Source organism: Talpa occidentalis, unplaced genomic scaffold (assembly GCF_014898055.3).
Source record: "Talpa occidentalis isolate TD23 unplaced genomic scaffold, MPIMG_talOcc4v2.1 talOcc4.15, whole genome shotgun sequence".
In the NCBI taxonomy this organism is placed as follows: Eukaryota; Metazoa; Chordata; class Mammalia; order Eulipotyphla; family Talpidae; genus Talpa; species Talpa occidentalis.
In genome coordinates, this window is record NW_023601543.1 from 45,459,294 (window position 1) to 45,588,035 (window position 128,742).

The window sequence follows — 128,742 nt, forward strand, 5'->3', positions numbered from 1 at the left end:
GGAGGGGAGGGATTGGGGTCAGAATGGGGGGGTTTGCAATTGTATGGGGGAATATAAAAATAAAATTTACTATTTAAAAAAAAAAAAAAAGATACAGCAGAGGCCACTGTAAAACCTACAGCAAAATGGGTAGGAAACGTCATGGCATTTGGTGCCCTCATTAGTGCCCCTCCTCTATGTGGCCTAGCCAGGAACAAGTGGGAGGAATTCCCCCAAACTGGAGCTCCTCCCTTGGGATAGAAACAGAAGAATGGATGAAGCCAACATTCTGGTCTGTCTGGGGACTACTTGAAGGGCTGGTTTCTGCCATGTGCTGATGGCACTGGTGTCAGAATCTGGAAGCTGTTGAAAACGGAGGCAAGAAGCATCTTGGAAGGCAGTTCACAGGCAGATTCCAAGGGAAACAAGAGACCGGAAAGGTTTTTTTTTTTTCTTTTTTTTGGGTGGGGGCGTTGGTTCTAGAACCTTCAGCTGAGCTGATTGGGCAAGGTCTTCCTTTGCACAAAGTCAATATGGAAAGACTGGGAGAGGCGGTTGTTTTTCAAGTGCCCAAAGCCCAGAAAAGACTTAAGGGCACACAAGAAGCAGGGAGATATGGGCCAATTCATGGAACAAACTAGAACTCCAGAAAGTGACCCTAAAGACATGCATATCTATGAGATGCCTGACAAAGAATTTCTTTGTTTATTTCTTTAAAGATTTATTTACTTATGCACACAAGAACTGGGGTACAGGCCAGAGGTGTGGTGGGTGAGAGGATTCATCAGAGACAGAGTGGGGAGCAGAACAGGCAGATCTCCTGAAATACACTGCTGAGGGGAGCAGCAGGGAAGACAGGAGAGGTCTGCTGTGCCATGTGGGTTAGCTCCCTGGCCGGGGATCGAACTGGTGCTGCAGTGGCTGTGGAGAGCTTCATAGTGCTGAGACTTAACCCCTTTCACCACCAGTGAGGCCCCTGACAATTTAAAAGAACTGTCATAAAGATGTGTAATAAATTAAAACAGAACACAGATAGACAACAAGATTGGGAAAACTATGCGTGGGCAAAATGAGAATATCAACAAAGATATCAAAATATTCTTTTTTTAAAAGATTTATTTATTTATACAAGCACTGGGGTACAGTGAGAAGCACGGGTGGGTAAGAGAATTCACCAGAGCCAGAGCGGGGAACAGAACAGGCAGACCGACGAAATATACTGCTGAGGGGAACAGCAGGCAGGGCAGGAGAGGTCTGCGCGCCATTTGGGACCCTCGCCGGTGGCCAGGGATCGAACCGGCGCTGCAGAGGCTGTGGGCAGTCACAGCCCAGCGCTCAACTGCTGCACCACCAAGCAGTAAAAGAACCAAGCAGTAAATCAATCTCTAAATTAAGTGAGACTCAGGATAGATATGCTAATTGAAGTGTGCCTGTAAATGTTTGGGGAGCTCAGAAGAATATTGTACTATGCCAGTTCAATATAGTGTTCCTCTTCAATAGCTGGATAGTGTTGAAAAAGAAAATGAGAAGCAATATTTTCAGGGAATTTGATTTCTCCAATATGTCATTCTCGTCAATAAATGAAGGACATATAGCCCAAAAAATAAAAAGCAAGCAAGAATTCTGGAGCTAGAAAATGGGATAACTGAACTGCAATTGCTGAATGGATCAGGCAAAAGAATCAGTACCCTTGAAATCATCAAGTCAGAGGAGCAAAAAGGAAAAAAAAAAAAAAAGAACAGTGAAGACCCTATGGACACTATCAAAAAGACCAATATATTGGTAGAAAAGGGATCCTAGAAGGAGGAGAGATAAATAAAGGAGTAGGGAGCCTATTTGCAGAAAAATCTGAGAAAAGAAATGGACACACTGCTTCAAAGAGCTTAAAACACTCAAACAGAAATAAGCTTAAAGCACCAGGAACCGTGGTGGAGGACTATGGGTATTTTAGTGGTGGGTACGATGTGTTAACTGCTCCTGAAGGGGGAGATCCCACACTTCTAAAGTACAAACAAGTTGTAAACCAGTGTTGCTTAAATTAAAAAAAAAAATACAAACCCCAAGATGCATTGTACTCAACCTCTCTAAAGTCAAAGACAGAGATTCTTGAAAGTAGCAGGAGAAAAAAAAAATTCATGTAAAGAGTTGCTGAAGGGAGTCCTTCAAGTTGAAACAAAGTGGTGGTAACCAGCAACATAAAACCATTCAAAATATTAGGTTGTCTGATAAAGGTAAATGCATCGACAAATATATTAACCCATAGTGTGGTAATTATGGTGCATAGTATTTCAGTGACCAAAACATAAAAATGACTACAAAAAAAACTATGCTAATGGGTATACAATGTATAAGATGAATGTTATCAATAACATAAAGGGAAGTGAAGCTGTAAGAAAGTTTTCCTACATGATGGAAGTCAAAGTTTTATCAATTTAAAATAGAATGTTATAACTTTAAGAGGACTTGTTTTGGCAACCACAAAATTTATCTGTAGACTATACACAAAAGGAAATGAGGAGGAAATCAAAGCATATCACTACAAAAAAGAATTAACAAAACAAAGGAAGCCAATGAGAGGAAAGAAGGAACAAAAAGGCCACAAGATGTTCATAAAACAATTAACAAAATGGACATAGTAAGTTCTCTATCAAAAATTACTTAGGGCTTCCCTGGTGGCACAGGGCTTAAAGACAGCACTATCAAGCTGTCAACAGCCTCTGCAGCATGAGTTCAATCCCCAGCCGGCCAGGGAGCTACCCACATGGTGGCAGCAGACCTCTCCTGTCTCACCCGCTGCTCCCCTCAGCAGTGTGTTTCAGTAGATCCACCTGTTCTGCTCCCCACTCTCTCTGGTGAATCCTCGCATCCCCTGTACGTCTGGCTTATATCCCAGTCCTTGTGTGCATAAATAAATAAATCTTTAAAAAAAAACACCTTTATTTAAAAAAAATACCTAAAAGTAAATAGATTCATCTACCCCAATAAAAAAAAATAGGAGCCAATTTCACACTGTCTGTAAGAGACTAACTTTAGATGTGAGGACACACAAAGGCTGAAAATGAAAGTATAGAAACAGATTTCCCATGCAATTGGAACCAAAAGAGAACAGAAATGGCTTTGCTAATATCAGATAAAATGGACTTTAAACCAAATCCAGTAGTAAAAGAGAAAGGATGCTATATAATGTTAAGGGGGGCATTTCACCAAGAAAATATAACACTGAGACACATGTATACATCAGTGGAGGATGTGACAATGCTAGCAGCCAACTGGACTTAATGACATATGCAAGACACTCCGCTCAGCAACAGCAGAATATATATTCTTCTCAGGTAGATGTGGGTCATTCTCCAGGATGGATCCCATGTTAGGTCACAAAACAAGTCTTAAATTGAAGAAAACTGAAATCATAAAAGGTATCTTTTCTGATCATAATGGAATAAAATCAGGAGGCAACAGTACAAGCAAAACTGGACAATTCACAAATATGTGGAAATTTAACAACACATTCTTAACTAACCAATGGGTCAAAGAAATAGTCATGGGAAAAATTAGAAAATACCTTGAGACAGATGAAGGTAAAAACACATCCCAAAACTTATGGGCTACAGTGAAAACAGTGCCAAAGAGTGAGTTTAAAATGCAAATGCACATATTAAAAATGAATAAAGATCTCAAACCAGCAACATAGATTTACACCCCAAGGAACTAGAGAAAGAGCAAACTAAACCCAATGCTAGTAAAAGAAAGGAAATGATGAAGATGAAAGCAGAGATAAAAGAAATACAGAATAGAAAAACAACAGAAAAAAATCAACAAAACTAAGATTTGTTTTTTTAAAAGATCAACAAAATTGACAAATGCTTAACCATGATTAAGACAAAGGAGAAAAGAGTCTAATCATTAAAATCAGAAATGAAAGAGGGGACATTACAAGTGATGCCACAAAAAATTTTTAAAAGAATTTTAAAAGAATACTATGGGGCCTCCCTCGTGGTGCAAGGAGTTAAGTCTCAGCACTATGAAGTTATCAGCAGCCACTGCAGCACCAGTTCAATCCCCAGCCAGGGAGCTACCCACATAGTGCAGCAGACCTCTCCTGTCTCTCCTGCTGCTCCCCTCAGCAGTGTATTTCAGGAGATCTGCCTGTCCTGCTCCCCACTCTGTCTCTGGTGAATCCTGTCACCACCACCACACCTACAGCTTTGGCCTACACCCCAGCTCTGTACACATAAATAAAATGAATCTTTTTTAAAAAAAGGAATACTGGGGGCCTCCCTGGTGGCACAAGGGGTTAAAGCAATGCACTATGAAGCAATCCGCAGCCTCGGCAGCATGAGTTCGATCCCTGGGTGGCCAGGGAGCAACCCACATGGCAAGGTAGACCTCTCCTGTCTCATCCGCTGCTCCCCTCAGCAGTGTATTTCAGTCAGTCTACCTGTTCTTTTCCCACTCTGTCTCTGGTGAATCCTCTCATCCCCCGCATCTCTGGCCTGCACCCCAGCTCTTGTATGCATAAATAAATCTTTAAAAAAATAAGTAAATGCAAAGAATACTATGAACAACTGTATGCCGAGAAATTGAATAACCTAGAAGAAAAGGATAAATTCCTAGAAATGTACAACCTACCAAGACTGAATCAAGAAGAAATAGAATGCTTGACCCACCAATTGAAAATAAGAAGAGTGATCAATAATCAAAAACATCCCGGGCCTCCCCGGTGGCGCAGCGGTTGAGCGCTGGCTTGCGAAGCTGCCCGCAGCCTCTGCGGCGCCGGTTCAATCCCCGGCCACCGGGCAAGGGTCCCACATGGCGCGCAGACCTCTCCTGCCACCCGCTGCTCCCCTCAGCAGTGTACTTCGGTCCTTCTGCCTGCTCTGCTCCCCGCTCTGGCTCTGGTGAATTCTCTCACCTTCTCTCACTTCTGACTGTACCCAGTGCTGGTATAAATAAATAAATAAGTCTTTTTTTAAAAAAAATCCCAACTAAGAAAAAAGCAGGAACAGGTAGAGAATCAGAAAAAGAACAAACTGGAGAACTTTACCAAACATCTAATCCCAGTCCTTCTCAAACTCTTCCCAAACGCTGTACAGGAAGGTGGTACTTCCAAACTCAGTTTTTGAGGCTAACATTTTCTTGGTAACAATCAGACAAAAACATCACAAGAAAACTACAGACCAGTTTCCCTAATGAATATCAATGCAAAAATCCTCAACAAAATACTAGCAAAATAAATTCAACAGCACAGTGAACGACTTACATGCCTCAGCTAAGTGGGATGTATCCATTGGATGCAAGGATAACTTAACATCCAAAAACCAATCCACATGCTACAACATATTAGCAGAGCAAAAGATACAAATCACTTGATCATCTCAATAAATGCAGAAAAAGCACTTGACAAATCTCAACACCGTTTCGTGACAAGAACACCCGCAAACTAAGAATAGGAGGAAATTACCTCAATGTAATAAAGGTCATGTTGGAAAGCCCACATCATGCTCAATAGTGAAAAACTGAAAGTTTTTCCTCTAAGCTAAGAACAAGGCAAGGATGCTCACTCTTGCCACTTCTTTTTTTTTTTTTTTTTTACATAATTCTTACATCATTTTTCATTTTTGCACAATGTGTGCATTTCCATTTTGGTTATATTCCCCATACAAATCCCACCCTCCCTTATTTTGACCCTAATCCTTCCTCTCCCCCCCGCCCGCCCCCCGTTGTGTGTCTCTGGCTTATAGTTGCTTGTTGATTTTGATTTTTTCTTTATTATAATTAGTCTTTTTCCTGGTCCCTTATTTAGGTTTTCTAAATTCCTGCTATGAGTGAGACCATCCGGTATTTTTCTTTTTCTTTCTGGCTTATTTCGCTGAGCATGATCCCTTCCAGCTCCATCCATGTTGCTGCAAATGGTATGAGTTTATCTTTTTTGATTGCTGAGTAATATTCCATTGTGAATATACCACATCTTCTTGATCTAGTCATCTATTTTGGGCATTTGGGTTCTATTCAACATAGTACTGAAAGCCCTAGCAGAGCAAGTAGGCAAGGAAAAAAAAGGCATCCAAATCAGAAAGAAGTTAAATTGTGCCTGTTTGCAGATAGCATGACTATATTTGTAGAAAACCCTAAAGATTCTACACACACAAGTCTTAGACTAATAAGCCAATTCAGCAAAGTTGTAGGACACAAAATGAACACACAGAAATCAGGTGCACAAAGAAAACCCCAGAAATATGACTGCAGAATTGAGGCTCCTGGAGGGGGAAAGTGGAGTGGGAACAAATCGGGGTGGGGGGTACCATTTGGGCCACGGGTGTGGTGTGGTACCGTACATCTGAGGCGGTGTGAGCCATTCCTCTAGATCAGGTGCAATATAGAAACCAATGTTATCAAAATAAAAAATATTTTTTTAATCAGTTACTTTTCTATACACTAGCGATGAACAATCTGAAAAAGAAACTAAGAAAGCAGTTTCATTTGTAATAGGATCAAAATGAATAAAACAAGTAATTATATTACTTAATATTACATAACCAAGAAGTTGAAAGACCTGAAAGACCTGAACACTGAAAACCATCCAATGTTGCTGAGAGAAATTAAAGAAGACACAAAGGTGGACTAGTGGAAAGGCATCCTCTATTCATGGACTGAAAGATTTGATATTAAAGTGTCTGTCCTACTGCGATGGCTTATCCTATATGTCAAACTGACTCAGCCACAGAGTACCTAGATATTTGGCCAGGCATTTATTCCCACGCTTCTGTGAGGGTGTTTGTTCATGAGGCTGACATTTCAATCAGTAAACTAAGTAAAGCAGATCACCTCCCTAGGATGCATGGGTCCCAGCCAAGCAGACAAAGGCGTGAGTAGAACCAAAAGGCTGAATCTGCCTCCAGGAGGAGAGAATTGCACATACATGAAGGCCCTGACTGCTTTTCCTGCCTTCAGGCCAAACTGAAATATAAGCTCTCCTGGTTCTTAGGCCTTCTAACGTGGGCTAGACCTAAACTTGGGCTCTCCTGGGAGCCAATTCCTTATACGAATCTCTTTTATATTTATATGTATTCACTACTACCATGTTGATTCAATAGGTGCACACATATTATTTTATTGGTTTTCTCTGGAGAACCGTGACTAATACACTACCCAGTATGAGATACAGATTCAATGCAATTCCAGTGGCATTTTTTGCAAAAAATAGAAAAACTCATCCTAAAAATCATGGAATCTCAAGAGACCCTAAAAAGCCAAAATATTTTTTTTAAGATTTATTTATTTACACAAGAATGGGGTTACAGGCCAGAGACACAGGAGGGTGAGACAATTCACCAGAGACAGAGCGGGGAGCAGAACATGCAGACAGATGAAAGCACTGCTGAGGGGAGCAGCGGGCGAGTCAGGAGAGGTCTGCTGCGCCATGTGGGTTTCTCCCTGGCTGGCTGGGAATAGAACCCGTGCTGCAGAGGCTGCAGACAGCTTCACGGTGCTACGCTCAACCCGCTGCGCCACCAGGGAGGCCCCCAAAATAATTTTTTTAAAGATTTATTTATGCACACAAGAACTGGAGTACAGGCCAGGGGTGTGAGGGGTGAGAGGATTCACCAGAGACAGAGCGGGGAACAGAGCAGGCAGACTGACTGAAATACACTGCTGAGGGGAGCAGCGGGTGAGACACGAGAGGTCTGCTGCTCCATGTGGGCAGCTCCCCAGCCAGGGATTGAATTCGCGCTGCAGTGGCTGTGAACAGCCTCATAGGCTGCGCCTCAACCCCTTGCACCACCAGGGAGGCCCCAAAATAATTTTTGAAAAGAACAAAATTGAAGGACTCACAAAGTGTTAGTAAATCCAGTGTTGCAATAGCATACTGACAGCCAAATAGACTCAAGGAACAGAATAGAGAGCTCCAAAATAATCCCTCACATGTGGCCAAATATTCACAGACAAGGGTGGTGAGATCACTCGATGGGGAAAAGGATGGTATTTTCCCAACAAATGATGTTGGGAAAACTGGATAGCCACCTGCCAAAGAATGAAGTTGGGCCTTTAACTTACACTGATACAAAGATAAACAAAAAATGGATTAAAGATCTAAACATAAGACACCAAAATATAAAGCTACTAGAAGAAAACATAAGGGAGGAAGCTTCAAGACATGAGACTTGGCATGATATCTAGGATAAGGCAACCAAAGCAAAAATAGACAAATGGGAATATGTCAAATTGAAAAGCCTTTGTGCATCAATGGACACAACCAGCAGTGAAAACACCACCTACAGAGTGGGAGAATCTATTTGCAAATCATATATCTAATAAGGAGTCAATATCCAGCATATATATATATATATATATTTAAAACTCCTAAAATTTGACAACAAAAGACCAAATAACTTAATCTAAAACTGCAAAGCACTTGAATAGACATTTCTTCAAAGATAATATACAAAGAGCCAACAAGCACATGAAATCCCCAGTTAAAGGCACATGCAAACCACATGAGATAACACCTCTTTAGGATGGCTACCATTAAAAGAAGAGAGCATACAAGTGTTGGTGAGGTAATGAAGAAATTGGAAGCTTTGTGCACTGCCTTTAGCATTGCAGGATGCTGCAATCACTGTGTGAAACAGTATGGAGGGGCCTCAAAAATTAAAATAGAACTACTATATGATCCAGCAAACCCACTCCTGGTATATATCGAAGAGATTTGAAAGCACAGCCTCAAAAGATGTTTGCCCGCCCATGCTTACAGCAGCACTATTCATAGTAGCCAAGAGGTGGAAGCAACCCAAGTGTCCATCAGTGAGTGACAGAGAAAAATGTTTTATATGTCTATAGTGGAATATTATTTGGTCTTTAAAAAGAAGAAAAACTTGTTATATGCAGTACGGATGAACTTTGAGAACATTATGTTAAGTGAAATGAACCAGTCACAAAGGACAAATACTATAAGATTCTGCTCATATGAGGTATCTAAAGAAGTCAAAGTCACAGAAACAGAAAGTGGAATGATGGCTACCAGAGGTTGGGGTAAGAGAGAAGCGAGATTTGCTGCTTAGTGACTGTAGAGTCTCAGATTTGCTCAGTGAAGAAGTAGGGATGTTTTACAACAGAAAGAATATACTTGACAGCACTGAACTACACTCTTTAAGAAGATTAAACTGGTAAATTTCATGTTTTGTGTTATGTGTTTCTTACTACAAAAAATGACCTAAGAAACCACATTCCTGACTGCTCTCTAGAGCCTGACTTGGAAGGCCACACACACTGGAGCCTGGGAAGCCAGTGAGGGGACTAAAATTGCCCAGGGAAGAAATGCCAAGGGCTTGGACCAGGACAGATAGATTGGAATGGAGAAGAGGTGAAGTTTTCAAGAAGGGCCCACAGTTTAGAGAGGGAGGAAAAAGTCGAAGGTGGCCAAGATCTTGAACTTGGATAACAGAGAGAATTGTGACATCATTAGCAAAATCATGGAATTCTAGGAAAGGGAATGACTTGGGAAGAGATGACTTTTGTTTTGAACACATTGACTTGGGGCTGCATGAGAGATTCAATGGGCATTTAGAAGTCTGGAGTATTCCCTCCAGAGAGGGGAGAGCTGGAGGTTTCAATTGGGGAGTTTCCTGCTTGGAAGGGCTGGTTGAAACGAAGGGTCAAATCCAGCCCAGAGAGCAAATCAAACCCACAACCCCTTTGTGTGTGACTTTTGAGCTAAAAAGCTTTTATATTTGAAATATGTAGATAGTACCTACATAACGGCCTTGATTTTGCCTGTTGGCCCCCAAATCAAGAATATTTACGCTCTGCACAGTGGGCTGTGGTGGGGGACGGCAGTGCCTTGCTGGTGGGACAGCTAAGGGGGCCGCACCTGAGGGGAGCAAACACATATGGTCAAAGCATTCACAAGCATGTAAAATAATGGTACTTCATAAAAAAAAGTACTCTCTGACCTTGAAGCAAAAAGTCTGCCGAACCCTGGTTGAAACCATGAGTAGAGGGGCTCACCGAGTGAGCAGTATCGACAGAAGACCTTGTGAGTGAGGAGAGAACACACAGAGGGAGAACCACAGTAAAGCAGCAATGCAGAGCAAGGAGGGAGGTGCTTCCAAAAAGACCCAAGTGCCAAGTGCTGTGTAGAGAATGATGGCCGCAGCCAAAAAGAATGGGGGCACAGTCGGATAGTAAGGGGTTTCCAAATGAGTAGGTGGTGGATGAGCAGGTGAGAAGCATGTGTAGACCATCCTGTGAGGAAGTTTAATGTTGCGGTGGGTTGGCACAGTGTGGGATCTGGAGTAGAGGGTCGCGAAGGTGGCTTCAGGAATGAGATCTGAGTTTGTCATATGCTGAGGGGAAGGTGTGTAGAAGGGGCCCTGGAGAAGCAAATGCTGTGGGGAATCATAGTTGGAGCAAGGCCTGGAGGAGTCACCATGGGGGTGCTAGGGGGAACCAGGATGAGTTTCTCAGCCATGACAAGGCAAGGCAGGGAGAGGCAGGCAGCCTCAGCAGCCATGGGGGTGCTCTCTGTGGCATAGGAAGAAAAGACTTTCCCCTGCAGACCTGAACTTTGGGGCCTAAAATGGTAAGCAGCCAATTATGCCAGCCCAGAGCTCACCCGGAGAAATGGAGGGTGGAAATGCCGAGAGGCAGGGAGAGCACCCCCATGGGAGCCCTGGCACAGAGGGAACTGAGACCCAAAGAAATCCGTCTGGGCCTTCTTGCAGGGTGGAAGCCAAGCTGAAGACAGTGACTGTGATGGAAGGGAAAGAAGTGAAAAGAGGATTTCCACACTGATAATCTCAGGAATGAAACTTGGGTTGGGTGAGGGAGGCATCCTAGGTGTGACTGAATGTGTGGGAGGCTTAATGAGCCAGTAGAGTGGAGATTACTGAAATCGAAAGAAACAGTTATGTGGCCTCATTTTAATCCTCATCACAAACCTGGGAAACAGAAGATGAGCTAACAGAAGAAGATACGGGCAGATTAGGTAGACAGTCCAAAATCAACACAGCTATGAAATGGGAAAGTTGAGATTTGAACCCACATCTGTGACTTCAGCATCCAGTTGACAGTACCAGGGAGGAGACATGGTACCGTTCTGTCCCTGGGCGTCGAGTAAAAAGAAGTGGACTGGACGCAGGGGTGGAGCAGACAACATCTTGCAGGGGAAGGGAGGTGAAAGCAGAAATAAGCACGGAGTTAGTTTGAACAATGAAAAAAGAATAAGGAGGGTTTTGTCGTATAAACTAGGTTCCTAAATTAGGAACTTCATTTTTTTATATCTCTTTTTCTAGGCCACTTTTAACTAAAGTGGTTCTTTGGAGGCGATTAGTTGCAGCACATGACAGTTTGCGGAGCACATTAACTTCATCCTCAGGAACTTCATGACAGTCTGAGGGTGGCTATTATTATGCTCATTTTACTGAGAAGAAATAAAAGCTTGCAGGCTGTGATTCGCCCTGAATTGCACAGGAAGTGACAGGCACAGGGGCACAGTCTAGATACTATATTCTGGTGATGAGCCACCTGAATGAAAGTTGGGTTTATGCCCCCAACATCTCCGTCATTGAAGAAACCTCTAGTTCCAACACCTTCAGCCCGAGGAGACTGCAACCAGAAGGGGAGAGCCGGAGAATGGGGAGCCCTGGCACCTGAACACGTGCACTTGGTGTAAACATCCTGAGCGCCTACAAGATGGCAGGACACAGAGCCAAAAGCCAAGGCGCGCGCCTTCAAAGGGCATATCCGAACAGGAGGAAAAAAAAGTGTTTCACAATTACAAGCCGCCAGGGTCATTTCTATTCCATCCTGGCGCACGCTGTACTGGGGAGCCCCAAAGAGAAGCAATCTCCGGGGCACTTTGTATTCACGGCTAGCTCATACGTGGAAGAGCTTCCTGACGGCTAAGAGACTACTGAGTCAAGGCAGAGCAGAGGGGGACGGTATGCACAGCGGCACAGAGAGGAGCCCCTTGGCCCATCTAGTCAACAAGCTTTGCAGCCTGCCTAGAAAGTGGAGTCGTTGATAAGGAGTCTGCTCTTGAGACCTTGTGTGCCAAAATGAGGGCATCGCCTCTAATGCAGAGGGCAGTGAAGAAAAGCGTGGCAGAGCTCTGATCAGTGAAGTGATGCGATTCAGACTGTCTCCCGAGCAGTCACAGGAAGCTGTCACCGTGCACCAGGTGGCAGAGGCTGGCTTGAACCCTGGGCAGAAGGCTAGAGAGAAGGGAACCTATTTGAGGACACTCTTGGAGTTGCATTTTTGAGCACATGTGCTGTGGGGGTTGCTGGATCAGAACAGATACCCTTGTTTAGTAGATACTGCCCGATTGCTCTCCCAGAGGTTGCAACCATTTATGGAGGTGATATTCTTTAGAGCACCCCAACTGTTTCCCATTCCCTCTGGGTCTTTCTGTAATGCTACTTGGTATAAACTGTTCCTTGCAGGAGATCATAGTCTGACCGTGAAAATCGAAAGCTTCATCTTCAGCATATGCTTTCTCATGGAGTCACGTGCCTTCTGTCTTCTCTCCCACTGTGCCCAAGTTCCTGGCAGCTTGAAAGGTATGTTTCTTGTTATTAGTCCCAGATCAGAAATCTGGGTATATAAGAGATAGTGCCTCTCCTTCTTGTTTCTCTAAATGAACTTACTTTTGATTCTTCACCCCACCTCGGCAGAGGGTTGGGAAATTCTACCTGAGTCATTCTGTCTCCCCGAGATGAAGGTTAGGTCTTGGAAACTTCCACAGATCTGGTCATCAACTGCTGTGGTTTGCATGTTGCCACTAAGCCATTTGTTATCCATTGCTGCTTCTGTGGGAGCTGAGGGGAACTGAGACTGGGAGCACTGGTGCTTCTGGCTGAACTAGGTGCCCACTCCACCTGAAGGAGCTGCCACTTCCTCAGAACAAGGCTAGAAAGCAGAGAGCACAGATCCAGTCCTCTCCTCTCTCTGCCAGCCTGTAAATCTCCGAGGCAACAAAGTGCAGAGCAGGCTTCATTTTGGTGGGCCGTGGAGGAAACAGGAAAATACAAGAAGGAAAATTACAGCCTTCAGCCTAAGACACCAAAAGGGATGAGCTCATCAGCTGCTGAGTGGGTTTATTCAAGTTGATGGAATATCAGAAGAAAGCAGTATTAGAACTAGTGGTTAGCACAATACTTAATTTGAAAAGCCAATGTCCACTCTAACCTTAAAACACACGTGTGTTCACAGGGCAACTCCGAGGTGATGTTGACAATTTTCCTCCTAGGAAAAGTTGACAGGTTTCTTCCCAGGCCTGCGTGGAAGGTAGAATAATCCCTCCCTGCCCCAGCCCTGACCCCACCAAAGATGGCCACATCCTGATCCCCAGACTTGTGAATATGCTGTACATGTCAAAGGGAATTGAGGTTTGCAGGTGGAATGAAGGTTGCTTGATCAGCTGGCTCTGAAAAGGAGAGATTCTTTTGAATTATTTGATCACAAATGCAAGAGGGAGCCGGTGTGAAAAACCCAGAGAGAGGGCAGCCTAGAAGGACTCAGACTGACATTACCAGCTTTGAAGATTGTAGATGGGATCCTGAGGCAGAGAATGTGGGTGGCTTCTAGAAGGTGCAAAAGGCAAGGAAACAGATTCTTCCCTAGAGCCTTCAGGATGGCAGTCCTGCCAACACCTTGATTTTAGTCCAATGAGACCCATTCCAGACTTCTCCCTGCCACAACTGTGATAATAAACGTGTGTGTTGTTTTCAGCCACCCAGTTTGACAGGGGAAAACTTTTCAATTTCCTGTCATTCTTTCTAGTGTAACTCTTTCCATTCCAGGGCACAGAGGTAGCATGGGCATGCATGGCTGGTATCAGGTTTGCTACTGGCTTAGGGTGGCGGAGGCTGGGATTATAACAGATAAGCCACCTCTGGCCCTGGACACATGGACACAGGACACATGGACACATGGACACATGGATACAGGGCATCTATGTCCTCCGCTTGAGCACCAATCCTTCTAAAAGCCAAGTCTTGACTAGAGATAAGTGTTACCAGAACCCAGCTTTCATGCACGGCTATTCCTGCCTGCAAGGGAGTCTGGGAAAGTGAGTATACCTAGTATTTCCAACCTCCATTGTGAGACAAAGACTCTTCTGGTGGGGGTGGGGGAAGGTATGGCTGTGGGGCAGACAACCAACAGAGTCAGCCAGGACCACTGTCTGCACAGGCTTCAGCCTGCTTCTCCACAGAAGCATCCTTGACTGGCCACCCTGCTCTCCCCAGGCCCGCCACGGCAATCCCACACTACTCTGAGTGGTGGTTTGCTGCTTCCCCACCTTCCCACGCTCCTGATGAAATGACCACCTGAATTTATGGCACAGTTGAGACACAAAATGGAGTGTGACTTAGGGCTGAAACATCACTTGAAAGTTTAATGGCAGCCTTAGAAAGTTTTGATTCCCCTAACTTTCGTGCTTACTGAAGGACCCGACATTCCTTAGAGGCAGACAGGGAAGGTTAACGTTACCTTCATGAGTTTTCCTACATGCTTAAACGCAAAAGAGTTTTCAAAAGTGCCTTGCAAAGCTTTGGTGAAGTGCTCGCTTTCTACATATCTGGTAGCAGCAGATGGGGTAGATGAAGTGAGGGCTGAATGGTCACACTTGCTCCAGAATAAACACATCCCATCAGTGGAGGTACAAGGAAGCCGAGGGGGCAAGACACAGAATAGGAGTAGAGAAAGACACTAACATCTTTATTTTGGTCCTTTCTTTGATCAGAAAAAAGCATAAACGTCACCCAAGCAGAGAAGACCAGCTCTCTGACCACAGGCACTTGAGCAGGATAAAAAGGATTTCTCCATGACGGTCTCCACTTAGCGAGCCAGTGCTCGCTAAGTGCGAATAGCCAACTCAAATGGGAGCTAGGTCTGTTGGAGATGGAGGGGTGGAGAGCAGGGCAACTGCTTCTTTGGGGGTCACCTAGCCAGGCAATGAGTAGGATTGGGGTCAAGACAACATTTAGATCCTGGCCCTGCTACCTCTTTGCTGTCTGATCCCTTCTGAGCCTCACTTCCCTCTCTTGCAAAGTAAGCATTATTCACACTAGGCCCAAAGTGGAAACTCTCCACATGTCCATTGAGGTCAATGAATAAAACAGGGTGCATCCATACAAAGGAATTTGCATCAGTCCTATAAAGGAAGGAAATTCGGGCATATGTTACCACATCAACATCGAAGACATCATGCTACATGAAATAGACCAGTCTCAGAAGGATAAATACTGTGTGGGGTCCCTAGAGCAGTCGAATGCATAGACAAGGCAGAAAAGTAGCTTTGGGGAGCTGGGGGAGGGAAAGGGTGCAGTGTTGGGGGGGAGGATGAAGAGCTCATTGCGCAGATGCGGGGTACTGGTGGCTGTACACCTTTGGGGATATATTCAATGTCACTGAGCTATACCTCTAAAAATGGCTGAGAGAGTAAAATTTTGAGTTATGTATTTTTTACCACATTTTTTTTTTAATTTCATACCAGCTGCCAATGTAAAAGAACTTTTAAAAATGGGTGTCTAAAGTAAAGGACTTAAAACAGAGAGTTTGATTCCACACTGACATCCAGTCCTTACTTCTCTCCACAATTGTGGGGGGAGAAGTTGGGGAGTCAGACATAAAATTTAATATGGGGTAGATTCTCCCTGATAGTTGTAATTATTTTTAAAATCGTCTAGAACTCCAAAATTTATGAAAAGCACTTCAAAACCATCATCCTATTTTATCCTTTCAATATGCACAAATGGTTTAGAATTTTTTTTTAAAGATGTCATTTTTTCTTTTAAGATTTATTTATTTATTTATACATGCACTGGATACAGTCAGAAGCGTGGGAGGGTGAGAGAATTCACCAGAGCCAGAGTGGGGAACAGAACAGGCAGACTGACTGAAATACACTGCTGAGGGGAGCAGCGGGCACGACAGGAGAGGTCTGCTGCGTCATGTGGGACCCTTGCCAGCCAGCCGGGGATCGAACCTGCGCTGCAGAGGCTGCGGGCAGCTTCACAGTCCAGCGCTCAACTGCTGCGCCACCAGGGAGGCCCAATGGTTTAGAATTTTGAGGTTAAATGTAATATTCTATATGTGAAGAATACATTGCCTATCATACAAAGATATCTATGATTCCTGGTCAAAAAAAAAAATATGGTGAAAATGGTAAGTCTTATGTAGACTTTACCATAGTAAAAGAAATAAGAAAAATCATGATAATGGCTGCCCGGCTCACCTCCCCAGGGAGCTGGGAGGCTTAGGGAGATAGTAGACAGGAAAGTCCTGGATAAGACTCCTAGAGAAAGGTGGAGTATTCCCTTTTGGAAACCTCAACCTCAGAGACGATTAGTCAAGCCTTTGGGAGACTTCAAACTAGTTAGCCTAAATCTCACATGTGCATTTGATACTTTAGCACTAAGAACATAGGAACCGGGCCTCCCCGGTGGCGCAGCGGTTGATCACTGGCTTGCGAAGCTGCCCGCAGCCTCTGCAGCGCCAGTTTGATCCCCGGCCACCGGGTGAGGGTCCCACATGGCGCACAGACCTCTCCTGCCGCCCGCTGCTCCCCTCAGCAGTGTACTTCGGTCCTTCTGCCTGCTCTGCTCCCCGCTCTGGCTCTGGTGAATTCTCTCACCCTCCCGTGCTTCTGACTGACTGTACTTAGTGCTTGTATAAATAAATAAATAAATAAATCTTTAAAAAAAAATAGGAACCATCCTAAAGGCCAACTTGTCCTTCAGGAAGTCAGCAGAGTTGCTGCAGACCCCACTCTTTGCACCAGCCATGGCACGCTTGCCCCATTTCTAGGCCAGAAGGGAGTAGAGACCACTCACCACTAGGCCCAGACCAATAACCTCCCCACCCTCCCCCAGTTTAGAATAACACCTCCCCTCTCCTCCTGGCAACCCTAAGTAGGTCTCTGCTAGCTCCCTATGTCCCCACAGCCCTATAGTCTGGGGGCTGGGGCTGCTGAGCACTGGTGGTTCCAGGGATGCGCTCTGCTTTGCACCATCCCCACACTTCTGAGCATTCCCCCTTAGGCAGCCGCCCTTAGGCAGCCACTTCCAGTGTTATTATCATACTGAAGAGGTCAGAAGGGTTCATTATTCCTGTCAACATTATGAACCTTGTTTCTACTCTGGAAAATAATATTCATTAACAGCTGTATTTTGAAATTCTCCTGGCCTCAACACTACTGTCTAATGGTTTTCCACATTCACCATACATTACAATTACCTGAAGAGCTCTTCAACCCCACCCCTGCCCAGACACCCTCCCTGAACTAATTAAATGAGAAGCACAGCAGTCATTACTTTCCATCAGGTGTAATTATGCAATTCCTTAATTACAGCTCCGTGTGTTCATGTGTAGTGATTTTCAGTCCTTGACACACAAGAAGAATCAGCAGGAGAGCTAGGTCACCATCCAGCCCTGTCCCCGGCATCCTGAGAAGGACCTGCCAACTGTTGTATCCTTTTAATTTTCAAGAAATTGTTTCTTCTTGTACTCTACTTCCATCTTTACCCCCATTCTTTCTAAAAGGAAGATACATTTTTCTCAAGATACAATTTCTCAAAATGTACTCTATAGTGACAGTGGGGGAATTGTGAAAAATAGGGGAGTCGGTGACTCCCCTGATAACAGTCCCCAAACATTACATCCAGTCATAATCCCCAGAACCTGGGACTGGTATCTTATTTGGAAAAAGAATCTTTATAGATGTAATTAATTTAAATATCTTTTTAAAAAAGATTTATTGCGTTTATTTATACAAGCACTGGGTACACTCAGAAGCGTGGGAGGGTGAGAGAATTGACCAGAGCCAGAGCAGAGAGCAGAACAGGCAGACTGACGAAGTACACTGCTGAGGGGAGCGGCGGGCCGCAGGAGAGGTCTACACGCCATGTGGGACCCTCGCCCCGGCAGCCGGGGATCAAACGGGCGCTGCAGAGGCTGCGGGCAGCTTTGCAAGCCAGCACTCAACCTCTGAGCCACCGAGGAGGCCCTAATTTAAATACCTTGAGATGAAGAAACTCTCCTGGATTATCTGGGTGGGTGGGCCCTAAAAGTCATCACAAGTGTCCTTGTAAAAGAGGGACACACCTCACACTGTTTAGAATGGCTATGATCAAAAAGCCAAGAAATAATAAGTGTTGGCCCATATGTGGAGGAAAAGGAACCCTTGCCCACTGTTGGTGGGAATGTGGATTGGTTCAGGCCCCATAAAAAATGGTGTGGAGAGTCCTCAAAAACTTAAAAATAGAACCACCATATGATCCCGTGATCCCACTTCTGGATATTTACCCAAAGAGCATGAAAACATTAATGCAAAAAGATATAGGCATTGCAGCACTAGTTACAACAGGCAAGATATGGAAACAACACAGTGTCCTACAATGAATGAACTACACAATGGAATATTACCATTTGGAAATCTTGCCATTTGGAACAACATAGACAGACCTGGAGGGGAAGGGATTATGTTAAGCGTAGTAAGTCAAAAGGGGAAAGACAAATACAGTGTGGTTTCACTCATTTGTGGAATACAAAGAAAAACAAGAGCAATCAAACAAATACAACAAAAACAAACCCTTAGACGCTGCCAACAAAGCCATGGTTACCAGACGGGAAGGAAGGGGAAGGTGGTAGATGGTGATTGGGCTCTTGGTGGGCATGGTGTGAAATATACAGTTGCTGAGGTGATAAACTATATACCTGAAACTTATACAGTGCTGTAAACTAATGGTACCTCAATTTGAGAGTAAGAGAGAGGAGAGAGAGGCAAAGATTGGAGTGATGGGGTCACAAGCCAAGGAATGCCAGTCAGTTACAAGAAGCCAGAAAAGACAAAGAAAGGATTCTCCCCTAGAGCCTCTGGAGGGGGTGTGCCCCTGCCAACACCTCGATTTTACATTTCTGTCCTTCAGAATTATGAGAGAATCTCTTTCTATTGTTTTAAACCACCCAGGTTGTGGTGATTTCTTATGGAAGCCTTAGGAAGCTAAAACAGTGACCACATGAATGCAGAACTCTCGTCTTCACAGCACAACTTCCCAAAACCTTCCCCAACAGGCATGGTTTCCCAAACATAGACAAGTGCTAGGTGACATGGTACCAGCAGCTAGGACCAAACGCAGAGCATTGAAGGCCAGATGTCACCAAGACCTTTATACATGAGCTTAGCTATACATACGTGAATTTCGCCCATCTACCTTTTCAGAGCTTACTGTCCCTTCACTTGACAACTCAATAAATACAAGTATACCTGTTCAATGTCAGGAAGTGTTCAAGGCATCGAGGATGCCGTGATTAACAAAAGCCAAAACCATTTCTTTTGTGAAAAAGTATATTCTAACAGAGTAAGCAGTCAATAAACAAATAAGCAAATAAGTAGCAGGGATGATAGAATATAAAATGAGCTGAAGGGATAAAGAGGGATGTGTGTGTGGGGGTGGGGAGGTGACTTTAGAATAGGTATCAAAGAAGACCAGGCATTTCACCAGTTAATTTGCCTAAATTAACCTCAGGGAACCCTAGCAACCATTTCATCCATGTCATGTGATACAGGTATTATCTCCATTTTGCAGATGAGCAAACAGACTCCAAGAAGTGAAATGATTTACCCAAATCATAAGGCTTTGAAGTGGCCCATATGGGATGAAACCCAGACCTGCTGGATTCCAAACAAACCTGCCACTATTACCACCTACACTGCTCCTATACCCAGTGGGCTCCCATTGGGATCCTCCAGCACCTGCCTGGGCCTCTCTGGATTGTTCAGTGATTCCCAGCAGAATCAATAGTTCTGAGGGCAAGAACCCCAGAGTGAGAAGACCAGCTGTCAAATCATACTTCTAGTCAGAGTCTCGCCATGCAGGATTGCTTCAATCTATTTCTAAGTTTGGAAGGTAGGCATAGGGTACTGAAACTTCCTGCTTCCTCTCTGCAATTCTTTCTTTCCTGTTCCATCACCTGGGGCCCTCAGGCAGTGATGAAGGGCCCAACTAGAGGAACTTTTTATGCCTCCATGGATCCGAGCTGCACCACTGTGTCCTGGATGGGGGGTAGGACTCAGCCAAGACAAGCCCAGCGGTGGAAACCTGGGGCATACTTGCAGCAGCATGTGACCCAGCTTGGCTAGGATACAAAATACACAAAGCAGAGTGGAGAATCAGGTGGGGCAGGAGGTGGGGGTCAGATCATAGAAGGCCTTGAAGATAGGGCCAGGAGAACAGCTCCCGTTCTCTAGGCTGGTATTTGCCACAGCTCGTTCTACAGACAAGTCGTGCTTTGGGATAGTTACAGCTGTAGCAGGAGTGGGTGTTACAAAAGAAAGTAAAGGTTCCTTGTCAATGGAGTTCAAAGAGGTTAAACAGATCCCTTTTATGCTGGGCTTCCCAGGCCAGACCTGAGGGCACCTATCACCCTCCCTCCCTCTAACTGGTCTCCCTACACCTACCAGCCCCCTATCTCCATCTTGCAGCTGCCTTCCTCTAGCCCCACCCACCTCCACCCACTGCTTCATATGCAAGCGCTGCTCTAGCTCTACTATAAGCTACTGGAATTAAAAATACTCTGGGTAATTATATGAAAGGCAGCTATTCACTAGCAAATATGCTAAAAATTCATTTGAGTTTTATGGAGGGTTTGTCCTAAGCCATCCTCCAAAAAAACCCTCAAGTTTTTAAAAATATCATTGAATTTTTTTTTAGCACCAGACAGGCTGGCCTTTCAGCTTTACCACACTGTTTCCTTGGTAACCACCCCCAGTTCCCAACTTCTTTCCTTCATTTCGGTCCTGGCTCCCCACTGTGGAATGTGGGAGGAGTTCCTTTGTTTCTAGAAGGGGTCCCTCCTCTGCTCTGGAAACTTGCTTGGAGATTTGCATAAGGAGCAGCCCACCCATCAGCAGGCCCAGCCAGGGGCCAGATTGGGGCCCTCTGTCCTCTGTCCAATTCACACAATGAACTTTTCAAACCCAAGACAGGAGAGTAGCGTGGTTGTGAGTTTTGAGGCCAGGCTGTGTGGTTTGAAAACCAGGCTCTATCACTAATTAGGTGTTTAATCTTGGGCAAGTTACTTAATCTCTTTGAGTCTGTTTCCTCACCTTTACCATAAGAATAAAATTAGAACCCATCTCAATGAGTTGTTACGAGGGTATGTATGCGTAACAGTGCTTCAAGCAGCACTTGGCACATCGGAAGTGCCATGTAAGCATTACTGATTAATATTTTTTTTAAATAATAAATTTTATTTTTATATTCCCCATACAATTGCAACCCCCCCATTCTGACCCCAATCCCTCCCCTCCCGCCCCCCCCCCCCCAAAAGTGTCTCTTTCACAGTTTTTTGTTGATTCTGATTTTCACTTTCTTATAGTTATTCATTTTCCTGGTCCCTTATTTAAGTTTTCTAGATTCCTGCTATGAGTGAGACCATCCAGCATTACTGATTAATATTATCGCTACTGTCTCGTCTGTCCCATCAACGACAGACATTCTGGCTGACTCAGCAAGGAACCTGGTTTTCTGTTGTTATAGGACAGGGAGAGGGGCAGCCTAAATCATGTTGGGTGCCAAATCTGTTACAGGACAGGGAGAGGGGCAGCCCAAACCCCACAAACCTGCCTATTCTAAATGGGTTCTGCCATCTGCCGCATTAACACAAAACATAGGAGACTTTAATGGGAAGGAACTTTAATAAAACTAGGAAACAATACAGGTAAGGCAAAGAGTCTAGTTTCTAGATGAAGCACCCAAAGTTACCCGTCCCCTCGTGGGTAAAAGTCCATCCATATGGGAATGGCCCAGAGCAAGGCCCCAAAGCCTGCCACAAGTCTAAAGCATCTTCCAGTGGGGACCCACAGAAAAGGGTCAGAAACAACCAGGCAAGCCCGGAAGGAAAAGAGCAAAATCAACATCAAGATAAAAGCTGCCATGGTCACCTCCCCACGGGTCTCACCCACATCTGTGTCACCCAGTCCACGACCAAAAGACAAGCGCAGTTTCTTCACGTGTCTCTAGGCTCCATGCGCCTCCTCCAGGTCTCCTGGCTCCATCCTGCTTCCTTCCTCAGTCTCTTCTGCAGCTTCTCCTCTTCCTGCTCAGCTCCACCCTTCCTTGGGTGGGGCAGGGAACCTGGAACCTCCCCCTTTCCTGGGGACCACCCTGTTACACTGTGAGTGAGGAATTTCTGGTATCATGAGAGAAGTCATGATTTCAAATCGGTGTCTCCTCGAGCTCCTTTAAGTCCTGTCCCCCAGAAGGAAGGCTAAGCTTCTGGTGCCCACAGCTCAGAGTAGACAGCCCACCCAGCCAGGCTCTGCATCTGCACCGGCTTCCCACCCCATTCGCCTTGAAGACTTGGGAACTGAACTCAAATTAGCATTCAGACCTCACAGCCAAAAACATCAGCTATTTCAACCAATTCTATAGCTCAGATAGGGCAGGGCCTTAGGCTTTCCAGTTTGGGGTATGCAGTACATCAATGCAAATGAAGCTGTCTCCATGGGTGTGCCCAGTCCTAGGAGGACCACAGCAGCCACAGCAAGGGGGCTCCTAAAAATTCATATATAGCACTGACCACATGTGGGGCATTACTCTGAGAGCTTTTACTATACAATATATTAACTCTTTTTCATATGGGGAGGGAAACCAAAGCACTGAGAGGTGGAATAACCGGTGCCAGGTCACACAGCTAGGAATGGCAGAGCCAGGAATCCCATCCAGACAGTCCACACACTCCCCCTGCACCCCACGGTGCCTCACAAGAGGCCAGCTTGGCTCTGGCAGGAGGAGTACTGAAGCTGTGCCTGTACAGATGGTTTATTGTCTATGAGAGAAACACAGACTCAACATTCACAGGGGGCTTGGTCCTTGACAGCCCCGCTCAGGGTGTGTGGACAAACCCCCAAGATCAATGCCCCACCCTGTTGGGAATTTAGGAAATTTACTTGGCTACTTGAGGAATTTTCCGGAAGGTCAGAGGGGACAGAGTCCAGACTGGAGTCAAGCCCATCATCAGCGGGCCTTGTGCAGAGTTCCAGGAGGGCAGCTTAAAGCACTATGTGGGGTGCCAGGGAGAGTCACATGGGGAGTCTTACAAGGACCCAGGGAGGATCCCTATACAGAAGCTTTGGCTCAAAGGAGCAGCTTGGGGGTCAGCACTGGTCTCCAGGGAACCCTGCAGCAGCCAGGATCCCCAGCCCAGACTGGCTACTCTCAGAGAAAGTGGGGCTTCCCAGCAGGGACCTCACCCAGCGGGCCCAGCCAAGAGCCCCGTCCCCTGAGAGCCTCGGGCACAGCCTATATTCTTTCTTATTTTTTTTTTTTATTTTTTTACATCGTTGTTCATTTTTAAACAATATTTGCTTCCCCTGCCCCCTCAGGTGCACTCCCCAGTTTCCTTCCCCAATGAACCCGTGCTCCATCACCTCAGTCCCCTGTGCTCCGCCCTCCCTCCCTCCAATCCCTCTCCCTCTCCCCTGCAGGATGTCTCTGATTTATAAGTATCTCTTTTTGCTTTGTTGTGTTTTGTACTGGCGCTAGAAGGAACTATGCTCAGTGAAATCAGCCAGAAGGAAAAAGGAAAATATCGGATGGTTTCACTTATAGCAGGAATATAGGGGAACAAATAAGACATCAGTGTAAAAAAATAACAGTACAAAACACAGCCTGTATTCTTTGAGCCGCCCTGGATTGTTTGGAAAAGGAGCTCTTGGGCTACTGGGCCTTCCACCTGGTGTGCAGGCTGCGCTTCCTGTCGTCCATGCTCAGAGGGTCAGGGCAGAGGGGGAGGAGGAAATCAGGGTTGAGAGGTGGGGAGTAGCCAGACAGTGGTTAGAGGGAAGAAGCCCAGGAGCCCAGAAGCAACGCAGTGCTGCGGGGAGGACTGAAGACTGCACTGTGGGAGGGGATGAAGCTATGGCCACAGCCAGGGAGCATTTGTTCTGGACAGCCTTCCTCCCAACCTCCCCTCAGCACCCGCCAATTTCCTGCTTTCTTCTCCCAAGGCCTCCCAGCTGGTCCTGGGAAGAGTGTCTAACAGCAAACCCATCCTGCATGACAGACTTTCAGAAGCATTTATTTTGATATAATTTTGAACATAGAAAAGTTCTAAGGACAGCACGAAAGACTCTGTTATCCCCTTTCCTCCTATCACCAGCTAGTAATATTTGCTTATCCTTTGTGTGTTTTCTCTGCTCTGTGTTTGCTTTCCATGCCAGATGAAAGTTGCAGATGTCATAGACATTTACCCCTGTAAGGTCAGTGCAGGGGGCCTGGTGAGGGCCCAGGCCGTGGGCACAAGGAGGGGCCTTGAAAGCACAGAGGGAATTCCACCTTTGCCTCAGCTCCTGGAACCAGAGGCCTCCACCTGACATAAACAGTACCGGAGAGCGATCAACCAGAAACCACCACAAAATAACAACTTCGGTTCCGCATACCCAGTTTCCCGCCTAGCCATTCCTCACCCTATAAAAGGACATCTCCCTCTACAATGGCGCACCCTCTTCGACCCCGCGGGGGTCGGCAAACCTTGCCCGGGATCGCAATAAAGTTCCTGCCTGTGAGAAACTTAGCCTGGCTCTCCTTTTCTTTACCGCGCCAATCCTTTCATCTTGCTGCCAAAACCCAGGAAGGCTGTGCCCCCTGGCATCGGGGCCACCTTCTTGTCCCTGGGACCTTGCCTCTCCATTGCAGGTGCCTCACATTCACCACCGGCCTTGATTCTTAGGGTAAGTCATCTGTCTGACCCTCCTTTCTAGGAGGCCCTTGCCCCTGGCTATCCGGCTCCTCTCCTAACCCCCTACCTTGATGAGCTGTTCTGTAAACCATGGGCCCACATCAGTTGACCCCCAATACACCTAGACCTGAATTTGGGGACACCTGTCCATACTAGGTGCCCCATCCTAAGCAACAAACGAGTAGTGGAGATGTCCCTCTCCTTGTTTGCCCCTGTTCCAAAGGCCAGGACTGAGTTGTGGACTCCGCAATTCAGGGTCTGCACCCCCAAAGGCTGGATCAGGTTCGTGGGATGCTGCATTCCTGACTCTGTGCCCTGTTAATTGGGAAAAGGAGCCAACTTAGCCATGGGGTAGGCCAATTCTAAGCCTAGCCCAGCCACTCCACTGTGATGCCTTGTCTCAAACCTCGATCCTTTGGGGCTTAGGCCAGATATATGCCCTAAGTGTCTCATCTTCTACTGCAACACTGCCTGGCCTCAATATCAATTAGACAATGGCCCCACTGGCCCGAACATGGCATTTCTGACTTTTCGGTCCTTACAGGCCTAAACAATTTCTGTCACTGCAATGGAAAATGGTCAGAGATCCCTTACGTCCAGGCTTTCTTTCTCTTGCACTCCCGTCCCTCCCTCCCATCCCTCCCTCCTGGAAACCTGTCAAGATTCCTCTCACTCTTCACCCTCTCATGACCCCAGTCACTACATTAAAAAAAGACACCCTCTCCAGACCCCTCTTCCGCATTCTCTGATCCTCTAGGTTCTCTGTCTTCACCTCCTCCCACTCCTTCACCTCCTAGCCACCACACCTGCTCTCATGATCGTCTTCTTCTCCGTCCCCTTAGGGAAGTGGCAGGGATTGAAGGAGTAATTCGTGTCCACGTCCTTTCCCCTCTGTCTGATCTCTCCCTGATTGAAAAGCATCTCGGCTCTTTCACTAATGATCCCACTACCTACACCAAAGAGTTCCGTTATCTTACCCAAGCGTATGACCTTACGTGTCATGATTTACATGCTATCCTCTCTTCCATCCTGACCTTGAATAAAAGGGAACGTGTTTTTCGGTCTGCTCAAGACCATGCAGATCAGGTCCGTTTCACTGACACAACCATGCCCCCAGGCCCTGAAGCAGCTCCCTGCCAGGAGCCTGGCTGGGAATACCAGACTGACACTGACGTGGGTTGCCAGGGCAGGGCTCTCCAAGACCGCTTCATCACCTTCCTCTTGGCTGGTCTCCAAGCAGCAGCCCATAAGGCAGTTAATTTTGACAAGCTGCAAAAGATCACCCAGTTCCCCTCAAAAAATCCGGCCGCTTTCCTTAGCCACTTCACTGACGCCCTCCAGCAATACACCAGGTTCGATTCTGACTGGCCTGGAGGCCACCGTCTGGCTACACATTTCATATTTCAATCAGCCCCTGACATCGGAAGAAAAACTAAAAAAAAGGCTGAGGACGGTCCTCAAACCCCTACCGGGATCTGCTGAATATGGCCTTTAAATTATTTAACAACCCAGAGGAACAGGACAGGATGGATAGAGACCCATAGTCGCCACAAGGCTGAGCTTCAAGCCCAGGCCCTAGCAGCTGCCTTGAGGCCATCATGCCCTGCTCCTCCAATGACTGCAGCACCTGCCGCCAGACCAAGGATGACAATGGGCCCCAGTCGACCGCCACCGGGAGCTTGCTTCAAATGTGGTCAGGAAGGTCACTGGTCCAAACATTGCCCCAACCCTCACCCACTGCTGGGACCATATCCCATCTGTGGCATCCAGGGCCACTGGAGAAGTGACTGTCCTTCTGCACTTAGCCTTAGTGGACCAGTCCCTCCAACCCCTATGTACTTGCCACCGGCGGTCTTGGGTTTGGCAGCTGAGGACTGAAGAGACCCGGACCTGTCGACTCCGATAACCTTCGAGGAGCCCAGGGTAATGGTCAAGGTAGCAGGTAAGTCCATCTCCTTTTTGGTCGACATGGGGGCTACCTTCTCTGTCCTCCCCTCCTACCCGGGTCAGACTTATCCTTCTCAGATCTCGGTTATGGGAGTTGATGGCCAACTCTCTCAACCTCAAGCTACTGGCCTTACCCCTTGCCAAATAGACAACAAGCCCTTAGTTCACTCTTTCTTAGTCCTGCCTTCTTGCCCCACACCACACCTGGGTCGCGACCTCCTAACCAAACTCAGGGCTACTCTCTCATGGTTCCTAGACCCTAGCGCTGCTCTCACCCTCCCACTGCTCCAAACATCTACCAATCCTTCTCAGGACTACCCGCCGTCTCCTTCCATTGTCGACCCCATGGTCTGGGATACCTCTACCCCAGTTGTGGTCACTCACTACCTCCTACAGAGTGGTCATGGGCAACCCAGGTCACCCAGACCAATTTATATATATAGCCTCCTGGCTTACTATAGTCCCTTCCCAGCCACCTTGGTTAAAAGTTGCCGAACAGGGCCTCCCCGGTGGCGGCGCAGCGGTTGAGCGCTGGGTGGCGAAGCTGCCTGCGCTCTCTGCAGCGCCAGTTCAATCCCCGGCTGCTCCCCGGCCCCCCGGAGGAGGGTCCCACATGGCGCAGACCTCTCCTGCCGCCCGCTGCTCCCCTCAGCAGTGTACTTCGGTCCTTCTGCCTGCTCTGCTCCCCGCTCTGGCTCTGGTGAATTCTCTCACCCTCCCGCGCTTCTGACTGTACCCAGTGCTTGTATAAATAAATAAATAAATCTTAAAAAAAAAAAGAACTTTACCAAAAAAAAAAGTTGCAGAACAACCTCCTTCTGTTTTACAACCTCTGCTGCAACTCTTAAATCATAATGCAAGTTATTGCAAAGACAAAGATTTCTCCAAAATCCCCGACCCCACAAAAACTTGAGGAACCTGTCTTTTCATCCACTGATGACAAAGAACAACAACCAAAATATGCCCTGGCACCCTGGAGGCCCCCCTTGCATCCTCCTCTGCCAGTCTCCTGGGAATCCCACTAGAGTGAGTCCCATCTACTTACTCCATCTGGATCTGAGTCTCAGCTGTCTCCTGCTAGTCCTGACTCTCCAGAGCCACTAGTTCTTAAGCCCCAGGTTAAAAAAAAAAAAAACCCAAGTGTAGATTGCAGGGAACAATAGGCTCTCCAGCTCCCCTTAAGAGAGATTGGGGGACCAGTATATTACAATCCAAACGGGACTCTCCGAGGTGGACAGAGCTTATTCACAGACCAGCCCTTCTCCACCATGGACCTGCTCAGCTGGAAAATCCACACACCTTCCTATTCCAATAAGCCCTAGGCTATGATCAGTCTCAGTTCCGCAGCAAGCACGCCTAGATATCCAGTGTCACCTGGCAAGACTTTTGCAGCTTGGGATTCTTACACAGTGTCAGTCCAGCTGGAATTTCCCCTTTTACAAATCCTCTCCAGACGGCCACCCATCCCTCCTCGTCCCCCGATTCAAACCCTACAGGGTGACCTTAGCCAAATTGGAAGCATTAATATCGCCCAACAGATGCAGGCTTTGGGCACCATTCCCTGCCAATTAAATCATTGGGTACAGGAATGAAAAGCTACAATGGGTATCAATCTTAAATTTGTTTTTTTCATCATTATTTAGATGGTGTCAAATTTCCTTATAAAACTAAGGTTTTGAGAAGTTTAGTAAAAAATTTTGTTAATCCTTTACTGAACTTTCTTTCAGGTTTCCATTTTGCTCCTTATTGAAGTAAACTTAACTTTCTAAAGATCTACTTTTTGCTCCTTGTTGTAAGGTGTAGGGTAAGGAAAAATGTCAGGCTTTTCTGCCCTCCCGCCATCAGGACAGATGATGGATCCTTGCGGTCCTGAATGCATGCCTGATGGCGGACACCTGGAGTAGGGTGTGGGCATAGGTAGATGGGATTCACCTGGGCTGAGACTGGGCTTTTAGGGGCGGCGTCACGGGGACGCCAGTAGAAGCCGAAAGAGAAGTCGAAAGAGAAGCAGAGAACACCGGAGGGCCCAGATAGAATGAAGACTTGCCCCCCAGCACCCCTGCCTGCCGTGTACCTGGTAATCCCAATAGAAGACCTGCAAAAAAACCACTGAGGACTCTGACTCCTCCTTTACCCGGTCTGCTGGATCCTAGAAAACCTGCACTGTGTCCATTCCTGCCCCTACAAAGGGAACTAAAATTTAAAGTCATCTCAACAAAAAATTGAAGGATGTGTTTGTGTAAGTTGTCTAGCCCCTTTGAACTGATGTATGGCAGACATTTTCTTACTAACCATGAACTCCCAGTCCAACCTCCACCGTTGGCTGGATATTTTCCATACTTCTCTTTGCTCAGACAGCTGCTCTGAGAACTCGCAGACCGCTATCTGCTACAACCTGTGCATACGTCACCTGACGTGCCTGTCAACCAATACCGGATGTAAGGAATTTTCCGGCCAAGCCTTCAGGAGCTGGTCTGCGATGGGCTAGAGACTTCTGGGATCACTATAGATGCTCCTGGGCAGAATTTCACTTAGTCCTCCAGGCCCCTCTGTAGGGTAAAGAAAATGTCAGGCTTTTCTGCCCTTCCGCCATCAGGATAGATGATGGATCCTTGTCCTGAATGCATGCCTGATGGCGGGCACCTGGAGTAGGGTGTGGGCATAGGTAGATGGGATTCACCTGGGCTGAGACTGGGCTTTTTAAGGGCGGCGTCACGGGGACGCCAGCAGTGGCAGCAGCAGCAGCAGCAGTAGAAGCAGCAGCAGAAGCCGAGAGAGAAGCCAAGAAGCAGCAGAACGAACGCTAGAGAGCCCAGATAGAGTGAAGACTTCCTGGGGGCTGGGAGGCCTGCCAACCTCCCAGCCCCCCAGCCAGCACCCCTGCCTGCCATATGCCTGGTGAACCCCAATAAAAGACCTGCAAAAACCCACTAAGGACTCTGACTCCTCCTTTACCTGGGCTGCATGGGATCAGAAAACCTGCACTGTGGCCTGTCCTGCCTTTACACCCTCATTCTGGAGACGCTGACATTTCTTCTCCCTGGTAAGCCAGGAGGGTCAGGGTGAGAAAAAGGGTGTAGGGTAAGGTAAAGTATAGGGCTTTTCTGCCCTCCTGCCTTTAGGATTGATAATGGATCCCTGTGGTCCTGAATGCATGCCTGATGGCGGGCACCTGGAGTGGGGTGTGGGCATATGTAGGTGGGTACACCTGGGCTGAGAGACTGGGCTCGTAAGGGCAGTGTCGCGAGACACCAGAGTAGCGGAACTACCAGAAGAGAGCACAAGTAGCAGTGGTGGACGAAATGAGCAGAGAGAACGAGAACACCAGGGAGCCCAGAAAGAGTGAAGATACACCGGGGGCTGCCTCCCAGCCCCCTGGCACCCCTGCCTGCCCTGTACCTGGTAAAATCCCAATAAAAGCCTGAAAAACCACTAAGGGCTCCAGGACTCTCCTTTACCTGTCTGCCCGGATCATAGAGATCCTGCTCTGTGCCTTGCTGGTACTACAGGCTCCCTGTGGCTGAAGCTCCCCTTGGGAAATTCAGAACTGGCAGCAGGCAGCCCAGAGTCCTGGCATGTCTAGAGTAGATACACACCCCATCCTAGGGCTGGGACTCTTAATGCCATGCAAGAAAGATTTGGCCTCAGTTGAGGCTACTGCCTGAGCCCCATAGGAAGTTTGGGCCTCACTGGGCCTGCACCCCTTATAGCCTGGGGCTGGTGACGAGGCCAGGGGTTTTTGGAGCAGGCCTCCAAGGGGCATTAGGAGGAGCAACCAGAAAGGTTGTGAGGCAGCAAACACTGAGAGGGAGAAGAAGGAAATGCCCCCCTTCCCTGGTTGGTGGAGGCCCTCCTTCCTGTGAGGGACTGGGCCCAGGGCTCAGACCTTCAAGCCTCCCAGCTCCCCAAACCACAGCCCAGAGGTGTGAAAGAAAGAAAAAAAAACAGGGGGAGGGGTGGCAGAGAAGACAGGTGCACATTTCACACCTTGACCACAGGTGGGGCCCGGAGCAGCTTCATTCTGACTAACTTCCTCCTCCAGCTTCCCCACTGGCTGCTCAGGAGGGCAGAAGCAGGAGGGTGCATCTATCAGCTCAGAGTGGGCCCCTGGCTGGGTGGATCTCTCCAAGGGCAGGGCCCGCGTGGCCTGATCTGTCAGTGCTTGGATCTGGAGAAGACCAAATTAAAGGGCCAGATGAGGGCCTCCCAAGTCATCTGAGCCGCAAAAGGCAGCAGAAGCCCACAGCTGACCCCCTATTCTGAGGCCTGGGTGGGGTTGGTTTGGAAAGTCGCAAAAAGGTGAAGAAAGTGTTCACCGGACACCTCCCTGGTGCCAGACACTCTCTACTGTGTCACTAGCTGTCCACAGAGCAACCCTACCCATGTGTGCTATCTTTATCCCTACTTTTCATATGAAGAAACCACGGCAAAGAGGTGAAATGATTTGCCTGAGATTACAAAGTTGGGCAGCCAGAGAATTAGACCCTCCCAGCAACCTTTCCAGAGGAACAGACTCTAGCATTCTCAGCTGCGCTCCTACTAAGCACTGGGCCCTGCGCCAGAGGCCTCACAGCTTTGGTAACTTTAATTCATCTTATTACACCCCGCTGAGACCAGCTCAAAACAGTTATGTCATTTGTCCCTGGGACACAGCTGGAGCAGGGTGGAGCCAGGGAGTTGGGAAGAGTTCAGCATTCTTCCCCCAAATTACAGCCAAACTGTCCCCCACAGCCCAGGCTGGCCTATCAGGTCACAGCCCAACTCAGTTCCCTGCGCCTTCCTGGAGCTCTTCTTGCCTAACCTCTCATTTCTCCTTTCCAGAGACCTGGGAAAGTGGCCATTGCTGTTTCCAGGTGACCAGTGAGACTGGATGCCAGGAAGGAAACCAGGGTCCCTAGACTTTTATAGTTTACATGGTCTGGTAACATCCCTACGTATATTTGGGGGAGACACACTAGGCAGTTGACTTTTGCCCACACAAGATCCCAAATTATCTACTTTTACCATCATTTCATAAAGAAAAGGTCCTTTTAATACCAAAAAAAAACCCCCAAAAAACAAAAAAAACAAACCACCAGCCAGGATGTGGGACGTAACTGCCAGACACAAGACCCTCCTTTAAATTGAGCAAATATAGCTTTTGGTTGTCCCCCTTCCCCCCATGTCTGGTCAATGGAAACTCTTCACAAATCAGCCTCGGGAAACCATTCTATGGCCTCAGCCAGTCCTTGCCATGTCCCAACATGCTCACTGCTGTGGCTTCTGGAATCTTCCCAGTCCCCTCCCCCCCCCCCCCCCCACACAGGTACTACTCCTGGCCTCATCCAGGACCTCAGTTGCCCCTCCCTGGCCCCTGCAGGTAACACACTGTTTCAGAAAAAGGGCAGTGACATCTTCCCACAGACGGAAGGGCAGAGCCTCACTGTCTCAAGCGTGTGTCTCATAGGTAAGTCTGAACTAAATTCCAGGTCTGAGCTTAGAGGTTCTGGTGTAAATGTCTGACTAAAAAGTGAAGCCCAAGGCTATGAGCTAGCATTAGCACTGTCCGAACTCCCTCATCGCCCCCACCCCACATCTCTCCCTTCTTCTCTTCGTACAGAGGAGAGAGAAAACTGCTTGGGAGAGGCAAGTTAAGGGAAGCTTCCCCCCACGACCCACCCACTCCCTGGTGATAAGAACAGGGCCGTAGAGAACTGAGCTTGCTGATCAGCTGACTTTAAGATTTTCCTGTATTATCTGGGTGAACCCCCGTCACACAGGGGTGTCATCACAGGGGTCCTTAAGAGTGTAGGGGAAGAGTTGAAGGCCAGGTTGGTGGAGGTGGGGAGGGAAGTTTCCTGTAGCCGTACAGGATTTGCTCTACAAACACTTTTTACAGCTTTTCCTTAAAATCAGGACGTCTTGTGTCCTCTTCCCTAACCCAGCTCCCTTTCTTCTCACCCCAGAAGCAACTGCTGTAATGTTTTAAACTTCTAGAACAAACGACTATATCCAAAACAATCCAGTGTTGGCTTTTGTACATAGCTTTTCAAATTAACTCCAGTGGCGCCAAGCTAGACATGATGTTCTGCAACTTGCCTCCTCCGCATGTGGCCTTTGCCTTTTTAGATGCCTCCAGGTTAAAATATAAAGCTGGATTCATTTGTGTTTAAGTGCATGAAATATAGCATAGTTTTTCCATTAAAAACAAAACCAAAGGCAGTGTGAAGAGTGGTACAAGATGTCAGACAGTCATGGGTTCAATCCTAGGCACCCCTACTTACTGTGCCCGGCAAAGTCCTTTCCCCTTTCAGAATTAGCCACAGAGACAGTCCCCTACCTCACAAGAGAGTCTGTGGTCGCACTGACGCAGGTCCAGAGAAAGCTTTTAAGGCAGTAAGTTCATTACTAGAAGTTCCCTCTTCTTGTCTTTGTTACTTAATGGGGAGGACTAGATTTGGGCTGATGAATTTCTTTTTTAAAATATTTGAATTTTTTGAGGTTAATCCCCATTTACAGCTTCAACATGCTTAGCGATAGTCTGCCGTGGCGCCCAGATAAGTTCTAGCAGGGACAGAGGAGCACGATTCCTCTGGTTTGCACGGTGACTATAAATAGTGCAGAAGCAGGTGGTAGAGAGAGAGCCCCCTTTTGCCTCCCAGCTGAGCTGTTTCTTCTTCAGACCTCTCTCCCAAAGGAGTAGAGCCCCACCCAGCACCCCTGCCCTTCTTAGGACCCAACCTCTGTGGTCCCAGATTTGTGGCCAGCTTCTCCAGTGCTCCAACTTCATCCAATCAGAGGGATGGCTGGGCCAAACTCAGCAGCTTTACGTCTAGGGTAGGTGCTGCGGACGCTCACGAGCCCTCATTTCCTCTGTAATACGGGTTGCTAACCACAATCGCCTAGCGGAGGGGTAGGCAGCACCAGCCCAGCCATGCTCCCTGAGGTAAGTGCTGCTGCCCAACCAGGCCCTGACCACAGCTGGGAGTGGAGAGCCCAGGACATGGGGGAACATCAGGGCTGGCCCACAGCTCAGGGACACCAGAGGGTTGGATGAGTAAGTAGAGGCTGCTGGGGTTTGCGGTAGAAGCACTGGATAGGGAATTGGGAACCCACCCTAGCCACTGACTTTCATGTCACTGCAGGCTTTGGTGCCTCATCTGCAAAATGCAGGTGCTAGAGGCTCCCCCAGGTGGGCTTTGGGGCTCCCTTCAGCTGACTTGGAACTTGAGTTGTTCTGTGCTGAATTGGCAGTGGGGAGGACCGCAGCTCAGGGGTGATTTAGGGGTGGGGGAAAGCAGTGATTCCGAGAGGGCCCTACAGGGGGGGTTGGGGGGGTGGGAAGGTGGGGCCCCCAGACAAGGAATCAGGAAGAAGAGCCAGTGGCTGGAGGAGGGGAATGGAGGGAAGCACCTGGGGAGGAGGGTTGTGGGATTGGGCACAGCTGGGATCCCGAGGCCCGTGAGCCTTGAAAGCAGAGTAAGAGAGATGAGAGGGCAGGAAGGGCCCTGCACAGAAGCAGGCTCTGCCTCCTACCCACAGTCCCTGGGTTGATGAGAGGACCCAGAAGGTAAGAGAGAAGCAGTCTTGGAGAAGGGAAGTCAGCACCACCGCAGCGCCCAGGGCGGGGCGGGTGGCCTCCAGAAGGTGCGGCCCTGGAAGAAAGGTGCAGGAGGAATGCAGAGGAACCAAATAAGCGATCAGGAAAAGAATCACTATAATAAAGTAAGAGTCAAAATCAACAGGCAACCAGAGACCAGAGACATCCTGCAGGGGAGGGGGAGGGAGAGGGACCAGGACAGGGGAGGGAAGAGCCCAGGGACTGTGGTGATGGTGCAAGGGTGGATTGGTGGTGGGAATTCTGTGGGGACTACACCTGAGAGGAGAAAGCAAACATACACAAATGATAATGAAAAAATATATATACATCAATTAATTAGAAAATGGGTGGTGGGAATTTCACGGGGAAACCATACATTGTGCACAACTGAAGGATGATGTAATAAATATATTAAAAAAAAGAAAGGGGCGAGACCCGTGACAGGGCACGGCAGGGCCTGGGGCTGGCCTCACAGAGGGGCTGCTCCAAGAAAGGCTCCTCAGGAGTCAAGGCCTTACCCTCTCCCCTCCCTCCCTCCTTCCCCCTACAGATGAGCGAACACCAGGTGCTCCTAGCCTCTGACTTAGACTTCCTTCTGGAAAACAGCAGCTCTCCCTATGACTACAGAGGAGAAAACGACAGTGACTCCTGCTGCGCCTCCCCACCCTGCCAGCAGGACTACAGCCTCAACTTCGACAGGGCCGTCCTGCCGGTCCTCTACAGCCTCCTCTTTGTGCTGGGGCTGCTGGGCAACGGCGCGGTGGCCACCGTGCTGCTGAGCCAGCGGGCGGCCCTGAGCAGCACTGACATCTTCCTGCTACACCTGGCGGTGGCTGATGTGCTGCTGGTGCTGACCCTCCCGCTCTGGGCGGTGGACGCTGCTGTCCAGTGGGTCTTTGGCTCAGGCCTCTGCAAAGTGGCCGGTGCCCTCTTCCACATCAACTTCTATGCAGGGGCCCTCCTGCTGGCCTGCATCAGCATTGACAGGTACCGGAGCATCGTGCATGCCACCCAACTCTACCGCCGGGTGTCCCTGGGCCGCATACCCCTCATCTGTATCATTGTCTGGGGGCTCTGCCTGCTCTTTACCGTCCCTGACTTCATCTACCTGTCGGCCCAGCACGATATGCGCCTCAATGCCACCTTCTGCCAGTACACCATCACGAAGTGGCGCCGCACACTTCTGCAAGGACTGCAGCTGGTGGCTGGCTTCCTGCTGCCCTTGCTGGTCATGGCCTACTGCTACACCCGCATCCTGACTGTGCTGCTGCTCTCCAGAGGCCGACGGCGGCTGCGAGCCATGCGGCTAGTGGTTACGGTGGTGGTGGCCTTCACCCTCTGTTGGAGCCCCTACCACCTGGCTCTGCTGGTGGACACCCTCATGGAACTGGGGGCCTTGGCCCGCAACTGTGGTCGAGAAAGCCAGGTAGACGTGGCCAAGTCAGTCACCGCAGGTCTGGGCTACCTACACTGCTGCCTGAACCCCTTGCTCTATGCCTTTGTGGGCGTCAAGTTCCGAGAGCACATGTGGATGCTGTTTATGCGCCTGGGGTGCCCAGTGCAGAGAGGGCAGCCGTCGTCTTCCCGCCGGGATTCATCCTGGTCTGAGACCACAGAGGCCTCCTACTCAGGTTTGTGAGGCTGGCTTGGGGGATCCCCTCTTGCCACCTGTTTTCCTCCTCATGCCATCTGACTTCCTCCTCATGCCAGTCTCCTCCCCACTCTTGTCAATAAGCCTAGCTCCCCACACTCCTGGGATTGCTCAGCAGCCCCAGCACCCCCAGGTTTCTCAGGGAGCCGCCCTCCTGCCTCCAGGGGCTGCTCCTGTGCTGCCAAGCCCCATCCTGCCGCTCCAGAGGCTGCCTCGGGTTGACTGCCTGGAGTTCCATCACCTTCTGATTCAGCAACTAGACCGTGGCTTCCCAGGTGCAGGGAGCACGAGGCAAACAGCTTAGTGGAAGCTGCCCCATGGGGCCTCGGCTCAGGCCCCCCCAGTTCTGCAGTGACTGTGGCTATGGTCCTTTCAAAGACCTCTATACTTGCTCTCTTATATTCCGGTGTCTAAAACTCTGCTTAAAGTATTTTAATAAACAGGATAATCACCCAGTGGACTGTGGTTGGGGATTATTGGGGTTTTGGTGGTGGGCCTGGTGTGGTAACATACATTTGAAAAGGTACGAACCTTATCCCCAAAACATATAGTGTTGTAAGCCAAGGTTACCTCAATTAAAATTTTTAAAACACAGGGATGGAGCCACCACGCTGACTCCCCTAAGGAAGTGAATGTGCCACCATCCAATTGGCTGGAGATGGGGCTGGGGTGGAGGGCCCTGAGGATTTGGCTGGGGAAGCTCATACCACTCTGGGCACATACCCAATTTCATCCAGATTTGAGAGTAGGCTTTGGTTCGTGGCTTCTAAAGGAACACTTTTAAGATTGTAAAGTGAAGGGCACCTGCAAGAAGTCTCAGTGATGCCAGACCAGTAAAGATATTGGCAGTAGGCTGAATAAAAGATGCCCACACTCTAATCCCCAGAAATTGTGACTTGTGTCCCTTGGGTGACAAGAGGGAATTGAGGTTGCCAGTTGGCTGACCTTAAAACAAGATGCTCTTGGATTATCCAGGCAGGTTCAGGGTCATCACTAGACTCCTTAAAAGTGAAAGGAAGAAATCGGGGCAGGAAGAGCACAAGGGACTATGGAGACAGTTCATGGATGTTATGGTGGGAGATTTATAGGGACTACACATGAGTGGAGAAATTAAATATTGTGCAAAAATAAACAGTAGTGTAAGAAAATAAAAAACTTTAATAAAAAATGAAATATTTTAAAAAATGAAAGGAAGGCAGGAGAGTCGGAGACACTGATGTTGCTGCCTTTGAGGTTGGAGGAAGGAGATCACACAACAAGAAATGCAGGCAAACTCGAAAAAGCTGGAACAGACCAGGAAATGTAATCTTCCACCCCAACCCTGGTTTCCCCAGAGGGGAGTATAGCCCTCCCTGCCAACAACTTGATCTTAGCCCCATGAGGTTCATGCCAGACTTCCGATTCCTGAGCTGTAAGACAATATGTTTGTTCTGGTCACACATCCCTGGGAACTCACTGGCAGCACTGAAGACCCTAACAGAGTCCATTAGCGCCGTCTGTGCCATGCCATCTTTATGCTGCTAGGTCACCTCACCTTCTTCAATTACGGTGCTACCTAGTATCCATTAGTGCCGTGAGTACCCTGCTCTTTGCCCTTCAACTGATTTCCATCTCACATCTCTGGCCCTTTTCACATCATTCGCCTACATACAGCTTTTTAAAGAAAACATTCATGGGCCTTGGGTTAAGGCTGAAATGGAAGAACACTTGTTATGTTCCTTAGCTAAGTAAGGAACCTCCATTTTGATATTGAAGCAAGTGGACAGACTAACCTCCAAACAGCGTAAGATTTGAAAGCAGAGTTCCACCCTGGAAACAGCAAGCTGTGTGGGCGGGAGAATGGAGATCCAAAGAAAGTTAACTGAAGACTTGGGTAGGGAAGGGGCTTATCCTTTTGTTATTTTGTAGATGAACTAGCTTTCTGTGGCCTTCTTGAATTATTAACTCGCTGTTACAAATGAAGTGATGTGGTCTCTTTTTTAAAAAATAACACATCCTCAAAAAAAAGTATTAAATTTGTGCCTTAAGCCACTAAGCTCGTGGCAATGTGTCATGGCAGCAATAGGAAACAAATACAATGCTGATTCCAGTCTCCTCCCAGATGATCTCCTACAAATGGGCAGGCCACTGAAGTACTTGTGGGACAGTCACAAGAGCAAAGAGAAACCCAGATGGAAAGTGCTCTGTGATGGAGCGTGTCTGTGTCCAGACACACCCCACAGAGACTCAGGTGTCCAGGGCCTTGGACAAAAGATCAAGGGTTTGTTCTGTTATTGGTGCAGGTTGTCAATGAACAGACTTGGCTAACCTGTGAATTGCAGAAAACATTTTATTTATTAATTTATTTAATAAACAAGTACACTGGCTCGGATGGCTTTGTTCAATATCAAGAGCAACTAAATTCGTGAATGTTTCTTTTATCTCTAGGTAGGTGTAACAGGTTACATCTCCCAGCAGCCCTGGTTTTGAAATACTGCCTTTGAAACATCTCTCTCCAACATACTCTCATTCTCTCAATGTACCACCCCTGAAAGCTCACTTTTCTTTTGCATTTTGTTCTACATGTCGAAACTATAGGGTCTCAGCGAGACCTAAGTTGATACAAAGGGCACTTGAATACCATCAAGGGCATAAAATGGTTAGCAATTGAAGCCCTGCTTAAGAACAATCATGGTTAACAACGCACAGCTTTAAAACAGTATTTAAATTCTAATACCCATAACTTCACAGAAACAAAGATATTTTTCTAAAACTTCTTACTTTTCTAAAGTGACTCATCTCGCCAAAACACATGCTCAGATAACTTTTAACGACCTTGATTCTGTTTCTTGGCAACAAAATCCTTGCCAAGCTTTTTCATCACATCCCCATGGCTAATCCCTTCTGTCTGCTGCCTTACTATTCTGTAATACTCCTTCACATACATGGCGAAGGGTCTCACATGGGGCACAATGGGGGTCCCATCTTTCCGAGTTAACGGCAGCATGACCAGAGTTCCCCTGCATTTGGCACAGATAAAGCGCTCGGTGTTCAACGATCTGGTGTAGCGGCCAACCCTATCAAGAAAAGAGACACGACATAGCAAAACAATCACAACTGTACCCCTGTTTCTTCTCTGAGCTGGCGGCCTTGCACCCACAGCAAGTCTTTTCTGTAGGTTCACAGAGTGGGGCACCAGACAGTGGCAGTGGTCAGGCCAACTCAAAGTAGGAAGGAAATGAAAAAGAGCACAAAAAAACAGCACATGGTCTCCCTGGTGGCACAAGGGGTTAAGCACCGCACTATGAAGCAATCCGCAGCCTCTGCAGCATGAGTTCGATCCCCAGCCGGCCAGGGAGAAACCCACATGGCACAGCAGCCCTCTCCTGTCTCGCCCGCTGCTCCCCTCAGCAGTGTATTTTAGTCAGTCTGCCTGTTCTGTTCCCCACTCTGTCTCTGATGAGTCCTCTCACCTCCCGCATCTCTGGCCTGCACCCCAGCTCTTGTAGGCATAAATAAATAAATCTTTTTTTAAAAAAAAAAAAAAGCAGCACAGAGGTGTTGCTGTTCACATCACAGAGCTGTGTACTTACTACTAAAATCACTGAAGAACCACTTGGAAAGTCACAGTGAAAACATAAACGGGAAAAGCCTGAGGAGCAAGGTCTCACCTGGTCTTGCACTGCGTGCATTCATAATGAATCCTATAGTTAATCTTGTAGTTATGGCAACGGGTGACCTTCGGCAGCTCTGGGTGCACCAGGTTAGACATTTGGGCATAATACTTCCATGCGTCGCCATGAGAGTCACGGACACCATCGAGCAGCCAGGACGCTGCATGGCATATTTCATGGATCAAAGTATCCCGGAGTCGGTCTTGAAAGATGAATGAAAAGAAATCATGAGCATTTCAAACTGATTCCCTCTGTTCTGCTCCCCAATAACCCCCAGACTCTCAACCCCACTAGATGCAAAGCCCTCTTCTAGAACAGCAAATGCAAGCAAGCATGAGTATCCTCTCCCTAGGATTCTGGAAGAGAAATTTCTCCCAACTGCAACCCAGTTTTGTTAATGGCAGAGAACCCTTGGCAAGAAAGTCTTTTCACAGGAGCTCCAACAGACCCCTTTTTTTTGTGGGATGCTGCTGGAAATACATCCAGCCAAAACCTGGCTTCTGCCCTTCAGGAACGTAAGTGGACAGGGTGGGCGCATTGCTGGCCAAAGAATTAGACCAGGAGAAGCTCCACAAACTGAGGTCTGAGTTGGGCCCCAAAGTTGGCAAACCTTAGTTGGACCATTCTAAGTGTGGCGAGCAAAGGCTGGCGCCAGGAAGGCATGTGGTGCATTTGGAAGGTTAGTGTGAAGAAAGCCTGGCTGAAGCACAGGGTAGTAGCAGAGCAGCGAGAGACAAGACTGGCTGAGCAGAGTGGCGGAGCACTACGACAGTCTCGAAAGCCAGGCCTCAGGTATTAGCCAGGTCAGGGAAAGCAATACGGCAGCATTGAGGAGACTGAATAGAGCAGAGAAGGGTGCGGTGACAAAGGCCCACACCTGGGCAGAAGCAAAGTGGAGAAGGAATGATGACACGAGAGACAGTGTGAAGATCTGGTGATTGCTACAGGGACTTGAAGTTCAGCCCATGGGAGAACAGAGATACTGCTGCGGGCGACAGGGACCTGCTGAGAGAAAGTGAGGCCTGAAAGAGAGATGGACCAGCTGTATTCTCAGGGATAGTGAGACCTCCAATAATAATGTCTTCTAAGCAGCATGCAGTAGGCCTGTTCACTCAGGAAGGGGGTAAAGCTGTGACACAGGCTGCCGGAGCATACCAACACCTGAGAGAATCTTAATAGGTGCTGGGTCCGAAGGAAAGTGTGCAGCAGAGAGGCTGCTGGGCTCCTGCCATCACCTGCGGAGTCGCAAACTTTCAGGGAGATCTCAATCTTGGCGTAGCGCTCCCTCTTCGGGTAACGTATCTCACCGGTGGTGCACAAGCCAGCAGTTCTCAGCATCTTTTTATTCCAGCCAATGTCTATTTTCTCTGGCATCTGGGGATGCAAAGCCGACAAAGTGACTAAGGAAGCAGTTCTCTGCTGACCAGAAACTATCAGCTCAAAAGGCTTTTGCAAATATAAACATTCTAGGGAGAACAAAAGCCAAGCTGAAGTACAGGCAAAGACATTTAATAGCATTGGGGATACAGGGGAGATTTCTGAGAGCATGTGAATGCAGCACTTGTGCTCCCTCCTATGGAAACAAAGTCAGGGGTAGTCGGAAGTGGAGGACAGGCCTGCTGAGGTAGGAGACAAAAGAAACCATGGCCAAAGAGTGGGGAGGCAAAATTTAAAATGCAACAAAAACACTCAGGATCCAGTAATCAGAGTTGACTGATGTAGCACCACTGTTGTCAGGAAGGGCACCAAGGGCTGGGGAACCTTTGGACAATATAAGTACTTTCCCTGCACAAAGTTCTGTCACCAAAGGCAATAAAGTCTGAAAAACCTAATGCCCCATAGCTCTCTCTGCCTCCACAGTCTCCTCAATCCAGCCCACACCCCCATGCTCCTTCCAGGTTAATGTCTTTCAGCAGCCACTTCATGTCACATCATATCCTTGTGCAGTGGTGCCACAGATTGCCATGTAAGCTCCTGCACCTGGCTCTCAGGGTGCTCCAGCATATACTTTTACACTATCAAAAAAAAAAAAAAAAAGCTAACAAGTATTCAAGTAGTGCTTAGTATGTTGGAGAACCTGTTCTCAGCACATTTAGTTAGATGAACTTCCTTAGACCTAACAATAATTCTATGAAGTGGCAGGTACTGCTACTGTCCCCATTTTATAGGTGGGGAAACTGAGGCAAAGAGGAGCTAAGTAATGCTTGCTCAAGATCACATATTTCTTTGATGTTTCCCTTCAACTTGAATCCTCTAGTCCAGGTAGTCAAACCTCTACACATGCCTGCTCCCCACCACTGTTGTTCTCTCCACTTACTTCTTTCAAGAAGCAGAAAATGGTGCCTCCCCAGTGCAAGGGGTTAAGCACAGCACTGTGAAGCTATCCTTAGCCTCTGCAGCACAAGTTCCATCACCAGCTGGACAGGGAGCTACCCACATGGCACAGCAGACCTCTTCTGTCTCACCCGCTGCTCCCCTCAGAAGTGTCAGTCAGTTCTGTTCCCCACTCTGTCTCTGGTGAATCCTCTCACCCCCTGCACCTCTGGCCTGTGCCCAAGTTCTTGTATGCATAAATAAATAAATCTTAAAAAAAAAAAAGAACCAGAAAATGGGCCTCCCTGGTGGTGCAAGGGGTTAAGTCTTAGCACTATGAAGCTATCCGCAACCGCTGCAGCATGAGTTTGATCCCCGGCTAAGGAGCTGACCCACATGGCACAGCAGACCTCTCCTGACTCGCCTGCTGCTCTCCTCAGCAGTGTACTTCAGTCAATCCACCTGTTCTGCTCTTCACTCTGTCTCTGATGAATCCTCTCACCCACCGCATCTCTGGCCTACACCCCAGTTCTTGCATGCATAAATAAATAAAAATAAATCTTAAAAAAAAAAGAAGAACTAGAAGGAAAACTCTCACTTCCTCCTGGCAATCCTACTTCCTTACCACTCAGGCTCTCGGTGATTCATCCCTCTGTGGGTCTCCCATGGTAGTGACAGTTTATACCATATATTATAACCCACAAACACTGTCTTTTTCTTCCACATATGCAAGACTCCACTCCTCCTCTAACTGACTCTTCCCAAGGGTAGGAAATACAGTTAGCACATCTCGATATGTCACAACAGCCAGGACTGCTGGGCATGCGAGAGAGGCTCACTAAGTGTTAATTCCTTACCTTTTCATCAAAGACAGTTCTGTTAAACAGAGCATAGATTTTCTGAACCAGCTCATCCTTATTTTGCTTGAATTTCTTCCCAGAATACTGCTTTGATTTCTCAAGGTCATGCAAGAAACATCCAGGGATATTGCACATAACATCCCTGCAAAGGTTAAATTGACTGAGATCTTATAGCAGAAGAAATAAGTTAGAAGAAATGCATACATACAGATCATATCAACAGAGACTCTGAAACTTGATGGTCCCTCTTTCAAGTCCTTGTGAGGGTGTTCAGCCCATGGTCTCAACCTCAGCAGGAGGGGTACCACCGCTGCATCTGTAGTCTCCGTCTCTCCCCTGAGATCTAGTTCTGAGTTTACACTTTGCCTGATGAAAATTGCCAAATAACATGGCCACGGCTCTGGTTCAACGTGTTTATTTCTCCAACTTCTGTTTGTAATGGGTGACATTTTAAAATTCATTTCTCCCTTCCCCCATATTCAGTTAAGCACAAATACAGACCTCACCATCCTACTTCCCAGCCCACCATCACCACCCCAGTTCAAGTTTCCCCGCCCTCCATGCCATGACACCACAGCATTCATCTAACCGTGTTCCTCAGCTCCAGGTTCATTTTGGTGTAATCTAACCACACCCCCTCCAGATTAATTTTGTTAGGCCTGGCTCCAGCTATTAATATGTCCCTCTCTGGCTTTTTTACTAACTGCTTGGTCTCGCATTCCAGGTCTGGGTCGATCTTTTCCCACCCTCTTATTTCCAGCCCCCATTCCCACTCTGCCAAAGTGAGTAAGGTCACTGTTCCCTGAACCTCAAGTGTGATTTCCCACCGTTTATTCATTACTTGGCACAATTTATTCTATCCGCTCACATCTCCACCTCTACTGAGAACCACCAGCTGTTGGTGCTTTATCATATGCAAAGAATTTCCTTCTGCATTGTCCTATTTAATCCTCCCCCACCCTCCAAAGAAACTATTACTACTCTTATGACCTCTACTTCACAGCAGTTAAGTGGCTTGCCCAAAGTTCTCTGAGACAAGGAATCTTCTGACCCAAATCTCAGGGTCTTTCCCTTAAACCATTATTGCTGCCTCACTCCCAAGGCCTAATTCAAAAGGCCCAAAAAATAGTGCTGAGCACACGAAGGACCCCCTGCTTATGATAACTATTTAAAATGAAACATCTTTATCTTGGCTGGACCCATCCACAAGTCCAAGGAGATGAGTCCACAGCACCGGAAAGATAAAATAGGAGCAAACACAGGGAAGTGGGTCTCTAACTTAACAGCACTCCTGAAACTTGAAATTTTGCCAAAACACCAGACAAGGCAAAGGCAACAGAACTCAGGGTATTCATTCCAAAGCCTGACATGAGGGACGCTAACATTTCTGTCTCCAATTACTTAGTTCTAAAAGCAATTTTGTGTCAGAAAAGGTGGCAGGTGGTTCAGATCTGCACACCTCAGCAGGGACCATGACCCCTCTGAGTGTGTGCTCTTGTCAAACAGGCCTTGTGGCTTAGCATGCCTTCACCTCAACATCTGTGCCAACTTACTGCAGGCTGAGCATCTCCACATCAGAGGAACCAACAAGACCCCAAAAGGGTACACCAGACACCATGACCAGCAAGCAGCCTACACAGAAACAATGCTAAGCACAACAGGAAGCCTACAGGCTGAAACAGGAAGTACCAAGGCAGCAGTGAGAAGCCTAAACAAATTACCTCTTTTGGATGCTGCAAATGACAATGACACTAGGGACAGCTTCTTCCTTCTTCAGTCACATGCTCTAGCAAAGCAACCTGGGAGCTACCCAAAATACACATCCCTATAGGCAAAGCAGCTGAAACATGCCTGTTAGTATCAAAGAAACTCTGCTGAAAGGGGATCCATGGAAGAGGACACGCTAAACGGCTGTCAGCTACCTTATCCGGCGAGAACAGTCTCTCTGCTTAGATCCAAGTTGCGCTGTTGCCCCAAATGCCTGACACATTGTTCTTTTTCTCCCAAGATGCATTTTTTTTATTTTTTGAAGATTTATTTATGCATACAAGAGCTAGGGCACAGGCCAGAGATGCAGGGAGTGAGAGGATCCACCAGAGACAGAGTAGGAAACAGAACAGGCAGACTGACTGAAATATACTGCTGAGGGGAGCAGCGGGCGAGACAGGAGAGATCTGCCTCGCCATGTGGGTTTCTCCCTGGCCAGCCGGGGATAGAACTCATGCTGCAGAGGCTGCAAATTGCTTCATAGTGCGGTGCTTAATCCCTTGCGCCACCAGGGAAGCCCCCAATATGCATTTAGTGCCCCAAAATACAGGTAAAAATTAAATGTACAGTCCTTCTAATATATTCCTTCTCTTGTAAGCAAATATTACTCCTGAATGCAAGCACAAACAAATAAATTATGCTCACTGCATGTGTTTATGGGAAAAGGTGAGTGCTTCCTGGAATCTAAATGAGAAAGTGTGAATATTCTGCTTCAAGTATGAACATGTCTTTGGTCTAAATGCCCTGTTTGCAGTATCAATTATATACAGCTGAATAAAAACAAAAGACCTACAAGCAACCTAATGTTTAAGCTTAAAAAATTCACAAGAATATATACAAGGAGGGCCTCCCTGGTGGCATAAGTGGTTAAGACGCAGCACTATGAAGCTATCAGCAGCCACTGCAGCATGAGTTTGACTCTTGGCCAGGGAGCTACCCACATGGTGCAGCAGACCTCTCCTGTCTCGCCTGCTGCTCCCCTCAGCAGTGTATTTCAGTGGATCTGCCTGTTCTGTTCACAACTCTGGTAAATCCTCTGACCCTCCACACCTCTTGCCTGTACCCCAGTTCTTGTATGCATACATAAATAAATCTTTTTTTTAAGATTTATTTATTTTTATACAAGAACTGGGGTACAGGCCAGATGCACAGGAAGGTGACAGGATTCACCAGAGACAGAGCGGGGAATAGAACAGGCAGACTGACAAAACACACTGCTGAGGGGAGCAGCGGGTGAGACAGGAAAGGTCTTCTTTGCCATGTGGGATTCTCGCCAGCTGGCCAGGATGGAACCCGTGCTGCAGAAGCTGCGGACAGCTTCACAGCGCGGCGCTCAACCGCCTGCACCACCAGGGAGGCCCCATAAATAAATATTTAAAAAAATATTTAGTCCCAGCTGTTGATCTTTGCCTTCACTATCACTAACATAGAGCTTCCATATGATCCAGCAATTCCACTCCTAGGGATTTACCCAAAGGACACAGAAACATCAATTCCAAAGAGCACCTGCACCCCTATGTTTATAGCAGCACTGTTTACAATAGCTAAGCTTTGGAAACAGCCCAAATGCCCAAAAATAGATGACTGGATCAAGAAGATGTGGTACATATACACCATGGAATATTACTCAGCATTCAAAAAAGATAAACACATGCCATTTGCAGCAACATGGATGGCGCTGGAAGGGATCATGCTCAGCGAAATAAGCCAGAAAGAAAAAGAAAAATACCGGATGGTCTCACTCATAGCAGGAATCTAGAAAACTTAAATAAGGGACCAGGAAAATGAGTAACTATAAGAAAGTGAAAATCAAAATCAACAAACAACTATGAACCAGAGACACTCTATGGAGGGTGGGGGGCAGGGAGGGGAGGGATTGGGGTCAAAATAAGGGGGTTGCAATTCTATGGGGAATATAAAAATAAAATTTATACCAAAAAAGATGTATTTATGTATGCATACAAGAGCTGGGGTGTAGGTCAGAGATGCAGAGTGTGGTGGGGGGAGTGAGAGGATTCACCAGAGACAGAATGGGGATCAGAACAGGCAGACTGACTGAAATACACTGCTGAGGGGAGCAACGGGCGAGTCAGGAGATGTCTGCTGCGCCATGTGTGTTGCTCCCTGGCCGGGGATCAAACTCGTGCTGCAGCAGCTGCGGATAGCTACGTAGCTTGTGTCTTAACCCCTTGCGCCACCAGGGAGGCCCCATAAATAATAATAAAAAAAAGAATATAGGGTCTCCCTGGTGGCGCAGGCGGTTGAGCACAGCGCTACGAAGTTGTCTGCAGCCTCTGCAGCACGGGTTCTATCCCGGCCGGCAAGATACTCACATGGCGCAGCAGACCTCTCCTCTCTCACCCGCTGCTCCCCTCAGCAGTGCATTTCACTTAATCTGCCTGTTCTTTTCCCTGCTCTGTCTCTGGTGAATCCTCTTATTGTCCCAAATATCTGGCCTGTACCCCGGTTCTTGTATGCATGAATAAATGAATCAAACAAAAAAAAAAAGAGGGCCTCCCCGGTGGCACAGCGGGTTGATCATTACGCTGTGAAGCTGTCCGCAGTCTTTGCAGTGTGGGTTCAATTCCTGGCCGGGCAGGGAGAAACCCACATGGCACAGCAGACCTCTCCTGTCTTGCCCGCTGCTCCCCTCAGCAGTGTATTTCAGTCAGTCTGCCTGTTCTGATCCCCATTCTGTCTCTAGTGAATTCTCTCACCCTCCTGTGCTTCTGACTGTACCCCAGCTCTTGTATAAATAAATAAATCTTAAAAAAAAAAAAAGAATATATACAAGGATTCAGAATCACTGCATTCATCCAAAGCACTAGAAAACCCGGGAAGACAGTTCTGCCTTCTCACCCTTTCCACTGTGTTTGCTTTGGTTTAAAGCAAACTGGTGACCCCAGGACTGTAGCTAGTCTGAAAAAAGAAAAGTGTCTTGTTTGGCTATACATCATTCTTATCCTGGGTTTAAGAACAAAGGAAACCTCAGAGGCCAGAGCTGATGTGGGGGGAAAGGGCTCCAGAGTGCCCAGGGAACTGCAGGGGCCTCTGAGGAGTGTCACTCCCTGGGATTCCTCCTCCTCCTCTCTCTCCTGCTCTTCCAGTTCAGGGATGGAAAACTTGGCCCTATAAGACTTCTTCATCCCCCGATAGTCCCCCACATGCTTTAACAAGTGACAACGGTGCAATCAATTCCTGTCAATTCAATATGAGCCAAACCTACCCGGTCTTGCTTTTTTCTTCTGTTGCATTGGCTTTCTTCTTTGAAGGCCCACGTGTCTTACGTCCTTCAACAGCTGAAAAGATAGGATTTCATTTGTCCCTGACCATGGGTACCATTAAGCAACTGGCAGGAAGGCGAACACAGGAGGAGCCCCCAAAGCCAAGCCCGGAGCAACATCTATAAACCAAAACTGTCCAAAACCTGCATACTATTCTGTCAGTCAGCAGGAAAACTGTTGCCCATGTGAATTACAGAGCTGCCAGCAGAGTAAGCTGGGTAAGATTCTGTCATATGAACTGACAAACAGAATAAGAAATAGAAATAGAATGACCCCAATGCTGTAGCTAGCCTGAAAAAAGAAAGTGTCTTGTTTGGCTATACACTGCTGAGGTGACATGAGCATGTCAGTGAAGATTAGATTTTGCAGGCAACTGAGGCTCGTAGAGTATACAGAACGGTGTAGCAGAACTGAGACACTTGCTCTGAGCAACATGGCTAATGCCCAAAACAGCACCTTCACCCCTTGCCAGGCAAATCTTCCTACCTTCATCTGGCACCGACTTTGCCGGCTGCTCTAGCTTGAGGCTCAGGTAGCCAAAGTTAGTGCCATTGGTTCGTTTGTTCAAAAAACTTATTAGATATCTTTTACATGCCAAGCACCAAACTAAACCCTGGGAGAGACAAAAAGATGAGGAAGAGTCCGCCTCACTGTCTAGTGGGGGAGGCAGGGACAGATTGAGGAACATTTCAACACAGTTGTATAGAGATAGGGCCTATAATCCTTAGGAAACTAGGAAGGAGGCACAAGCCTAACTTACAGCTTCTTGTAGCTAGTGACAACTGGGCTGAGTCACTAACTCAGAAAAATGGGATATCCTCAGGACAAAAAGTACAGGGAAAAAGCACTTCCAGGTGGATGGAGCAGCATATGCTAAGACATGGGTGCATAGGGGAAGAATGGACACATCTCCCTCCCACCATGTCCAGAAAGATCCTTTTCACTGGAACAGCTGTCTCCCTTGGTCACTAGAATGCTGCTAAAATGGAAGAGGGTTGGTAGGCAGCATAGGAAGACCCAAAAAGACACAGAGATATATCCAGGAAAAGGGCGCGACATACTTGCCAGGCCAGGCATACTTGGTTGGGAAAGGCACACTGAGCTTGTCTTACCAGGAGTTACAGTTATATTTTTGGTTTTTTTCTTCCTTTTCCTTGGTTGTTCCGCCACAGGCACAGGCTCTTCATCTGCCGGCTTTCTATCTGAAGCCTCTAGGTTAGCCTCAGGATCACTTGGTGGTTGGCAGAGATTTTCATCAAGATGTTGCTCACCAGCACCACCACGTGATCTGCTTTGGGAGGTACTAAGCCCATTCATCTCTTCTTCACTTGAGGATATTTGGTCCTGATAGCATGAATCTTCTATTATGATAGGGGCCTCCAAATTGCTACTCTCATCATCAGTAATAACCACTGGAAGATCCTGGATGTTAGGATGCTCTTTAATATCAGATCTGGTTTCCAGAAACTCATCTGAAATTCAAGAAACACAACCACATATGAAAATACTTCTTCCATCCCCTCTCTACACCTTCAGCTTCAGATTATTGAGCACAAATGAAACAAGCCAGGAACTGTGACATTATAAGAGACAGTTACAAATCAGTTACTTTAGATCATTTTCCCTCCGTGACTTATCTTTCTGAGAGTACTGACAGATAAAATAGAAGTCCAAGCCCAGTGACAATTTTCAAATCTCATTCTCTATGCAACACAATGTGGTTCCCAAACACAGGTCTGCAGACTTGCATATTTCCACTGATCCACAGCAAAACCAGAGAATTTAGAATAAAGGGTTTCCCGCCCCCCCAACAAATTTAATTTCTACCATTTAAAGGACTGCCCTTTATTTTGAGACTATGTCCTCACTAATCTTTTGGTGCTCTTTGAGAAATTATGGTGATTAGTAGATGATTGCTGGAATTTACTTCTGCCATTACACATATTAAAAATTGGGGCCACTCTATGTTGGTCACCAAAATTTAACTTTTTAACTGGCCCCTAAGTGTTAGGCTCTCAGAACCACTGATTTGAGAGTGAGGAATTAAGTCCACATATCAGTATTGACAGATCCATGGAACATCAGGAATGTCACTGCCCTCACAGAGGGCCCCAACTCCATCTAGAAACTGAGGGTGGCATCTCAAACACCACATGCTTTCTGGAGTCCACTCAGAGATCAACTTCTAGGATTCTGTAATTCTAGATGTAAAAAATATAAACCATGGCACAAGCAAAATGTGAACGTATATTTATGGTGCAAAAGCTCTTTTATCCTGAAATTGCAGATTTGGGATGATATATTTTGAGAGTTGTATCTGCTATTTGAATTCATTATCAAAGAACTTCAGATATGCAATAAGGAAAGAAAAAGGAGTGGGTGCTCCTATGGTAAAAAGTCATCTTTCCTAGAAAATTTAAATTTAAATGCAGTTGAAATTTTTAAAGGTAGGGAAATGCTGCTTACAATATATATTTTAAAAATGACTACACAATGAGAGAAGTTAGAAAGTTGGAAGTGTGTGTTAAAGCTCCTCAGGTCTTTTTTTTTTTCTTTAAAATTACCTAAATTCACTACAATAACAGAAGGAATGACATGTGGAGAACAGAATAAAAACAGACAGAAATGGTCCTGTTGGAGCATTCTTCATCCTTCCATTCCTGGGATGGATGCCTACAGTTAGGGCCCACGGGTCAGAAAAATAAAAGCAGCTTCACTTGAAAATTCATCCTCTAAAGAATACAGATCTTCAGATTCAAGGTGATGAGCTGCTTTCTGGCTGTCGATCATGCCCTACGCTCAAGCTATCTATCGTTAGGCACCCTTTGCATTACAGTAGCTTGTCATGTCATATTCTACTCTGTAGGACCTCTGTCCTGCTCAGGAACATCCACTCACAGCTAGAAAGGAGGGGAAACAGTAGGAGACTAGGGTTCGAAGGCACTGCTCCTTTCCCCATGCTGATATCCCAGGTTAGCTAGGAAGCTCTAGCCAGTGGCAGCCAAGGGGTAGTCAATAATTTAAGGGTGCCGGTATATTAACTGGATGCCTGTATGGCATGTTCTACACCTGAAAGTGAGCAAAGATCACTCAAATACCATCCCTGAGAAGAAGCTCCTAGTCTTCCTCCATTTCACACCCACTTAGCAGGTTCTGAACTGTTAGTAGAGCTGCACATCTTCCCCGCGCGGCTAAAATGGCCCTCAATTCAAACACACAAGGATCTGCTGTGAGAAACAAACTCTGAAGAAAAACAGGAATCTCCAGAAAAATATAAAGGGAGGACCAAAAGGCAAAGACAAACAGCTACCTGGAGAAAACAAGGATTCCCCTGAGAAGTTACTGCCTATTGTCCACGACCATCACCCACCCAAGTTTCCATCGAGCTGGAAAGTACAAGCCCACCTCACTCCTCTTTCCGCCTCTTTCTCCTTCCTACATGCACACAAGAGGAACAGAGGGGAAGGGGAAGAGCAGAGCAGCCTTCACATTTCTCAGTCTCCATTCTTGACTCTTTCTTCTGCTTTCCCTGTTGTAATATGAGGTATGGAAGAACTCTGTTGAGGGAGATGTCTCAGGTCTAAGGCAGTAAGAACAGTTGCCATGATATTAGGAAATTTACCAGGGGTGCAGGGAACGCAGTGAATCACACTACCAAGTATTCAGAACACATCATCTGCTAATCCTTATGCTAAAAGGATTGTGTGTGATGAGGCTACTCAGAGCTGTTACTTCTCTTAAGTTAGAAGTGTACTTGCCTTCACTGTTTATTTCAGTTATCTTAGCTCTTTTTATGTCTTGGAAGTGTTCATCATCAGACTCTGAGTCAATCACCATGTAGCTGAGTGACAAGATAGGAAAAAATGAGAAATATGAATACAACATTCTTCTTTTCATGGCATTTTCTACCTTTTCAATATCAATAATGAATATAATCGTTTTGACATGTTTTGTTGATTTGTTTCCCACCTAACTCTGTTGCCCTTCTTTAGAAGTATTCATTGCTCCTAATTTTCCAACTTTTCCATCTTGCAGGATGCAACAAACTGAGATCACCACTTTCCCCCTCCCAAATCCACTCTTCTTACAATTTCCCATCTACAGAAGCACCTGGGACTGGACCAAGATCAGTGGCATTCCTGGCAGGTATACACCTAAAAGGGTAAGTCATCCCTCAGTAAACCTGATTTTCAGAGCATTAACAAAATGATAGTTATCTTGTTCTAGGATTTCAGCTGACTGTAGCTGCTCACTTTAAATGACTGCATACAATGGTATCAGGTTTGGAAGCTTCCATGTTGCAAAAAATCAAGAGGATAAACCAGTGCAGGCCAGAAACACAATTTGTCCCTTGACAGCACTATGTGTCTTGGTGGGGGGAGTGGCAATGACCAATTCACATTTCTACAATAATTCAAGGAGTCGATGTGGAGACGGAGTTACCTAAGCAAACATTTCAGATTCACTCCAGTGTTGTTTCAGTGCCTCCTCTAGTCTGGCACCTTGGCAATACTCCCTCATCTTGCTCCAGCTAGAGCACAGTCGTTCATGTGAATAGGAGCAAAGCAGGTCGAGAGATAGGTTAGGGCCGGATCATAGAGACCTTTAAGTATTGGACTAAATGGTTTGTTTCATATGACAAATAATTTGAATAGGGGAGCAAAATATAAAAGCAGTGCCTCAGGAGATTCATCTGGAAGTAGGATGAAGACTGATAAGGGCAAGGAGCCTACTTCAAAAGCTCTTGCTCTAATACAAGAATAAAAATTGCCCAGGGCTTGAGTAGTGGAGACTGGAAGTTAAGAGATGGGTCAGAGAGACATTCTGAGGACAAAACGGATCAACTACACAGTGGGCCGAGGCTAAGGAATCTAATATTTTGAACCTGGCTGTGAGATCAGACACCCATTGTGATCCTGAACAAAGTATTCACAGAGGAAATGTGATGATTATCCTTAAATTTTCTCATCCAGTACATCATTCCTTAAAAAAAAAAAGTCAAATTTCACTGATTTTCCTACTTACCTGTTATTGTTCTTCTGTGTGCTCATTTCGGCCACAGCTAAATCAGAGAAATGAAAGGGGCATCAGAAAGCATCTGAAGCATGATCAAACCTAATTACATATGTCTTTAACTCATATAACCAAAATCCACAGAGCTGGTTAAAATTGATGGTGAACTCCAACATCCCCATGAGAGACAGACAGGAAATAAAAGGAGACCTAGAATGAAGGTGAAGGAAGTAAATTGGAAAAGAAGCTCAGAGAACTTCCTGTGCTCCTAACAAATGGGAAAGCAAGTTTGTTTCACCAATCTAGAGAGCCCTAGAGCCTGCTGACACCAAATGTCCCAAATCATATTTTAGTTACCTCCACAAAGACATGATTAAATTACACTTTCAAATGTAAATTACCACTTTGAGTGGACTCTACTTACAGGACTCAAATTCTTCATCACTGCTCGAATCCAGATTTACAATGCAACTGCAAAAACAAAATGTACTTTTTTAAAGGCAGGCTACTAACCTCACAAGCAACCAAATGTCAAAAATCTCAAATAAAGAGAACCACCACCGATCAGAATTTCTGAAATGCAAAAAGGTTTCAAGGGCTTTAAGTGCATAAGAAATTAAGATCAAAATAACCAGAGGTGAGGAAAAGTTAGCGGCAACCAGAGACTCAGTCTTTAGTGCGGAATCAAAGAGGGAAGTTGTTAGTTGAGAACTATTTTCAGTCAAGTGATTTATTTCTATTGAAAGATATGAAAGTGAACCCTGAGAAAGAGGTCCTAGGGGAAAGGGCTGGAGGATGAAGGGGTTGCAGCTAAAAATTGAAAGGGCAAAAGAGCAAATAGGACATCTTCAGGGGCTTTGCTGCTTGAAGAGGGCCCACTTACTGGAATCGCTAATCAGGTAAATGGCCAAATGTTGAAGTCCATTTCTTGGGAAGAAAACAAAGGGTGATTTCAAAGTTGCAACTGCTCCCAGCAGTGAACCACGATGTGGAGGCCTCTGCTTCTCCATCTCTGCCTGAGGCACCAGGGTTCATTCTTCCCTGCGCTGTGGCAGGCTGCTTGGCCAGTGGTTAAAGCTGCCCAAGGGGACACCAAAGGACTTTCTGGTTCAGGATCCTTCAGCTCACCAGGTAACAACCAGATGGATCGCCTATGACCAGCCATTCATGACAGATATCCAGAATCCAGTTCAGAGAAGTCACACTGCAAATGCACCACTTCAATGCTGGAGCCGGGCTACACTCTAGAACTTGATCATGATCATAGGTAATGTTATCCTTAGTCATACAGTTCAGAGGATACCACAAAAGTGGACATGTAAGAGCAATGAGGCTTTATATGTATTTATAAGATTTTATATAAAAAAATTAGTCTTTACCACTTCTTGAGGACTTTTATTTTAGCTTTGGGATTGACTGATTAGGTATACTTTTTCAGTCTTTCAAGACACCTGGTAGTTCAACCCATTGATTAAATTTCCTACTTATCAATCACTGTACACAAGACTTCATCAGCAATAGGCTTCAAAGTAGGTTTTGGGGCCTCCCTGCTGGCACAAGAGGTTAAGAGGCAAGCTATGAGGCTGTCCACAGCCACTGCAGCACGAGTTCGATCCCAGGCTGGCCAGGGAGCTACCAAGGCCAGCCATGCAGCGGCAGACCTCTCCTGACTCGCCCACGGCTCCCCTCAACAGTGTATTTCAGTCAATCTGCCTGTACTGTTTCCCACTCTGTCTCTGGTGGATCCACTTACCCCGCCACACCTCTGGCCTGTGCCCCACCTATTGCATGCATAAATAAATGAATCTTTAAAAAAAAAAGAAAAAAAAATTTTAAAGTAGGTTTTGTTTGTTGGTTTGATGTGTAATCCAGAAAGAAAACTCTTGCTGAATATAAGGTTTCATAGATACGGGTCAAAATTTTGACTTTGGTGATCTTGAAAACTATTATCAATAAATAGCATTATATACAAACTAAAAAGTGATTCATATTTCATCAATCTTCTAATATACTTTTGTATTACACACATTTTTTAAGAGATCAAAAAGGAGGCAAAAATGAGACTGGAATGAGTCTGGAAACATGACACAAAAAGTTAGATGATGAGAGCCCCACTCTAATCATTCCTAGACAAAATAGTGAATTCCAGGTTAGATAATAACCAACAGGAGAAGTTGTTCAAAGAAAGAACTAAGGAAGAAACAGATGGTCAAAAAGGACGCAGATTGTCAAATACCTTTTCCAAGTAAAATTCACCACCAGGAATACAAGGCCATAGCAAGTGTTTTAAGGTTCATGTCACTGTTATTAGAAATTATATGCACCTAGGAAAAAGCAGTTTGCTTAACCAGAACCCTATCAAAAAAGGACTAAGAAATCACATTAGTAAACTGGTGAAGCCTCTGAAAAACAGTATGGCAGTTCCTCAAAAAATTAAAATAGAACTACCATGTGATTCAACAATACCACTTCTGGGTATTTACCCAAAGAATGTGAAAACACTAATTCAAAAAGGCATATGCAGGGCCTCCTCCTTGATGGCCTAGGGATTAAGTCTCAGCACTATCACCGCTACAACCTGAATTCAATCCCCAGCCAGGGAGGTGATCCACATGGTACAAGAGACCTCTCCTGTCTCACCTGCTGCTCCCCTCAGCAGTGTATTTCAGTCAGTCCTCCTGTTCTGCTCCCCATTTTGTCTCTGGTGAATCCTCTCACCTCTGCACCTTTGGCCTATACCCCAGTTCTTCTACACAAATGCGCGTGCGTGCGTGCGCGCACGCGCGCGCACACACACACACACACACACACACACACACACACACACACGGCATATGCAGCCCAAGTTCATTTTAGCACTAGTCACAATAGCCAAGATATGTAAAAAACCCAAATGCCTGAGGACAGATGAATGGACAGATGTGGTCTAAAGCAGTGGTGGAACACTATTCAACTATAAAAAAGACGAAATCTTGCCATTTGTGGCAACACATGAAACTTGAAGGGATTATGCTAAGTGAAATAAGTAAAAAGGAGAAGGGAAAATAGAATATAATCTCACTAATTTGTGGAACATAAAGGGAAAAAACTGTCAAACAAAACAAAACCAAAACAAGCCTTTAGACTCTGACAACAGAATGGAAGTTACCAGAGGGAGGAAGGAATAGGCAGAAAGGGCTTACTGGCTGGCAGTGGATAATAACTGGACATTTGGTAGTGGCATGATACATATAGTTACTGAGATGAGAAACTGTTCACCTGCAACCTATAGCATTGTAAACTAATGTTATCTTAATAAAAAGGGGGAAAAGTCACATTAGAAGGCTTTGAACAGCAAACAAAAATGCTCTAAAACTTTTTTTAAAGATTTATGCATACAAGAGCTGGGGTACAGGTCAGAGGTGCGGGGGGGGGGGAGGATTCACCAGAGACACAGTGGGAAGAACAGGTAGACTGACTGAAATACACTGCTGAGGGGAGCAGCAGGTGAGTCAGGAGAGGTCTGCTGTGCCATGTGGGCCCGTTCCCTGGCTGGGGATCAAACTCATACTGCAGTGGCTGCAGACAGCTTCATAGTGCTGCAACTTAACCCCTTGCACCACCAGGGAGGCCCCCCTTCAAAAACATTTTAAAGGATCCAAAGATCTCCCCTTTAAAACCGGGGTCATAAACCTTCACAATTGTGCATAGACATTTTTATGATTATAGAAGATCTAGAAGAACCAACACAAAATAATTAATAGTTATTACCTCACAAGCATAGGAAGATGTGTGTGTGTGAGGGTGGACTTTCACTTTTTACTTTCCATGTTTCCATGCCATTTGATTATTTTTACCACAGGTCCCTATTCCTGTTGCAAATCTGAAAACTCAACAAATATGTTATTACTAAATATGATGAGTACATCTGTGTTTCATTCATTCATTGATTTAACCTTAAGCATCTACAATAGCCAGCCCAAGCCCTTGCATTATGTATTCCAGTAGCCTGCAAACTGCCAGAAGCCTGTTCACTGTTAATGACCTTGTCTCATAAGTCACTGGGAAAACAGAAGTGATTGGAAAGGAACTCCCTCCTCTTCCCATCAATAAATCTATTTATCTCTAACTATAACCGACTCTCCTTAATTATGAAGCAGTATTCCTACCACGATCACATCACCTTCTAGCCTTCTCAAGGACTTTGTTCCTGCAGTTTTCCATTCTGTGCTGTATTACTGATCCCTCTCTCCTGGATGATTCATTCTACTATCTCTAGAACCCATGCCCCCAAATTCATATTTCTAGCTTTGAACTCTGTCAATGCGATCTTGGACATTTACTATTTAAAATGTAACATGACCAACAGAATTTTTTATTTCCTCCCTCAGTTCTGTTCCTGTATTAATACTTACCCATGTCCCTCAATGGCACCACCATCTATCCAGGAAGGTTAACCAAAAACATAGAGGAGTCATCCTTGATTTCTGTCTTTCCTTCACATCCTACATCCAGTCCATCAGCAAGACCTGTTGGTTCTGAGCAGGTGTGACCGTGGCAGCCCAGGGCCTGCACAGGCTTCACCACCAGCAGCCTTCCTAGCCCGACCTGGCCCTGCAGACCTCAGGGCTGGCTACTACCCCCAGACTCACCCAGCAGACCAGCAGACCCCTAGAACACACCCGCTGCCCTCAGGCCCAAACCACAGATCCCACGATTCCCAGTTGCCCTCAGGTTCACTGAGACCCGGGCAGGACTCCCAGGTGGACAGCAAGTCCCCTAAGCCCAGGTTGTGACCCCCCCAGATTCCCTGACCCCCGATTGGGACCCTCAAGCTGGACTGCAGGTCCTGAGCCCTGGCTACAAACCCCCAGGTCCGAGAGCCCTCGCTGTGACTCTCTGACTCACGTCAGTGACCCCAGGGACCCAGATGAGATCCCTAGGTTAACCCCAAAGACCCACTTTCCGGGCCTCCCCGGTGGCGCAGCGGTTGAGCGCTGGGTTACGAAGCTGCCCGCAGCCTCTGCAGCGCCGGTTCGATCCCCGGCTGCTCCCAGGCCACCAGAGGAGGGTCCCACATGGCGCGCAGACCTCTCCTGCTACCCGCTGCTCCCCTCAGCAGTGTCCTTCGGTCCTTCTGCCTGCTCTGCTCCCCGCTCTGGCTCTGGTGGATTCTCTCACCTTCCCGCGCTTCTGACTGTACCCAGTACTTGTGTAAACAAATAAATAAATAAATAAATCTTTAAAAAAAAAAAAAAAAAAAAAAAAGACCCACTTTCCCCACCAGCAGGGGAGGCAACAACCACCCCCCCCTCCTTCGGAGAAGCATCAATTTGGGGCCAGGATCAGTCACCTGTTCTGAAGTGTGACCCAACCCCCAACACTCACCCGACACCCCTCCCAGCCACCAAACTCTGGCCCAGGAGGCCCCAGGTCTCCCTTGTCTGCCTGCTGGGCTGCCCAAGCACCCTGGGGCAAAAAAAAAAAAAAAAAAAAAACAAACAAACAAACAAACAAAAAACCTGTTGGCTCTCTCTCTAAAGTATACTTCATTTAATCTAAGATATTGTATGCATTTCTAAGAAAGAAAAAAACACTACCAAATGCCATGCCATCAGACATGTGACATCCCAATTTCAGAAATGTTAAAATGTGAAAAAAAAGTATCAGAATTGACAGACCACAATATATATCCTATATTCATCCAAATCTCTCCAACTCTATTAACACTTGATGCTAAGCCACCATTGATCGCTTCTCACCTAGACTTCTGTAAGTTGAGTTCTTGGGCCACAGTTGTAAAAGAACCATTTATCTCACAGAACATTGTGAAAATTAAATGTCTGCCCTCCTTGAAGATTGTGTACTTCTCCCCCATCACAGCATTTATCACACTATACTGTAATTGTCTGTTCACAAGTTCCTGTCTTCCACCCCAGATGGCAAGCTATGCAGGGATTTGGAAGTATATCTGTTTCACACCATCTACTACAAAATTAGCACTCAATAAACATTTGTTGAATCGATGAGTAAATACCAAAAATGGTTCCTAAGGACCATTTTTATTATTTTCCAGCCCCCTCCACACCACCACAGAACCTTGGTTTTAAAAGAGTTCTGCCTACCAGATCTCACTTTTCCAATTTAAAAATCTAATTGTACATATATGCCCATCAATGTGAAGGACTGAAGTACACAGGCCAAAGTTAAAAAAAAAAACCTGACAATAGTGTCCACAATAATGAATATACAATGACCAGTGGAACACCAGGCCCCAACTCATAGCTGGGGTGGGTAAAGAGACTGCTGGTCATTGTCCAGGCTCCAGGAGGATCTCCAACTGTTATAGGACAGGAAGCTGCCCCTCTCCCTGTCCTATAACACAACCAGATGTCCAGGATCTGGTCTTTGCATCTGGAGCTTCAGGAATGCAAGTTTCTCAATTCTTCAACTGCTAGAGGAGTAACTCCTGTTAACCAAATTTGTTAAGAGGCTGGCTAACAAACCAGAGTGCCTATTTACCTCTAAGGAGAATAAATACCTTGGGCACTCCCGATTTGGGGCCAAGAACCTGGAGAAAGTTCTGGAGAAAGCTACAATTTTGCCTTGTACATGTTTTATCACACACACATTTAATTTTTTAAGTTAGTTTAAGGGATTATGCTAAGTGAAATCAGTCAGAAGAAATAAGATATATATCACACAGTTTCACTTATACGTGGAATATAGAAAAACCAAAGGGTCACACGTTTTTTAACTGAAAAATTTAAAAAATGCACAACAAGCAACTTTGTGCATTTAATTACTTTCATAAATTGAATGTTCCTAGGATTGATCCCCGAAAGTTAAATTACTAATCAAAACTATGACCAATTTTATGGCACTTGGTACTTCTACTCACTATTAAGATTAAATATTCTGATTTTGCTAATTTCACAGGTAAATATTTTTAAATTTGCATTTCTTTTCAATACTTGTAAAGATGTGTATTTTCCAATGTTTGTTTTCTGCATTCTTTTGCTATTCCCCTATTTTTTTAATGTATATTGATTTTTTATATTTTTTTACATCATTGTTCATTTTTTTTTAAAAGATTTATTTATTTATTTATTTGTTTATTTATTTATACAAGCACTGGGTACAGTCAGAAGCGTGGTAGGGTGAAAGAATTCACCAGAGCCAGAGCGGGGAGCAGAGCAGGCAGAAGGACCGAAGTACACTGCTGAGGGGAGCAGAGGGCGGCAGGAGAGGTCTGCGTGCCATGCGGGACCCTCCTCCGGTGGCAGGGGAGCAGCCGGGGATCGAACCAGTAGCCGCTGCGGGCAGCTTTGCAACCCAGCGCTCAATTACTGAGCCACCGGGGAGGCCCCCATTGTTCATTTTTAAACAATGTTTGCTTACCCCCCCCACCCTCAGGTGTAGTCCCCATAGTTTCCTTCACCAATGCACCTGTGCACTATCACCTCAGTCCCCTGTGCTCCTCCCTCCCTCCCTCCAATCCCTCTCCCTCCTCCTCCCCTGCAGTATGTCTCTGATTTATAATTGTCCGTTTTTGCTTTGTTGTGTTTTGCAATGATATTTTTTTACACTGATGTCTTTTTTGGTTCCCCTATATTCCTGCTATGCTATTCCCCTATTTTAATGACCATCATGAAGCAGTATTTACCAAGAAATTTTGTGACTGATAAAAAAACACTGAAAAGAGGTGCAAGGAAGTGGAACACTTTGTCCTTGTTCTTCCAACAATCCCACTCTCCAGAGATAAACAATGCAGTTCATTGTTCTAGAAAGTTCTTAAGCATAAGCACATATCAGCCCAAGTAAACTGCAGACACCTTTTTTTCCCCAAATAGTATGATTTATATGAACTGTCCTGCAGTTTGAAGTTTTTTGCTTTATTTTTCTCAGTAGTCTTTCCACTGCCATCATATACAGCTGTTACCACATTTTTTGGATGAACCATAATTTATTCAACTATACCTTTAAGACATTTACGCTCCACTCAAATTTATTCTATTACAAACAATTCTTCAATGAACACCCTTGCAGATATTTCTCTGTGACTAGTAATTGAGTCATACATTCTCCCACAAAACTGGACAAAGACAAAGCATCCTGCATGTATATATATATGATTAAAGGAACATGAATTACAGGGAGAAGGGACATACATAGAAGGGGGAAAGAAAGGAGTCAAGAGAAAAGGGTAGATTTAATAAAGAGCAAATAGGATAGGACCTCATTTATGTACTTACGTACATGTATACAGAAATTATATAAATTTGTTTGAAAAGTGATATTGCCAGATTGCCCTCCAAAAATGTTACACCAATTTATAATTTCCACCATGACTGTATGAAATTGCCTGTCTCCCTAAAAATTTGACGACTCTGAGTATTATCATTTTTTAAAATCTTTGCCAATCTCATATATGGAAAATAGTATCACTTAAAATTTTTCAATTAAAATTAATTAAGTTAATAAGTTTCAATGTTTATGGGTTATTTGTATTTTTTTTCCCTGAGTACTACCTTCTAATATTTTTTGCCCATTTTCTATTTACTTATCAATCTTTTTTGATTTTTTATTTGTAATCACTTTGTAGATTAAGGAAAACAGGTCTTTATTAATGTAATTTTTCACTTATTATTTGTCATGTATATGCCTTTGCTTGACAGCAAACTTAGAAAGACCTCTACTCCAAAATTATTTGAAACAAAACCCATCTGTTTTCTAACATCTTTAAAAGTATCATTTTTTAAACATTTAAATATTTTATCCATACATAATTTATTTTGGTATAAGGAGTGGATAAAAATTCTATTCTTATTTTTCGCAAGTCAGTTATCTTTTTTAAAGATTTATTTATGCATACAAGAACTGGGGTACAGGTCAGAGGTGTGGGGGGTGAGAGGATTCATCAGAGATAGAGTAGGGAACAGAACAGGCAGACTGACTGAAATAACACTGCTGAGGGGAGCAGTGGGCGAGTCAGGAGAGGTCTGCTGTGCCATATGGTTAGCTCCCTGGCCAGGGATTGAACTCATTCTGCAGTAGCTGTGGATAGCTTCATAGGTTGTGTCTTAACCCCTTGCGTGGCCAGGGAGGCCTATAGTCAGTTATCTTACTTATGTTATCTTCCGTATTAATTTGAAATGTCACTGTTTTACCATGAACTAAATTTTCATATGTATTTGGATCTATTCCAGACTTTCTGTTCTATGGTTTATACCTTCTCCCACATCATACACCTACACTCTTATATGTGAAAAAGGCAAAGAGGGCAGCATCCAGGACAGAGAAAAGGTGGAGGAAATAAGGTCTCTAAAAACACTTCCTGCTGGGCCACCCTAGTGGCACAAGGGGTTAAGTCTCAGCACTATGAAGCAATCCCCAGCCACTGCACCAAGAGTTCAATCCTCAGCCAGGGAGCTGACCCACATGGTGCAGGAGACCTCTCCTGTCTCGCCCTCTGCTCACCTCAGCAGTGTATTTCAGTAGGACTGCCTGTTCTGCTCCCCGCTCTGTTCTCTGGTGAATCCTCTCACCCCCTGAACGTCTGGCCTATATCCCAGCTCTGGTTTGCATAAATAAATTAAAAAAAAAAAAAAAACAAAAAACACCTTTTAAAAAAAGGTGTTTTAAAAAAACAAAAAACACCTCCTGCTATCAAGAAAAATACATCACCTGTGTACCTTTAGAGGGCAGCACTATCAACAATGGGGTGGAAATTACAAAAGGACAGGTTTGAAGTTGATAGAAATTACACATATTCAACAGTGTGTCTGTTGCTTCATGGAGTTTTGTGTTCCTGGTCATAACAGAGATAGTATAGAGGACTCATGCATTTGGTTTGGAGGCTGGACTCCTGTATCTAAGATTCCTTTTTATAATTCTCATTTTATGACTAACCATGTTATATACTGAGAAGTATCTAAAAGTAAGCATCTATTTTTGGAAAAAGTTATTTAGCCAAGAGTAGGACTAAACTAAGAGAAAACAGAATTTTTCAAATCTCACCAATTCTCATCCTGGACCTTCAATTGGCCAACGTCCTTTTTGTACATGTCTGCATCTATAGTAAGGACAAAGGTGCACATTTTTAAGAAAACCAGAAGTTATAATCTATTAGACATTTCTACATTCTGTATTTATCTTTGAGCAGCTTCTTCAACCTAATTTAAAGCCAAAACGTTGTTCTGTGGAGTATTTAAATTCGTTTGTTGCAGACTTTTCCTGGCTAGAGAAAACTGGAAACAAGGAATACCACACCCCCTCCCACCTAGTCCCAAGGTTCTCCCCAGATCAACCAGAAAGCCCAAAGCACAATGTGGCCCCTGACCTGAAGTTATGACAGCCTCCACACATTTCGATGTGCAAGGAGGACAATCATTAATTAGGCCCCAGATAAACATCCCCCCCTCCACTGTAAGGCATTTCCCCCACACATTTTTGTCCCTAAACGGATTCCCACATCTGCACTGGCCCTCTACTCTCCCCACTCTTTCACTTCACCTCCTCCCACCTCCTCCCCTGCATAATCTTCTGCTTATCAGGTGTGGACTTTTCAGTCTCCCCCTCTCTACGTGCTCCCAGCCAATCTTATACAAGTAAGGCCACCACAACTCCCACACACCTGCACCCCTAACTGGTCCTACACAAAGCAGGCTGCAGAGCCACCAACAGCTTCCCCTCTATTCTTTCTCCTCTTCCCCTCTGCCTTTTGATCTAGGCAATCTTGTACCAGTGAGCAAGTCTAGGCCCCTCCCCCCCAACTCCAGGTCTTATACCAGTAGGCCTAGGCGCTTCTCCCTACTTCAGCCCCCACAGAATTACACCAACACACACTTCCCTCCTTACTCCACCTCCCACCTCCGGGAGGCGCTACACTTTCAGACCTAGGCCCATTGCCCCCTACTCTACCTCCCACCTCCAGGAGGTGCTACACTTTCAGACCTAGGCCCATTGTCCCCTATTTCACCTCCTACCTCCAGGAGGCGCTACACCTTCAGACCTAGGTCCATTGCCGCCTACTGCACCTCCCACCTCCAGGAGGCGCTACACTTTCAGACTTAGGCCCCTGCCCATACTCCACCTCCCGAGAGCCTTACTTTCAGACCTATGCCCCTCCCCCTTTATTCCCGCCCTCAGTCAGTCTTGCACCAATCAGACCTCAGGCACTACACTCAAGCCCCACCCTTCCCCACTTGGCGCCTCTCCGTCCTAGGAGTGTTACACTTTCAGCTCTAAGGCACTCCCCGCCCCCCAGTCAGTCAGACCTTGACTCTTCTCATCCCCACCCCCATACTTACCTCTCACTCCCAACCTCAGGCATTGATCTGATCCCCACAACACACACACACCCCTATCAGACTTCTACCTACTCTCCCACCCCTTTCCCTGACTTCACCCAGCCTGCTACCTCTCAGGCATAAACCACCCTCCCCAGTCCAACCTGATTTGCCGGCCATTTTCTGCTGGGCATAACACCCACCCCCACCCCACCACCACAAACCACCTCAGGCTTCCATTTCATTCCCTCATCCCCTTCCCCCCACCCCACTCCGCACACCATCTTTGCTTTACTACAAAAAATACACATATCCATATTCCAAAAGCCTTGTTTTGTTTTGTTTTGTATTTTTTTGTGGAAACTGGCAAAATATTTTACCAGAATCTCAATCCCAAGGTTCGTGGCAATCAGTGTCCAAGGCATGTGGTGATCCTAATTTTAATCAAATCTGCTCAACTAGAGTGAGTTTCAAGATCGTCCCCGCTTCCGTACCCACCGCCTCCAGCCCCGCAGCCAGTCACCTACCTGCTCCGGCAGCCTCCGGCGTGGGGGACTACCGCTCACGGACGACCGCAAATGCGTGAGGTCCCGAGCAACTATGAGGGATGACGCCAGGCGTGGCGCTTTTATAGAGCCCGCGCTAGGGAGGCGGGGGGCGGGGGGGGGTAGAGTGGTAGGAACTGACGTGTTCCCCAGCACCCACCTATCACAGTGTGGTCACCAGGCAAATTTGAACTTCGCGGCTTTGAACTCTGACTTGGCGCCCAGCCTCAGTGCTTCCGGAAAGACGTTCACCACTTCCACTGGGGGTCGCTTCTCTGTCCCAAGCGCACCACTTCATGAAGAGCTCCATTTCTATAGTTAAGGATGCTGAAACTCATTTTGGGTGACGGGAAAACTGACCTGGATCCTCCTGAACAAAATTTTATCCTTGTGAGGATTTGTATAAGCCAGCCCGGTTCCTTGCTTCAACAGTCCAAACCCCTAACTCTTAAGTCTGTTCGGCGGCCCTCCAAACGAATACGAGCTAGGCGGAGAGGAGAGGGACAGAGGAGTGGCGCCATGGAAGGCCACCTAAACCCCTAGATAAGAGCAAGGCAGCAATCCAACAGCGCCTGGCAACACAACTATGACGTTTGCTTCCAGAATCCTCCGAACCTTGGCGATAGAGAGGTTGGTTACTCAAAGCTTTTTGGCACTTGTTCCAGGCTCAAGAAAAACAAACAGAGGAAACAAATGCTTTCTAGATTGTGCCCATTTCTTCCAGCCTTGTTTTTCACAATTTAAGCATTTGGCCAAGAGAGTAAAAATTAAAAGTTCCTGCATGTAAAGATATTGATAGTTTATTTTATCCTAGGCACTGTTCCAAGCACCATGGAATAATTCTTGAGGCACTTTTAAAAAGGCTATGTTAGCACTGAGCTAAAAAGTGGCAGTGCTGGGATTCAATTTCCTGCAGAACTAGCTCTAAAACCTAAACACTTAAAACACTGTCTACATATATAAAGGGGCTTCATAGGGAATTATGTAAATGAAGCTACCATCATAACCCCATCTCTATGACAAACTTGCAAATTTACCTCTGTAAGACTGATAAAAAATGGGATTATGGAACTGCCTCAGAAGTTTAGGCAAAGAACTTGTTAGCTGTAGTTAAGAGGGATGTACTTGAAAAAGTGGACTTGGACTGAATCAAATTCTAAAGTTACACAAATTTATTCAAGGTGCACAAGCAACTCTTTTATACCAAAGGCAGGTGCTGAAGTAGACTAGAAATAACTGAAGCAGATCCCTCATGAGAGGATGGAGGTAGTAGTCTAGTAGACGCCTTCCTTATCTCCCTCATCACCTTTTAATAAACACTAATGCACATTAGCACTATGAGGGTCACAACATATATAAGTTGGGAAAGTAAACTTGCAAAATTTTATTGAAAAAAAAATTTCTCATTTACATGCTGAGAAAACTGGCAACCAAACAGCCTGTTCTGGTTCCTAATACACTGATATTCTCCTCCCTCAGACCTGTGGCTGAATTCAGCCACCATAGGGGTTAGTAAGGAAAGCAGTTTACCCACCAAGAGCCATGAATAGTTCACAAAAACAATGAGACTACAAGGGGAAATGAAGCCAGAGTGGTCACAGGAAAAGAATGAGTATAAATAGGTGTGCCAGGAGTCACCATCTTGGTCTTTGTCTTAATGGAGTATATGCAACCCCAGCCCTCCACTAATGCTGAGAAAACAGAATAATTCTTAATATCACAGCTGCACTAGGGAAATCTGGTCCTTTTGTTGTCCGAAGCTGTTCAAATATAGGTGTCATCATTGGATGACCCGATTATTATTTTGTCCAATACTCAATATAACAGAACACAACATACATCCATCGTATTATGGGCAAATCATTCATTTATTGTTTAAAGATCGCAAGACAACATCTGGATTTCTGTAGCACAATTTAAATGTTTTACTTTTTTGATAAGCAGAGCATAATAGAAAAAACAATTAGTTTCCAGTAATCTATATCTCTATTCAGAATTAACTTCCACAGACATGTTACCTGGAAACAAAAGCCTATTACAATAAGCAAAGCTTCAACCAGAGCAGCTAACTTTTTCGTGCCAGGAAAAAGTTCATCCCTATAGGAGGAATGATGTGCTATGTAAAAGAGGCTGTAAGATCATAGCCTTGAGGGCATCAGAAGTATATTCTCCTATTCCACATTAAGTAGTTTGGTGAATTTCAAACATCAGTTTATCTGCAACCATGCTGGCAACCTTTACCTGATATTTCAATTGAGTAAAAAATAAATTAAGAAATCCCTACACTGATGTTTCTTGATTTACATTGTTAAAAAGGAACACAGTTCATTAATATGTAATTCTGGCTAAGAATTACAATTGAGACTCCTTGCTCAGATTTTGGTTAACAATAAGAATCTTTCAGAAATTCAAGTTCTTATTAATCAATAATTTGTCAGCTAGGATACATTCAGGCATCAGCTGCAACTACATAATAGGTGCACCGTCTCAGCACTTTGGAAAGACATATTCTAGAACACTACTAGCAGACAAAAAATTATCTGTTATTGGATAGCATAAGTGCAGTACAGCAAGACAAAACATATATTCATATGTTGGCTTGTTTAAGCCTCAAGCCCTCGATCCTTTGCTGAAATTCAATAATTATATTCCTATGCTTTTTAATACCAAGAACTGAAGCTCCAAGAGGGCTAGAGTCTAATTTGTACTCCAAACCAAATAGCAGTGCAGTTCACTACTACTGAGGCTGAATCCATATAGACTTCAAGACCAAGTTCAGAAGACAGTTATCATATAATACCCTAGAAGGTCTGAAAAATAATTACTCACACACACACAAACACACACACACATATATCTGATCCTTCACAGCTTTTGTTTTACCTAAACATGTTTTTTGATGAAACCTATTTAACATTGTGGAGATAACTGTGACTTACTGATCAAATATTTGAATACTTATACTTACCTGGGATTTCATTTCTGCTGAAAGAAATAGGAAGATCAAAACTCACTTAAAAAAAAACAAACTTTAGAAAGGAAGGTAAAAATCTTATCACACTCATTTTTGGAAGCAGCATAAAAGGGGCAGTCGAAGGTAAAACACTGGTGAAATAGGGAAAAACTAGGCAAAACAAATCTATAATTATGATCAACAATACTACAACTGTGCCCCTCATAATTAATAATCACTCCTAAGAATTTCCATTTGGCACTAGATGATGTGTTTAAGAGAAACACTCTGGGATGTTTTCATTCAGACTAGGTTTTGTTAAGCTGAGTCACAAGGAGAAACTTCAGTGGGGAAAGAGGGAGAAAAGGAAATGGGAAATGGACCAGAAAAAATTTTTGAGTCATCATCTAAACCAACAAAGCACTGATAGCTCCAAACATTAGGTCAGACACTAAAATGACTGATATAGGCTCAAGTGGTTTATAAAACCTATAAAAAGACTACACCAGCAAAGTCCCCATTAATCTGTAGAGTTCAAAAACTAAAACAAGGAGCAACATTTTAGCTTAAAACCTTATCTCAAGATAATCATAATACACTTCACATGAATAAAAAACCTGAAACCAAATATTTTTAAAAAGCTCCAATACCCAAAATATAAAGAAAACAAAATTAATCCAGAAGACTTAATCAATCCATGGAACCACAAAATGGCTAGACAATCTTTATCTCCCCTCCACACTAACCATCCCATAGAAAACCAAGGGAATCAAACCTTCCAGACCTATTCACCACTTGGTTGCTGCAAAATTCTATGAAGATTCCTTGTGGAACAGCAATTTCCCATCTCATGTGTCTCTCCCTATCATGCAGGACGCAAGTCTGGCTGTGCTATTCTATGATCATTTTTTGTGACCCATCTGCAACATGATACTGTACAGATAAGCAAAAAGTATGTTATCTAGTTCCTTTTCCCCCAGAATGTTGAGGCTCAGGTATGGGGGTAATTTTCCTGTGCATATTCCATTTATTTAGGCCGACTCAGTGACTTCAACAGGCTTAATCATGTGATCAGGTTTGTTGCCAGCTGCATAATGCTCCCACATCTGTAGATATAGCCGCTCTAGTTCCATTGTGTATTGTTTGGTGTTGAACAGAGGGCTAGATATTCTCTGCTTCCAGACTTTGCCACGAATTTTCTTCAGACTAATAAAAAAAAAAAAAACAAGTTTACAAATCAGAACAGAAACTCAGAACTAGGCCCCATAAATATCTAGTCACCTTTGTGATAAAATACATGACCAAGCTTCACACTACTTCATTTTCTGATTGGCCCCTGTTATCTCAATGCTGAGAAAGTAAAAGAATCAATGCTAACATTATGCTAGCACTCATAATCAAGATTACCTCCACATTCTATAAAAAATTCTTTACTAAGTAAGCATATTCTAGAGATGTTATGCCTTCTCCAATCCATCTAATTTCTATCTGTAAGATAAAAACAAGAATTGGCAATGATACTGGCTGGAATGTAAACTGCTTACCCTTTTGTTAAGTAATATAGGTATTAAGAACCTAAATGTTCATAGCGCTATCATTAACACTTTTAAACCTATAATATTCAAAAGAAACAAATGCAGACACACATAGTCATGTAAAGATGTTCACTGAAGCGTTCATTTACAATAACTAAAACAAAGAACATTAAGATGAAATATTCCATTTATGAAAATTTTAATAAAATAGGAAAATACTCAAGGGGAAAAGAAATGCAATGTCTACTTTGATAGTCTCCACTTGTATTTAACTGAGTTGTTTATTCAACCTTTTTTTTTTTTAAGTGCTCCTGATATTGCCAAGACTGGTCCTGTTGAGAAACAGAGTAAAAAGCAATCAATGCTTCAGGGAACAGAGGGGGAATGATCTCTCTCTACTCTCCTTCTTAATATATCATTTGTCATGAGATAGACCATTCCAATATGGCAAAAAATTTTAGAACCAGAAGCTGAAGTACTCTTGTGTATTTTTAAAAGCAATTATAAAAAGTTGACTTAATGTTTGTCATGACAGAGCAAGTAAAATGGCTGTGCATATCTGCTGGCCTCAACCCAGCCATGACAATATTACCATCACCAAGGCTCCCCCATATCTCTATTAAAATTATTTACAATATTAACTGTATAATAAAAATATTTCTATTTGTTTTTCTGTATGTCAATAGGAGAATGGTTAAATTGTGGTACATCCCCAAACAATAAAACACTACTCAGCAATAGGGATGAATTATTGATACACAGCAATACGGATGAAACGCAAAACATGCTGAGTGAAAGATGCTGACTATACAGTATACAAATACTGTATGGTTTTATTTGTATATAGTTCCACTAACTTTGGTTTTTTCCCCATTTTTAAATTTATTTATTTGTCTTTTAGTTTACAGGTCTAAAAGACAAAACTAATATATGGTGGGAAAAATATTTAGAACCATGGTTATCTCTGAATGAGAAAAGGCATTAAGGAACTTTCTCCAGCAATGATAATATTCTGTATCTTCTAGGGGTTTGGGTTATAAAGGCATTTCTCAACATTCACTTAATATTTGTGTACTACACTGTTTATCAATTCTGCCTCAAAGGGGCAGAATTAAACTCTAATGTAATCCATTCTGAAAAATTTAAGAAGAGTGCTGTCATCTATAATTTACTTCACAATGTGCCCACCCACCAAAAAATAGATTGTTACATGGATAGAGGAGTAAATAGATGGACAGATATGTGATAAAGGAAGTATAGTAGTATGTTGGTGGTAGAATCTAGGTGGTAGATATAGAAGGTCTATTGAAAATTAAAAATTTTCATAACAAAATGTTGAGAGAAGCATTGCATAAAATCAACTAAGTTCCAAAAGTTAAATAAAACACATTATTTATCATTATATCTGGGATGAGGATGATGGTCATGAATCTTAGTATTAAGATTATGAATACTTAAAGAATCTTAATGATATTCAAGAGAAAAAATTTTTACATAAAAAATGAATGGTTTGGGCCTCCCCAGTGGCGCAGTGGTTGAGCGCTGGGCTGTGAAGCTGCCCGCAGCCTCTGCAGCGCCGGTTCTATCCCCGGCCACTGGCGAGGGTCCCACATGGTGCGCAGACTTCTCCTGCTGTGCCCGCTGCTCCCCTCAGCAGTGTATTTCATCAGTCTGCCTGTTCTGTTCCCCGCTCTAGCGAATTCTCTCACCCTCCCGTGCTTCTGACTGTACCCAGTGCTTGTATAAATAAATAAATAAATCTTAAAAAAACAAAGTAAAAAAGAATGGTTCAACACCTGTTGAATGTTTAGTATGTACCAAGAACTGTTTTAAGTGCTTTACATAGAACGCCTTTTTAAAAAAAAAATCTTCAGATCTGAGCAAGGTAGATACTACCGTTCATTTCCATTTTGCAGATGGAAAAAGGTACATCAGAGACTAACATGCCCAAAGTCGCAAAGCTTGTAGGGAGTGTCTGGATTCAAACCCAGGCAGCCTTATTCAAAGAGGATGCTACTACTTTTAAATTTTAATATGCTATTTCTCAGAAAACCAGGGAAAAACCCCACAATAACCCAGGAAAAATCTCACTTAAGAGATAAGTACTATTTCATTGTATGGATAAAGTGTCACCCCTCCAATTCCTACCCATCTGGGCACACTTAAGCTAGGCTTTATTTTTCCAATGCTACTGTGAATAAAAAGCATTATCAGAGTCACAGCCCCCTTTTTAAGGCGATTAAAACTTTTAAAAAAGGTTGTACCAATTTATTCACCAATGTATTAACAGGCCTCAGTGCTCCCTCATCATTGGGATATTTTAAGTCCTTTATTTTAAAGGCAAATAATGAGTCTGCCTCAGTATTGTTTTAATTTACATTTCTACAACAGACAATGAATTTTTTTCTTGCTAACCATTTGGGATTTTAATAGTTCAGTGAGTTGTCTGGTCATTTCCATGTCTACATTCCAATTAAGGGATTGAAAATGTAAATATTCTTCAGTCCTTATATAGCCAGGCTGATAATATTTTGACATTAGAAACAAAGATATTTTCCTTCCTGCTTGTTTTTTAATTTTCTTGACTTTCTTTTTATTCAGTCATTTACTTTTTATCTAGTAAAACCTACTGAAAATTTAGAAAGTTCTTCCATCCAGAGATAATTCAACTAATTTGCCCACCTTATATTAGCCTTATTTTATGATTCCTTAGTTCCTTCACTTTAGAAATAATTTTTTCATGGAAAAGTTTACTTACTATTCTAGGTCAGTTCCCAGTTTCACAGCTATGTCTTCATATTCTTGTCTATTTTTAGCAATAAGCTCAAGACAACCTAAACAAGTAAGCTGGGAAGCTGCAACTCGAGAAGCAAGAGTCTCTCCTGTAATAAGAAAGATTACAATTGTAATAATTACCCATCTGAGAATGTAAATAGCACATAGTTATTAATGTCCTTTATGCTAAGAATCCTCCACACAATACAGAAGAGAAAAATGGAGCCAAGTGCTCAGACTTGAATCTAAATAATGCTGCTCCCAGTATACACAATTTTACATCTGCAAGTGTCTCCCCCAAGAAAGATTTTTAAAAGAACAAGGAATAACCCAATAATTTACCAGCAACTCACCTGGCATAGTCACCATGGGTGTCCCTGCCCAAAGGACATCCATCCCAGTGGTATGTCCATTACAGAGAGGAGTGTCCAGGCAGACATCAGCCAGCTGGCCTCTCCTCACATGTTCCTCTTTAGGAGCAACAGGTGAGAAAATGATGCGGCTCTGGGGAAGGCCCATGTTTTGTGCATACTGTTGAATGTTAGGTTCTCCTACTGCTGGAAAACGCAATAGCCAGAGCACACTATTGGGAACACGCTTCAGAATCTGAAATAAGGAAAATAAGAATATTGATCAAAAAGCAGATCTCTTACTAATTTCACTACACTGTTTTTTCATAGCCTACTGTGAACTTAAGTCTTTCTTTCACTTAGATAAATCTGATCAACTAAATAATAGGTTCCTCTCTTAGATGTCCCCAAAGAGAGTTCCAAGAAAATGGAGACTGATGTAAGAAAGGACAAAACAAGTAGCTAATGGCAAACTGAGGCAGTTATGTTCTTTGGGAATTGATACTAGCAGTGGTTTTGGTTAATGAGATAGAAATTTTCCAGTTCATATTTTAAATCCCTCACCATGACACACAAAAAAAGTTAGCTGATACTCACCTAACTTTATTTCCCTAATCTAGATAAGGTGTTAAAGATTCTTTTTGTAAAGGACCAGAGAGCAATTATTTTTGGCTTTGCAGCCATATGGACTCTTATAGGTGTTCATTTCTGCCCTTCTCACTAGAATGTAGCCAAAGAAAACAAGTAGGGTAACTATGTATGTGTCAATTAGAGGTTACTCATCAGAAGTATGACTGCAGAATTGAGATTGGATGGGGAAAATGAGATTAACAGAGGGGAAGACTAGATGGGAGTGGGAACAAAGGGTGGAAGGGTCCCAATGGTCTATCTTTGTAAAGATTTATTTTTATTTTATTTACGCATACAAGAACTAGAGTTTAGGCCAGAGGCGGGGGAGGGATTCATCAGAGACACAGTAGGGAACAGAACAGGCAGATGTACTGAAACACACTGCTGAGGGGAGCAGCGGGCGAGACAGGAGAGGTCTGCTGTGCCATGGGGGCTAGCTCCCTGGCCAGGGACGGAACTCATGTTGCAGTGTCTGGCAATAGCTTGATAGTGCTGAGACGTTAACCACTGCGCCACTAGGGAGGCACCCCCCATGGTCTATTTTAAAGGACTATGGGTGCTTTGGTGGTGGGTACAGTGTGTTGACACACATCTGAAGTATGAATCTATTTCCCTAAATCATATAAATGTATTGTAAACCAATCTTACCTCAATTAAAAACCTACAATTCTATTTATAAAAACAGGTAGTGGGGCTGGATTTGGCCCACAAGCCAGGTTGCCAACTCCTGATTTAAATCTTTACGTGCCCAGTATGCCACACAAGTTCACCATTATTTCATCTTAAAACCCACTGAGGAATTTCAGAACTCAGAATATTTCAGATTTTAAATGTATATATATATATTCCATAACACCCTCAGTGGCAACCCACAGTAAACATATTACTATCTCTGCCAGAAGATATAAGAATATTCATACTAAATAAAATAAAAAAACATAAATAGCCTAACTTCAATTCAGTGGTTTTGCTTCCAAATAAATCTGCCACGAACTTAATGAAAAATCTTTTGGTTTTCAGATTTTTCAAACACAGGGAAGTGAAAGGGTAGTTGACCTGTACTCATCTGCTGCTTCTCTTCTACCCTCCCCTCTTTAAATGTAAACACCAAGATAACACACATAGATATTAGTAAGAAAAAAAAAGGCATTATCTCCATTTTTAACTCTATGGATTAAGTGTCAGTTATCAACAGCGAACATGAGCAACTTCACAGGTCCTGCTTATACCAACTAGTCTGATGAACTGAGGTTATGGCATAATATTCACTCCTTTCTAGTTATAACTCTACAATATTGCAATAATGTTAAACATGTACATGAGAGATTTTACTATAGTTTAGATTGTGGGTTGGCAAACTACAGCCTATGAACCAAAGTCTGGCATGTTTCCTGTCTTTGTAAATAAAATTTTAAACTACCACAAATACACTCATTCATTTACATAATATCTGTGGTTTTTTTCCTGCTAGAATGGCAAAGTGGAGTAGATATATCAGAGTACAGAGTGTAAAACCAAAAATCTTTACATTTAACAAAAAGTTTGCTGATCTCTGGTTTGTGAATAAAAAGGTTTGTAAGAAGACATTTGAACATTGGAAGGAAAAATAAAATGGCTGGTAAAAAAAAAAAAAAAACTCTTGAAGAGTAGAAATAAGTGTAACAGCTCCTGCTTGGGGAGAGAGGGAGGCAAACACAAAGATGGCCTGCAACAGACATTAACAGTGAAACTACACGTACTCACATTAGCCCACATCTGCAAAGTAGAAGGGTCAATTTTATATAACTGATTAAAGTTACAGTATACAATGGCATCTTCTGGTAATCCATACTGAGAACGTGTAGTTACAATAATGGTACGGGGAACCTCCTCTCCAGTTGCAGCCTTATTGTTGATCTAGACCAAGAAGAAGAATATGATGATTATATTTAAGGTGAACATAGTACAATTCTTTTTTAATCAATAAAGACCCTTAAAATCCTTAAGATACAAAGTGGTGGATAGAGTTCCACAGATGGTAGCAAAATAAAGACACTAGATTTGTCTCCTCCATATATTTAAAACCAAACTGCAGCAGAACAAAGTTAATAACCTCTGAAAGATAGACTACAGCATACAACACAACAGTCAGTGGAAAGGGTAGGAAAAACTTGAATCAAACTGTGTTTGCAGCTACACCAGGAAAGTACAAGTCACAAAAACTCTACAACCGTTAACTCAGAGGCATATGTCTACATCAAGGACTTTGGACACAAGGCAGTGTGCTAGACAAAGAGGGTGTAGAATTGGAGTCCAGGGCAGAGGGTGCACAATTGAGAACTAGAGGATCAGGGGTGCGGGCTGATGATGACTAGCTTGAACCTAAGGTTTCCAATATAGAGTAGCTGTAGCCTAAACTGGCAGGAAGAGACAGGTCAGATCACTTGTGTCTCCTCCTCACAGAAGAGGCTACTTACAGCCTGAGGCGGTGATATTTTAAACATTGGCCACCCTCCCACCCATGGCCAAAAGTGAGACAACTGAACATTTTCATTAACCAGACCTAAAGTACTCAGACACTAAAAGGAGCCATCATACCCACGGTAAGGCTCTGTGCTGAAAAAGCAAAGAGAACATTGTGAGGTGTGCAAGCTGGTCTCAACTACAATCTATGCCCAGCACTGTATCCAGTGATCCAACATAGTCTAGAGGTTGAGACTAGCCCAAAACTATTTAGGCTGAGGAATTGGAATAAAGGAGGGGAGCAATATGGATCTGGAACCACACAACTCTGGTCCTTGCAACACAGTAGCTTGAGTAACCTGGATATTCACTGGAGGTGACCCTTTGGTAACCTACTGCCCTATTTCCTTTCCACCTACTACCCCTTGATGGTACCAATTCTCCAACTACTGGAGCAGGAGCAAGAGTAGCAGCCTGATAGTTTATTCCCCACTATAACTTATAAAAATAACAATGTAGAGAATGTAGAGACAGAAGAACATAATATAAAAGATGCAGCTGGTGGGAAAAAAAAACAACCAACCCTGAGAAGACTCAATCCAGCATAACTGCAGAATATGCCTGTAGAAGTTTAAGCTAACCTTTACTGAACTTAAAAAAAAATGGGGACCTCACTGGTGGCCTAGGGGTTAAGTCTCAGTACTATCACCTCTATGGTCTAAGTTCAAGTTCCCAGCCAGGGAGCTAACCCACATGGCAAAGCAGACCTCTACTGTCTCACCCGGTGCTCCCCTCAGCAGTACATCTCAGTAGATCTGCCTGTTCAGCTCACCACTCTGTCTCTGGTGAGTTCTCTCACCCCCGCACCTCTGGTCTACATCCCAGTTCTTCTACACAAAAATAAACTAAAATTTAAATAAATGCAACAGAACAGAAAACAATGAAGATCAAGAAAATATGAGACTGGTAGAATTAATGGATCTAAAAAATACTAAAACCAAAATAAATGCAATAGAGGCCCTCAACAGTAGCAAAATGCAAGCAATGAAATTAGCTTAAAAGTACAATGTCGGAATACACAAACAGAACACAAACAGAAAAAAAAAGAATTTTTTAAAAATGAAGAGTACTTTAGGATAACCCAAAAGAAATAACATTGATATCATGGGAATACCAGAAGAGGAGAAAGACAAAGACATTAAAAAATATTTAAAGAAAATTGAAAACCTATGAAAAGAACAGAATACTAAAACCATCAAGAAAAAAGGGGTAATATTCAAGGGAACACCAATAAGACCATCCATGCACTTTTCAGTAGAAACCCTATAGGCAAGAAAATGGCAGGAAATATTTAAAGCATTCAAAGAAAATTTTCCCAGTCTAGAATCCTCTCAATCCTGCAAGATAACATTCAAGACAGAATGAATGAATCCCAAAACATAAAAAGTACAAAGAATTTATTAACACCAAATTCAATTTTGAAAGGTAATAATATATAGAAACAGATATCACATTAAGATTAAGGGTCTAATGAACAAGAAATAACACACAACTATATATGCACCAAATGATGGATGAATATATAAGACAACAGAACTAAAGAGAGATACTGACAACACAATATCCCACTTACAACTATGGACTGGTCAATAAGACAGAATAAATAAGTAAACAGCCTTAAAATGCTGAAGTAACCTCAAAAGACTTACCAGATATCTACAGAACACCCCACCCCACAAACCACTGTACATATATTTTTTTTAAGTGCACATGGAACATTTTCATGAACTGACCGCATGTTGGAACACAAGTCAATTATCAATAAAGCTATGAAAGATGAAATCACACCAAGTACTCTTTCTAACCATAATGCCATAAAATTAGCAATCAACTATTAAAAAAAAGACAGGAAAAATGCACAGCGAATAAAACAACATGCTACTTAAAAGCTATGGGATAAAAGAGGAGATTAAAATACAAATAAATAAATAAATAATCTTTTTAAAAAATGGTGCTTAGGGGTAGGGAGGAAGAGTATAAGGGAATATGGTGATGTACTATTAGTGCTTTGGTGGTGGGAGAACTACAGTGACCACACCTGAAGGGAGAATCATATATTGTACAAAAATTAACAATATAACAAAAAGGTACTACATTTTAAAAATTAAAAAAATAAATATTAACCGGGAGAAAAACTGAAATGGAGTTTTATTCTTAAAAAATATATAAATAAAAACAAAAAGTTCTAGCATTTTTTAAAAATGGTGCTGGGAAAAAAATCAAGGCCACATGTTAAAAAAAAAGATTAAGCTTGGGCCTACCCTGGTGGTGCAGTGGCGGTTGAGCGCTGGGCTGCAAAGCTGCCCACAGCCTCTGCAGCACAGAGTTCTATCCCATGCCGCAAGCAAGGGTCCCACATGGCACAACAAAACTCTCCTGCCACTCCCGCTGCTCCCCTCAGCAGTGTATTTTGTCAGTCTGCCTGTTCTGTTCCCTGCTTGGCTCTGGTGAATTCTCTCACCCTCCCGCGCTTCTGACTGTACCCAGTGCTTATATATGAATAAATAAATAAATAAATAAATAAATAAACAAATAAATAAATAGATAAATAAATAAATAAATCTAAAAAAAAAAAAGATTAAGGTGGACCACTCTCTGACTCCATGCACAAAAATAAATTCCAAATGGATGAAAGCCCTAGATATGACCTGCACCAATAAAATATACAGAAGGAAATATTGGAAATATGTTCCATGACATAAATGATAAAGATGTCTTTATAGATTCAATCCCGATGGCAAGGGAAATAAAAGCAAAAATTAAAAATTGGGGTTACCGAAAATTAAAAAAGACTTTATAAAGCAAGAGAAAATACAGATTGAAAAGACATCCTAAAGCACCTCCCTAGTGGTGCAGGGGTTAAAGACACAGCGCTCTCCAAGGGATTAAGACACGACCTAATGAAATTATCCACAGCCACTGCAGCACAAGTTCGATCCCTGGCCAGGGAGCTACCCACATGGTGCAGCAGACCTCTCTTGACTCACCCACTGCTCTCCTCAGCAGTGTATTTCAGTAGATCCACCTGTTCTGCTCCCCAGTGTCTCTGGTGAATCCTCTCACCTCCTGTACCTCTGACCTACACCCAGTTCTTGTATGCATAAATAAATAAATCTTTTTTAAAAAGACATCCTATATCCTAAGGAATGGGAGAAAATATTTACACATTCCATAACTGACAAGGGATTAATATCCAAGATATATTTCTAAAAATACAGAATTCAACAATAGAAAAACCACCCAATTAATAAATCAGCAGCAGATATGAAGAGACAATTCATCAATGATAATCAAGAGGCAAATACATATAGGGGGAAATATCCATCATTGTTTTTAATAAAGATGCAGGACAAAGGACCCCAACAAGCACTGGAGAGGATGTGGAAAAAGGGGGAACCCTAGTACTGGTACAGTCACTATGGCAAACAGTCTGGATTTACCTTAAAAAAACTAAAAATGAAAATAGCATTTAACCCAGCAATTCACTCTTGGGCATCTATGCAAAGAATGTGAAACCATCAACTCAAAAAAGTAAATGCTCTACAATGTTTATTGTAGCACCACTTATAATAGTTAGGACCCAGGAAACAATCTAAGTGCCCCCTGACAGATGATTGGATCAAGAAGATGTAGCAGGGCCTCCCTGGTGGCGCAGCCCTTGAGCGCTGGGTTGCGAAGATGCCCACAGCCTCTGCAGCGTCAGTTGGATCCCCAGCTGCTCCCCGGCCACCAGAGGAGGGTCCCAAATGGCGCACAGACCTCTCCTGCCGCCCGCTGCTCCCCTCAGCAGTGTACTTCGGTCCTTCTGCCTGCTCTGCTCCCCACTCTGGTAAATTCTCTCACCCCACCCCCGGTGCTTCTGACTGTACCCAGTGCTTGTATAAATAAATAAATTAAATAATCTTAAAAAAAAAGATGTAGCATATCCACACAATGGAATACTGTTCAGCCATAAGGAAAAGAAGAAATGCTGTCATTTACAGCAAAATTGAAGAAATTCATTTGTATTGATAGCAAAGCAATAAGGGCAAATACTGGACATTTACATGGCAGACAATTGGACAATGCATAATACTTAAAAACTAGCAGACATTAGTAAGTGATATGAAATTTCTGAGCTTAAGTAGAAGAGAGGGAGAAAATGTCAAGGGGATATAAAAAATGGTGGCAGAAGAAAGAAATTTTAAAAATAGATTATTTAAAGGAACAAGAGTTGGGCCTCCCTGGTGGCAAAGGGGTTAAGCACTGCACTCTGAAGCTATCCGCAGCCATTGCAGCATGAGTTCAATCCCCAGCCGGCCAGGGAGCTACCCATATGGCACAGCAGACCTCTCCTGTCTCGCCTGCTGCTCCCCTCAGCACTGTCATTCAGTCAGTCTGCCTGTTCTGTTCCCCACTCTGGTGAATCTCACCACCACCACCCTGCACCTCTGGCCTGTACCCCAGTTATTGTATGCATATATAAATCCTTTTAAAAGAGAGAGAGAAAGAAAGAAAAAGAGTTGGGGCTTCCCTAGTGGCACAGAGGTTAAAGTCTCAGTGCTGTCAAGCTATCACCAGCCACTGCAACAAGAGTTTAATCCCTGGCCAGGGAACTAATCCACATGGCACAGCAGACCTCGCATGTCTTGCCTGCTGCTCCCCTCAGCAGTTTATTTCAGTAGATCTGCCTGTTCTGCTCCCCATTCTGTCTCTGGTGAATCATCTCACCTCCCATACCTCTGGCCTACACCCCAGTTCTTGTATGCATAAATAAACAAAAATAAATCTTTAAAAAAAAAAGAACAAGAGTTGATTTCACCCTTTGGAAGGGTGTCACCCTTAACCTGATTCAGATGATTTATGACTGAGTGACCAGTATTGCTTATAATGGGTTCTCCCCAAGTGTGTTTGAATTTGCACTATCTGAAACACTAATTTCTTTGGGTCAGAGTATAAAAAGTAAAAAAAAAAAACAATACCTTCTATCAGCAGGCAACAGGGTCTTTCGGAGATTAAGAAAATAACAAAGGTTGAAGCAACAGAAGTCTTAAGAGAGAAACTGAAGTACCAAAAAAAAAAAAAAAAACCCAAGGAAACAGGTGTACTGAACTCAGTCTTAAAATAATTTGACTTTCAGGGCCTCCCCGGTGGCGCAGCAGTTGAGCGCTGGGTTGCGAAGCTGCCCGCAGCCTCTGCAGCGCCGGTTCGATCCCCGGCTGCTCCCCGGCCACCGGCGCAGGATCCCACATGGCGCGCAGACCTCTCCTGCCGCCCGCTGCTCCCCTCAGCAGTGTACTTCAGTCCTTCTGCCTGCTCTGCTCCCCGCTTTGGCTCTGGTGAATTCTCTCACCCTCCCGCGCTTCTGACTGTACCCAGTGCTTGTATAAACAAAACAAACAAACAAATAAATAAATAAAACATGCCTCTATTAAAAAAAAAAAATTGACTTTCACACTCTGATGGAATATGTACATTATCACTAGAGACATGTTAAAATAATGTTTTCCTGTTAGGAAAAACAGAACTACTACTAGTAATTTTGCAATATATAAATTCAGAAATCCATTTTCATTGTCCAAAAGCAGCTTAAACACATGGTTTCTAGAAAGAAATCATTTGTTGTCATTATCATTGTATAATTACAATTATAGTTTAATGATTTATTTTCTGACTAAATGTGCCATTCCTTATCACTAGATAACTTTCATTGGTTGGTACTTGTTACTTTTCTTAAGTTAAAAATAGGATCTTATAAAAATTAATACATTTAACTTTGCTAACAAATAGTCCCATAAAGTAGAAAAAGGACATCAACTTGCTGATTTCAGAATTATTCATTTTAAATATGCTATTTCTTTCTAAGCATCTCCCTGAGGATGGGTATAATTTCACTAAAATATCTTTTTTTTTTTTGTGGCACAAAGATAAAAATGTCTTAAACTACTTTGCACATCAAATTTCAGATGAGGCAGCATTTTCTTGAGATAATTTTCCAAATTTCTTTCTCGTTAAATGGTACAGGATATCTCTGACACAGGAAGATATTTTCGCATAACTGGGAAAACTTGTTGCTGTAATTAAATGTTACTTCATTTTGTTTTAACAGGAGCTCAAAAGTTATTGTATTAAAACTTCTTTGAAATGCTTCTGAGAACAAAAAAATGAAATTTAAAATTAGAATGATTTCCTTAACTTCTCCTGCTTTTGTTTTTTATTTGGTCTAAAACATAATTAAATGGGGGTCCCCGGTGATGCAGCGGTTGAGCGCTGGGTAGCGAAGCTGCCCGCAGCCTCTGCAGCGCCAGTTTGATCCCCGGCTGCTCCCCGGTCACCGGAGGAGGGTCCCACATGGCGCGCAGACCTCTCCTGCCACCCGCTACTCCCCACAGTGTACTTCAGTCCTTCTGCCTGCTCTGCTCCCCACTCTGGCTCTGGTGAATTCTCTCACCCTCCCACACTTCTGACTGTTACCCAGTGCTTGTATAAATAAATAAATCTTTTAAAAAAATTAAATGTTTGTAAATATTTTAATTTAATAGAACACTTTTGGTAAAATAATAGTAGTAACTGGGTAATATTATTTTCTACCTGTGACACAAGTATGGGAATGAAATTTTTAGAATAGTACAAGTCATTCTAATTATAAAGTTCATTCATTCACTTGTACCATATTTTTTGTGTTGTAGTCATTTATCCTTAGTGTATTTTTCCAACTAAAGGGATTTTTAAATGAAAAAATAAATAATATAGAAAGTCAAATAATTTTAAGACTGAGTTCAGTACACCTGTTTCCTTGTTTTTATTTTTTTATTTTCTCATGTTTAATGTGAAAACGATCTTGTGAAGTTTATATACCTTCACATTAGGCATTAGTTAATATCAATTTTAATGGCTATGTTACATCATAAAAATATGAGAATTGGTAGTACATTGGATGCTTTTGAAAACTGCTGTAATACAGAAATAATGTGAATTGAAATAAATATTACTGAGGAGGTAGGGATTGCTCTTAAATGACTGGATGGCAAACTTCACATGCTAGCAAGATAAAAAGAAAAATTGCTAAATCTTTTTTCCCCTGAATAAAAATAATGAGTTTTAAATGATAAATTCACAGTATCCAAGATACATTAAATTAAAATATTTACAAACATTTAATTTTTTAATTTTTTTATTTAATTTTTTTATTAAATGTTTGTAAATATTTTAATTTAATGTATCTTGGATACTGTGAATTTATCATTTAAAACTCATTATTTTTATTCAGGGGAAGAAAAGATTTAGCAATTTTTCTTTTTATCTTGCTAGCATGTGAAGTTTGCCATCCAGTCATTTAAGAGCAATCCCTACCTCCTCAGTAATATTTATTTCAATTCACATTATTTCTGTATTACAGCAGTTTTCAAAAGCATCCAATGTACTACCAATTCTCATATTTTTATGATGTAACATAGCCATTAAAATTGATATTAACTAATAATGCCTAATGTGAAGGTATATAAACTTCACAAGATCGTTTTCACATTAAACATGAGAAAATAAAAAAATAAAAACAAGGAAACAGGTGTACTGAACTCAGTCTTAAAATTATTTGACTTTCTATATTATTTATTTTTTCATTTAAAAATCCCTTTTGTTGGAAAAATACACTAAGGATAAATGACTACAACACAAAAAATATGGTACAAGTGAATGAATGAACTTTATAATTAGAATGACTTGTACTATTCTAAAAATTTCATTCCCATACTTGTGTCACAGGTAGAAAATAATATTACCAGTTACTACTATTATTTTACCAAAAGTGTTCTATTAAGTCCTATTTAAAATGTCATCTTTATTATCCTTGAAAAGTTCTGTCCACAGTTGTCTTTAAAAAAAAAAAAAGATGCAAAAAACCAGTATTATAAGTCATGTCAAAGTACTATTAGAAAATATTCATGATATCTTAAAAGTAGTAAAAAAACTACAGCATTATTTTAAAGGGGGATAGGAGGGGACTGCTCTGTGAAACTCACTCTAGCCAGAGTTCTCTTGAAATACCCTATTAATCCAACCTCAAGATTTTGCTCACTCTTGATGATGGAAATGTCTTTTCTAAGTGATATTCACTTTCAAAGTTAAACTTAAATTACCCCTCCAAATGGTCTCTACTAAAATGCTCTCTCCCTCACATTAATCATCACTAGTTTTGAGCTTCTGTGTATAGTGTATACATTCTAGTCTTTTCTTACAATCCCCACACATCTGAGTATTGTCTACATTGTTATATAATTATTGCAGGTATGCAGGGACATTTCATATATACAGGCATTATGTTCTACACTCAAAATTCTCTGTCCCCATGCATTTCAAGAACTATACTGGCTTCCCCTAAGTCAAGCACATCTGCCCTACCATTTTAAATGTCAGGTGCAAATTTCTCCCTACTACCTGAAACACAGACTGTTCCTATGTGGTATGATTTGGTAGGTTATTTTGGGGGACTACAAATGCTTAATGCTTTTAGCACATCAATTAATAATAATAGCATTCCCAGACCTCAAAAATAATCCACCAACTCATACCACATAGGAACATTCTACTTTCAGAGGGCAGGTAAGATCTGTAACTAGAGAGGGGAAACAGACAACTGTCTAAAACACATTGAGAGCAATTTAATTTCTTTACCTGAATAGGAGGAGACAGCCTGGGAGAGCAGAGTTCATTTTGACCTCCCTTGGTATAAACTATCATACCATTAACACTTAACTTCTAAGGGGTCAGAAATCCCTGTCTTATAATTTTTTTTTAAATTTATTTATACATACAAGAGCTGGGGTACAGGCCAGAGGTACAGGGGGTGAGAGGATTCACCAGAGACAGAGTGGGGTACAGAACAGACAGACTGACTGAAATACACTGCTGAGGGGAGCAGTGGGCAAGACAGGAGAGGTCTGCTGCACCATGTGGGTTACTCCCTGGCCAGCCGGGGATCAAACTCGTGCTGCAGAGGCTGCAGATTACTTCATCGTGCAGTGCTTAACCCCTTGCGCCACCAGGGAGGGCCCTCTTACAATTTCTTGACAGAGTTCTATATTCACTTATTCCAAGTATATAATATATCCAAGTGAATATATACATTACTGTAGCTAAGAAATCCCAGAGTAATTTAGTTCAGTGAAGACTACAAACCCATTATAATGTATTGTGGCTTGACATAAAGATGTATCCTAAATACAAAACAGAAAAAGACAGGAACCAATGAAGCAAGGAAAGGAGGGAGGAGGAGGAGGGATAAGGACTGGAATTCCTAGAGGTGTTTGAAACTGAGATTCTTAAAGATGAGTAAAACTTAACTAGGAAAAGGATTTGAATTACACAGGAAGAAACTGTATGACACATATAATGTACCACTGACAAGAGTAAAGCAACAAACAGGGAATAATATTATAAACAAAGTAGAATCTCATAAACTACTGATTGAAGCCAGGAGACTTTTATAATAGACAAACCTTAGATTTAAGATGCAAATTTCCACTAAACAGGTCTTCATCTATAAAATGGGGAGAATGATGCTTACCTCCTAGAGTTATTAGGAGATAAATGCATGCTTAGTGGTACATACTATGGCTTACTATTCTCTTCTCACCTGGGTAGTTGCCAGTCCATTGCTAATACTGAATCCATTAATTGTTATCTGAATTTGTCCTCTGTTAATCATCTCAATAATTGCTTCTGCAATAGTATTCATAGGAATGACAGGCATATTAAGAGCAGTATTACTACTGTCTGCATTGTCTCCTCCATCAGGACATTTCATCTGAGGAAAAAAAGATACAAAATGCACCATTAGGGATAGATTCCAAATGCAAATAATTTTATTTCAATCGCAATATTGACAGAATCTGACCTTGACAATTTTCACATCTGGTAGACTATCAAGAAATGCTTTGAGGTCGATGCCATTCAGAACAATTCGATTGTCATAAATATGCCCATTGGATTTAAAATCGATGACTGCTTTTTTCTAATGGAAAAAATTTTCAGACATGTCTTTTAGTAGGCATAGGAACAATAGCAAAAAAAATTTTCTACAGTTCTTTGTAATTCCCCATAGCACTGTTTTTATACCTACCTTCAGGTGAGGGAACATATTAGCATGATCACCAATAAAGAAAGTATGAGGCATATAAGCCAGTTTCTCAGAATATTGTTCAGCAACCTCAGCTGGTGAAGTTTCCTGATCAGTAATGATATAATCCATGAAAAGTGCACCACTAGTCCCAGGGTATCCCAGCCACATTGCCTTAAAAAAAAAAAAAAACTAATTAACAACCTTCATCCAAAGGTTCCAAAACTAAGTAAGTGAACAAAAAAGGAGGCGCAACGTCTGTAGCCAAGAGCAATCAAGTACTATTTTACAATCACTTTCTAAGTGCTTAAGTGCTTTACCAGTTTACAGACAGAACAACTGTTTATACCCAACTATGAATACATGTCTCCATATACATGCAGGCAACTGTGTTCCACACTCAAAATTCTTAACCCCACACATTTCAAAAACTACACTTTTTTCCCTTAAGTCAAGCACGTCTGTACTATTATTTTAAATGCCAGGTAACCAGATGAGAAAAAAAAATCTTTTATATCAAAAATATCTATCAAAATTTTTTAAAGCCCAATACACTCTGAGCAATTATCATTAATTCTTTTACCTGAATAGGAGCTGGCCTGAGAGCAAAGAGTTCATTTCGCGCACCCTTGGTATAACCATTCATATTTACAAGTATATGTATTCCATCCTGATGGATGCGATCAGCTGCTTTTCCATTGCATGGGATCTATGAATAAAAACTTTAAGAACTCACTATGTATAACTTTAGACTAATTCAGTTAGTTTTAATAGCATTAAACAGAATTCAGATTCCAAATTCCCATTAAAATGGGCCGAAAGAATTTCTAAATCTTAAATTTATCATAAAACTTGTATGCTCCTAGAGGAAATAGCAATACAATAAGTTTAGAAATAAAGATAACCAATAAGCAAAGGCCCATAAATCAGATGCACCAAATTTCATCTACTTTCTATTTATTTTTCTAAGCCATCACTTTGTTCAACTCATTCAGGTAATACCAAATATATACTGGTTCAAGCTCTAGAAGTTTTACGGCCAAACACAAATATTCATTTACAACCTAAGCAAAACCCCGTGTTTTACAGGGGTTTTATTTTTTTTTAAAGATTTATTTATTTACACACACAAGAACTGGGGTACAGGCCAGGTGTGGGAGGTGAGAGAATTCACCAGAGACAGAATGGGGAACAGAACAGGAAGACTGACTGAAATACACTGCTGAGGGGAGCAGTGGGCAAGTCAGGAGAGGTCTACTGCACCATGTGGGTAGCTCCCTGGCCGGGGATCAAACTCATGCTGCTGTGGCTGTGCACAGCTTCATAGGTTGCGTCTTAACCCCTTGTGCCACCAGGGAGGCCCTTGCATGGGTTTTAAATGTAAATGACCAAGGAAGTACGATCAACGCAACTGCCAATATGTAGTAGCTAGTGTTCAGTAATGGTCGTGAAAACTACAAGCTATAAGCCAACAGTTTTGTTCTCTATTTGCTCAAAATTAAAAGTCGGACATTTGATAGTTTCACCTACCTGAGAAAGATCAATGAAATGATTGGCTTCTGCCATTACCTTCACGCGGAAGTTTGTTCCATCATCTGGGCTCAGGGCATAACAGAATACCTGAAAGGTAGCACATAGAATATTAATATTTAATAAACTTGGCTAAAATCTTTCCAAAAGACACTAAACTTAACACCTAATGATGATAGTAAAGTCACTACTGTGGATTTGTTTGTTTATAACAAAAATAGTGAGTCTAGAAACTCCATTCTTACCTCAAATTTATCGGGATTGTGCATGCCTGGAATAGACTGCATGAGGTGAGAAGTAGGATGATTTCCAAAGTCAGAACTCACATATCCTACACGCAATCGACCATCACTGAGCTTCAAGTCTTTTGGGTGTTCATATGGTGGTTTATGAAGAACATTAATCTACCAATGGAATGCAGTGCTCATTAGTAACATTAAGTCAATAAATAAATTTTCATCCAGGAAAACTGACTAAAAACACAACACCAAACCTGTACTTCACACCTATTGGGAATGGTTTGCCCAGAATACTTCATTTAATTCATATGTCAGTTCAACAAAACCTTAGCAGTTTATATGCTTCATATTTTGACTTGTTCCTGAGTTCTATGAAAAGCCTGAGCAAATAAAAAATTTGTACAAAAATTTGTAGGAAGGACACAGTGTGGACAGAGCATGACAACCCTGCATTACATAAATTCTTAATGCTTTACATGTAGCACTCCAATCTACTCTGCCCAGCAAATTCCCACCTAATTCTCTAATCAGTACTCTAATTCACAAAGGTGAGTATAAAACACCAAATGCTCTATTATACCATGTGATGATTTTCAAACTAAAGGATAACATGATCAGTGTTTCAGTTTAGGCTTCCATTTCATTGGATGGAGGGGGTTATGATCAAGATCAAGCTACAACACAACAGAAAAAGCCCCTGGAGTGGCTTATAAAGTTTCATTTCTCAACATGGGTGTTGTTCGCCTCGTGATTATTCATTAAGCTACACATTTGATTCATGTCATTTTCTGTATCTGGGTTTTACAACAAAAAGGATAGAACAGAACAATCGCACCTTATCCAAGCAAAGGTTCCCATGCCTCTCAGCAATCGCTTTCCTGAAGCCATGAGAAAGAGGGTATAGCATACTATGATGCGGATGCACAGAAGGCAGTCTATTCTTCTCTAACTGGTCAGCCACAATACTGACCAACTTCTTCATTCGTTCATCATAGTCTGTCCAATCACAGACAATCTAGAGGCAGCAAAAAGTTGTTATTATTCATAAAATCTTATTCCAGGATTTAACATTCTGTGTCGCTAATCAAAAATAATGTCAGATAGGGGCCTCCCTGGTGGTGTAGGGGTTAAGTCTCAACGCTATCACCTCTACAGCCTGAGTTCAATCCCTAGCCAAGGAGCTAACCCACATAAGGTGCAGCAGACCTCTCCTGTCTCACCCGCTGCTCCCCTCAGCAGTGTATTCCAGTAGATCTCCCTGTTCTGCTCCCCACTGTCTCTGGTGAAGCCTCTCAGCACCCCACCCCCATACCTCTGACCTATACCTCAGTTCATCTATGCATAAATAAATAAAATCTTTAAAAATTAAATAAAATGTCAGATAATTATTAGAAATAACTGTCCCTAATCAGGCTTAGATTAATAAGGCACATAACAAATTAAAAAGTGATGACTGAAAGCCAATCACTGGCCTGTTAATCTTTACCTGTAGGCAATGTGCCAAGTTACAATAAGCATCAGGAAAGTCAGGTTTAAGTTTCAGAGCAGTGCGGTAAGAAGCTATTGCTTCTGGAATATTCCCTGAATCCTAAAAATAAATAAAATGGGATGGTAAAAGTTTCCTAAAATTAAACATTAGGTGCTAAGATTCACACATTATAAAAACAGCAGTACCTTATGAATAGAAGCCAGATTGCTGTGGGCATCTGCAAATGCAGGGTTAATCTGAATGGCACGAGTATAACACTGCAAGGCTCCCTGAACATCCTGCATCTCCTTTAGAGTGTTTCCCATATTAGAGTAGGCATCAGCAAAAGTAGGACTGATTCTGAAAAGATGGGACAATTTTTTTTTTTATCTAGCACAAAAACCTTTAATCCCCTGTAATGTGAATTTAGAATGTTATCATTTCAGCATATGCCAAATATTTTAAAAACTTGAAAAGAAAAAAAAATAAGGCTACAAGTCTCTTACCGAATAGCCTCCTTATAATGCATCAGAGCTTCCTGCAGTTTTCCCTGCTGCTGCAGTACACTTGCTAAATTTGAGTGGGCAGCAGCAAACTCTGGGAAGACCTATAGAGTCAAGATGACAGCTGAGGTTTAAAAAAAAGCTGCAGAAACAGCAGTAGTTAACTTATCAGAACTTTGTTCACATACCTTTATGTTCCTATACTTCTCTCTACTGTCTCCACATCTACTCATTCTTCAAAGCTCAAATGCTGCCTCTTCCTTTATTTTACACTTCACATTTCTAAACACGAGGTAGACCACTCCAGCACTACTGAAACCTCTCTTTTAATTTCCTACCACACCTGCCAACCACCATTACAGTCATCAGACACTGATATTAAAATACAGGCTAGAAGCTCTGGCTAGCTGCCACTGCCCATCATCAAAAGGGTGTCATAGCAGTTTCTACTGAATGTATAGCACTATTCACACCATTGTAAAGTCGAAAAATCTTAAGTCAAATAAGTTTAACATGGGGACTATTGTACTTATTGGTAACTTCTCTTGAATAGTAGCTTGTTTGTGCAGATCTTACTGCATGTTTGTGCAGATCTTATCTACCCATAAAATTATCTCTAAATTTAGGGATTTTCTTGATTGCCGCATAGGACCTCATACCCATACCTTAGGTACTCAATTACTGGTTCAAAGAATGAGGCAACCACAATCTGTTTTTACAAAAGAGGTGGATGACATGGCAAACTTAACTGTCTGCCCTCTAAAACCACACAGACAAAACAACCAGCCACACCACCCTCAACATACTTCTAATGCTTTACGATACAAACGAACTGCCTCTTCAATGTTTCCCTGTTCTCGTTTGATATTGGCTAGGTTATTCAGAGAGTCGGCATGGGTAGGACACAGCCGGAGAGCTGTATTATAACAATCTTCTGCTTCAGCAACCTAAAAAAACAAAAGAAACCATTCAAAACCTATATGTAGGAATTAAAGAGCTACCACTCATAGAATTGTTAGAATTGTTTTCTAACAATTGCTTAGTTACGTCTAATGACTGATAATACTACAGGTATTATTGCTATTCTTCCTCTCAACCAAAACTCCAAAGAAAGTAAAATAATTTACCAACTCAATACTTAATAGCAATAGGCGCAATGGACTTTTTTAATCCTATCAGGTAACAAAGAAATAGACTGAAAAAAATCCTTACGCTGCCCTTCTCTTTCAGAGCATTGGCTAGGTTGCAGTAAGCATCAGGGAAATGTGGTTGAAGTTCAATAGCTCGCCTGTAGGTGTCTATTGCCAGATCTATCAGGCCTTGCTCATAGTATACACAAGCCAGATTGCCGTGTACCACCGCATGATTTGGACTCAAGCTTAGGGCACGGAGGTAAGCTGCCACAGCTCTGTAAAGGAAAAAAACATACACACATACAACTTTTAATGGATGCTTTGTTATAATTAATTTAGGATATACTATACGAAGGTATATTAGTTTTAACTGCAATTAGTTACAACTGATTCATTCTCTACTGTACTTAACTTCAAACGAAAATTGCACCTTTCTAAAATCTATTTTAACACTGAAAAAAATTTCTATTCTCAAATACTTTCCTTTGATAAAAACAAAATAAGTAAAAGTCTTAATTTACTAAGTTTCATAACCAGATCAAGGGAATAATTTAATCTGAAATATAACCATTTCAACAGTTTTACAGTAAATGAAATTTCAACTAAACTTCTAGTGAGGAGGACAATAGCTTTGTGGAAAGTCATCAACAAAAAGTGAGTCAACAATACCTATAAATACCTATATAAAAAAGAAAAGTAACAGCACACACAATCAGGGAATAGTCAACATACTAGAAAAGGAAAATGTATTTAAAGGGGACCATTATCATAATTTCAACCCAAACTCTCAAATTTCAAATTTAACATTCTCTTACCTGTCAAAAATCCGTGCCTCTTTCAAGACATTTCCTAAATTGATATAAGCATCCAGAAAATTGGGGTCAAGGGTGACAGCCTAAAAATCATAAGATAGTTATTTTAGAGCAAGTTAATATTTTGCCAGATTTACTTTTTACACAATTATAATTCTTTACACAATGTTAAACCTCCATTTATTTTCTAGTATAATTATATCTCATTTCTTTCATTTCTAAAACCCAATTATTTGTTTAGCACCTGGCTCATTATCCACAAAGCTCAGCATTATCAAAATAATTTCCACTGTAGGGCCTCCCTGGTGGCGCAAGGGGTTAAGATGCAACCTATGAAGCTATCCACAGCCACTGAAGCACGAGTTCAATACCCGGCCAGGGAGCAACCCACATGGTGCAGCAGACCTCTCCTGACTCGCCCACTGCTCCCCTCAGCAGTGTATTTCAGTCGATCTGCCTGTTCTGCTCCCCGCTCTGTCTCTGGTGAATCCTCTCACCTCCCACACCTCTGGCCTGTACCCCAGTTCTTGTATGCATAAATAATCTTAAAAAAGAAAAAAACTTCCACTGTAATATAAGACCAAAATGTGTCCTAAAGGGAAAATGTTTTAATTGAGTCAGCTCCAAAGGCTTTATTGAGCAGAGTACTTCTAATGGTTTGGCACTATTTTATTCACTATTAATTAGCCTAACTCTTCTAAAAAAAAAATGGTAGGAAGAGACAGCAAGCTTCAAACAAAAAATATATATTTCACTAACTACAACTGTATACGCAATAAGACCTTAGTAAGACATGTAATTAGAGCTGTACACTCAGTGAGATACATTACTTCAAGATACTAACCATTACATGGTTTCATCCAAATAGTTCTGAAGTTGTCTTAACATATGGCCAAATATATCTAAAGTAGTAATTCTAAACCCTGGCAGTATATTAAGAATTCACCTTTTAAAAGGTGTATGGGGGCTCCATCATAGGTCAGTTACGTCAGACCTTTTGAAGATGGAGCCAGAACATACCTATCTTGGACAAGCTCCTCATACCAATCAAGGTAAGAAAACCACTCATCAAGAGAGGTAAGTACACCTATAGGATAATAAAATGCAAATCTTAACTGAAATGCAGAAAAGGTAAAAGTATGAGCAATTGTGAATATATTAAAGATTCATAAAGCACACTTCCTCTTCACTTAGATGGCAACTCTAAAGTAAAGGTAGCACGATGTACTTAATTTATATTCTCTATAGTGACAAATGTCCATCTTAAAAACTCTGAACTTTTTATTATGGAAAAAATTTCAAACATACAAAAATAGAAAAGTACAACTAATCCCAGGTTCTCCATTAGCCAGCTTCAACAATTAACATGTCTTCAACAAATTACAGGAGTAAAAATAAATATTTAAGGATTTTTTTAAAAAAATTTAGGTGAGGGCCTCCTTGGTGGCACAAGGGTTTAAGTCTCAGCACTATAAAGCTTTCAGCAGCCACTGCAGCATGAGTTCGATCCCCAGTCAGGGAGCTAGCCCACAAAAAGCAGCAGACTTCTGTCTCACCTGCTACTCCCCTCAGCAGTGTATTTCAGTCAATAAGCCTGTTCTGCTGCTCCCAACTGTCTCTGGCGAATCTTCTCATCTACCCCACACCCCGCACCTCTGGCCTACACCCCAGCTCTTGTGGGCATAAATAAAAATAAATCTTTTTAAAAAAATTTAGGTGATATTGTGGCTAAGCTGTGAGGAAAAAGTATCCCAGATACATACTGAACTATTTTCATATGGACTAATTAACACCTGGGATCAGTTTCAAATGATCTAGGAAAAGGGAAGAGTTAGGTTGGAATATAGATTAAATAAGATTGATCTTTCCAAGAACACTTTTTCCTACCAACCTAGCCACAATACTAGTATCATACCTACAAAAAAATTGATAGCAATTCCTTAGTATCAAATACCCATTCAGTGGTCCAATTTCTGATAAAGTTGTGATTCAAGAACCATATAAAACCCATACAACTTCATATGCCTTTGTAAGTTTCTTTCATTCCCTTCAATTCAAGATTTAATCTTCCAGAGGCTTCCCTGGTGGCCAAGGGGTTAAGTCTCAGCAATACGAACTCGAAGGCCCATCCACCAACAGCTTAAGTTTGATCCCCAGCCAGGGAGCTAACCCACATGGCTCAGCAGACCTCTCCTATCTCACCCACTGCTCCCCTTAGCAGTATTTCAGTAGATCTGCCTGTTCTGTTCCCTACTCTGTCTCTGGTGAATCCTTTCACCCCCAGCACCACTGGCCTGCACCTCAGTTCGATGCAAAATAAAATCTTAAAAAAAAATTAATCTTCCAGTTTCTATTCCTGCAATTTGTTGAAGAAATTAGATCATTTTCCTGTAGTTTCCCATCATTTAGATTTTGCTGATTGCATCCCTGTGGTGTCCTTCCATGTCCCATGCATTTCCTGTAAAATGCTAGAGCTACCAATGTATCAGATTTTCAGATTTGCGTTTTCTCTTTTTTGCATCACTTCACTGGAGGAACTATTTACTTCTATCACATGGTACATAATGTCTGGTTGTGTCTCCTTTTTTGCCACTGATAAATGCCTAAATCTATTAATGGTGATACTCTTCTATCATTCTTTCTTCATTTATTAGATGGAATACCTCCACAAAAAGAATCTTTCCCTCATCAATTACTGTGTTACCCTGAGGTCCACTTCATACAGAAGACAAATGCTGTATTCTTCCCTTTCTGACTAGTTCTCAAAATCAGCTGCTATTTATCTTCCAAAACATCATAAATTTATTTTTAGTACAATTACGAACTCATGGATTTAAACATGTAAGCTTTAACATATTTGAGTTATTATTCCTATTGATGCTCAAGTCTCAGTTTTAGTCAGTGATAGCCTCCTCCAGTTGCCTCCTACGCCTTTTGACATTCATTAAGCAATATTCAAAGCTTCCTTGGCTTTCTGGTATGACAGAGCACTCTAGATTAATTTTCTACATTTCCTGCCTCATAACTGAAATCAGCCTTTTCACCAAGGTATTTTGTTTTTTATAAAATGGGCTTTATTTAAATTACTAACATTTGTTCATTGAAGTAGTTCTTTTTGTAATTTAGATACCACAAGATCTTTTTATAGTAAAGACACCCATTAAAAATGATTTTAACTACTAAAGTTCTTTCAATGCAAAATTGGAAACTGCCATATCAGATATCATCCAACAAATGCTTTAATACTGCCAGAGAAACAGGTATCTTGTTAAGTGAACTCTATTATTTGGTTCTAGTAAAAACACCCTGCACACATAAGCACTTCATTAATACCAATTATTAATTTAATGACTAACCTTTTCAAAATGATGAATTGCAAGCCAAATCTCCCCTTGTGCATTGAAAACACAGCCAAGATTACTCCAAGCTACTGCAAAGTTCGGTTGCGTCTCAATTGCTTTCAAATAACATGCCTTAGGAGGGGTTAATGAAAGAAGATGGGAGGGGGAAGGAGGTAAAGGGAAAGGGGAAAATTTGTAAAGGGGAAAAAAAAAAGATTGGGGGGGGGGGAAGAAGGTGATATCATTATTTCTTCTCTGACCAGCCAAAAGTGACCCTGCAGCATAGGCTCGCTTGCGCCAAAACTAATGCGCTGCCACAGCTGGCTGCTCCTGCGCCTGCGCCACCAGAACCCAAGTGCAAACCACCATGTTCAGTTCTGCCAACCAATGACCAAACCTTACACTGGGACTATCTGGGAAGTCAGCTCTCTTAAGGTTATGGTAGACTTATCTAAACACCCAAGGACTCTTACTATATTTTCAAGTGATCTCTAAAAGGCAACACTTAAGGACAATTTTCCCATCTTCACCCTCCCTTTTCCCTAAGTGTGTTCTACAAGGTGTTAATAGTTATCACTGGAAAAAGTATTTCATGAACAAATAAATTAGATAAACTGGACAGAACTAGATAAACAGGGAACAGGACTTTCCTAAGTCTTTTATAGAATACAGGATTCCCTGAACTTAACTGATCATTGAACTTTTCTTTCACTGGGCATTTTATTAGAATACAATAAGACACATTTTGGGAAATGCTGCTCTAAACAATAAAGTTCCTCACTAACATCAAAACCATGCTACTGAAGAGGATAATGTTTCTCTGCCAAGTCAGATTACCTGTCTCCCAAGGGGCCCTGAAGCTAAAACCTCGTATGACAGGATTGCACCTAGGTTGAGGTCCCTGTAATGCGAGCGCAAACATCGCTTGCGCAACCTAACAGCATCGCTCTGCGCAATCGCTGCGAACTGCTGCGCTACATAGAACACCCCTAGACGCAGCAAACGGCCAACCAGATCCATTAATCTACTAGACAGGCCCATAGAGAATATTTGTTTAATGAGATTAGTTGGACTTGAGGTATGTGAAAACCCAATTTTATCCAAAAAGGCTACAGAATAGGACTGAGGGAGCCAGTCAATCAGATTACTCATCTAGTCAACCGTTCACAGGGGCTCATTCGCACGCATTGCGCATTAAACGCTGCGCAGCCTTTGCGCTACTGCAGGGTCACAGCGCATCATCAGAAGAGCAGAATGCTGCAATCCAAACAAAGAAGAAAAAAGGAAAAAATGAACAACAAGAAGAGTTAGAAGCTTTTACTAGTATATTATCTCTAATAATTTTTAATATCAATTAACTTTTACTTATCTTTGATAGAATTGTGGCTATAGTATAAAACATTCTCTTACATAACTTGCTTGTAAATAAAATTATCTTAAGCTGTTTCTGAAGCCACAAGACAGAAGATTCAGGCATGGAGGCAAATTGTTTTGCTGTGGCAGTTACAAACCCGTTACCATATTTCTCATCATGTGACTTTTCGGTGCGTTCCTTGCTGGAAGAGGAGGAGGTGTGTGTCTGCCCTAGATCCAGGCCTCGAGCTCCCTTCAGCGAGGCACCTTACGCATGGAATAGGAGGTTTCACCCACCTGAAACCTTCTAAATACAATATCAATGGTGAAAAACCAAAAACAAGAGAGAAAATAAAAACAAGATCATTAGTAAAAGTTCAACAAAGCAATTGAAATTCTTTGGATGTCTATTACATATGGGAATGAGGACAGTCTCAAGTCTGTAATATGGGAGACATGCAGAAGGGAGAGGGTTAATCAGGGCTATTGCATACAGCAGGGATTTTTGCTGGAAGAAAGGCTCTTCATTTTCTACAAAGACAACTTAATTTTGCCTCCATCTACTAGGAATATGCTGGCTTGAATTTACAAATGCACTGATTACAAAAGAAATACATTGCATTTCACTCAAGAGTATTTTCTTGTTTGCTAAGTTCTCACAAAAACAGAATAACACTTTTCAAACTAGGTGTCTCCAGAGCTCTGAAATAAAGAAGTCAGCAACCTAAGGCAGGCGCAATGTCTCAGCCTAAACCGATCTCTAAAGCTGCAGTGAAGTGCAATTCATGTTAGCTGTCCGCTTGGTGGGGTGATAATTAATAGGAGCTTATCAAATATTTGTTCTATAAATTACCAATTAGATTTATCAGCTAAGATTGAAATCAATTACAATTCATTAGCTGAAAACATGTATAAGGTTAATCCAAAGTGTCAGCAGAATTTATGAGCTATGCACTTAAAACTAGTGCCTTTTAACATTATATGGTGCTGAAAAGCCTTCTCCCTCCCTGGATGAAGCAGTCAAACAGACAGCTACGCTGCGCATACACTCCACGCATTAGCATGCGCGTGGGGCTCAGAGCAACAGGTGGGAGTTTCAGAAGCATTCTGGTTTCTCCCCACTCCTCACCCCTGCAGCGCGGTTGCGTAAGGTGGCTTGTAACAAGACAATTCATTTGTAAGTTTAATTTAAAAATTATACCAAAAGCTTTCATTAACCCAACCTGGTGTTCAAATTCATTATTTGGAAATACAGAATGCTAAAAGCCACCTTTCCACTTTGGCAAGTTTTCTTTCGATCAGTCCATTTCCCAAACAAACCAGCTTTGTCCTTCTGACTTATTTTTTAAGGAGGTGGGATGGGGAGGAATAAAAGAAGGAAGTAAGAAAGAAAAGAAGGTAGACAACTAGGACTGGAAAAGAAGAAAAAGGATTTTGGGGGAGGGAGTGGGGACAAGAAGGGGCAGGACATTCCAATTATTAATTTGCAATCATTTTAATAGCCTTTCTTCCACTGTAAAAAGGGTGAGGAAGATGAAGGGAGGAAGGTTAAATAAGAATTTTAAATGCCGGTATTACAGGGTAACATTTGGATGAAATTCTTCTCGACTTACAAGCCACAAAGGACTTAGAAGAGCAGCATTTTCAATGGCACCTGCATCATATAGGAGTCTTGAGCCAAATCACAGGCGCTCTGCTTGTCACCAGCAGGCAAGCCTCAGATTTGAAGGAATGTTATTTATTCCCACATAAGATCATGACGGAGCCCATTGTTACAAAGATGATCTAGCTTGGCAGAAAGGCTCCAAAATGTTCAGGTTCTTGCTTTACCCCCAGATTTAGAACAGATGTGCCAAAGCCTGGCCCTGCTCTAGTCTGAGGTGATTCATGCCGTCAGTTTTCCTCAGTTTCATAGGACTGTTTTGTGAAGATAGCTCAGTGAAGAGTTGAAGACTTGGCAAAAAGTACAAGTTTTCATAACACTGATGTTTAAATGTGTTCTATCAAACACCTACCTTGGCTTCTTCCAAGCGACCCAGGGCTTTGAGCAGGTTCCCCAGGTCACTGCGAACACAGTACAAATCCTAGAAATCCAGAGGTACTGTCATTAATTATACTTCGCCCACCAAAAATAAATTACTTTTAAGCACCTAGTTCCCTGTCATTTTATCTTGTCAACCAAAGATACTTCTTGACAACCTTAAGACCCATAATCAATCCCTCATTCTCAACACCAAAAAGTTGCAAAAACTATTTTGTTAGTTAAGCCTCACCTGAACTGGCACAAAGTTACTTATGAAATTATTGATCGCACTCGCTGTGAATATTCGTACCTTCTGCTGAAGAAATGTGTTTAAAAAATTAGTTCAAAATGGATTAGAGACCACAAAATATGTAAGAAAAAAAACACAGGTGATACATTCCTAAACATCAACCACAGATATGTAGTTGGGGACACAACTGCAAGGGAAACAAAAGCAAAAATAAACAAATGGGACTATCTCAAACTAAAAAGGTTTTGTACTATTAAAGAAACAGACACACACACAAAAAAAATAGCAACCTAATGACTGGGAGAAGATATTTACACTTCACATGTCCAACAGGTTAATGTCCAAAATAGATCAAGAACTCAAACAACTCAACAAAAAACAACCCAGTCAAGAAGTGGGCAAAGACCTAACTAGACACTTCTCCAATGAAGACATCCAGATGGTCTACAGGCACATGAAAAAAAAAATGCTCATCATTTATTATAAGGGAAATGCATATCAAAACGACAATGAGATATCACCTCACCCCTGTGGGAATGGCCTGTATCAAAAGACTGGAAGCAAATATTGACAAGGATGTGGAGAAAAACAAAAACCCACTCTTAGTGAGAATGTAACTTGGTGCAGCCTCTATGGAAAACAGTATGGAGATTCCTCAAGAAATTAAAAATGGAAATACCATTATGATCCAGCAACATCACTGCTAGGTATTTACCCAACAAATATGACAACAACTAACATAACAAGATGTATGCACTCCAACATTCATAGCAGCACTATTCACAACAGCCAAGTTATGGGAATAGCCTAAATGCCCAATGACAGATGACAGGATAAAGAAATTGGAATATATACTCAGTGGAATACATATCAGCTATTAAGATATAAAAACCTAATCCCAAAGTCATATAGTTGAATAAATGATTGGCAAAATTCAGTAAAAGTGGGAGGGGGAATAATCACTTAAAAGAAGAAATCATAAAATGCTCACTAAAACCAGAGAAGACAGAAAATGAGGGGGAAATAAGTGGAGGGACACAAAAATATAAATGAAAAGTTATGAATGTGGTAGATATTAAATCAACTATATATTAATAACCATTTTTTTATGAGAATGGTCTGAATCCATCAATATAAAAGGAACGATGAATGTGTTTCACTAGAAGGTGACACTCCAGACCTACTCAGGAGTTTTACATGTTGTTATATAGCGTCTCCTCTCCCCCAAAGTCAGTCATGTTAAAAAAATAAAGAATCAACTATTTGTTCAACAATTTTGTTTTAAAATATGACAACTCACTCCTATATCAAGTGCCAAAACTTCCATAGTGGAAAAAAAGTATTTTTTCCCTCATTAACAATCAGCGAACCTACCCTACCTACCCTTAGGCTGTCAGGCATATTTAGAAACCTTGACTTCATTTCACTTTAGAAGGCTTACCATCTAAGCAAAGCTTCAATGCTGGCACCTGCCACTAGATAACTCATTAGCATTAAGCGCCATTAGAGTTGAGTGGGTGAATAATGAAAAGCAGTTGACTCTGCTTTTTATTAGCAGCGTGACTGTGTTGCTAGTCATCTGACTCACCAGTCCATTTGTCAGTATGAAGGAAGCGTCAGAAAAGCGAGCTGAAATTTTCATTTGTCCTTGTTTGCCTTTGTCAGTCAAATCGATCAGTCAACAAGCAGAGACAATGATAGTAAGAAGCAGAGCTTATCACGCTGTACTGTTCCATGGGTTCAAAAGTCTTAAATCTTCTATAGTGTCAAAATTTCGTCAATTGTGTCAAAGTATCATCATCTATATTAGTCAATGTGCAACTAACTGTATTACGATTTCCAGGATTAGGAGATTAATTTTATTGATAAAAAGCTTTTGAGAACCTCCCTGCTAGCACAGGGGTTAAAGTCTCAGTGCTATCAAGCTATCCCCAGCCAGGGAGCTGAATGACCCACATAGCACAACAGACCTCTCCCATCTTACCCACTGCTCCCCTCAACAGTGTATTTCAGTAGACCGGCCTGTTCTGCTCCCCCACTCTGTCTCTGGTGAATCATCTCACCATCCACCCCACCCCTCACACCTCTGGGCCTACACCCCAGTGCTTGTATGCATAAATAAAAAACACAAATCTTTTTTAAAATCTTGTTAAAAAAAAAATAAAGAGCGTTTGAGATCGAATATTACCATCATCAGGTGAACCAAAATTCAACCAGCAAATAGACTGCCTCAGAGCACCCTTGTGATTGACAATACATCAGCTCCATGATCTATCCAGTCTGTCTGTCCACTGAACAGTGATGACTTGTATTTTGGGGAAAGAATCACTGTCTCCGATGAACTCAAGCACAAAAGGCTAATACTAATCCTCAAAACATCATAGGTACCATTAATCTTATTACAGATTTATCCTCCTCTAATGAGTCTAAGCACTTTTTAACCCTATTTATGCTCTTAGAAGTAATTAACTCTATAACCTTGCTTTTTCCCCCTAAACTTTAAGGACTACCCCTCTGTTTTGAGAGACCGTAACTGAATAATCTGTTCATACACGATCATTCAACTATACTAGATTATTGTGGTTAAACATCTTTGGATATTTACCAATTCCTATGCCTTTTCTGAGTCATAAAAATCATAAGTCTCCCTTGGGGCCTCCCTAGTGGTGCAGGGTTAAAATCTCAGCGTTAATCCCCAGCCAGGGAGCCAAACCCACATGGCGCAGCAGACTCTCCTCTCTCGTACACTGCTCCCCTAAGCAGTGTATTTCAGTAGACCCACCTGTTCTGCTCCCCACTCTCTCTGGTGAATCCTCTCACCCCCTGTACCTCTGGCCTATACCCCAGTTCTTGTATGCATAAATAAATAAATCTTAAAAAAAAAAAAAAAACAGAAGTCTCCAACCACCAATTCACCCATGAACCAACACAAAAATGAACAATATGTAAAGTATATATATAATATTAACAAAAGTCAGAAGGGGCCTCCCCTGGTGGCACAGGCGGTTGAGCGCAGTGCTGTGAAGCTGTCCTGCAGCCTCTGCAGCGCCGGTTCAATCCCCGCCAGCTGGCGAGGATCCCACATGGCACGGCAGACCACTCCTGTCACGCCCGCTGCTCCCCTCAGCAGTGTATTTCGTCAGTCTGCCTGTTCTGTTCCCAGCTCTGTCTCTGGTGAATCCTCTCACCCTCCCGCTCATCTGGACTGTACCCCGTTCTTGTATAAATAAATAAATCTTTAAAAAAAAGTCAGAAGTCTTGCCATCATTCTCCAACAAGGACCATAATGTGCCACACACTTTAGCCAACTGCTGCCTAAATTTACCCTCCAGTTTCTATAAATTCCTGGGTGATTACCATCCAAGTGCACCTATCTATATTTAGCTATATCATCTAGATCCATTATAGCATACAAAATCAGACTGTTTCTAGAAAATTCAAGGACACCACTATTCTCCCAAAAGTTCAAAACCTTAGACATCAATTCTGCTTCATTCATCAAATCTGCTACAAGAATCACATTTCTCAAACCTGGCCCATTTTATTCATTCCCAGGTTAATGCCTTTTATGCAAAGATTTACTCAATTCAATAATATACCTGGAACTGTAAGAACAAAAATGAATAGAATCCTTATCCTAAAGGGGCTTAAAATCTATGAGGAAAGACAGACCGGGCATATACATATCAAATACCTACATGGTGGTAAGGAATTTTAGAGAAGTAAATAAATGCAAAGGTGAAATTAAAGCTAGCCCTTAAAGGATTAACAGGACTTTAACAGGCTAAGGAGGAGGGTGTTGTAGACAAGGGAAAGTAGTATGAATAAAAGTAAAGATATGGAAATGAGTGAGAATTTCCTGTAAAACCACCCCTCCCCTAAGATAGTATCTATTTCCTGCCTTTCCTCCTAGAGACCCCACCCCCACACACAACATCTACATACATGCATGTGAAGTAAAATCAGGCAGACAAAAACTTACAGTAGTTCTGAATTGCCTCTCAAATTAAATTCAAACTCCTGGGCCTCTCTATTCTTTCTAAATCTTCCAATTGACTCTCCATACTACTCACTTCTTGTTACTACTTGACTCACCACTTCAGCCAAGGAAGTCTACTTGCTATTTACCTTCCTACAGAATGCTTAGGTTATAAGCACCCACTCGAGAAAATCTTCTGATTAATACTCTCTAACAATAATCACCCAAGGAGCTTACATCTTTTTTTCCTTTATGAGTCAGGTCCTGTTCTTTATAATCCATATCCCCCGCCCCCCACAACCAACATATCCCCCCAATGCCAAACAAAGCACTGCAAGCACAATAAGCTCTCAATTATTTAAATATGACATTTGTATGGAAAACTTAACAAAAAGCAGAACGGAAAGAAATTTATGGATTTCCATGGTTTAGCTGAGGCTTGAGACAGTAATAAATGATGTGACAGTGACATGTGTTGGTTAGGATGACAGCAGCTCTTGATTCTATGCATGCAGAAGCAATGGTTCAACAACCAAGAAACTCAGAAACAGAAATCCTTGAGGAACTCTGGGTGATAGCCATTTTACAAGGTACAATTTTATACTTAATTCATGAAAAGGATTTCTGGATATGGGCAACTCTGGTGAGCCATCATGTGAAAGATTACCATCTGCAATAGTACCTTCAAATATGGACTAAAATCTTAGTGAAATTATCAAATCATCCAACATTACAGAAGACAATTCAGAATGTAAAAATATTAAACAGCTCAACATTTTATAATTTCTATAATCAACTAACAGAATACCTTCTAAATTGACCTACCATTAACTTCAAAAGATAAACACCACTAAAATCAAGGATTGGGGCCTTCCCGGTGGCGCAGCAGTTGAGCACTGGGTTGCGAAGCTGCCCGCAGCCTCTGCAGCACCGGTTCCATCCCTGGCCGCCAGGCGAGGGTCCCACATGGTGTGCAGACCTCTCCTACCTCCCGCTGCTCCCCTCAGCAGTGTGCTTCGTCAGTCTGCCTGCTCTGCGATCCCCTCTGCCTCTGGTGAATTCTCTCACCGTCCCGCGCTTCTGACTGTACCCAGTGCTAGTATAAATAAATCTTTAAAAAAATAATAATAATAAAATCAAGGATTACAAAGAATACTACCCTTTTCTTCCTTTTCACTGCTACAAAACAAAACCAACCTACATTTCTTTATTTTTCACAGTATGCCAACTACACATCTATGATTCAAGCCAACATTTCATGCCAACAAGAGCACAATGTAGTAACTCACTCAAGATTCTCTGTCATGGGCCTCCCTGGTGGCACAAAGGGTTAAGCACAGCACTATGAAACTATACGCAGCCTCTGTAGTAAGAGTTTGATCCTTGGCCAGCCAGGGAGCTACCCACATGGCACAGCAGACCTCTCATGTCTCACCCACTGCTCCCCTCAGCAGTGTATTTCAGTAGATCCGCCTGTTCTATTCCCTACTCTGGTGGGTCCTCTCACCCCCTCCACACACCTCTGGCCTGTACCCCAGTTCTTGTATGCATAAATAAATTTTAAAAAAAGACGTCGGTACTGAATAGACAAAGGCATTTGACAGTAAGCTAATGAGTGAAGAATAAATATCCTAAAATAAATTAAAACATGATCACAATGGTGTATATATATTTAGGCGAAACCAAGTCAGCTTGCACAATCCCTTTTTTATTCTTACCGGTAAAGAGAGTTTATAAAGCAGCACCTGCCACTATTAGAAATGTAGAACCTGGGCCTCCCCTGGTGACACAGCGGTTGAGCGCTAGGCTGCAAAGCTGCCCGCAGCCTCTGCAGTGCCAGTTCTATCCCCAGGCCGCCGGCAAGGGTCCCACATGGTGCCACAGACCTCTGCTACCACGCCTGCTGCTCCCCTCAGCAGTGTATTTCGTCAGTCTGCCTGCTCTGGCTCTGGTGACTTCTCTCACCCTCCCGCACTTCTGACTATACCCAGTGCTTGTATAAATAAATAAATAAATCTTTAAAAAAAAAAAAAAAAAGAAATGTAGAACCAGGGGCCTCCTGGGTGGTGCAAGGGGTTAAGCACAGCACTATGAAGCTATCTGCAGCCACTACAGCACAAGTTCGATCCCCGGCCGGCCAGGGACTACCCACATGGCACAGCAGACCTCTCCTGACTCGCCCGCTGCTTCCCTGAGCAGTGTATTTCTGTCAGTCCACCTGTTCTGTTCCCCACTCTGTCTCTGGTGAATCCTGTCAACCCTTACACCTCTGGCCTGTACCCCAGTTCTTGTATGCATAAATAAATAAATCTTAAAAAAAAAAAAAGAAATGTAGAACCAGAGAGGACTGCACAGCTGTTCAATATAGCTGTTCAATGCCTTCAAGGAGAAGGTCACAAAGATAAGCTTCCTGTTAACAGGTTGGATTTTGAAAAGCATGATTCCGTCTCCCACGCTAGTTTTCCCTTCTCAACATACACCAGGGCCTCCCCGGTGGCGCAGCGGTTGAGCGCTGGGTTGCGAAGCTGCCCGCAGCCTCTGCGGCGCCGGTTCGATCCCCAGCTGCTCCCTGGCCACTGGAGGAGGGTCCCACATGGCGTGCAGACCTCTCCTGCCGCCCGCTGCTCCCCTCAGCAGTGTACTTCGGTCCTTCTGCCTGCTCTGCTCCCCGCTCTGGCTCTGGTGAATTCTCTCACCCTCCCGCGCTTCTGACTATACCCAGTGCTTGTATAAACAAAATGAACAAACAAATAAATAAAATAAAATAAAAAATGCCTCTATAAAAAAAAAAAAAAAACAATCAACATACACCAACAGTTTGGTATGCTGACAGTAACAATGACTGCTCTGCTGTATATGTAGGCAGCTGGAAACCTGAGCCAAGGGGATCAGAGTTCAAGATGTTTGGGGTCACAGCTGAGTAAGAGGGCACAAGTGAGTCTACATCAGAGATCAACAAGTAAAGGGTGGAATTAACCCTGATTAATAAAAGAAAAGAACTCAATGTACAAGTAGGTGCACAGGTGAGCCTTGAGCCTTGGCAAGAACAGGGTCCAAGGCCCAGTGGAAACACATGCAGGGTTCCCTAAAACTTTAGTGGGTAATTAGAGCTAGATACTACTGCAATAAAAATTATAAAAGGTCACTCAAATTCAAATATGTGTGCGCTGAGTGTCTCTGAAATGATACACTAGAAATCAGTTTTCCTAGCTATCTCCAACAAGGGTAGCTGGTAGACTTTTCACTGTATCCATAACAAAAAACAATGAATAAAAAAATCAAAAATTTTAAACTGTCAAAATTAACTGACAAGGGGCCTCTCTGGTGGCACAGGAGTTAAAGTCTAGGTGCTATCAAGCTATCACCAGCCACTGCTGCATGAGTTCTATCCCCTACCAGGGAGCTAACCCACAAGGCACAGCAGACCTCTCCAGTCTTGCCTGCTGCTTCCCTCAGCAGTGTATTTCAGTACACCTGCCTGTTCTGCTCCCCACTCTGTCTCTGCTGAATCCTCTCACACCCCGCACCTCCAGCCTATACCCCAGTTCTTGTGTTCATAAATAAATAAAAAATAAACCTTTAGGGGAAAAAATTAACTGACAAGATTAAATTGTTAACAGATGACTTGATAAAAAGCGATTTCAGATCTTGAGCAAATACTAAATTAAGCTTCAGCTTCCTAGTCTATAAAAGGATTAAGAAACAGCAAGATATGATCAATAATTTTCAAACTGTACTCAAGGGCTGCCTAGAGGGGTGGGTTCCCTCCGGGCACACCATCACCTTTTAGTATTTTATTTGTTCTCCCATCAAGGTTAGCTTTCAAGATACACAGGGGCTCAAGTTTTAACATCTCCTTCACCATTACTTGCTGTGTGATCCCAAGAAAGTTACACAACACCTGAGCTTGTTTTCTTGCTTAAATTGGTAAAACTGGGAATATAACCATCTACTTTGAAGAAACACTGAACATTAAGACCATCATCCGACGTGGTTGACAGAGTCTGAGCACATCATACACTTTCAAAATATGGTAGTTATAATAGTTAATTATTAACCACTTGCAGGGTTGTTATAAAACTATGTGCTGATGTAGCTTAGAAATATATTCTTAAGAATTTTTTTCTGGATTCCTACAATCCCTCTTAAGTTCATATCTATCTTCTTTCCCTAACTACATCAAAAGTTCTGAGAATAAAGTTTCCTTTGGTTATTTTTTTGGGGAATTGAAAAAAAAATCCAAAAAACTCCATCACTTCTAATTATGTTCCAAGAAAATAGAATAAGATATCGTGGAACTAATTTTGCAGCTTAGTTTTCATGTTGCTGATTCATATATTGGCATTATTAGTTTTAGCCATTTTATATTACAGATTAAGACCCTTTATCCACCATTCCTTGAAAATCAATCAACTGCTGCAAACACCCATGAGAATTTATCCTAATTTAATCAAAACAACCCAAGGAAACAATGCCATGTATTCTGTACTTTTTATGGGCATTATAAAATGCATGTAGAGTTTATAATATTACTAGGTAAAATGAAATTCTTTAAACATGATCCAGACCTGGTCAAAGCAATTTCAGCACTTTACTTAGACAAACATTGCTAAACTCTTGACTTTATTCCAAACAAATATCTATTTCAGTGTCATATCAAACCGTGTTTCTTTATGGGCTTCTGTGAAGGGGAAAATAATAACCATTAAAATTTTTACTCACAGGATTGTACTGAAGAGCGGAGACGTATGCTTGTACTGCTCCTTCCATGTCGCCTGCTGCTACCAATGCGGCTGCCAGGTTAATATAACCATCGATGAAATCTGGTTTGAGACGCAATGCATGCCGGTAATGTTCAATTGCTTCCTGCAACTGCCCTCTTTCCTTGTACACATTTCCCAAATTCGAATAGGCTTCTGCCAGAAGAGGATTCTGTTTAATTGCCAGAGTGCTAAAGTGAGCAGATCTGGAAAAGGCGAAAAGTGTTGATCCATGGGTATATGCGTTACAGAAGACGGTATGGGCCATATGCAACTCAAACAGTTTCTGAAGATCCTGTGTTTTTTGCTAATTATGTAACAATACGTTATCTTTTAACTGGAGCAGAGTAGGAAAAATTTTCAAAAGTACAGATATTCCAGATTTCAAATCGAAGCACTTTTTCTTTCTTGTTGAGATAAAATTCTTACTGGAGCCGTATTAACCAAACTGCCACATTATGAACCATCATCATTAAGATCAAAAAATGAAAATGCTATATGCATGAGTCTCATTTTCCATTTGTTGATAATTATTAATGACACATCTTCAAATGCCTACATAAGCCAGAATGATAATTTATTAAAAGGACAAGAACAGATTCTTCCCTTTTGATTAATTCAGCTGCTTAGCTAAAAGTAACATATCGTAACAACTTAATGATGGCAATTGCAACTTGAACCACATATGCACCTCCTACCACCTACACACCATCATTTCTGAGCATTTCTGTCCCTCAAGCTGATACATCTTACAAAGATGAGCCCAGATGTTCAGATGTATACTAATTCATTACCTGAACAGAGTTAAGAAAACAGTTGATCTAGGTGGAAAGATCTAGAAAAGGTCCCTAGTCATAGCTATAATATAACCACCACCACAAAAGGAGGGAGAAAAGCTGACAGCTGGCTATGTCACAAGTGGGCAAGAAAGCAGATGTACGTTGGTGGCTCAGCTGAAACCCAGTACTGGAAAAATTTCAAGTTCAAATAGTTAAGTATCATTTCTCAAGCTCAGAACCCAGAGGCAGCAATTACCAGCAGGTACCCCCAACATCTCCTACCTGTCCAGCCTTCGACACTGGAAGTGTATAGATGAAAGTAATAAAAGTACACCAGTATTGTCTGGCTCTTGTCTCCAGAGCTGCATGCAGTGTCTCTCAGCTGCCTCAAAATCTCCTGCCTGATATTCTCGATGTGCCAACTCAGCTAACCCTTGGAAGGAAAGCATACGTTTCGTTGGTTCTGGAGAATCATCAAAACATTTGAGGGAAGGAGGGGGGAAAACAAAAAGTTAGAATGCAAACAAAAAAATGTAAAAATATGGTATATTAAACTTAAAGATGAAAACGCTTGAAACTATGTAAAGCACTAGAGTGTTCTGTACATAATTTATACCCCAAGTTAACATCAGATGCGTAACTGGCATTTTTAGAATTCACCCATTAAGTTTCCTTCCCAGACTAGACAGAAGTATTTACTTTCAAATAAGATTACATTTAATGTGCAAAAAATATTTTGTACTTTATAAATCAGAAGGATTATGTAAAGATTCACTGAATGTTATTCCTTATACTTTAGTTAACATACAGAACAAAATATAATAAAATGTGCTTTGCAAGGTCGCAAAGGTTTAATAGTGTCAGAATAACCAACCTGAGGAAAACTTAATACTTTGTCCATCATCTTAGGTTGGATTGAGGGTTAGAGGTAGCATACTGGTAACAATCTATCTCTTAACCTGCGTGAGGTCACCAGATTTGTTTTAACTCTCAAAAGCATATTGATGATTTTGTGTATTTCACAATGTAACTGTTTAAATTAAGGGCGACAGACATAAGGGGCAGAAAAACTAAAAACTTAAGGTGCTATTTTTAAAACAGCTGATTTTAAAACAGCTGATTAACAAGATGATTTCATCGGTCAAGAGGCAAATATTTAAAGGGGTCATCAAATATTTAAAATAAAGATCCAAGGTTATATATTGACCTTTTACCATCCCAAAAATCCCACCCACAGATTTAACATTAGTGTTTTCCAAAAGAGTTCTGACACTGACTAAAGGATGAAGACATTGCTAACAACCCTACATATATGTATCAAGCAGTTACCTACAACTGCAATTATTTTTAAAAATGGGAATTTACTAAAAAAAGAAAAACCTTTGATAAAGAGGGACAGGACGAATAAATGAAAGCACTTTGCTGTGTGACTTAGATAAAGAAAGGACACAGCTAAATCCCAAAGTGAGAAAACAACCAACTGCCTAAATCCCCATTGTAAATACTTAAACCCTGATCCAATACTGGAAATTTGACCATACACTTCCATTAGAGGGTTGGATTGGGAAACCAAGGACAAATTACTTAAATTCTCCCAAGGTCACATTGACAAGCTCAAAATTGAACCTGGCTCTCCCATCACTAGAGCTGGCCAGTGATATGTATACTTAGGAAAGCAAAGTAAATTTCCTGACAGAAAGCACAGCTGACCGCTAACACAAAAGCAGAGCATGGCATCCGCATCTAGAGGAGGTTCCATCTCTGACACTAGAAAATTACATTTTAAATATGTCTCTACTTTTAACACTTGTCAAAGCCTCTTATCTGATACTTTCACACTTGAAATGACAACTTTCTCAAAATAACATGCACAGAAAAGGGCAAGCTAGTACAAAATCTAGTACATAATCTTAAATCTTTAAAAATCACTTGGGAGGAGAGCGGGGAACACTATAAATCCCACTACCTACATACAGTCATGGATAAGGTACGGTTGAAGAGTCATCGGTTACAGCACAATGTCCAAAAACAAGACAACCCTGACATGTCTCAATGGAGAAAATCAAACAACAAAAAAAACCTCGTGGAAAATCCTAGAACCTCAGCCTAATTCCACTACCCGACCCCAGCCCCGTCCCAAATAGCGTTTAATATAGAGAAGCAGCTCAAGGGCACACTCCTACAATTTGGTTGTTTTCGTATTTTTTTGTACGAAATGTTCTGGACTTAATTGTCTAAAAGTGCATCGGCCTTGCAATTTTTCAGCTACATTCCAGTTGCTTTACAAACTCTTCAAGCAGGGATGAAAACTTAAAAAACAAACAAAACAAAACCTATGAATAAAGAAATATTGAGCTAAAGAATGGGGATGGAAGACCCAGAGGCGGCGGCGGAGGAATACAGAGAGAAAGTAACACAAAGCAGGAATTGGGCAGACAGGGTGGTCAACGCCACAGCACAAGCACCAGGGTGGTTTCTCCCCAAGGATAGGAAATGGACCGCAACGCTGGCAAGCTCCTGAGGGAAAGGGTGTGGTTTCCCCGCGGGAGGGAGGGAGGGAGGGAGAGCAGGGTGGGAAATCCAGCCTGGGGGCAGCGAGTGGAATTGGGCGACGCCAAAGGAACCCTTGGAAATTTCCAATCGAAAGAGGGGCAGCTCAACCAAAGGGACCAAGAAGGCGCTGCTCAGCCGGCTGCTGCTCAAAGTCCCCTCTTCTCGAGGTTACTTGTAGCACACCGAAGAATTTTCGCTCGCCCTTGGGTGATGCAAAATGGGGATATGATTACATCGGAAAGGCACCCCCTCCCCGCCGCCCTAGATTAACAGAGAAGGACCAAAACTGGGTAAAGGGAAAGGGCTGGAGGCAGACGTGGAGGAGGAAGGAGAGAGGTGGTAAACTGGGGTTGGGAGAAATGGACTGCGAAGGAGAGTGAAAAGGGTAGGGATTCCAACGCAGTCCATTCCGAGATATTCTAACCGCGCACGTGTGCTTCGAAGCGTCCCAAGAGAGTGGAGCGTCAAAACATTGATGGGATTAAAAGGCAAGCAGGAGAGGAAGCAAAAAGCAAGAAAGAGGAAATGTTTAAAGAGCGAACGACAGCGAAACCCCGATCAGATGCCGGTGGAAGACGGAAAGCTCAGCCAATGCCAGTAATGTAATGGGGATGGCTAAAGGGAAGGGAGTGATTCGTGGAAGAGGACAGCGCGAGACCACCCACGGGGTGTCTGCCAAGGTAGAAGGGGACACCGTACCTGTGCTGTCGGCCACGTTGCCCACGGAAGACGCCATCTGGAGCTTCTTGAGGGAGAGCGAGAAGGGGGTAACTGAGTCCCGCTGCCGCCACTGCTGGCAAGAATGTTTCCAGAGGTAGTAGTAAGAGAACAACAGCCGTATCAGTGATAAGGAAGGCTTAGGCGGCGGCGGCAGCTACTAGCTTCCAACCTTAGGAACTCTAGTTGGCCATCTACCTCTCACGGTCTTGAAATGGCGGCGGCGGCTCCTCCGCCGAAACAACACGGACCGGAACTACTTTCTGTTACAATCAAGTACCAGCGCGGAGGTAGCGCGGTAACCAGCATTGCAACAAAATGACTGTAATCAAAAACTCAAGATTTTCTGTACCCTTCCGCTCTGGGCCTATTGCGACAAACATGATTGTGTCGAAAGCGCATGCGAACAACCCTGTCAACCCGACTCGCGCTCACGGCACGGTCTGGGGCAGGAGCGTTCGAGTTTTTTAATAGTAAAGCGGAAGGTTAAAAAGAACACACACATGACGGATACATTTTTGCCGAAGTGGTACTGCCAGTAATGTCGCGGTGATATATCTGCCGATGGCGTCTGAAAAAGTTCAATCAACTTTGTTAGTACAGAAATGGTTACAAGGCTGATGGATAGATTCTGAGCCAGTCAATTTAAATGGTTACATTTCAAAGGCCATAGGAGTGTTGCTCAAAACGATGGGGAGAGGCGGTTCCAATTTGAGCTCTTAATTTTGACTCCAGCCATTAGCTTCGGCACTCTCTATGAAAAAGACTGCTACTTTCACCGAGACAAATGTACCCAAACATCTTAGATTTTGCTCTTATAGCCCAAAATTTCAAAATTGTTTAGTTATGCAGGGTCGTTCTTCCCACAGCACTAGAGCAAATGCTTCATAACTCAGGGACATGCTGAGATGAGAGTTTGCACTCCAAAGACAACCATAGAAATGTTAAAGATGACTCACATTCGTCCAAATCCATGACTCTGGGTTGTGACTTCATTTCCACATCACTTTGCAAATTGTCGTAACAGGTGAGTCCGTTCAGCTCCAGACTGAACTGTTAATGGATATGAGCACAGAGACATTTATAATAATGAAATTTCTTCCACCACATATATAATCAAGAGTCACATGCAGTGAAAAAGACGACATTCACTACATAAAATCTGGACATTGGGCATCAACTTCTTAATTTGATTTAACTGGTAACCCCCACCCCACCCCCCACAAGTGCTCCATGTGTGGCGAATAAACTCAGCTTTTCAACCTTCAGAATCACTTCTCAGGTTCCACTGGCAGATGCTTAGCCCTTACTGATTAGTGGCTGCTGGCTGATGAAGTAAAACTTTTCGTTGTTAAATGCCAGCTCCTGTTCCCAGCTAGGCAGGTTATTTGGTGCATGGAAACTTCTGGTCTAAGGTTCCTTATCCTGAGAGAAGAGTCAGAAGACGTAACGATACATTTTGCTGTTGCAGAAAGCTGAAAGGTAGGGCTCAGAGTGGCTCAGTAAAAACAAAATCCCTGTGGGAGTCTCAAGAATCCCCTCCAGGTACCTTCCAGGAACAGCATCTGGAGTGTTTAGTTTCAAGGACAAACACATCTTCTTTGGCCAATCAAGTAACATTTACTAGACTTTATGCAAAGCACTGTGGGAGATCCACAAATCAACAACATCTTCCCCTCGAGGATGTTGGAGCCCAGGTAGTGTAATGTAGGTCATTACAAAAAGTCACCAGAGCACAGAAGCAGAAGAGTATTATTTAGGTGATAAAATACATAGCTGTCTAGAAATATCTGGGGGACGAACAATCACTTCAGACATAAGGCGAGTTGACAACCAAGGCCCGACCCGGGTTTTGAAGGAGACGCCTTTGTATTTATCTTTCACACTGAATTCTGGCTGCTTTTTTCTTTCCTCTCTTTTTATGTGCAGCAATTCTAAATTCAGAATCATCTGAAATAAATCAGCTGTTTCTTCAACCTCGACCCCAAACTTTGCCATCCTAATAACACCACTAAAGGCATATCATTTTCTAATGCTGTATAACAAATTACAACAAATGTAGTAGCTTTAAGACAACACATTCTGCAGCAACACATCTGTCCTATGCCGTCAGCATAGGACAAGGGAGCCTGAGACACAAGCTGCGGCCGCCGCCGCCTGCTGCTGCTCCGCCGCCTCCTCCGCCTCCTCTTCCGCCGCCAGGGCTGCCGATGGAAAATGGCTCCAAAGGCGAAATGCAGCTGGAAAATATGTAGATGTAGCGCCGCGGGCTCTCCAGATGTTGGGGGGGGATAATATTCCAGAGAGAGATTGAGCCCCCTGGAGTGGGTAAACAGTCATAACAAAGAAAATTAGTCACTAAACCTTCGAGAAATCTTTAAACTTGAGTAAGAGTAAAGAAGAAAGTGATTTCATAGTACTACAGTAACATCACTAGTCAGTGAGTTTGGGAAACGATTCTTTATTTGGCAGCGCTCATGGTAAAGATATGACCAGCCGTGATGGCAACAGTGAAGATGAAAAAGATGGGGAAAAATGGATCCAAGACTAAAAGTCTAATAGGTACGTTTGAAAGGTGACTTTTTGCAGAACAAAAGTGAAAAGGCAAGGGCAAACACCCTCTGGGAGCTCTGCCCTGTGAGGACGCCTTTTCCCCCTCCTTCAACACCCCCCATTTTTAAAGATGTGGAAGCTCAAAACCAGTGAGGTCTGAAACTGTGTGCCAAGAACAAAACAATTAACAGAAGAGATCAGAATCTCAGAATGGAGACTGGCCTGTGCCTGTGGAGACGGGATGGATCCTTCGGAAGGATCGCCTCACTATTGTCTGAACTCTTCTCCCATGTAAATGTCTGCAGTTCCCTCTCGAGTGGAGTTCTTTCTCTGAAAATGAAAAATCACTAGGTAGACCAGCACCTAGTTGTTGCCCCGGAGATCTTTGTGACTTAGGCTACGAATGGCTTGACGTCACAAGCATCGCGTTGGAAAGCCCACGAGAGTCTGGCGATGGCCCTCCACGCTCACCATTGCTCCCTGCAATGCAGAATAATCAAATCCAGAGGAACTTCAGTGGACTCAGTGGCACAGATATCCCACGTGTCTGAAAGTAGGCGCTGCCATTTGAATTTTGATCCTGACTCTTCTCCTGGGGCTGCAAGTATTTGTGATTCAACAGAAAGTAGTGGGTACTGTGGTAGTGGGGATCAAATCGTACGCTGGGAGGCAGAATCTAGTAAATGTGCCAGATGGTTCTTTGCTTGTTAGGGAGAGTTCTGATGACCATTATCTTTTAGGCTCAAGCTATCTCTCCCATGGCAAAAACACTTCATAATAGAATTAAGCACTCAAATAGTAGGTTTTGCTTTTATGAACAACCAGATGTGGAAGGACAATTTGCTGATCTAATTGAACATTCAATCAGGCATTCTGAAAATGGAGCTTTTTGTTATTCAAGGTGTCATTTGCCTGGATCTGCAATTTACCCTGTCAGTCTGCCCAAGCGAGCATCATGATTCATGCAGGTTCATTCTTCTTTACAGTCATGTCCCATTTTCAGTATATGTCAGTATAACAGAATAGACACTTCAAAAATGGCTCTTTCAAACAAATTGAAGGATTATTGACATGAGAAACTAGACTGAAAGATTAGAAGAAACCTGAATCTTTCACACCGGGTTCAAGAAAAAGATTACATATGATTTACAAACATTTATTGCCACCAAAATCTTTTGCTGCCATAACTGTTTCAGTTTTAGGTAAAAAGTGTGATCTGTTTAGGGGTGGGAAGTGTCTTGAATTTCATATTGATCCTTAAAAAAAACAGAGTGTGTTGAAGAGATGAGACCCTACTTCTTAATCATATATGATGTTGTAAACTGGTTGCCTTGGCCCTCCCTGGTGGTCCAAATGGTTACAACTCAGCACTGTGATGCTGTCTGCAGTCACTGCAGCACATGTTCCATCCCAGGCCAGGGAGGTGACCCACATGGTGCAGCAGGCCACTCCTGTCTTACCTGCTGCTCCCCTCAGCAGTGTATTTCAGTCAATCTGCCTGGTCTGCTCCCCACTCTGTCTCTGGTGAATCCTCTCACCCCCCTCCACCCCTGGCACCTCTGGCCTACACCCCAGTTCTTCTATGCATAAATAAATAAAATAAATCTTAAAAAAAGAAATGTATGCCAACATAAGAAAACAAATTTTAAAAAATAAGAGAACAATTTTTAAAGTATGCCAACAATTTAGAATTGTTGCCTTTTTTCATTCCACTCTGATACAAATTGGCATAGCATAAAAAGACTTATGGAACTAGAATTATTATTAAATAGTGCATGATCTTATAGTTCTATGATAGCAATTTTTGTGTTATCTATACTTTCCCTGGGGAAAAGTTTTATCTCAATTTCTTCAGCTTAGTCTACATTTTCTTGGGTAGAACTTGATTGTACAACTAATTTTCATAAATGGCTTGCAATATTTAAGTTTATATGAAGTTTTGAATTGATTTAGAAAAAAAGAAAATTTGTTTATTTTTTAAAGATTTATTTCATTTATTTATGCATACAAGAACTGGAGTGTAGGACAGAGGTGCTGGGAATGAGAGGATTCACCGGAGACAGAGTGGGGAGCAGAACAGGCGGATCTACTGAAACACACTGCTGAGGGGAGCAGCAGGCGAGATAGGAGAGGTCTGTCACGCTATGTGGGTCAGCTCCCTGGCCTGGGATGGAACTCATGCCAGAGTGGCTGGCAATAGCTTGACAATGCTGGGACTTTAACCCCTGAACCACCAGGGAGGCCCCCTAGTATTTTTTATTTTGAAATACAGAATACTCACTGTACAGTGCTGTAATGTAGTATTTCAGGATTTCCCTGTCCAGAAACTGTTTCCACTTACACAGCCTTAAAGGAAAACGTTTCTATCTCAGATGACACATGTAATTCAAAATGTTTCTTACTTTCTCATTTAAAGGTTTGCTCTGCTTTCATTTAAAAATAGGTAGAATGACAAACCTATCTGTAGCCCCACTTTTTTTCTATATTTGTTCTTTTTTTTGTGGGACCCTCGCTGGTGGCTGGGATCGAGCTGGCACTACAGAGGCAGCGGGCAGCCTCCCTACCCAGCGCTCAACCGCTACACCACCAGGGGAGGCCCCTATATTTGTTCTTAAGGAAAGAACATGAGATATAATCGTGGCACAAAGCCATAATAGTGTGGTACCATGGTATTTTGACTTAAAGGGGGAAAGGGACTTAATTTGGGTGGAACATTGTACTTTGTTGTGGAGACTCCTCCTTTTGTTTCCTGGTATATTTTCACTTACTAAGACAGAATATGGAGAATATTGTAAAAATGAAATTTAAGTGTTCACAACAAGCTCTTTGGATTAAGAATTATCACAGATGTGTAAACTTGTTATCAAATGAATGCAAGATATTGAGCTACTATTGTGTAAAACTGTTTATTTTTAAGCAATTTAAAATATAGCTAAGGTGGGCCTCCCTGGTGGCGATGGGGTTAAAATCTCTGGTGCAGCAGACCTCTCCTGTCTCGCCCTCTGCTCCCGCAGCAGTGTATTTGAGTAGATCCGCCTGTTCTACTCCCCACTCTTTCTGGTGAATCCTCTCACCCCCTGAACCTCTGGCCTACACCCCAGTTCTTGTATGCATAAATCTTTAAAAAAATAAAATATAGCTAAGGTGAATTAAAAGTCCCTCTGCATCTGTATTAGATAGTTGGTAGTGTCATAGAGTCTCTGCATATTAATAATAACTGTTAAAATGACTTCTCCATGTTTCTGGAAACATTTGCATGCAGCGGTTGTGAAATTTTGGTTCACAGATGTCCACATGAACCCCTTTTGACCACATGAACCCCTTTTTATGGTGTGTACATATCTTGTTCCCTCAATTTCCTAAGAACACTATGTGTGTAAGACCAAGCTATTTTGTCATGATTATTCTGATTTTCATCTGAATGTTTCTGTAATTTTTTTGCTGTTTTTTTGGAGGACAAATGCTCATACTATTCAATTCAGAAAGCAGACTTTTAACTATGAACCAGAGACACTTTTTGGGGGGTGGGAGGCGGGAGGGGAGGGATTGGGGTCAGAATGGGGGGTTTGCAATTGTATGGGGGAATATAAAAATAAAATTTATTATTTAAAAAAAATTAAAAAATGTGTCAAAAAAAAAGCAGACTTTTTGTGTGCCTTTGTATGTCCATAATATAAAATACTTTAAAAAATATGTCCTGAAATTGTTAGGTTCTGGTAGTGTAATGATAAAAATTAAAACACTTGTCAAGAGGGCCTCCCCGGTGGCGCAGCGGTTGAGCGTTGGGTTGCGATGCTGCCCACAGCCTCTGCCCGCGGCCTCTGTGGCGCCGATTCGATCCCGGCTGCTCCCCGGCCACCAGAGGAGGGTCCCACATGGCGCATAGACCTCTCCTGCCACCCGCTGCCCGCCTCAGCAGTGTACTTCGGTCCTTCTGCCTGCTCTGCTCCTCTCTCTGGCTCTGGTGAATTCTCTCACCCTCCCGCGCTTCTGACTGTACCCAGTGCATTTATAAACAAAACAAATAAATAAATAAAACATGCCTCTATAAAAAAAACCCAAAAAAACACTTGTCAAGAAATTCATTAAATTTATAAGCAGAAAGAAAGTGGTATTGCACTATTTTTGCTTTCTTATAGAGAGCCATTTGATGAAAGTAGTACAGCACAATATGAAAGGTTTGCCTTATGTGATACTCAGTCTGGTGGAAAATGAAAGGGGAAAATGAAAGAGGTAAAACTTCATCCTGTAGTTTGGTCTAAGAACATTTTGGTTCTATTTTTAGATCCCATTGAGTAGTAACTTAAATAACATAGGGGAAAACTTGTACTTGATTTTTAAATATACACTTGTAAAACTCTAAGCTGAAAACAAAAAAAGAAAGGAAACAGGAAAGCTGTGTCCATTTGTCATAAAAAATGGATCAAATTGTTTTCTGAAAGTGTTTCATCTCAAAACATGATCAAGGGAAGAGCTATTGACAGACTTGCTAGGATACTATTATGCATTTTTACAGATGATAAGCAAGCTATAGGGCAAATTTGTACAATTTCTGTCTCTGTCTAAAAAAAGTCATCACTTTCTGCTTGGTGTACTATCTGAAAATTTGGAAGGTCAAAATATTTATCACAGGAAATGATCATGTATTTTAAGGAAACCAATTCCAGAGGGCAGCTCTCTCACTCTACAAAAATTATGTTCCAGAAGGGTAAATCAGGCCTCCCTGGTGACACAGGGGTTAAAGACAGCACTAGCAAGCTATCACCAGCCACTGCAGCATGAATTCGATCCCAGCCAGGGAGCTAAACCACATGGCACAGCAGATCTCTCCTGTCTCACCTGCTGCTCCCCTCAGCAGTGTATTTCAGTGCCTTCACCTGTTCTGCTCCCCATTCTATTTCTGGTGAAGCCTCTCTGGCCTACACCCCAATTCTTGTATGCATAAATAATCTTTTAAAAAAGGATAAATCATTGGCACGTATGAAATACACTATAAAGTACACAGAATTTATAAGCAAGTATTAAATAGGATAAAATCTAAAAAAATCTTATATACAATGTCTCTGCTAATGCTACAAGTCTAAATATTTTCTAAAAATGCCTTCAGGGGCCTCCCTGGTGGCGTAAGGGGGTAAGCACCATACTAGGAAGCAATCCATAGCCTCTGTAGCACGAGTTCAATCCCTGGCCAACCAGGGAGCACCCCACATGGCGCAGCAGACCTCTCCTGTCTCACCCACTGCTCCCCTCAGCAGTGTACTTCGGTCAATCTGCCTGTTCTCTTCCCCACTCTGTCTCTGGTGAATCCTCTCACCCCTCGCATCTCTGGCCTGTACCCCAGCTCTTGTTTGCATAAATAAATCTTTAAAAAAAATAAAAATTAAAAAAACCTTCAGAAATGGCAATTTTGGGCCTCCCCTGGTGGTGCAGCGGTTGGGCGCTGGGCTGCGAGGCTGCCCACAGCCTCTGCAGCGCCGGTTCGTTCCCCGGCCGCTGGCGAGGGTCCCACAAAAAAAAAAAAAAAAAAAAAAAAAGAAATGGCAATTTTAATTATAGTACATATCACATACATGAGAAATATTCCTTTATGAATGATTATATATAGGTATATATTTTACATATTATGTATGTTATATATTTATGTTTTAGATTTAAATATTTATATATTGTATAATATATATTTATATATTATAGGCTATGTTTTAATATATTATATTTAACATATATAGTGGCTTTTCTTCAAATGTGAATTTTTTTTTTAAGATTTATTTTATTTATGCATACAAGAGCTGGGGTGCAGGCCAGAGGTGCAGGCAGTGAAAAGATTCACCAGAGACAAAGAGGGGAGCAGAACAGGCAGATCTTCTGAAATATACTGCTGTAGGTAGCCGGAGGCGAGACAGGAGAGGTCTGCTGCAACATGTGTGGGTCAGGTCCCTGGCCGGGGATCCAACTTGAGCTGCAGTGGCTGCCAATAGCTTCATAATGCTGAGGCTTAACCATTTGTGCCACCAGGGAGGACCTAGTAAGGAACAATTGACAGTTCCATACATAACTTTTCTGGAAAGTTTTCCAAACTCTACAACTAGAGATAATGAAATTTCTTCCAGAATTTTTAAATAAGCATACATGTTGGGTTCAAGAAATTTTAGTCATGTTGGAGTGCCATGGAATTTGTATTTGTAATTCAGACTGCAGTAGTTAATACTTTTTTTGGTATATTTTGAATCACATGTGTACCATTTGTACTCAGAACCCCGAGAATGATCAATGATTCAAGTCCATTGGTTGTAATATGTAGTTTGTTTATTAACAAATTATAGTAAGTGCTTGTATATTTCTGGAAACAAATTGTATAAAAATTTGTGTATCTGCTTCTAGATACAATGCTTAAATAAAAATTTCCTCAACATACAAACAAAACGTGCGCGCTCATGTGCATGCGAACACAAACACACACACACATACACACACACACACACACACCCACCCCACCCCCATCTACTCTGTTTCCATGGATTTGGAATCCAAGCACAGGTTAACTAGGTCCCCTGCTCAGAGTCTAGCACACTGAAATGAAGGTGTCAGTCAGGTAGCAAACTCAGGTGGGGCTCAGGGTTCTTCCGAACTCCTGTGGTTGTCTCAGATTTAGTTCCTTGTAGTCCTAAGGACTGAGTCTCCCATATCCTGACTCTCAGCATTTAGATGCGACCCACATTTCTTGCCGGGTGGTCCTTCCATCTTCAAAGTTAGCAATGGAGATTCTTCCTTGGGCAAATTCCTCGTACTTTGAATCTCACCAGAAAAAGCACAGTCCCTACTCCCACCTTTTGAAAATTGAGATTTTAAAGGAAAACTTAATATTTCCCACCTAAGACAGTTTAAACGTGCAGTTCAGTAATATTTCGTACATTTGCATTGTTGTACAACAGATCTCCAGAACTTTTTCATCTTGCAAAACTGAAATTCTATCCACAAATAACCATTCCCCGTTCCCTCCTCCCTCTGGGTAACCACCATTCTACTTTGTTTCTATATATTTGGCTATTTTCCATGCCTCCTATAAATCAAACTAATTAGTCCTTGTCTGTGACAGAAGAGCTGTAGTGGCAGGAAGGGCCAGAGCGGGATCTCTGATTCGAGCAGACGGGGTAAGGAGAGAGTCCTGGAGTCCTCAGTGGCTTTTGCAGGCCTTTATTGGGATTTACCAGGTACACAGCAGGCAGGGGGGCCTGGGGGCCAGGAGGCTGAGAGGCCACCCAGCCCCCAGCAAGTCTTCACTCTTTCTGGGCTCTCTGGTGTCCTCTCATGGCCTGTGCTTCCCTGCTGGTTCTCTTTCGCTCTGCTCTTTCTTTTGCTGTTTCACTCTACTCTTCTGCTGGTTTCCCCGTAACACTGCCTTTATGAGCACAGTCTCTCAGCCCAGGTGTACCTACCTAATCATGCCCACACCCCACTCCAGGTGCCCGCCATCTGGCATGCATTCAGGACCACAGGGTTCCATCATCTATACTAATGATGGGAGGGCAGAAAAGTCTGATTTTTTTTTTTTTTACCATACCCTACGAGCCCAATCCCATCTAAGAGCTCACCTGATTAGGTTAGGCTTACCCAGGATAATCTATTTCTTCAAGTTAGCTGATTTGGGACCTTAATTACATCTGCACAATCCCTTCACAGTAGCACTGTAAGGTCAGGAATAGTGCAGGTTTTCTGATCCCATGCAGACCAGGTAAAGGAGGAGTCAGAGTCCTCAGTGGTTTTGCAGGTTTTTTATTGGGGTTCATCAGGCATATGGCAGGCAGGGGTGCTGGGGGGCCAGGAGGCTGGCAGCCCTCCCAGCCCCCAGCAGATCCTCACTATCTGGGCTCTCTGGCCTTCTCGGCTTCTCTTTGGCTTCTTGGCTTCTATTGGCGTCCCCATGACGCTGCCCTTAAAAAAAAAAAAAAGCACAGTCTTAGCGCAGGTGTACCCACTTCAGGTGCCCGCCATCAGGCATGCATTCAGGATCACAGGGCTCCCTCATCTATCCTGATGGCGGGAGGGCAGAAAAGCCTGATACGTTTTACCTTACCCTACAAGCACCTAGATTTGGTTTTGGATAAATTTCTAGGAGAGGGTTTGTGTTCATCGGGTGTAGGGTAAGGAAAAAAGTATCAGGCTTTTCTGCCCTCCCGCCATCAGGATAGATGACAGAACCCTGTGGTCCTGAATGCATGCCTGATGGCGGGCACCTGGAATAGGGTGTGGGCCTAGGTAGATGGGATTCACCTGGGCTAAGACTGGGCTTTTAAGGGCGGCGTCACAGGGACACCAGCAGAAGCCAAGAGAGAAGCCAAGAGAGAAGCAGAGAGAACGTGAGAGAATGTGAGAGAACGTGAGAGAAGGCCGGAGAGCCCAGAGTAAAGACTTGCTGGGGGCTGGGAGGCCTGCCAGCCTCCCGGCCCCCCAGCACCCTTACCTGCCATGTACCCGGTTAATCCCAATAAAAGCCTGCAAAAGCCACTGAGGACTCTGACTCCTCCTTTACCCGGTCTGCTGGATCAGAAAACCTGCTCCGTGGCCATTCCTGACCTTACATCGGGGAAGCAGGAATCTTGGGGGCCATATTAGAATTATGTCTACCAAAAATATCAATAAGTAACTCTGAGAAAGGAGGGGAGGTATTGACTGGAGCTTGTCAGATAGTTTCACATACTGAGTTCAACTTTCTGTAAGTATTGTCCCCTTCAACTGGCCACACATGTACCTCCAAGCAAGAGAGCACTGAAAAAGGAACAGCCGGAACCCATAATGTTCAAGAGATCAAATTCTTGCCTCAGATTAGCTTGAAGGACTTGACAGACAGAAACAAAAGCAAATAAAGTTAGCTGCGTAGCACTTCCACTGCCCACCTGTGCCGATGCAGGTCTTCTTTTCACCAACTCTCGCCCTCCTCAGGGCAGCAGCCTCCTGCCTGCCCGTGACCTGTCCATGCCGGGCCTTCTCTTCACCAACCTCCCTCAGCGGAGGCAGCTCTCCTCAAGGCCACTCGCCTGCAACCATGCAGGCCTCTCTCAACAAACCTGTCCCTTTCGGGGCAGCTTTTCCTGCCCGCTTGTGTCTATGCAAGTGTCCTTTATTCTTCTGTCCCTTTCCCTAATAAACCTACTCTTTAAATACAAAAAAAAGTTAGCTGAGCCCAAAAGCTTTAGATAATTGTATCCCCTGATCTGTACAGCAGAAAAGTGGAGATATGAGCAATAGGGATCCCTTCTCAAAGGTCCTAACAGCTGCTTCTGGGGTGAAGAGTTAAGCCATTAAAGCATAAACTGGAAAAATAAACCTACCAGGCTTTCATATTGCAAGCTGAAAATAGATAAAAGCTTATAGAGCTGCAAGAACACATGTGTAATATCAAAATAGCTCTGGAATTCATCTTCCACCTCCGTTGCCAGTGCCACTCCCTTGCTACTGGCCTGGGCAATCGTAATAGCCCTTTAACTGCTCTCTGGGACTCTAACCTACCTGACCCTAATTTTCCACACTTCACCTTAAAAAATCTAAAATATAAATCAGTTAAGCCAAAACTCTTCTCATCTCCACACCATCTCCTGCCACCCCTGGGGCCGTGCATCATAGGTCAACTCCACCTGCTAATGCAGGCTCATCTGCTCCTACATTCCTGAAACTCACAGGCTTTCAGTTCCCTGAAAAGATCAGGCTGTTTCACACTTCCAACCATTCTTTTCCAGGTCTCAGCCCTCTATCTTGAATGGCTATCCTTTTATCCCAGTCTGCCTAGAAAATCCACATATCTCCTGCAATTCCCTCTTCAAGAAAAGATACTGGCACCTCTCTGCCATCATTCCCAGCTCTCAGGGGTCTCATTGCCCATGGAGATGATATTACCAACAGTCTCTCAGTCCCTTGACTCTCTCAATTACCTGTTCCATTCCATTTCATCCACCCACACCCAATGCACATCTTTATTGTGGCCCAGCTATCCCTCCAAAGGGGGGGATAGCTTTCCTGTTCCCTCAGGCATTCACTCATATAACATTTGTTCTTTTACTTCATATGGCTCCCTTTGGTTCTCTGAGCCCTCAAAGAGCCCCTCCCAGCCTCTTTTCCTTCCCATCTGAACCTTTCCTAACCCCATGCTTGATTGCCTGAACTAGTCTCCCACCAGAACCCTCAGTTACCTTTGCAGCCCTATCTGCTAAACCAGCCCCATAAACCTCTAACCTTGGGTTTGTGCTGCAAACCAACTTTCTCCTCTCCTTCACCTGGGTGTTTGTGCCTTGCTAAAAAAAAAAAGTCCTCAAAGCCACACAAATTAGTGCCTCTCCAGGATGCCCCAGGGGAAATGGGGTGACCTGGGTGAGTCCTCACCCACATGCTTTAGAACTCAGGACAAAACCCAAAATCAGACATACAGAGAGAAATTAAGAAAAAAAAATTTATTTACGAAGGCAGGTGGGGGGCAGAGAAAGAATGTAAGAAAGTTAAAAGGCCAACACGTGGTCATCCTGCTAATAAGAAGTACCAGGGTCCAAGTTGGGGCCACAAAAGCAAGAAGACCTGAGTCTGCATGTGTTCAGTTTTATACTGGGCATGACTGCTTAACTCCACCTCTAGTTTCCAATAGTTGCCCCACTCAGGAAGTCCACTTCAAGTGGGGGTGGGAAAAATGGAATCTCCCCTTCATGGAGGTGTGGCTCTAACAAAATCCCCCCTTTTCATGTTTGCCACCATTTCTATGGTGATGAATATCTGGGGGTGCAGCCTCAGGCAACAGTCTTTTTAAGGGTTCCAGTGCATTCAAAGGAAATAGCAATCCAGAGGCATTGTCCATGGATGGCCTGTGTGGCAAAGTCCTCCATTTCTAGAAAATAGTTGATCAGTCCAAGCCAAAAGGAAAAAAAATTAGAAACATTAGTCAAACAAATAGCAAACAGAATACAAAAAAAAGAACAAAAAAAAACTTTAAACTGGTTCTCCTTATTTAAAATCATTTTCTCTCCACCCTCATTCCAATTCTATCCAACAGCAGTAGCAAAATGCATTTGTGAAATAAATCTAATTCCAATCCACTTGACCCATTTTTGCATAAACTCACAGGGCAGAATAACCAAGCAGCAATTTGTTGGGATGCTCCATGAGGGATCTTAGATTGGGCTCTCAACATCCAGTTGGTACTTGCTTTAGGGCCAAGGCCGCGGTCTTACCAGACTCCACCTGAGAATTCCTCTTCAAGGTTCCCAGGACTTTTTCTTTCCAGGTTTTCCAGTCCTGTCAATGGAGGAAAGCCTCTCCACCTTTGTTGGAGGTCTCTAGAATCCTGCAAGGAATGTGGCAGGCACTTTTCTTCTTGGCTCAGCTCAAACTCAATCTTCAAAAAAATTTCAGTCAAAACCACATAATGAGATATATTTCCAATTCTCTAGCTTAAGGAGAGAGAAAATTCCTCATTGAAATTATGCAAAGACAGACACATTGCCATGAGTAGTAAGAATTATCACCACTTTTCCATATTATAATGGTATCAAGAAGAGAGAATACGCAACACAAGTTAGCTCTGCTTACAAAAATGCAGTTTGACATTGCCACAGATCCTGGTCAGTTTAAAAAAAATTTTCCAGATCTCCCTGGTGGTGCAAGGGGTTAAGTGTCAGTACTATGAAGCTATCAGCACCACTGCAGCACTAGTTCAATCCCGGGCCAGAGAGCTGACCCACATAGCGGAGCAGACCTCTCCTGTTTTACCTGCTGCTCTCCTCAGCAGTGTATTTCCGTAGATCTGCCTGTTCTGCTCCCCACTATGTATCTGGTGATCCTCTTAGCTCCTTGCATCTCTGGCCTACAGCCCAGCTCTTGTATGCATAAATAAATCTTTAAAAAAAAATTTTTTTTCTTTGAGTCAAAACAAAAAACCAAAAACCAGTATCATTTTTAAACAAAAAAAAACTTGATCAAAATTATGTCCATCTCCAATAGTCCAGTCCTGTGTAGAAAATTCCCACTCTTGGTTCCATCAATTAGCATGAGTCAAAGATTTTTTTTTCCTTTTAATTTCTCCAGAAACAATGTCTGCAAATGAACTAAAATTAAAATCTGATAACATAGTAGACAAGGACATTGTTCAGCATTATAACTTATAATATTTCAGAACAATAACAATCAAATTGACAATTTATATATCTGACACTTAAAAGGTTTCACATAAAGTTTAAATCACCAATGTTAATATTTATGTCTATGCCAAGGTTAAACATTTTTGCCAAGTGACAATGTGTTTCATTAAGTTCCAGTTTACTAGATAAATACCAAATAGGTCAAATTCATGTACTGTCTTTCCCATGAGGAAAGAGAGAAATTTTATGGAGTGTCTCAGGTGCTCTACTGAGGTTTCATAAAGTTCCTGCTGATCAACCAAACAAAAGACACCAATTTTCATAATTTAGATTTCTGGAAAGTTTTGTCAAAAGTATTAAAAAAAGAAACCCATCTGATTACAGTGAAAGCTCCAGCTAAGTGCACCAGTGCAATGCTAATAATCACACCTTAAACTTTTATTTTGATCCCATAACTGGAGTTTTTTTTAAAGATTTATTTATTTATGCATACAAGAACTGGGGTACAGGCCAGAGGTGTGGGGGGTGAGAGGATTCACCAGAGACAGAGTGGGGAGCAGAACAGGCAGATCTAGTGAAATACACTCTGAGAAGAGCAGCGGGAGAGAGAGGAGAGGTCTGCTGCGGCATGTGGGTTGCTCCCTGGCCAGCTGGGGGAACCAACTCATGCTGCAGAGGCTGCGGACAGCTTCGCAGGTTGTGTCTTTACCCATTGCACCACCAGGGAGGCCCTGTAGTCATTTCTTTTTTTTTTTTTTTTCAAGTTTTAAGGTTTTTTTTTAATTTATTTTTTATTTATACAAGAACCAGGGTACAGGCCAGATGCATGGGAGGGTGAGAGGACTTACCAGAGACAGAGCGGGAACAGAACAGGCAGACTGACTAAATACACTGCTGAGGGGAGCAGCGGGCAAGACAGGAGAGGTCTGCTCACCATGTGGGTTGCTCCAAGGCCGGCAGGGATCGAACCGCCACTGCAGAGGCTGCGGACAGCTTCACAGCACTGCGCTCAACCGCCTGGGCCACCAGTGAGGCCCCTGTAGTCATTTCTTATACCAATTTTTTATTCCTGATGGCCAAAACAATTAGACATAAAAGGAGACTACATATAGACATACAACATGTAGACATAGACAGCTCCCATTGTTTTCATTTAAGCCACATGGAGTACTTAATATGACTGCAGTTTTACTTAATATTTGCAAAAACACAGTGCTCTTTCTGTACTTCTTTATGAGGACAAACCCTAGTTTTGGGGGCTTTTTAAAATTTTTATTTTTATTTATTTTTGTGTAGAACTGGGGTGTAAGCCAGAGGTGCAGGGGATGGGGGTAAGAGGATTCACTAGAGACTGAGGGGGTGCAGAGCAGGCAGATTTATGGACATACACTGCTAAGAGGAGCAGTGGGCAAGACAGAAGAGGTCTGTTGCACCATATGTGGGTTAGCTCCCTGGTTGGGGATTGAACTTAGGCTATCGTGGTGATAGCGCTGAGACTTAATCCGTGGGCCACCAGGGAGGCCCAAAAACCCTAGTTTTCTGAGGCTAGATTTTTTGCACCACTGCCTTATGGAAAGGCAGTTTTACTCACTTTGAAGTACCCAGGCTTTTTGTTTACCTAAACCATACATGTACCTGCAAAAACATTTTGCAAAGAGACAAAAAGGAAAAATCAAAACACAGGCCCACAACAAACATAAAAAGTTAGTAAAAATAAAAATTTTGTTTAAAAGCCAAAATCAAAATCAAGGTTTATTTTTCCCATGGAATCAAAATCAAATTCTTAAAACTAGAGAGTAAGGTCATGTAGTTCTAGTTGTTATCCTAAATGCCTTAGACTTTAGAAAAAGGAAAAAAAAAGTTCAGTTAAAGCTATTACCAAGGGGGACTCCTGGAATTATTTACATCTCAGGGTTTCCAGTGCTCCACTGAAATCAATCCTAGGGTTTCCTGCAACAGAAGCTGAAAGAGCAAAAACCAAAATCAAAGTACAAATCAAGTCCATCAAACTAGGGAGGGATGATAACAGAGGTATCAAAAACTGGTGTAACTGCCTCATGCAAAAACATTTCATAGAAAATAGAGTGATTTCCAAAACAGATCTTCCTTAGTAGGAAGCCAGGACTTTGGGAACTTGTCATTCACTAGCAATCAAACAACTCCAAGAATTCAAGTGGCATTTGAATTCTACCCCAAACCTTGTAGGCAAAGTTTCTCAGTAGTGAACTTAATCCAGATAAAGGCACTCTACTTTTTTCTGAACCAGATCTTGCAGAACGAACTCTCCAAAATCCCATTAGGTCTACAATCATCACCAGTTACGTCTCAATCCTGAGGCTTCATCTACCTTACTTGCTGGCAGCCCCAAGCATGAACTTTCTTATTCAAACAAAGAACCATAGTTGCAAAAATCACCTGAGGCAAAGATCAGGAAATAGTCACAAATAAAAACACAAAGTCATAAAACTTAAACATATTCTAGCAAAGGATGGGATAAGCTGAAAAGCAAAAAACTTAGGAGATCAACATGAGAAGATTCAAACTTCTGAGTTCCATAGCAGCCTGCAGTGTGGCCTCAGATATCAGTGGAAGGAGAAAAAGGAAGTTACTTTGCCTCAGGCTTCAGACATCATATTTGACCCAGCCACGTGGTTTTGTTATAGGGCAGTCCCGATACAAAACGGGTATCTTGAGCAATTACTTAGAAAGCAAAGCATAACCTGCTTACAACCACACGGAATAATTTCCACAAAATCAACCTCTGAACTAATGGATAGAAATGAATTACACACTCTCGTGGTATCATTGCTAAATTAAAAAAACCCAAGCCCCCTTTCTTTACCCAGCAGGCAAGTTTGGGAGGTGTGAATGGATTAAAAGGAGTGGATGGGACTGACATGGGAACCTGGACATTAAGCTGATGGTCTGAAGAGCTGATGATCCTCTATGCTAACTCAGATCATATGTCAGGACACACCAAAGACTAGTCACCTGAAACAGTCAATGATGCCAGGAGCATAAATAAAGTCTTCGGACCCTCACTCTTTTGCATAGCAGACCACTCCTGCCTCACCCGCTGCTCCCCTTAACAGTGTATTTCAATAAACCCACATATTTTGTTCTCCACTCTGTTTCTGGTGAATTCTTTCACTCCCATGCCTCTGGCCTACAACCGATTCTCCCC

General features: G+C 43.0%; 3 protein-coding genes and 1 pseudogene across 9 annotated transcripts; 2 read left to right on the forward strand and 2 right to left on the reverse strand.

Annotated features, from left to right (window-relative positions):
- The first annotated feature begins 33,542 nt into the window (after positions 1-33,542).
- On the forward strand, positions 33,543-36,084 carry CXCR3 (C-X-C motif chemokine receptor 3). Of its 2 annotated transcripts, none has more exons than XM_037513034.1 (2): positions 33,543-33,598; positions 34,803-36,084. In XM_037513034.1, exons 1-2 carry the CDS (start codon positions 33,587-33,589, stop codon positions 35,889-35,891), a joined length of 1,101 nt encoding a protein of 366 aa, XP_037368931.1. In that variant the 5' UTR covers positions 33,543-33,586; the 3' UTR covers positions 35,892-36,084. The 2 variants fall into 2 exon arrangements, with proteins under 2 accessions (XP_037368931.1, XP_037368929.1); XM_037513032.1 differs by lacking the exon at positions 33,543-33,598 and adding an exon at positions 34,158-34,377.
- Positions 36,085-38,215: 2,131 nt separating this feature from the next.
- Positions 38,216-66,429, reverse strand: GCNA (germ cell nuclear acidic peptidase). 5 transcript variants are annotated; one of them, XM_037512269.2, is made up of 11 exons: positions 64,769-66,429; positions 62,793-62,847; positions 53,218-53,264; positions 52,806-52,842; positions 51,539-51,621; positions 48,893-49,252; positions 47,723-47,795; positions 42,727-42,871; positions 40,792-40,930; positions 39,554-39,758; positions 38,216-38,959 (listed from the first exon to the last, which is right to left on the reverse strand). In XM_037512269.2, exons 2-11 carry the CDS (start codon positions 62,837-62,839, stop codon positions 38,710-38,712), a joined length of 1,386 nt encoding a protein of 461 aa, XP_037368166.1. In that variant the 5' UTR covers positions 62,840-62,847; positions 64,769-66,429; the 3' UTR covers positions 38,216-38,709. The 5 variants fall into 5 exon arrangements, with proteins under 5 accessions (XP_037368166.1, XP_037368165.1, XP_037368167.1 ...); XM_037512268.2 differs by lacking the exon at positions 64,769-66,429 and adding an exon at positions 64,591-64,700; XM_037512270.2 differs by lacking the exon at positions 64,769-66,429 and adding an exon at positions 63,761-63,888.
- A 33-nt stretch (positions 66,430-66,462) lies between these two features.
- On the reverse strand, positions 66,463-111,150 carry OGT (O-linked N-acetylglucosamine (GlcNAc) transferase). Of its 2 annotated transcripts, none has more exons than XM_037512266.2 (22): positions 110,872-111,150; positions 107,902-108,052; positions 106,803-107,046; positions 97,844-97,912; positions 94,491-94,607; positions 91,138-91,217; positions 90,402-90,597; positions 89,996-90,136; positions 89,193-89,293; positions 88,893-89,046; positions 88,705-88,806; positions 88,054-88,233; positions 87,225-87,383; positions 86,980-87,069; positions 86,033-86,158; positions 85,453-85,623; positions 85,228-85,344; positions 84,967-85,137; positions 74,595-74,747; positions 72,225-72,477; positions 71,855-71,978; positions 66,463-68,767 (listed from the first exon to the last, which is right to left on the reverse strand). In XM_037512266.2, exons 1-22 carry the CDS (start codon positions 110,906-110,908, stop codon positions 68,593-68,595), a joined length of 3,111 nt encoding a protein of 1,036 aa, XP_037368163.1. In that variant the 5' UTR covers positions 110,909-111,150; the 3' UTR covers positions 66,463-68,592. The 2 variants fall into 2 exon arrangements, with proteins under 2 accessions (XP_037368163.1, XP_037368162.1); XM_037512265.2 differs by having other exon boundaries at positions 107,902-108,082.
- Positions 111,151-113,390: 2,240 nt separating this feature from the next.
- Positions 113,391-114,512, forward strand: LOC119245625 (suppressor of cytokine signaling 6-like; annotated as a pseudogene).
- Positions 114,513-128,742: the final 14,230 nt, after the last annotated feature.

What these genes read in the sequence shown, in the direction of transcription:
- CXCR3 (XM_037513032.1), top strand. Translation starts at nt 34,330, where the DNA reads ATGCAGAGGAACCAAATAAGCGATCAGGAAAAGAATCACTATAATAAA. An exon ending in AAAAGAATCACTATAATAAA is followed by an intron (nt 34,378 to 34,802) that starts GTAAGAGTCAAA and finishes TTCCCCCTACAG; the next exon opens with ATGAGCGAACACCAGGTGCT.
- GCNA (XM_037512269.2), bottom strand. Translation starts at nt 62,839, where the DNA reads ATGTACAAAAAGGACGTTGGCCAATTGAAGGTCCAGGATGAGAATTG. An exon ending in ACACAGAAGAACAATAACAG is followed by an intron (nt 51,622 to 52,805) that starts GTAAGTAGGAAA and finishes CTTGTCACTCAG; the next exon opens with CTACATGGTGATTGACTCAG. An exon ending in AAATATAACTGTAACTCCTG is followed by an intron (nt 47,796 to 48,892) that starts GTAAGACAAGCT and finishes CTATCTTTTCAG; the next exon opens with CTGTTGAAGGACGTAAGACA.
- OGT (XM_037512265.2), bottom strand. Translation starts at nt 110,908, where the DNA reads ATGGCGTCTTCCGTGGGCAACGTGGCCGACAGCACAG. An exon ending in GGAACCTTTGCTTGGATAAG is followed by an intron (nt 87,384 to 88,053) that starts GTGCGATTGTTC and finishes TTCCATTGGTAG; the next exon opens with ATTAATGTTCTTCATAAACC. An exon ending in ATGGACTGGCAACTACCCAG is followed by an intron (nt 74,748 to 84,966) that starts GTGAGAAGAGAA and finishes TTCTTGGTCTAG; the next exon opens with ATCAACAATAAGGCTGCAAC.